Raw genomic sequence first — 144,179 nt, forward strand, 5'->3', positions numbered from 1 at the left:
CCATACCCCAGCCCTAAAGCCTATGTTTAAAGCTCATTTCCATCAGTGGTAAATAGATTTTAGCAAAAGCATTGTCACGGAACCACAAATGGTATGGCTACAGTGTTGATGTTGAAAGTGCTAAAGAATTCTGGATTTGTCAGGGGAATGAGCATACAGTTTGGGGAGGAAGGCTCTAAGAATCATGATTCTTTACAGAATATGATGACACAAATTTTCTCAACTGGCTGGGGATGTGGCTCAAGCGGTAGCACGCTCGCCTGGTACGCGTGCGGCCTGGGTTAATCCTCAGCACCACATAAAAACAAAGATGTTGTGTCCGCCAAAAACTAAAAAATAAATATTAAAAAAAAAAATTTTCTCAACTACAGAGGAAATGAAAGTATTGAGACAGCAGCACAGGTACACTTATTCCTTAAATTATTAAAATGATTATCCAGCTCCAGTTGAACTAATTTTTTATTATTCTAAGAAAACAATGAATGTACCAGCTTAATTTAATATCTAATAATTTGTGAAAGTATGTGAAATAGGCATATTCTATTTTAATAAAGATATAATTGGCATTGAGAGATAATGTGTGAAGTCTCCACGTGTGCTGTTCTCCAAGTGAGCGATCTTGACATTAGGACCACTTGGCCTACATATATATACCTAGTTCTGAAGATGGATGATTGTTTTAAAATGGTTACATCGATTTTCCCTGGGAATCATTTTTTCTTATGGACATTTTATAGTTATGCTGCTATCAAATTTCTGTATCTAGTAATTTAACTGTACACTTAGCTGAGCAACGTAAAGAAATAACTAATTAAAATTTTTTTTTCTCTAATGCAATTTCTTTATAACCTAGTTGCTTAAGTCCACTTGCAAAACACTGGATCAAATCTTTCCTAAATGCATAAGGGGGACACATTATTCATTAAGTAGTATTTTATACTAATGCATTCTTTTCTGTAGTGCCCCAAAGAACTCTTCAGAGTATGTACATTACTTCTTCTTTCTTAAGTGTTAAATTTTGTTGCATTCCCAACACAGCACAGTCTTAATGCACTGTTGCCCCCAAACTCCCACCTCTACCCTGGGGAGTGACAGCCACAGTAAAATTGTAATTAGAGCATACATTCCTTCCAGTCAGCATGACATTCCTGAACCACTTTTCCTCAACAACGTATGGGATCAAATTCACATAATGGTTATCCAGACAAAAGTACTGGGAAAATAAATCTACTGGTCTCCTTCCCAAATATAATGCATCTCAAAGTAAGATATGAACTTTTCCATTTAATAATTTATATAAATGCCTTTGTTGAAGAATAAATGACAAGTTTTATTATAAAAATAATCATTCTCATCACACATATAGCATGCATCCTAAAGCAGTCTCAGGGATCTTTCATAACTATGTGGTTATGTATAACTGTTCCACCCCATTGGGATGGCTATTTGAAAGGTTATAAATCAGGAGCTATTTACACACTGAGATTTCTTGCAAACAAGAACTTCATGAGGCAAAACAAAACAAAAAAGAATTAAAATGCACAGCTTGCATTCATCTGCAGAAATGCTTCCCAGTTATGAGCTAATTACTATGCTTGGAAAATGCTAAAGCATTCATAAATACTTTGGTTCTATTAGCATACAAGATTTTAATTTTGCAGACTTTAAAAGAGCATGTTTTTGTGACATCTTCTGAGCATTTGCCTGAGAGCACAGGAATGTTATTAACATAAGGAAGCATATCAGTGTCTAGAAAAGTCCTCACCAAAAAGTTACCTCATAGGTAAAGAACTTCAGAAAATGTTAGAAAAATAAGTGGGTTCCTATTATGGTTTGGATATAAGGTGTTCCCCAAAAGCTCATGTGTGAGACAATGCAAGAATGTGCAAGGAGGAATGATTGGGTTATAAGAACCTTAACCAATCAGTGAATTAATCCACAATGGGATTAACTGAATGGTAACTAATGGCAGGTGGGGTGTGGCTGGAGGAGGTGGGTCATTGGGGGCATGTCTTTGGGATTTATGTTTTGCACCTGGTGAGTACAGTATCTCTCTCTGCTTCCTGATCATCATATGAGCTGCTTTCTTCTGCCACTCTTCCCATGATGTTCAGTCTCATCCTGAGCCTGGAGGAATAGAGCCAGCCTTCTAGGACTGAGACCTCTGAAACTGTGACCCTAAATAAACTTTTACTCTTCTAATTGTTCTTGTCAGGTTTTTTGGTCACAGCAATGAAAAATCTGACTAAAACAGCCCCTTAGCAAAGCAAAAGAAACAACTATGGAAAACAACACCAGCTGAGAAAGTACCCCAAAGGGGGTAAACTATGACAGAGTTGCCCCTGTCCCAAAGTACTGCTATCCTTCTCTAATTTGCTGGAATATTTTCATTTTACTTGGAAATGTAGCCATTCTCTGTGAATGAGTGTTGGTGGGTTAGGAGGCATTCTCTTATAAAAATCCAGCTGCAATACTAGGGTTATTGCAGGTATCCAGAGTTTCAGATGTGGGGAGGAAAATCATATGTCATTCATTTTTTCAGTGCAGAACCTGATATTTGCCATACTTAGAAAACTGATTAACAAGAGGGGTAAGGTGAGGGACAGCATGGGAGGAATAGATAAATTATAGATGGGGATGGGAGGGAAAGGGAGGGGGCAGAGGATTAGCAAGGATGGTGGAATGTGATGAACATCATTATACAAAGTACATGTACGAAGACTTGAATTGGGTGTTGACATACTTTATATACAAACAGTTACAAAAATTGTGGTATATATGTGTTAAGAATTGTAATGCAAAAAAAAAAAAAAAAGAATAGTGTTACCTTAGATTAGGTAGAGGGAAGTGATAGGAGGCTTAGGCAGGAGATGTGGGGATAAGAAAGAGAGCAGAATGAAACAGACATTATTACTTTATGTATGTATGTGACTGTAGGACCAATGTGATTCTATAATATGTATAATCAGAAAAATGAGAAATTATATTCCATCTATGTATGATATATGAAAGTATATAAGTGCATTCTACTGTCATGTATATCTAATTAAAACAAACAAAAAATTTAAAAAGCATCAAACAACAGATGGCAAGAAAAAAAAGAGGGGAAAGGTGACTGAAGTTGAAATAGGAAGAACCTGGAGAGTGGGGTGCAGCAGGCTAGGAGGAAGGTGGGAGAACAGGTGAGCAAATCTCACAGAAGTATACCTGGACCATAAGGAGAAAAGGAGGTAAGAGGCAGTGCAAAAAGTAATATCAGAAAGACCTTGTACTTAAGAAAAGGGAGGGAAACTTCCACTATTCTTTTCCCAAACAGTTCACATTACCCTATTTCTAAGATCCAAAAACCAGACAAGTGACTTCAGTATCACAGGTCAGCTATATTAAGGTTTAGCCTGATTTAAGAAGTTTGGCCTGGGAACTCAGTCACTAATTCACAGTAACACTGCTGTGGGAAAGTATTTCAGTCTACCTGTAAGCCAGGTGCCATGGCACAAACTGTAATCCCAGCAACTCAGGAGGCTGAGGCAGGAGGATCACAAGATCAAAACCAGGTAAAGTGCCCCAGGTTAAATTCCGAGTACACCCCCCCACACACATACACACAAAGCCTACCTCTAAGACAGTTGTTTGGACTGTAATTGGAACTAGGCAGTTGCTGCATAAGAGTACTAACTTGTTGGCAATTTTTTAAATGCATTCTCAATTTGAATATAATCCATATGCTCTGAATTTCCAAATACACTCTACAATATATAGAAAAATGGAACATTTTATAAGGAAAAAACCATATCCAACATTTGTGTCATGAGGACAAGACTTCTGTATTATACATTCATAGATGGTATACTTCCAACTGACATATTATTTAAATAATAGTTGGGCACTGATATTTCTCTACTGAGACACACAGCAAATCTAATAATCTATCACTTCAAATGCTCTTTATGCAAATAGTTTGTATCATTCTAGAAATACAATCAAGAAGTAATGCTTTAAGCCTACATATTAAGGCTATCTTGGTTATATGAAATATGTATAAGCAACAAGAACACTTTTGCAAAAGGTACTATAAATTGGTCACTATTGCCATCTGAGGGAAAGAAAAACTATTACAAGCCAACTAGACATTCAAAATGGTATCTCAAAAGAGATTGCTATTATTCTAAGGTAGGACAGATTATTGCTTGAAACTTAATTTCAAAGCATTAAGAAATTCTCACTTTTTGTTATCTTTTAAGCAAGACAACATCAGAATAAAGTTTTAACATTAAACTTTTCTTGTGTTAAAAGTTAAATTTATTATAATACAATAAGTGCAAGTGTCATGATTAAAAATGTCAGTTAAAATTACAAAGTATCTAAGTAATTTTCCCAATGTAAATATTGCAAATAACTTCAATTCTATATGTACATAGAATATTTAAAAACATAAAATCACGTACAAGGCCAAAAACCAACATTGCACATTATTCTTTTAGATATCACTTTTCCCTTCTGGTTCCAACATCACACCAACACACAAAGGGTGTGCTGGTTACTAAGATCACAAACCTCAAGGTGGAAGTGCTTTGTATATATATCAACTAACACAGTAATGTTTAAAAACCATTGGCTTTCTTCTTATCAAATGGTTCTATTTCTTATATTTTCTTTTCTCAATGGGTCTTGAACAAAAAGTTGAGTTAGAAAAACTATGATCATAAGATACAACATGACATTTATTTCCAATGATTTATTTAAAGGTGGAGTAAAGTTTTGAATGAAGTACCATTAAGTACATCAACATGTTAATAAACTCCAGCAGTTTGCTTTTGGCTTGCTCACTTGGCTCCAATATTTCTTTAGAAAGGAGAAGGGCAGAGCCATCAAGAAGAAATGGCAAATCAGAACTGCTGAGGAGTTGGGATAAAGTACCTTAGGAAGGGGCTGGGAAGAAGTGCAAGACTAATAAGGGAAATTTAAAAGTGATGCCTATCTATTCTTCTCTCCTCATAACTAAAGCAGGGGCTGGTTCCAGCCCAGTCTTCCTCTCCTGCATACCAATGGGGCTTGGGATATTTTGTGCCCTAGCACTGTGAAAAAGGCACTGCCTTTCAGATGATGTGAGGACTTTGCTTCCCACTGAAAACACTTTCCACAAATTTTGGAAATAGCCCATATATTACAGTTTGGAACAGTTCACAAACACCAAAGAGAGTCTGAACTCCTCCTCAACATAAGGGAATTTTTTTCCCACAAATGAGCAGGACTCCCAGAGAGGGTAAGTGATCGACCCAAGGGGAAGACAAGGAAGCTAGGTGTGATGTTTGTTATAACAAAGTTCCTCAAACTCTAATGTGAATATGATTCATTTGGGATCTCATCAAAATGCACTGGGTCTGGGTGGTGGGCAGGGGAGCTTCAGATTTTATATTTCCAATAAGCTAGGAGATGCTGGTGTTCTTGGTCTGTGGACCACATTCTGAGAAGCAAGGGTCTACAACACAGTGGGAGCCAAGTGTTTCTGAGCTATAAAAGACCTGCTTCAGTGTCTTCACCCATCTAAGCACACCTCCACACAAAAGGTTTAGATGGCTTGTATAAATGAGCAGCTGTCTAAAAGACTGTGTTAATATGTTTTCTGAGAACATAACTACGTGAACAGCCAAACAAATAACATATTTCAACTTCAGTAAAAGCAGTGGTCCATTATCTAGGAATTAAACTCATCTTTTACTTAGGAAGTCTTCCTTAAAGTGATCATGATATAAAGGTATAAAAAAAACAGCATATTAAATCCCATAGTAAAACGCCACATGTACACACATATACATACAGTACAAATCTTACGGAATACAAGGTTCTCTATCAAAATAAAGTGCTACCATTGCTCCCAGCTAAAATCATCTCCTCTTCCAAATACCAGGAAAAAACCTTGAATTGTAAGAAAAATGACAGCATTGCCTGCCAGCACAAGGCCACAGGCTCCCCATTTGATCTGAAACACAAGAAAAAAAAAAGAATTAAATCCTTACTTTTTGCAAATCTCTACTATTATCTATATTAGAAACATCCAATGAAATATTACAGAAAGCTGCTAAAAGGCTTAGTAATGTAACAGGCGGAGGACAGTGAACTATTCAGTAATTAGTCTAATTGCTTCTGTGATACTTGTTAATTAAGTCTAGTATCATCCTTAACATTTTCCTATTAGATATATTTCTCTGCTTATTTTCAGTTGACAATGACTGCCTTAAGCAAAATACTTGTAGTTATGATTATAAATGGTTCAATTATAATATTGGTACTGAAAATTCTGCATGCACCGACTTCTTTCATGGAAAACAGGAATTGGAACATTATGGATCTGTTTGCTTTCTTCTAGGCAAGTAAAAACTTTAATAATAATCTGCATTCAAATGAAAACAGCTTTCCAACTTGGCAGAAGGTTTACAGAAGCACAACTGGGGATGAGAGTACCCTCTAGTGGGCATTTTGTGCTTTAATTTAACCAACGGAAACATCAATGAAAGTTTCTTCCCAAAACATGATAGCAGTATTAAAAGGAAAAAAATAAATATTTATAGTGGAACTAAGGAAGAGTTAGTCCAAGGCACAAGAAGAACAAGGCCATGACAATCTTGCATTGGAAATATTCAATTCTTTTCCATCATCTTATTAAAGTTGAAACTGGCAAGGAGTTCAAGATCCTTGCTAATCAGGCTTTACCAACATTACTAACTTTAATCTCAACTACTCTTTTTTTGTTCCATTATATTGGTCTGTTCTCTATTCCATAACATGCATTTTCACAATAGGGTGCCATTCCATATAAAAATATTCTTTACTTTAATTAAAACCCTATTTATCTTTATAGGTCCTGTCAAAGGTCAGTTATAATTTCTCTCTTCTTGGTGCTCCTCTGACATTCTGATCAGGTTTCAATTACTCTATTTAGTACATCTATAGTATACTTACCTATCAGGACAGTTTCTGTATTCTTTGGGAACAGAGACAGTATCTGACTCTTATTCCTGATGTTTTACAAATGGCAGAGATTCCAAAGATATTTGAATATTTAACAAATAAACAAGATTTGCACATACCTAACATTCAAAGCCCCAAATAAGAATTTCATGAAATTTAAATAGAGTTGAGAAGAATAAAAACAAAGAGTAGAAAACACAGTGAACATCAATGAATCAAACAAAGTATACCAATAATGTGTGTTTTAGAGATAAAAAGAAAATTTCTATGTCGGATGTGAAGATGTCATTTTATTCACTGTATCTTCTAGTAGCTACACAGATATCCCTCAATGCACGCCTATTGTATTGAGAATGAAGCCCATGACCTCATTTGCAAAGTAATTTGATGTGATTTTCATTTAGTAATTATATTAGTATTGCTAGTATAGTCTCTGTGTACTGCCTAATGACTCAACAGGCAGGGATTTAAGAACAATACCAGAGAAAGCTTAAAGTAGAAAAAACAAGAAATCATGATCTGGCTAAAATTATAGGGGAAACAAAGAAAGCAATCTGAAAACATGGTCAAGACACTGATAAATAGATCTAAAGTAGAGAAAGTAAAAAATTTATCTAGTCTTGAAAAAAAGTCTAAGCAACAAAAATGAAACTGAGGTCCCTAACAGGCTTTTCAAATAAATTCTCAACACAAACAAAACAATAGAAGACAAAACTTACCACAGCCACACGTGCAAGAATAACAGGAAATCCAAAGGCAGAAACAACAATCCCAGTAGTAAAGAAATACGCCAGTTCTCGACAGGCACTACTGGCTGCGTCAGAGTCATATGTGACTCTTTTGGCGATGAAATGGGGAATAGGGGAGATGGCGTGGAAAATCAGGACGAACAAGGGCCAGTATACACTGTCAGTTGGACCCAGAGGATGCAAAAAGAAAAGTCACAGTTACATCTTAAATTAAAGACATACTATTGCCTCAAAATAATTATTCTAAATGTCAAGTTCAAAAAATTAATGAATCAATTGTGAATACTATAATATATATAGGATGATTTCTACCAGGAATATGTTAGTGATGATTAAACTATTATTGGTTCATTAATATACATATAGTTTATGTTAAGAAATGTCTACACAATGTATAATCAAGAAACATTGTTTACTGTATACTCAGTTGCAATTTCTGTAACAGCATAAATCTTAACAGTCATCTCTGCTTTCCCTAAAGAATATAGTACAGTGGCTTGTACTTGCTAATTTAATGAAGATCTTTTGTGTGCATGTACACTTGAAGGCTTTCAATGATTTAGAATAAATCCCAAATTCCCTGCCCTGCTCCACAAAAACTTTCATGATCTGGTACCACCTACTTCTTCCATTCATTTTGCACCATGTTCTCTTCATTCTCTCAACCTCTTAAGAGAATGAAGAGAATTCTCTTCATTCTCTTCAGAAGCCTTCATACTAGCCTTAGGGCCTTTGTACTGGTTGTGCCCTTTGCTTGCAATCCTCTTTCCTCTTCGTATCAATCATAACTGAAATATCCCTTTCTAAAAGTAGCTTCACTGGCCACTCATTCTTAAGTACTTGAGGTCAACCTTGAGTATACCACCCACTTCTAATTTTCTGCAACGCACCCATTCCCATCTGATATTTTCTTGATTATGAGAACAGAGATTAGATTTGTTTGGGTCAATCATTACTTATCTCCAGGGCCTACAATGAGGTCCTCCATTTATACTTGTTGAATGAAAGAAAAAAAATGAATTTTAAGTACAGAAGGTTTGAAAACACATCAGTTCCCTAGTAAAAACATTATATGAACTCCAATGATTATTACTGTAAATCACAATAATACTATAATGCAAAACAATAAAACTATTTTCTTTCCAAATTTCACTACTTTGCATATATTAAAAACTTTTATCATCTGATCTTCAATTGCATTTTCTCTATGCATACTTCAAAAATAATCTATTCATGTATAACTTAAAAAAACTATAAAAATAATCTTCTCTTCATTAGACATTTCTTATGCTTCATTCCTTGAGGGAAAAGTCTTTACTCATTTTTATAAATACACACCATAATATTACACAATACCACATTACCACAAAACTGTGATAACACTGACCCACCCGGAGAACCAGCACCTCTGAGCAGGGGTGAAGCCATGATATTAAAAGTTTCCCCTTTCAGCCACAGTCATCGAGGAGGTAGGATGGTAACCAAAGAGGTCCTTCATCAAAAAAATTCAGGCTGGAACCACTGAGTTTAGAGTTCTAATTTTAAAATAGATTATAGTATGTTTCAAGAATAACCAAACAATATTGCTGCAAGGAACACTTCTAAGAGAATCTCTAGATCAAAGTCCTCATTTTACCAACAAGGAAAAGAGATAGAGGAAGAGCCTAGAACAGACCCAGCTGTCACCTGATATGCCCACAGCTAAGAGCTCTTAATTCTCCTGGAATACAGTGACAGTTTTTTGAAAAATAATCTGAAAGACTGTTTCCAAATTATAGTCTAACTAAGAGAACTGTTTATGTAGAAGAAAACTTGTTTATATACAAAATTTAAACATTAAACTTAGTACTATTCAGTAAATGTGTAGGCCAAGGGCTTACAAATATTTCTGTAAAGATCCAAATGGTAAATATTTAGGCTTTGCAAGCAATAAAGTCTCTGTCTCAACTACTCAACTCTCATTGTTGTACAAAACAACCCAAAATAGCCATACACACGAGGTTGGCTGTGTTCCAATAAAACTAATTATAAAAAAACAGGCAGCAGGTTATATTTGGCCTGTGGGCCAGTTTGCTGACATGTGGTATCATCATGAGTCACCATTGTGAAGACATAAATTAATTTCTTTGTAATAGTAATGGATATTTTTTTTTAACCTTACAGAGACAAAGTGAGTGTATCACAGAGAATTAAAACACCAGAATTTAGAACTAGTAAAGGAATGGAAAAACTTTTGGTCAAGAGAATCAGAACACGGATTTCACTCCCATCTCTGCCACTTATTGCTGTATAATTTGGGAAAATCTTTAACTACTCCAGATTTTGGTTTCCTAGCTATGAGGATAACTTTTATCCCTAAGACCAGAATAAAGCAGCAGCTAGGAAAGTTCTGAACAAATATAAATTATTGCTTAGATTATATTTAGGAATTCCTGTGATAGTTCTTTTTAATTCATCCACGATAAATTTGAACTTTTATCAATGTCGTTAACTCCAGTTGGTCTTAGTCACACCATCTTCTGTCAATTTATTCAAGCCAATCAGCTGAGACATCCAGGAACTCTCCCTAGTTCGGTCTTGACATCAATTAATAATACCTATTGTTTCTACTGCCTATACCACTCTCCTTTTCTCTCTATCCCACTGCCATAGGCCTCAATTTTGTTTGGTTCATGATAATGGCCCTTTAGAATATCCTACCTGACTGCAGTCTCAGCACTTTCCTATCTAGTCTCACATTTTGGCCAGAATGACTTGTTAACAAAATGCCCTCCTGCCATACCCATTCTCAAGATATTTTCCTAGCTCCCTGCCTGCACTACAAAACCTAACCTCCTCCAGATGCTATGCAGAGGCTGATCACATACTTTACCAAACCTCCCTTTGTGAGTTGTTGAATAAAGAAAGTTGTTGACTGTTCCTTCTTCCTGGAATGCCCTCTATTGTTTCATCAGCTGGAGAAACTCTTATTTATCCATCAACACTTACCTTAAATACCCCTGCTTTGTAGCTCTCCATGACTGTCCCCAGGAAACTGAGATTACTCCTCTCTCCCTCAACCTCTCTCTCCCTCTATTTTTTTTTTTTTTTTTTTGGTATAGGGATTGAACCCACTGAGCTCCATTCTCGTCCTTCTTAGGTTTTTATTTTGAGATAGGGTCTCAATAAGTTTCTGAGGCTCTTGCTAAGTTGCTGAGGCTGGTCTCAAACTTGTAATCCTCCTGCCTAAGTCTCCCCACCCGCCAAGTTGCTGGAATTACAGTATATGCCACTGTGCCTGGCTGAGATGTACTTTCTCGAAGTTCCCACTGTACTTTGCACACATCTCCACTATAGCTGCTGTCTTATTGACTGAACTGTTGCCAGTCTCTCACAACTAAAACCAATGCTCCTTAACCAAACTCATTCTCATATCCCCAGCTGGTCCATGAAGGAGTTCAACAATTTATTGAATGAATACATTTACTTTACAAAGAACTCTTCTCTGCACCAATACACCTAACCCTGAATCAGGACTGAATCTATAATTTTGGCTTCACTAACTCAATAATTAGAGCTTAGTGCTAAATTGATCAAGTTCTCTAGTTCCCATACTAATAGTAACAAAGACACACACACAAAATAGTTCTTTTTGAAATGGTTACTTACCCATAATCCTCCAAGGCACATCCCAGCATAAGAAAAGTCAGCCCAATAGCCCCAGTGAAGGATAATGCCACAAGAGCTGTGAAATATAAAGCCAAGAGTTAAAAGTTCCATATCAGTGGTTCCCAGGAGGTAGAGGAGCCAGAGGGACTGAGGAGTGACTACTTATGGATACAGAGGTTTTCGGGGGAGGTTATAAAATGTTATAGAATTAAATGATAGTGATGATCACATAACCTTGTAAATATACCAAAAGCCATGGAATTTTACACTAACAAGACTGATTTTATAGTATGTGAATACATCTCAATAAAATTTCCACTTAAGAGAAAAAAATTCCCAAATTTAAGCAATGTAGCAATTTACTTATTTTATTGTTACTTTTGACTAGCAAATGACTATTATTATGAACTGCATGTTTGTATACCGGCTAAATTCATATATTTAAGTCTTAACTCCTGATGAGACAGTACTAGAAATGGGAGTCTTTGGGAGGTAATTAGGTTTAGAGGAGTGTGGAGTCTCCATAATGGGTTCTTATCTTCACACACATACCCCCCACCCTACCATGTGAAGATTCTAAAACAGCCATCAGCAAAGCAGGAAACAGGCCCTCACCAGACAGCAGATCTGCCTGCACCTTGATCTTGGACTTCCCAGCCTTCAGAACTGTCAGAAAAAATGACCATAAGCCACCTAATCTGTGTTCTATCTGTTATAGTAGTCCAAACCCACTCATTCCTCCCAACCTCGCACTTCTTCTTCCCTTTGGAGGTTCTATCTGAGGACCGACCAGAGCTGCAATCTACCTTGCAAGTAAATCAGTAAGTCAGGGTGGCTCAGTACTTCTGACTTCACTCAATCTACCCTCTTATCTTGAACTCTCTCCTACTGTCCAAATGCAAATTCTTATCATCTCTTGCCAGCTGCCAACTGTAACTCTTCCAATCCATCCTCCTGACACAGCAAAGACCTTTCAAATATACACACAGCTGGTGTCACCAATTTGCAATTACTTCCACAGCCTACAAGTTGTTCCACCACTTACCCCAACTTCTTTGCCAGTTTCAACCCTGCTCACTCTCCTTAAAAAAACAAGGCAAGTTCTTTCTTGCCCCCTGTCCCACATCACATTGTTCTCTCCACTGGAATATATTCCACTTGAGCCCTATCCCTCAGCAGATGAAGCCTTATGGACCCCTTTAGTTTATGTTTGAAGCACTGCTATTCTGTAAAAACAGCCCTCCTCCTCCCTGGAACGGGGTTAAGCAATCCTGTCTACATTAGTTCCCTAGGATTGCCATTACAAAGAACTACACACTGGGTAACTCAGAACAGAAATTTATTTTCTCACATTTCTGGGGAATAGACTTCTGAAATCAAAGTGTTGACAGGCTGCATTCCCTCTCAAGGCTGCAAGGAATAGTCCTTTTATACCTTTTCCTAAATATCTAATGTTGTCCTCAATCTTTAGTGTTCTTTGGCTTACAAATACATCACTTCATTTTCTCTCCTGTATTCATATGATATTCTCCCTCCAGTTCCAAATTTTTACCTTCTTAGGATGTCAATCATTGCACTAGAGTTATCCTAAATCAGTAATAACTTGATTACATCTGCAAAAATTCTATTTCCAAATAAGGTCATATTCACAGATTCTAGGGAGTTTGAACTTGAACATATCTTTCTGGGAGGCATGATTCAATCCACTACAACATCTATGTGCTCCCACTGCATCTATGCACACTGCAGACACTTACATAGTAATATAATTATTTCCAGCCATCAACAATAACATCTCATTTATTTTTTCACCCCAAATCTCCAATATACAGCAGTTCCTCAATAAAAGTTGAATTCACTTATCTGCCAAATACTTTCTTCTCTTAGTCCTTTTCCGTTTCATATTCTATTCCCCTTTTTAATACAGCCAACATATATACATAAATGTTACTATTTGGTAGTAAAAACTGTAATACTGAGATATTTGACATCTGTTTTCTGCACTGGCTTCAAATGGGTATATTAAACACGAGACACCTTCCAGGTAAGCCATGTTTACTCAACTGATATTGAGTATAAAAGTCAGCCAGAAATAATAAAATGTGTCTGCTACTCACAGCTCACACACTCAGAAATTCATACTGAACACACATGCATTCGCACATATACATATACATACATGTTTATGTAGCAGATATTGATTAACTGGAGAGGGAAGATCTTTGTGTATGAATTTCAAGAACAGAAACAAGTTATGCTCCTATTAGAAAGATCTGAAACGGAATGGTTTCCTACCCAAATAACAGGAAGCCTTCCAATAACTTCGTCCCCCTCATTCTTCTGAAGACGCACAAATAAGAAAAGTGTTCTAATACTTTTTCCCCCCATCAATTGCCCAACGCAAAAACACATTCTGCATGTACACTACTTTCTTGTCTGTCTACAGATGAATACAGAAAACACTGAAGAAAGTAGTGTTAATATTTCACCTAATCTAGGTTCCAAGATTAAGAGAAATACAGCATTTCTCGGTGTTTGCCATTGACACTGGCCCGCAGTCAACTCTGCCTATATGGAAAAATCATTAGGAACAAGAGGATTAAGTTTTTCAATGCCCAGCACACTGGAGACAAAGGCTCCTCTGTAAGAAAGTCAACAGGGAAGGAAAACAGGAGGAGCAGCGTTAGTTAGGGTGGACGTGTCAGGAAGTGGAACCTTTGTTTAACAACTCGGCAGGGGACAGCAAGCGCTCCGAAGAACTGAGGAGAAGCCTGGGACTGATGCTCCCCGGGCTAGCCCGAGTTTCCCAGGAAGTCACCGTTCCCAGGCGCGGCTCCACCTACGGGCCTGGGAGACACCAGGAGAGCGAAGGCCAGGGGTTTACGAAAGAGCGCAGAGGCTCCCCGAAACGCCCCTCCGCCCGCACCCCATCTTGCAAGGGAAGCGGGCGAAGGCTTCCCCAGCGGGAAAGGCAGCGGGGCTGCGGGAAGCGATACCCCGCCAGCGCGCTGAAGGTGCAGTTCCAGATGGAGCCCAGAGCGGAGGTGGCGACAGCACCTCAAGACGGCCAGGGGTCGCGAATGTACCTTTAACGCCCGCCATGTCTCCAGAACTAGGGCCGCGGCTGCTTCCGGCTTCCTCCCACCACCGGGCCCCCACCCCCGCCCAGGCCAGGCCCAGGCCAAGGCTGAGCCGCGCATCCCGAACCCGCCCCCGCCACGGCCATGCAGCGCTTTGCTCCTGGAAGTACAGGGCCCCGCCCTGCCACGCGGAGCCTCGCCTCTATTGGTCCTGATGCCTGACACTCACGGCCCCGCCCCTATCAGCCTTGGATCTCTTCCCGGCCACGCAGAGCCCCGCCCCCGCTGGTCCAGAGCCCCACCCCCAGCCTCAGAGCCCCGCTCCCAGCTCACAAAGTCTTTCTGCCTGCTCTAAAGCTCCTCCCCAGCACACCCATCGTATTCCTGAGTAATCACTACGTGGGGTTAAGGCCCTCCTCTCAGGTCCTGAGCCCTCGGGGTATTCCTCGAACCCTCCCCAAGTTCCGCCCTCAATCTGTGGGTTGAGACTTCGGGCTAAGAGGCTCCATTAAACTCTTCAGCTGGTTATCACCGCGATCCTGGTTGCCAGGAAACCTGCCTAAGATTGGAGACAGAAAATGGGGAGAAAGGAGAACACAGGAGGAAAAGTTACGATTGATCAGTTGAGGATAAAACACCCACTTGCAAACCGTATTTTGCTTCCTGAGCCCCCTTGTGTGTGTGTGTGTTCGTGTGTGTGCCTGTTCGTTTTTACGTGGCTGTATGGAGTTGGAGGCAGGAACATCAAGAAACAAGGCTGGAGGAGACAGCCCTCTCCTTAAGATCTTGACGTTTGCTTAGTGTCGTTTTACTTAATACAACATTAGTACTTTCAATAAACTAAAGAGCCATCTCCCCTACGTCGTTCACTTATACATCATATAGGCTTTTTTCTATATCGGAAGCTTTCAGGAATCTTTAAATGAATAAAACTATTAGTTTTGTACCTAGGGGCTCTCATGTCTGAAGGTAACCAAGACTAATCTTTAGATCTCTTATTCCTTATTCACGGAGTTTTGTCTTGACCTTAGAAACCATCTGGTCTAAATGCTTCATTTTATCTTTAGGGATAGAAGGTCGGAAGTGGTAGGATTTATGCCACATAGCTATTTAGAGGAGGTTGGGAAGTGAAAAAAAAAAAGGAAAAAAAAGTTCTTCACTTAGTAAGAAAAAAAAATCATATGCTGAGATTGCTATGAATGACAATACATTAAAACATCTGGGAGAAACTAGTGTAATATAACTTAATTACATTACATTGCTATAATTTTTCTACTTTAATATTGCTAATCTACTATGACTATTTTATAAGTTAAACTTTATCATAAGCATGTATGTATAGGAAAAAACATCATATAGAGTTGAGCACTATCTGCAGTTCCAAATATTCACTGAGGGTCTTGGAACATATCCCCTGTGGATAAGGGGACACCACTGTACCTGTTAGAGTTCCCAGGAGAAACTGCTCATCAGCCAAACCCTGATGAAGGTTTTTTAGCTCCTTTAGTAAAGCGCTAATTTATTCTAGAGAGGAAGTAGAACCTTTTCCATCTTAAATTAATGAGGATATTCTATGGGATTAAATCTTCTCATACCCCCACCATTCTCAACCACCCACTGTGTCTGGGAAAAGTCACATCTAGAGGTTTGCTGGAAACTTCCATGTCAGCCTGAGGCCATTCCCACAGAACAGAAATGACTCTGGAGAAAACTGACAAGACTTCAGAGTCACTGCTTGGTTTGAGTGTCTAAGGCTTGCCAATAAAATATGAAAGACACCGAGAAACAAAAACTGAAATGTTTGCTCCAGGGTTATGTCTAGAATCATAACATTCTGAGACAGTGTTTGTCTCCAGTAGCTCTCTGACCACACCAGCTGTCCTTTTAGTTTACTGAACACTCTAGAGAGAAAGTCATCTTGCCAGGGGCTTTACCTATCTCCTAAAAAAAAAAATCTGCTTTTGCTTTGCCAGATGTTGCACTGAGAAAACTGTTTTTCCATTTAGCCCTTCCACATTTTCTCAAGAACAGAAAGTAAAACCTTGAATTCCTATCTCCAATCTGCCATCAGTAGATTACTTAGATGTATAAGATCTATGGCCTGTGTCATGCTGCCTAAGACTACCATATAATTCTTGGGATGAATCTTAATATTTTTTCCTTGCATTCAATTCTCTCACTTTATGAGCGAGATTTTATCTCCATTTTACATACAGAAAAGCTAAGGCCTCAAAAGTAACTAGCCAACTGGAAAAATGAGATCAAAGTCCACAATAGATCTATGCACCAAATGCAGGAATTATAGTAATTAGAAATAATAGTAACAGGGGATGGGGATGTGGCTCAAGCGGTAACGCGCTCCCCTGGCATGCGCCTGGCGCTGGGTTCAATCCTCAGCACCACATAAAATAAAATAAAGGTGTTGTGTCCACCGAAAACTGAAAAATAAATATTAAAAAATTCTCTTTCTTCTCTCTCTTAAAAAAAAAAAAGAAAAATAGTAACACCTTTTGTTTAACAGGGCATTCAAACCATTTCTTGATTTGATATTCCCCTACCTATTTGTATCTTGCATATGATATACACAAAATATTGATTGAATTAACTATAAGTGGAAAAAGGTATGATCCCTCTTCTTCCCATCATAAAAGGTCATGGTCATCATCCCATAACAAAAGATAGGTTAACAAAAGAAAAACATAACAAATTTATTTAATCTAGTTTTATGAGACACAGGAGTCTTTAGATTGAAGACCCAAAGACTCAAGATGAACTACTCATTTTTATGCTTATATTCAATAAAGCATGGACAGTCATGTAGAAATATGGTTGATCAAAAGGGGTATGACCCTAGGCATTTGGTTTTTAGGGATTGGCTAGCTTCACTTAGCATAATCTGCTCTAGTGCCATCCATTTCCCTGCAAATTCCATGATTTTGTCATTTTTTAGTGCAGAGTAATACTCCATTGTGTATAAATGCCACATTTTTTTTTATCCATTCATCTATTGAAGGACATCTAGGTTGGTTCCACAGTCTAGCTATTGTGAATTGTGCTGCTATGAACATCCATGTAGCAGTATCCCTATAGTACACTCTTTTAAGGTCTTCAGGGAATAGTCCGAGAAGGGCAATAGCTGGGTCAAATGGTGGTTCCATTCCCAGCTTTCCCAGGAATCTCCATACTGCTTTCCAAATTGGCCGAGCAACTAAGAACAGAATAGAGAGGAAGAGCATGAGAAGAAGATCACCATTAAACAGGGTCGAGAGCAGGGAGGGAAAGAGAGAGAGAAGGGAAATTGCATGGTAAAGGAAGGAGACCCTCATTGTTATACAAAATTACATATAAGAGGAAATGAGGGGAAAGGGGGAAAAAAAACAAGAGAGAGAAATGAATTACAGTAGATGGGGTAGAGAGAGAAGATGGGAGGGGAGGGGAGGGGGGATAGTAGAGGATAGGAAGGGCAGCAGAATACAACAGACACTAGTATGGCAGTATGTAAAAAAGTGGATATGGAACCGATGTAAATCTGCAGTATGTATACAGGGTAAAATGGGAGTTCATAATCTGCTTGAATCAAATGTATGAAATATATGTCAAGAGCTTTGTAATGTTTTGAACAACTAATAATAAAAAAAAGAAAAACAAACAAAAAACCAAAAAAACAAAACAAAAGGGGTATGACCCAATAGTACTAGACTGAGGGTAAGCCCAATAAGGCCTGCCCAGGTTTGTCTTGGCCTCTCTATGTACACTTTGTTCCTCTAGGGCATGCAGGAGGACCCTTTCTGAAATAGGGATCTTGAGACCCACCATCAAACAAAGTAGGCTAAAGAATTTATTTATGGAGGACTCTTAAGTGGGGAAAGAAACAGTAATGTTTTTAGGTTTTATGGCTGGCTTGAGGGGAAAAGGGTTCTGGTTTCTATGACCACTTCAGGGAAGAGGAATTCTAGCTTCTATGGTCTGTCTCTGGGAAGAATTCCTGATGAGAAACAGGAGGGCAGGAAAAGGTCAACAGAGGAAGTTTGCTTCTGCAGCTGCTTCTGAGGCCTTGACTTGTGGTACCAGTTTCTAAGACCCAACACAAGAAATATTAGTAAGAATACCAAATATAGTATTAACTCTCCCTATCCTGCAGAAAACATCTACCTCAAACCCAACTCAGAGAAACGTCTGTGTTCCCACTTCCTGAAATGGGATTTGCACAACCTGCTTCTTAAAAAAAAAAAAAAAAAAAAAAAAAAAAAAAAAAAAATCTTTTTTCCCTAAGAATTAAGTGAGAAAGAAACACACACAAAGCAGTACATGGAAGATAGATGCTAGGTTTCATATTTGCACTGGGATGGGATATCAGGTCAATGCATGATTTAAACACAAGTATGACAGAGCACTAATTAAAATCAGTAAATAGTTTTCCTTCTTAATTATCAGCCACCACTTCTTGTGACACAGCCATTCCCTTTATAGAACCTACAGTGCAAAACTATTCATTATGTACACAGGTCTTTTTCAGTCTAAGGAGACAGGAATAAGTGTCAAGGTGTAAGTTACTTTCATTTGCCTTTTTCTACTGATGTTATACACTCCCCGCAACCTGAGGTCTCATTTGAATTCCAGCCTTAAGGCTGACCAGAAGTGATACACTTTGTCTTATTATCAGTAACAGTAACAGTAGTTACGATAGTACCCTCTTGATAAGAAGTGACACACACAGTCCCTAATTCCTCTACCACAGGGGCCTTAGGATTTTATTTTACAAGTAATAAAGACTTAGAGAGGTTAAGAAACTTGTCCAATATAACAGTCTGTAAGTGGAAAAAAGAATTCAGACCCAATCATTTGGTCTCAAAGCAACACATACCACTATGTTCAAACATAATGGTTTATCTTTAGAAAAATCAAAACCTGCTTTTTGACCTACATTCCCTGATCAGTATTTCCAGCAGGAACTGACCTGTTGCTGTGATAGCTGTTTCAGGAATTCAACTTTTGTGCTCATTCCTTACACCATGATGTTTCTTCAGTGGCATTGGGATCCAACTTCAGCAATCTCCCAGACGTAGACAGTACAGTGATGGGTCATGTACTTTGGATTTTCAGCATGAATCTGCAAGTGAACAGGCTACTTCTGTCCCTAAGAGTTAAAATATATGAGACTTTCTATGATAAAGCCTCAGACTTCTAGGATTGATTTTGGAGTATCAGCACAGAAATGCACTTTTTAAAATCCACTAATATTCTAAGAAAGGACACCAGGATTTCCATGCAGATTCTTTTTGAAACACAATATTCATGTAGCATGATCAGTGTGTGTGTGTGTGTGTGTGTGTGTGTGTGTGTGAGAGAGAGAGAGAGAGAGAGAGAGAGAGAGAGATAGATATGGAAGGGGAGAATAAAGTACAAATCAAGAAATCCTGTCAAGTTATACTTTGGTGCAAATGTATTATATGCTTTTCATATTCTTTTCCCAGAACTTCAGAAGTGAATCACATCAGAAAGTATAATTCAAGTTTGTCATTGAGTGCAAAAATAACTTAGGTTTCTAAAAATATTTTGGAGCCATTTAATATACATTACAAATATTTTAAACCAATCACATTTTGTTGTGTATAACATATTTACAAAACAAAAAATATATTACAATAAATATGAATGAAACAGTGAACCTGATCAACAACAAGCTCTGTCACAACCGGATATTTAAAAGGAATGCAAAAAACCTGTTGGTCTGCATTTGTTAAGAGTTTTGAGATACATAGGGGTCCAGAATTATAATGTATCTGGAAAACAGAGGGGGGAGCCCCCCAAATTTAAATAAGATTCTTTCTCATTGCTAATTACATAGTGTTTAATGATGTTTTAAATTGTGAACATTAATGAATTATCCAAACATGATACAAAGCTAATATATAGTTCTATCATTTCAAAATGTACGTGACATCCACATAATAGCCTTTTAATTATTATCATTATATACTGTAGTTCACACAATATCTACAAATGTGAATGAGAAAAGAAAAAACAGGTCACAGCAACATGTCTCACATTCCAATTTTAAATAAGACAAGCACATACTGGATCAAACATTATTTTATAATACGTTAATAAATAACACCTAATTTGTTATGGTTACCTCGAACAGGTTACAGCTGCGTATTTAAAAAGAGAACATTTTCTGCAAGTTTCACATTGTCAGTGAAATAAAATAAATAATGAACCTTTATAACTAAAAAGAGAGAGAGAGAGAGATTTGTGTAGAACCTAAAGTATTTTTGACATGCTGCTTTTCCAGTACAGTTTGCCACAACAAACTTAAGACAGAAACAAACAAACAAACAAACAAAAAAAACCCAATGATTGTCTTTTAAAAACAATTTTTGAAAGCTTTCACAACAATTGAGCATGAACTTTTAAAGACCAGCATGAAAATCTTCTTGCCCATCTGCCTTGTGCACGTGCTCACCAAGAACCTACTGAAATCACAGAAGAGCAAACAGATGACTCCTCCAAATGAGAAGCTGCCAAAGCACTGAGCTGAGATCCAGCCAGTCTGAGGTCTGGAAAAGTTTCATTCTTGCTTTGTTTTCCCAAAGGTCCCTATGTGAATGCTGCTCCTATGGACCCACAGCTACTTTTAAAACCATAAACCCCACTGCAATAATCCAAAGGATCCAGATTCACCAGAGGAGAAGAGGGGACCTGGTTCCTCAAAGCAAATCCCAAGCTTCGTGACTCTGTTGAGGGGCACGCAGCTTACTTCCCATGATAGTTCTCTTTTACTCAACAGTATCAGGGCTGTTCTTATGACAACCACTCACAAACTTGGTGTTCACCAAGTCCATACTAGCTATTGGTCCTGACAAATCATGAATGGGCCAAACTGCTTTACAATCTGTTTTCAGTTAAGAATGTTTTCTTGGCTAAGTAAAGAAAAACATTAAGTCTTATGGAAAAATTAGGAGGGTCTTTCAAACCAGGTTTGGAGGTGTGATAGCATTAAAATTTTTTCTTTAATCAACTACAGTTTTCTAAAGGGACAGGAAGAGAGCAGCCCAACATCCTGATAGAAATAAAGATTTCTATAGCTTCACAGTCCCTATTTTCTTTAGCCAATATTTGCACTAAATTGTAGCTTATCCAAGAAGCATGGGTGGCAATCACTGGAATACAGCATAATCCCTTCCCTCAATCTAACATCATTTATAGCTGTTAGTGCCCTTAACCAAAAGACACATACACTGTTATGCTGAAGGCCATAGTAAATTTCCATTTTAAAAAAATACTTGGTGATTCTGTTCCTGGAAGTTTTGTAAAGCCATCACTCAAATTATGTATTTCCAAGAGAAATTAAAAACCATTCTTTAAAACTATCAAGAAATCCAAGTAATTCTATTATCACTTTTGTTCATTAATTTTACTCTCAGACAGTGAGATGGAGTGATGCCTTTACCTTTGGTGGCCTCAATTTTCCATTCCCCAGGCAAAATGCTGAGTAGGCTCCCCAAAGGGCAGGCTGGAATGTTGTATCCCTGCAAGATCATCTCACTTAAAGTTCCTTTCATGCTTTGAATCTTTTTATGGCAGGGACTTTGAAAAACCAAACATCCACATTCTTTATATCATGAGAAACTAATTCATGAGTAATTTGACAGTTAGTTTAGTACTGGAAATACATTATTGGTATTTTTGGTTCATCTGTGAAAACCTCAGAATTGTGATACACACTAAGCATTAACAAAGGTCTGCAGCCAAGATAGAAAAGCTCACAAATTAATACAAGGGCTTTTGGCCTTGGTTTTCAAATTCAGACCAGGCATCATTTAGCTCCATGAAAATCATCTTTGCATATTGTTCATAGGGTTGCCCAGTAGCCTATAAAAAAGAACAAAAACATACATTTAGATATCACAGATAAAAATTATATTTATATTCGGTTCACTGCTAATATGGGTTCTACATAATTTAAATGCTTTTCTATTAAGTCACTTTCCTTTTTTATTTTAATCTATATGATTATATTACTATGACCTCCCCTGGAAATTCACATAAGGTAGTAGTAATTCGTCCATAAGATTACAGAGAGCTTATTCAGCAACAAAAGATGCATCTCCATTTTCCAAAGGTATCTACCAAATCCTAAAGCTTAATGACAGCCAGTTTCCAACTGATTGCATTTCTGAACTCTTATTTTCCAATTTCTAATAAAGTTAAATTCTTTGAGACTCATAAGAAGGGCAGACAGGATGTAAAATGTTTTGAGGAACAGCTAATGCCCTTTCAAATGATTGAAATTAAAATATTAATGTTGTTTCTTATTAAATTCTTCTATTCAGAGTAGTCAGAAAAAGTATGGAGAGTCAGAAATCAAATACAGGGAACTGAAGCACATGTTCCCAGGAGAGGTTTTCCATGATAACTTCACATCAGGTGACTGGTACAGTTCATCTGACAGCCAGATGACTCTGGTCTGTTTCTATGGATTATACTGACTGCAACTGGGCTGTGAGGTAGCTGAAGTTTCTGATAGTTTGTAGCACTTGTGTGCATATGTACATGAGAGCCTAAATGGACAGTATCAAAATAATGATGAGGTTTAGTTTCATTTTAAAAATCTTGTCGATTCTCACCAACTCTGCCAACTACATTCTAAAGAGTTTTCAATACAATCCTAGCTAGCCATTCTGCTGACATCATCCAAGGAGAAAAGTTTTTGCTTGTCTAGTTCTCAGCCCAGTGATTGACTATATAGGTCAGCATTACTTCCAAGCCCTAACCCTAAGTGACTGGTGAAGGCACATCTCTGTAAATCTCTCTTGCATTATTCGTATTATATAGTTAGATTTCTTTTTGCCCACTTCCTGAAGATTAACTAATTAAATATCTCATTTTAACCCATGGACTTATCAGTTTTATTGAATAAATGGACTAATCAACCAGCGAAGTCAAAGTGTTTTGTGTTGATACATGCTCATAAAATAATGAAATGAGGCTCCGACGAGTGAGACAACAGGGCAGGCTGCACTCACTTTATCTGGATGCACCACCAGCACAGCTTTCCTGTACACTTTCTTCACCTGCTCCGGTGTCACCAGGTCTGCCATGCCCACTGGTTTCCACTTGGTTTCCCCAGCCCATAGCACAGTGTGCATCGTGGAAAGCAGGGCTCTGATATTTCTCTCTTTGCCTTCTATCCATTCCAGAATCTGTAAACACAGGATTAAGAAATTCAGATGTTTTCTAGTCCAGAAGTTTTCTACCAGGACTCTCACCATCATCTGTCCTGCTCCAGTGTCATCAAGTACTTTGAGGTACCTGGCATGTTCCAGATTTCTTCTACCTAGAATGCATTTTCATCCCTTTTTATTATTTTAAGATAGGACTTTGCCTAGGCTGAACTTGAATTTGTGATCCCCCTACCTCAGCCTCCCAAGTTTCTGGGACTACAGATGCACATTACTAATCTTCAAAAAGCCTGTCAGAAATTTCACACAGATCATTTCTGAGAGTTTGAATTCTTTCCTCATTACCCCTTCAGTTACTTATATACTCTGAAAGTATCCATGAGGTGACACCCACTTCAGTTTTGTTTCCTAAACTCAATAAATATCTCTTTTTTAAAAAGCCAAACTTGTATGGGCTACTGTACCTTAAGCACACTCCTCTCATGATATGTGCTTTCCTTTAATGTAACTGTGTGTTCATCTTTCCCTGCCATTAGGCAGAACTGTTGGAGAAAATGTACTATTACTTACTTAACTACTGTATCTCAGGAACCAATAATATACCTGACACAGAGTACAGCTTATAAAGGCTTATTAATTAATTGATCCATTTAGTCATTTATTCAGACAATGAACATTCATGGTTGTACAAATGAGGTGATTAAGTTGAAGGAATCATAATAATGCAACTGCAGTTCGCACCTAACTGAGAGTGTTTGCTGTTGATGAGTGGTTCCATCATGGTTAATGATGATTACTTTCCTAAACAATTGAATAACCAAATATGGTTTTAAAAAACAACTTTATTTTATAAAAATCTATCAAAGTTTGCTTAATGAATAAAGATCACAGAGACAGAGCATAAAGAAACAGCATTCTTTTTTGGAAAGAATAGTAAACCTCTGTGATGTTACCTGACATAAGAATCAAATGCAAATGAGAAATCATACATTGTTCTCAAAAAATATTAGAAGATCTATACATATACATCTAATATTCAGATCTGTCAGGAAATGATGGAGAATAGCAATATTTTTTTCAAAACATAAGATTGATTTGCTATAAAAGCCCTGGTTTGGGAGAAAGATTAGACCCTGATCTTTCAATTTATTATACTGTCAGCATGTATACTGTTATCATTTAGCAATTCAGCCTCTCCATCTGTGATGAGCATTCCAATTACCTTGATATTTACAACCTCTTCCACCACTTCACACCTTCCACCAGCATAACCATCCCACTGTCTCCAAGCTAATCCTCATCCACCTGTGCACACACACACAAGAGCCTCATTTACAGTGTTTATTTCCTCACTTATGAAATAAAGGCATCAGCATCATTGATCTGCAAACTTTAAACAAAAATTAAGAAACGTTCTCTCCCAATTCAAATTGAATCTCTCACCTAGACCTTCAAAATCAAAAAGTAGAACTTCTCTGACTTAAAAGTAAAGAAAGTTATTGGGGAGGCCAGGATGCACACTTCCCTCAGCCTCCCCCTCCTCCACCTCAAAACTTCCAGGTCTGATGCTACAAGAGTGGTAATTCCTGGGTGTATAAACATTTCTATCAACAGAAAACAGATGGTGAGGGCTTCAGTCAATATAATTTAAAAAAAGAAAAACCTTTCAATGTAGAAAGAGAAAATACAAACAATACATTCTTCCCACCAAATTCTACACCATTCATCTTTAGAATCTGATTGCCATCTGAATAACAAAACCATATCATAAAGCATGCTACTGCTATCTCTGATCATACCACTGGCTGACAAGATGGCGCTAGAACAGGTTCTGATGACATAGGTTAAAGTCAAAGAGGGCATTGCTCATTTGAACAGGTAAACAAAGGAAATCTGTATTTACCAAACCATGAAGTAAATTTTATTTTATTAAAGAAACTAAGCCGCATGTGCCACCCTCCCCAAAGCCACTTAGCTATTAAAGGGCATGGCTGGGGAAGGGAAGGATAGGACAACACAAAGAAACAATCAAATATAAATTAATAGAGAAATGATAGGAAGTCTAATAGAGGAAGAAGAATGGGAGAGGAGAGAGAGGACAGGAGGGAAAAGGAGAAGGGAAAAGGGGAGGATCCTGAACTGAAATCAATTTCCATGCGTATATAAGTTTGTCAGGATAATCCAACTACTATGTATAACTATAAACTCTAATAAAAAAAAAAAGCAGCATGGTGGTACTCAAATCACAGCTTCAGGGACCAAATGAAATAGGGTAGTTGCCAGAACATGATGCCTTCCAGTGGTGCTGTGGCAGAATGTCTGTGCCTGTCCCAAATTCATATGTTGAAATCCTAATACCCAAAGTGATGGTATTAGGAAGTGGGGCATTTGGGAGATGATCAGACAGTCATACTGATGGCTCCACACCCGTAATTTTGTCACAAGACCTTGTGTGTAGGATAATCATACTGACAAGGACTCACTCACCTTTAATTTCTCAGGATCCATTTCCTTAGCCATTTCCTCCTTTCTCATCTCAGCTATTGTTCGAGGTCCCTTTTTGTCTTTGTGGGCATTGAAACCCTGACTAGACAGCAGGTCTTCAAAATCAGCTGCTTTTTGTTTCCCTTCTGCAATGTAAGTTTTGAAAATCATTACAGTAAGTTTTATTCTTAAACAGAATATCATCATGATCTCATAGGACTTGGGGTCTTCAAAGTGCTTTTACGTGTATAAATTCCCCTTAGCCCTCACATTTTCCCTGTGAGTAAGGGTAGAGGGCAGGCTACTCCATGATGAATAGAACATAATTTTCAGGCTGTGTCATGAGTCACTCCATTCTGAATACAAGTGCTGGGGTAGAATGACTCTACCCCTTGTTTGCGCAAAAAGTCACCATTTTCCTAGCGTAATAATAAGGCACAAATTAATAACTAAATTGTGCTGATAAAAATGATCACCTATAGGCTGGGGCTGTAGCTCAGTGGTAGAGCACATGAGAGTCCCTGGGTTCGATCCTCAGCACCACATAAAAATAAAAAATAAACAGAATAAAGGTGTTGTGGAAAAAAATCTTAATAAAAATGATCACCTATGAACTTATATTGAATTAAACTGGAAGCACATAAATGTACAGGTGTATCAAATCCATATCAGAAAAAAACAGGCCTAACTACTATATGAAACAATCCCCTCACATGAAAACATAAAAGGAGGAGCACCCCAAGACTGGACACAATGGTACACTGACCCCATCACCTGGTTACTTGTCATGAGCCTTGTCCAGGAATATCACCACAGCAACAAACCTTCCAATTCCCTGCTCCTGGGCTTCAGCTCAGTGAAGTTTCTCCTGTACATGATGACAACTAATGGGCCTACTCCAAGCCAATACCTCAAGCTGATGCTTCAAGCTGGTACTCTGAAACTGCCATGCATCCAAGCCCTGGCCTACAGGGAGTTCTATACTCCGACAGCTCTACAGTAAGTTCTATACTCTGTTGGGTTGTACTCTTATCTGACCACCAGCAGTGACTCTCACATTTGTATCTGCTCTCTGCCTTTGCTCTCAGTTCAGTCTCCTGAACCCCCTGTGGCCACCTTGACCCTTTCTTAGTCTTTCTGTAACCTATATATATATCATTGTGTGGAGTCAGATGTATGACCTGAGTGTCATAGATATTAGCAATTAATTATGTGGTGCTGAGGATGGAGCCCAGGGACTCACATGTGCTCTACCACTGAGCTACAGCCCCAGCCCATAGGTGATCATTTCATTAAGATTGGAATAGAATAAAAGAACTTGAGATTGCCCAGTCTATGACTGTTAGGTGACACAATATTTGGTCAATAACAAACAATGAAAGTGGTGTAGATTGTGAATTTATTGTTATTCAATAAATTCTGACATTGTGGAAAGACACAAACATATTTGGTCCATGTTAATGGTATTGCTTGTGTATAACAGTAAGGTAAATCTCATGGCCATTTTGTAAATGAGGAAAATGAAGTATAGAGAACTTAAGAGACCTATTCAGAATCATATATATGTAGCAAGGCTAGGACTGGCATCTGGATTGTTAAATTCAATTCAATTCCATTCCCACTGTACCTTCCTTTCAGATGAAGATACTCATGATTTCCCCCTGTTATAATTAATTAGTATCAGTGATGGGACAAAGTTTGGGTTTGGTATTTGAAATCTATGCATGCTGCCACTTCCTTGTCCATACCCAGCTGCTAGATCTCATTAATTGTAATGCTTTTCCCCCACGAGTGTGGTTGTGGCTGGGGCTGTAGCTCAGTGGTAGAGCACATGTGAGTCCCTGGGTTAGATCCTCGGCACCACATAAAAATAAAAAATAAATAGGATAAAGGTATTGTGGAAAAAAATCTATTCTGCAACCTGCTTGAAAAAGCAGCCTACCATGATGGCAAAGAGCAAAGACTGAAGTCAAACCACCCAGGTTTGAATTCCAACTCTGCTACTTAGCAATTTGAACTCAGGCAAGTTATTTATCATTGCTAAGCCTAAATTTTTTCATCTGGAAAATGAATAGAATAGTACCACACTATCTATTTGTTAAATTAAAACAAAATAGAACGAAAACACAGCAATCCACCCAGCTAACATCAATAAATAAAAGTCAGTTTCTTAGTTGCTATCCATTTATATTTTCTAGACTGGAAACCATTGTGGACCCATACTTGAACGTCCACACCTTAAAATCTAAGTGCTCCAAGACTGGGGGTTTCATCTGTCTTGCTTACTGCCATATACTCAGGGTTTTCTACAACAAAGATGCTCCAAGACACTCACTCAACATATACTCAAAATAAAAATGGAGGGTAACCACTTGACTTTATGGAATTGTCCCAGGAATTCCCTTGCTAACCAAAGAATAAACATGATGTCACATCTTCCTGACATGAGTATTTCCATCGTGTAACTTTTGAAAAGGCATCTGTTTCACAGTCATGGAGCATGGCAGGTAAGAGTAGGGATTCTAGAGCCAGATTTCTGGGATTCAAAAACTGGCTCTCTCACAAGATGAATCAATTTGAGAAATCACTTTATAGATCTGTATCATAAATCCTTCATCTACAATAGGGTGTTGGTTTTGAAGATTACATGAAATAATACATCAAAAAAATGCCAAGAATAGCACCTAGCCTGTAGTAAGTACTTTATAAATGTTGGTTACTGCTGCTGAGAAGAGTAGAAGAATTGCCTTTTTCCATGTTCCATGGAGAGAAAGGTCCTCAACCTCACCATAGGGTATGATCAAATCAACTGAAATGTCAGGTGTATCAAAATAGGTCTTTTGACAACTCTAACGTAACCATTCCTTTTATGCAAAGTGTATTATTTTTTACTCATTGTCAAGAATCCCATCAAGAGCATCCTCTAGCATAGTGTTAGCACCAGAAAAGGTGGCCCAGATCTCAGGAATCCACTAAACAGAGAACCAAGAAGACCAAATGTTCAAGACATGTGCAATCCTCTCATTGGGATCCAAGAAAAAAAAAAAAAAAACTGGACCCAGTTTTTAAAAAGATCTCCAACTTTTTTTTCTATACCCTCATCCAAAGGAAATAAGAGCTTTAAGATCCATCCACCCTTCTACCCACATCCGTTCAAGATCCATTTAGTGCTACCCTATGCCACGTACTAGTTTCTATTGATAATGTGCCAAATAAGACACAGTCCCTACCATCCATCTCATTCCACTCCAGAGAGGGACAGACATGAACTAGCAATCACAAAATGGTACACATGTTTGGGAGCATAACAGACCCAGGATGCTCCAGGTACCACCTGAGGAGTAGGAATCATGAGGTATCTCTACAAGATTGTCTTTGAAGTTACTAGAATTGTTTTTTTTTTGTCGGCTTCAGATGCACAAACTAAGGCAGTATAACAACAGAGGCCACTCAATATCTAGGCCCCATGTCGCCATCCTTACCCAAATTAGCTGATCCTTTCCCACGCTCACTCTGGCCTCCAGGTGCAGCTGAGAAGCTCACGTTGTAGTTGGGTCGGTTCTGGGGAGAGGAGTGTGGCATGCTGGCCTGTGGCTTGGACTGTGGCTGCTGCCAGCTATAGCTACCTCCCTGCTGCCATCCTCCACCCATGGGCTGGGGAGATGCTTTCTGTGGTGAGCTGAGAGGTGGAAATCCTCCACCCAACCCAGTTGGTGTGGTGGGTTTGCTGGCAAATGAAGAGCTACCTACAGAAAGAAGGGGAGAAAGAAGGGAAGGCTCTTTTGAATTAGCTCTAACTCTTGCATCTCAAGATACTGTTTGCAATGACTTCAGTGAAAATGCCTTGAATGATATCTATTATTTCCTTAATCTCCACAATGACATTTTAAGGCACATATTCATTCATTCTTTCTTCAGATGAACAAACTGCAGTTCAGAGTACTTAAATGATTTTGTCAAAATCATGCAGCCAGAATGTGGCAGAACTGGGACTTGAATCTAGACCTTTGATTCTAAGACAGAAGAGCCCTGGCTCTTCCCACAGTGCCACCCCTCCTTCACCTTCCATTTCTGAGCAGATTTTATTTCCTCACGATAGTAAAAAATAACAAATGACAAGATCAGGGACTACAGCAAAGTTCACACACTAAGGAGCTACTTAACCTTCAATGAACAGAATTAATTATTGTTTGCTGTGTGAGTAAAGCATGGATAGTGCCCAAGAACAAATAAAATTATTTTAAATTTTTGCAAGTAAATTTCATTTTCACACTGCTTGCATTTCATTACAATGTTTGAAGAGGTAAAATGAGAAGCTGAACTATGGTGAGCTCCAAGGACACTTCCATGCTAAAATATATATACAACTAAGTTTATACAGCTCTTCAGAGTTTTTAAATGTGGTTATATGCATGAGTAACTTTGACCTATGCAAGTGCCCAGTGTCCAGCATAGCACCTGGCATATAGTAGATGTCTAATAATACTAGAGGAAGAATGAATGAATAAACGATGCATGCAAGAATCAATGGTGATGCTGGGTGTGGTGGCACACACCTGTGATCCCAGCGGCTTAGGTGGTTGAGACAGGAGGATCTCAAGTTCAAAGCCAGCCTCAGTAAAAGCAAGGTATTAAGCAACTCAGTGAGACCCTGTCTCTAAATAAAATACAAAAAAAGACTGAGGATGTGGCTCAGTGGTTGAGTACCCCTGAGTTCAGTCCCCAGTACCCTCCCCCCACCAAAAAAAAAGAATGAATGGTGAATGAGAGACAGAGCTGGGCTCAAACACAGGTTGACTCCAAATCCAATGGGAGTAATATAACATTTCCAGGGAGAAGAAAAGAGGAGTCCCAGGATCAGAATAGAGGGGAAATATCTGTAGGAAAAAACTTACTATCCATATTCCCACTAGACCATCACTCAGCAGGTAAATAATATTACTGGCCCCACTTTAAAGAGGAAGAAATCAAGGCTCAGAAAGGTTTACTGACATCTCATGGCTGGTTAAGTGAGCTGGACTTGACCATATGCATCCTGCCTCATTTTCTGCACCCCAAATCCCTAATTCCTCCCCAAAGCTCTGACTTTTTCTATAACTCCTCCCTTATGATCTCTTCTTTCTACAGATATTTCCCCTCTGTTCTGACCCTGAGACTCCTCTTTCCTTCCCCACTGTGAAAACTGTATTATGACTACTGGACTTGGAGTCACCGTGTGTTTGAGCCCATATCTGTCACTCATTCACTATTCAATTTTGCATGCATTAATTTATTCACTAGTATTCATTGAACACCTATTACATGCCAGGCATTATGATGGGCACTGGAATTATACACAAAACACGATACATAAAATCCTTCAAAATCTAAAACATCTAAAGCTGGGTGAAAAACTTCACCCCTTCAAACCTCAATTTCCTCATCTGTGAATTTAAAACTATCTCTATATTCTAGGTATAGAAAGGCACAAAAACTGTATGAAAGCACTTTATAACCCCCGAATTAAGTGAACTAAGAGGCATTATATATTATAAAATAAGGCAAGCTCCTATGCCAACCACATGCCTGGTGTACCATATGGACTCAACAATACCTGGTCTTAGGAACAGGTAATGGCAGGGTTTGTGCTAAAGTGTGGCATGGCCCTTGTCATTCTGTAACACACAGCATGAGACCTCTCCATGTGTCCCAGGAGTCCTGTAAAATAGCACCTTAACATACACCTAAAGATGGATATTTGAACTACCCTGGGGTTTCATTTATATTTTACGGAAGCTTACTTTATTCTAAATATATCTGTTTAATTATTTTAAATGTTTTAAATATGGAAAACCCTAAAGAACTACAATAAAAACACCTACCATATTCCCAGCACATTCATCACTCATTGCTATTTTATCAAACACTATTGAGCCAGGCCGCAGACACAGTGTGAACCAGACACGAACCATGCCTCTCCTGGGGCCCAACACTAGGACTTTCTGATGTCAAACCTTCCAAGCTTCCAGAATATTTTCTACACTGGCTCAGCAATTCTAATTGTTACTGCCACTGTTAGCAGTGAATTGACAGAAATACAAATCAGTAGCTAAGCCCAGAGGTCACTGCTACGGTCATCAAAGCAGAAGCAGTGCTTCTCACACTTGACTACCATCAGAAGTGCCGGGGGTGGGGGGGGTGTTTCTTTAATGCCCCATCCTGTGTAGCCTACCCTAGTGAGTATTTTACATTTGACTAAGAGTCTCTCTTACAATCTATTGGAAGCTCCAAAGAGCAGGAATTTTATCTGCTTTGGTCCTCTATTATAGCCTGAATTCTTAGCAGAGAGGAGGTAATCAAAAATTCCTATTGAATGAGGGAGTTAAGGCCCAAGGTCAAAAACCATTGCCAAGATGAGCTAAAGTGAGCTTCCTTCCCACTCTCAGCTTTACTGGCTCAGAGTGGCTAAGACCTCCAAGTAAGTAAGTCTGGAAGGGATGAGAAGTCCCTTCTTCTTCAATTTTCCTTTTAATCCATTATCAATTTCTACTAAATTCCTTTACTAAATATCAGGTAGTTCTTCTGCCATTGCTCAGTTTCATTATCTAATTTTCTCTTGCAGCACCTTACAGGTGGCCTTTCCCATACTCACTCCTACCTTGTTCATACCAGTTCTCTACAAAATGTCCAGAGTCATTTTCCTAAAATGCAAAACTAACTGTCTCCTCAATTTGCACTCAGATTGGAGTCCAAACCAATACTGAAGCCTTTCCTGAGTTAGGCATACTTGTTCAACACCATACCCCGACCCTTCTACCACAGATCCCAGCTCATCCTGCTCTCCAGAATTGGGTGGGGCTTTTAAATACCCCCTTCCTTCTGCCTGCACTCCTTTTCCTGGCTTAATTCTAACCATACCACAGGTTTCAGTTTAGAAACCATTTCTTCTGATCCTTTTATTGCCCCAGATTCTGGCTTAGGTTATCTCAGTATATCTATGAACTTCTTCAATCCTTCAGTTCCTGTCTGATTGCAGCTGCTATGAAAAAAAAGAGGTCATCTGGGAGCTCATGTGTGAGATAATGCAAGAACATTCAGAGACAAAGTGAATAGATTATGAAAGTTGTAACTTAATCAATAGCTTCATCCACTGATGGGGATTAACCTGGTGATAACTGTAGGCTCGTAGCAGAAAGGGTCACTGGGTGCATGGTTTGGGGATTTATATTTTGTCCCTGGTGAGTGGGGCAACCCCCCCCCCGCAATTTCTCTCTCTCTCTCTCTCTCTCTCTCTCTCTCTCTCTGTCTCCTTCCTTTTAACATTGTCCTGAGTTGCCATCCTCCTCCTCACCCTTCTGCCATAATGTTCTGTCTCACTTTGGGACCAGAGTAATGAAGTTGGCCATCTATGGACAGAGACCTCTGAAACCGTGAACACCAAATAAACTTTTCTTTCCTCTAGAATTGTTCTTGTGAGGTCTTTTAGTCACGGTGGCAAAAAAGCTGACTAAAAACAAATGTGAAAACTATTGGGTAAAAGTCAAATAGGAAGTAGTGTATTCTCAAATAGGATTATCTCAAAATATCTCTCCCAGATTACTTAGTAGCTAAAGGGAAACTGATAACTTCACAGTGAAGAAATGTGGCAGACATCATCTTCTCCGAAAATTAAGAACAAACCTAAACCGAGACTTTTTCTCCATCAGTCTGTACCTATCAAATATCAATATCATAAAAGATGGAGTAAGGCCAGGAATGTTTTCAGATTAAAGGAATCTAAAAAGATTATGATAACTAAACGTAAGATGTAACACTGGATTTTTAAAAAGAACTTCCTATAAAGATGACCTCTTCAGAGAGGCCTTTCTTAACTAGCTACTATCTAAAAATAACATTCCAGCCCATCCACCATTTACCACCTCCTTCCTTTCCTTATCTGACCCTTTGTCTTTTTCTTATTTCTTCCTCCATAGCACTTAGCATGGGGGTATGAGTGCAAGCTCCAGAGATAGACATCTTGGTGTCAAAGCCTTGTGACTTGGGTATGTTATACAAACTTTTGTGCCCCAGTTCCCATAACTATAAAATAAGGATTATAATATGTTATGATTTGGATATAAAGTGTCCCCCCAAAGCTCCAGTGTTAATGCAGGAATAGTCCGAGGTGAAATGATTAGACTATGGTAACTGAAATATCATTAGTCCATCCTCGTTTGAATGGACTGACTGGTAACTGTGTGTGGCTGGAGGAGGTAGGTCACTGACAGTGTGCCCTGGAAGGGTTCATCTTCCCTGTGGCTTGCTCACAAAACATTTCTCCTATAACCACTATTAACTTATGGTGAAAAACATTGGAGATATGGACCCTTCCCCTTTTCTTTCTCTCTGTTTCTTGTCTATCATGAGTGGAGCAGCACTCCTCCACCTCACTCTTCCGCCATGATGTTCTGCCTCACCTTGGGCCCATAGCAATGGAGTCCATCCACCATTGACCTCTGAAACCATGAGCCAAAATAAACTGTTCCTCCTCTAGGTTATTCTTTTCAGGTACTTTGGTCACAGTGATGAAAAGCTGACTAACACCTAATAGTTCCTACTTCAAAAGATTTTAGGAAGATCAAATTAAATAATATAAGTAAAACATTAAAATAGTACCTGTTTCATCATAAAACCCTCAATAAATATTAACAGTCTTTCTTTCTTTCTTGGTATTAGGAATTGAACCCATAAGTGTTTTACTACGGAGCCATAGTCTAAGTCCTTATTTTTTTTCTATTTTGAGACAGGGTCTCATTAAGTTGCCCAGGCTGGCCTCAAACTTGCAATCTTCCTGCCTCAGCCTCCTGAGTAACCAGGATTACAGGCATGTATCACCACATCCAACTTATTATCATTATTTTTATGACTTGACATTGTATTATATACTTATTCATTTACTGTTTTTTCCCCCTTTCAGATTATAAGCTTGAGGAAGGCAGGAATTTTATTCTCTTTTTGTTTGGCTGGTTTTTATTAAAATAGTGCTAGCTAGCACAGAGAAACCACATAGTAAATATTTGATGATGAATAAAGATATAAAAAATAAATCGTCAGTGGCATTTTAAGTAGAATTTCACCTAATGAAATTACTTAAAATTTTGAAATTTACATTAAGATACAAAGAAGGGAAGAGAAGAAGATGACTCTACAAAATAATTCCAAAATTTCTTAAAAAGAAAAATACATCTAAAGAGTATAAATGCAAAGTTGGGATTCTGACACAATGACTGGCAAAAATGGCAGCCATGTTCACACGGCCTGAAGATAATTTGGCTCTGAATGTCTCAGGAGGAGTTTCTGAGAACAAAGACTATTAACATGGCCAGTGCAAACCTTTGTGTCAGGGCCACCCAGTGCTTACTTAACCACTGTGGACTGCCCTAGAGAAGGAAGGAAGAAAGAATGAATTTTTGACCATATACTTCAATGAATGCTCCTTGAACATAGGTTCCTCAGTAAAATAGGTTCACTATCATATCCCCGTGGAAGGGCATCAACATGAACATTAACTCTCAACAGTTTTGCAGTAATCAAAGTCCACCAAACCCAGTGTTTTCCAAACTCACTTGCTCACAGAACATTTGTCCTGTATCTTCTGTTAACTTATTGTGAAAAACATGAAATATGACCAAGAGAGTTGATTTTTTTGTATAGTATTTTATAAACTGACCACACAGAGTGTGGTTAAGGGGAGCAAGAAGATTAAGAGTGTGAGACCCTCACAGGTAACACTACAGTAAGGTTTCTGCAAGGGTGGCTCATGTGATACAAAGCCACCTGACCACCCTCATTTCTGACCATTTCTCTACACATTACCTTTGTTACAGCCAAACCCTAGTGTCATATGCTCCTAGAAGCTCTAACGACATTCATGTTACAAACTTACAAATGGCCACAAGCATATAAAAAGATTCTCAGCATCTCTAATTATTAAGGAAATGCAAATCAAAATGATGAGGAGATATGACCTTACACATGTTAGGATGGCCATTATCAAGATCAGGCAGTAGGAAAACGAATTAATAGAAATTATTTCCAACCCAATATTTAATGCCTTTTTTAAAAACGTCAATTTCAACTTTCAGAATATAGCTTAAGTGTATATACTATTTTAGATCCTGAGACAGCTATGATGACTGAGATTTGTATTTGAAGCTTTTTAGCCTCAATTGAAATTTATATTTTAAGCTGCGATGCTTGTACCTAGTGTTCCAAGGTCAGCAAAAGGATCCAGAGTCTGGGGCTTGTTGTGATGAGTAGGAGTGCCATGTGAGGATCCTGTTGGGCTGGTGGCAGCTGATTTGCTTCCCATCCCAAAACCTCCTAGAAAGGAAATAAGAGTATTGAAAATGAGTCAGTTCTCAAAGACTGAATTCTAAAATTCAGAATTCTAGAGCTACTAGTCATTTGTCTCTCAGCCAAATTAGAACAGGGTTTAGAAATGTATCCGGAGTTTCTAGACCCTGTTTCTCTGACTTGGTGAACGGTGACAGGGACAAGGACAAGGCACAGAACAGGCACATGCTCTTTCCTGACCACACACAGTAATTATGATTCTCATTGTTTCCCTCTCCTGTTGCCTGACTTCATTCTTTCTTATGGAATTTGGAGTCAGGCCTGGATGGGAAGAATTCTGGCTCTGCTTCTTCCTACCTAAGTGACCTTGGGCATCTTGCCCAGCATCTTTGAGTTCAACATTTTACTATTTTTTTTTAAAAGCAAATACTACAAAAACAAAATCACAGTCAATAAAAGGAAAAAAGTAGACAAATGGTCCTACATTGTACTTAAAAATTTGCACAGAAAAGGAAACAATCAACAGAGTAAAAAGACACATCATGGAATGAAAGAAAGAATTCACCAACTTATATATCTGATAAGGGGTTAATATCCAGAATATATAAAGAGCTTCTATAACTCAATAACAAATTAACAAATAACATGGTTGAAAAATAGTCAAAGAACTTGAACAAACATTTCTCCAAAGAAAACTTATAAATGGCCACAAGCATATAAAAAGATTTTCAACATCTCTAAATATTAGGGAAATGCAAATCAAAATGATGATGAGATATGACCAACCCCACACTTGTTAGAATGGCCATTATCAAAATGACAGAAAATAACAAGTGCTGGGGAGGGTGTGAAAAAACTAGAATCCGTAGGCAGCTATCAGTAGGAATGTAAAATGGTGCAGCTTCTGTAGAAAATAGTTATGAAGGTCCCTCAAGAATTTTATAGTAGACCTACCCTATGATCTAACAACCCTAATTCTGGCTATAAATCTAAGGAATTAAAAGCAGGAACTCAAAGAGCCACTTGCACACCCACGTTCATTGCAGCGCTATTCACAACAGCCAAGAGGTGGAAGCAACTTAAGTGCCTATTGACAGTGAAAGACAGAAAACGTGGCATATATGTAACAGGGAAGATTATTCAGTCTTAAAAAGAAATAATTGTCGTCATGTAGTACAATATGGATGAACCTGAGACATGTGAAGCAAGATAACCCATCACAGAAAGAAAAATGCTGTAAGATTCCACTTATGTAAGGTATCTAAACTGTACAAACTCCTAGACAGAAAGTAGAACGATGAACAATCGTTACCTGGGGCTGAGGAGAGCGAGAGATGGGAAATTGTTTTTTAGTGGATGTGGAGTTTCAATCATGCATGATTGGCAGGGGGTTCTGGGTCTGTTGCACAATATGCATGTGTTGACTGTATTCTTGGAAATTGTATGAAAAACACATTTTTTGTGTTATGACTTTTTTAAAGCCATAATGAAAACAAAAGGAAACAACAACTGACTCAGAAAGTTGTGCTAAGTACCTTGTCAGTATGTGTGTGTGTGTGTGTGTGTGTGTGCAACGCACACAATGTTAGGAACTCAGTGACAGAGAACACAGACAGTTCTCAGTTGAAGACAGAGTAGCCTTGAGAAAGTTACAAACAGATCCAACCCAAAACAAGCACTTTGTGAAGAAAAAATATTCTTATTTATTCAGTGAAAACATTTGTTATTTCACTTAAACTTACATAACTGTGAAGATCAAAATTATTAGCCCCATTTTGTAGATAAGAAAACTGAGTTATAAACTTATCAAAAAATTCAAAAGTTTCTCAGTGGTAGAGTTAGACATGCATCAGATCGGTCTGATTCAACTGTCAAGATAGATATTTAGCAGGTGAGAGTGAGAAGTAGTACTGTCATGTCATCATGTCATCTTTAGGGATGATGAACACAAACTACATAGGTGGGCTATAACCCCCTATAGGTATTCACCTCATCTTGGGTGAAGGATTATGCTTGCAATTAGCAATTGGTTAAATGTGTACCAAAAAGAACCTGCTGGCGTTTACCTGGTTTAGCATGCCAGTCCCAACCTCCAGAGACATCTGGCTGAATGTTCACAGCAGGGGTGCTAGAAGCTGCAAAGGGGGAGAAGAAAAAGAGTGCAGAGGCCACTTTCTTGAATTTATATAGGACAAAGTCACCCCTTCAGCAGAGCTGCCTGGCTTCTCAAGTTCCCACCGCTCACTTCTCCTGAGCTGCCTCCACACCCTGTAGCACTTAGCATTTTCTGCCTTTCTCTATGGATGCTCACATAAGGCTTCAGAGAAGCCATAGATTATTCACCTCTGTTCCTTCTTTGCACCAGCTTTGTTTTACCGAAGTGTTTACCCACTTGGGATTATAATTGTGTGTGTCTGTCTTCATTAAACTGTGGCTCCCCTGAAGGCAAGAATTCTCATTCAACTTTGTGTTTCCCACCTCTATACTGCACAGAGTGGGCAATAAGAAAATTAGGGGAAAATCCTGAAACTCAATTCACTTTACCTCAGCATTAACAAGGGTACTGAAGCATGATCCACTTAGAACTGAAATTCCATTTTCTCCTCTGTTGTGACATGAACTGAGAATTATGAATCATTCAGAGCATGTATTGGGCAATGACTGGATACCACCCACTATGCTGGTGACAGGGTGTGTCTCTTGTCACTCAGCAGAAACCTATTACAGCTTCAAAATAGATCATTCTGACCCTTCTCAAAGATCCAAACATAGAATTTAAAAGAAATGTTCTGCTGTAAGAAAGAATTTCTTTTTTTTTTTTAAATTTAATATTTATTGTTTAGTTTTTTTCGGCAGACACAACATCTTTGTTTGTATGTGGTGCTGAGGATCGAACCCGGGCCACACGCATGCCAAGCGCGCTACCGCTTGAGCCACATCCCCAGCCCCGAAAAAATTTCTTTCTAAGGTACCATTAAGTTTTGCCCATAAAAATGAGTAAGTAAAGTGCAAATACAAAGTAACTTCCCATTTGTACATTAAAAAGCACACACTATTATCGGCAATAATGACTCTTTCCTTTCTGCTCCTCCCTTTTTTTCCACATGAAATCTGAAGTGGAAATTAGACAAATTTGCTATCTGATTTCCCTTAAACTCTGATCTTAGTCTTATATCCCTACAAATCACTAGAACATCAAACTTATTAATAATCAAACCCACAAATCCCTTATGATTACCTACCATATGCAAGCAACCATACCAAGGAGCAGAAATTTAAAAGATACATTGCCTTACACTGAGAATTTACAATTAGCCAGAGACAGGAATATGTAACCAAAAAATAATAACAACTACCTAATAATTAAAACTCTATTTTGCCTTTCTTTATGGTCAGTTGTTTACTTGTGCTTCCAACACCATTTCCCTAGTGATTATTCTCTTTAGGATAGCTATTCAAAAAATATTTATTGAGCTCAAATTTCTTGATTCTTTAGAGGAGATTGATGATAGCATTTGAAACCTGGGAGAAGCACCCCAAGGATTTGGAGGTGGGTGATCTGACCTCCCCATGCTGACATCAGACTCTTACCTATGTGCTGACCCACGTGAAGATGATGTAACTGACTAACAGTAGAATAATAATTTCTTTCCCAAAAAGGATAATGGAAAATTCTGACTACTGGCATGACATACCAAGATGAGAAACATAGTTACAAAATAAAGGAGTGCTACTTGGCCTAAGCTGGGTCTAATCAGCTCACAAAAACCAGAACTAGATCCCATTTGCCAGGCTGAAGTAAGAGCATTCATGTCCATGGGGCATCAAAAGAAGTATTGCCCTTAAAACAGTAACTTCAAAGCATTACCCTCAGGAAATGAGCATTAATCTCAGTGTATGACCTTACACTCATCAGCACGTGCATCTAAGAAACTTTGGTAGGACAAAAATTGAGTTCATTCATTTAATAATTACATATTAGAAAGATAGCACCTACTGTGTGCCAGTTATTCTTGTCAGGCAGTAGGGACACATTCATGGACAAAAATAAACAAAAAAATCCCTGCCATTGTGGGACATATGTTCTAGTAAGAACAAAAAATACACGTAATGCATATGTAAGTGAGTCCATGTATTGGAAGTTAATAAGTACAATGGAAAGGGAAATGTAGAACAGGACAGACAATAAGCTGCTATTTGAAATGAAGCAGAATAGACCCCATTGAGAGAGTAACAGTGAGCAACGACTCAAAGGAATTGAAGGAGTTAGCTACACAGATGTCTAGGAAGAAGTATTCGAGGTAGAGGGGAGAACTGGTGCTATATCAAAGAGGCCAGTAGGGTTAGAAAGATAAGAGCAAGGGGAAGAAAATGGGAAATGAGGTCAGAGGCATGAGGTTGCTAAGGCATACAGGGTACACACACGCCATTGCAACAATTTGGTTCTCATGTTGTATGAAATGGAATCATTTTGAGCACTACCATGACAAGACTTACATTGTAAATGAGTAAGCAAAAATAACAACTTTTTAAAACTTTTATTTCATTCATTCTTTTGAGTTATCTGTGACAGAATATATATTCTGTGATGCATATGTAAGTGAGTCCATGTATTGGAAGTTAGTAAGTACAATGGAAAGGGAAATGTACGTATGTATGTATGTGTGTGTGTGTGTATATATATATATATATATATATATATATATATATATATATATATATATATATATATCCTAAAAGCAAGGAGGAGACACTCTTTAAGAGGACAGTACTCAGGGCTGGGATTGTGGCTCATTGATGGAGCACTTGCCTGGCATAGGTGAAGCCCTGGATTTGATCCTCAGCACCACATATAAATAAATAAAATAAAGGTTCATTGACAACTAAAAATAAATAAGAGGGCACCACTCATGTATGAGAAGTAAACTTCTTGTGTATTTTCCTATAGACCCACTTCAAATAGTTTAAGAGTAAAGACCAGTTGGAATGCAGGAGGCTGAGGCAGGAGGATTGCAAGCTCAAGACCAGCATGGGCAACTTAGTGAGAACTTGTCTCAAAATAAAAAATAAAAAGGGCTGGGGAGGGCTGGGGTTGTGGCTCAGCGGTAGAGCACTCGCCTCGCACATACGAGACCCTGGGTTTGATCCTCAATACCACATAGATAAATAAAATAAAGATGTTGTGTTTAACTACAACTAAAAAATAAATGTTTTTTAAAAAAGGGATGAGGAATATAGCTTAGAGGTACCATGTTCCTAGATTTAATCCTCAGTATAGGGGGAAAATAACTGTTGGAAATCACCCATAAAATTTGTTTCTAGGAGCCGGGATGTGGCTCAGCGGTAGAGTGCCCACCTAGCATGTGCGAGGCGCTGGGCTCTATCCTCAGCACCACATAAATAAATAAATATATAATATTTTTTTAAAAAAAAAAAGTTGTTCCTAGATGGATTTTTCTTTTTTAGCCAAGTTACAGTTTGACCAATGCTGCACAACTCATCTTCCTTTTGCATTTACATGACTTCCACAAGATCAAACTGATAACTAGATGGCCATTAAACCCTTAAATTTAAGGTACTTCAATATTACACTGCCCTCTAGGTTGAAGCCAGTGAGAGTCAACATCAGGAGAAAGCATCAATTTGGCTTAAAGCCATTTGCCCTTAACCAAAGAGCTCCAGTTTTAATCAGTATAACCTGAGCAATATATTCCTGCTGCACTAACACATCATTATGATTGCTATTTTTTCCATACACCCTAAATCTCTGCCATAGAAATATCATATGGGTCCATATATAATCTTAAATTTTCTAGTAGTTACATTTTAAAAAGTAAAAAGATATCAGTAACATTAATTTTAAAAATATTTTTTTATTTAACAATATAACCCAAATATTATTCTAATAAGCAATCAATATAAAAAATATTAACAGGATAGTTTATGGTCTTGTTGAACGTTAAATTTTGAAATCTAGTATATATCTTATATTTAAAGCATGTCTCAAGTCATACTAGTCACATTTCCAGGACTCTGCAGTCATATATGTCTTTAATAAATAAGGGAGGTATATCCCAAACTTTGTTCTATAGAATACTAACTTCATGGAATGCTAACACCATGTTTCATTAATTGAAGTCTGCTATTTTTCCACACTTCAAAGATTTCTCCAAGCAAGACATATCTTCCAATCAATTAAAATTGACAGTGCTTTTTTTTTCTTTTTCTTTTTCTATTGGTACATAAGATAATGATAGGCAGTACAATCAACAGTGCCTTCTGCTTCTGTGTACATAACTCTCATGTGAAAAGGAATTTCACAGTCAAGTAAGTTTTTAGAAAAGTTAAGTAAAACAAAGCAGGCTTCTGTCTTGTAAGACATCTCAGAGATTTTAATATGCTAATGTAAATTCTTAATCTCCAAAAGAGAGATATATTACAAAGCCCCCCCCCCACCGACCCAAAAAGGCACCCAAAGGCTACTTTTATTTCTTACTGATATCTTGTGGAAAACTACGTTCCACTAAACACAATATAAGATGCTTTCTCACCATGCACCGTAGGTGAAGGGCTTCTCGTGGGCTGAAGAAAGGGGTCACTGGAGGCATTGGATGTGCTCAGAAAGGAACCCAGCAAATCTGGACCTGATGGTTTCGAAGGTGCTCCAAATGGGTCAAAGGTGGTACCTAGAAAACAATGGTAAAAATATATTGCTTTGCCCTACAAGTTCAGCTATTTTATAAATATTGAGCAGTTGCCACTATGGCCCGGCCCTAGGCCAAATACTGGAGGAATCAGGATGATGTGTGCCTCTAGGCCTGCTCCACAGGCCCATTCTATCCTTGAAACTTCCTCCACGGCTAACAATGGATCCCAAGGATTTCTGACCACACAAGAATGAGCCCACCTTTTGTAGATCAAGGAGGTGTCTAGACTTATCTGTTGGATAAACCATAAAAACAATAAATGAAGGCCCCCTTGGCCTCTGAAAATCTTAACAATGTGGAATAAGTCAATCAAGATCACAGAGAACCTGAGAGGACAAGACTGACAGAGGGTTTTGATGACTAAACTGTGCTTGTGTAAATGTTCATGCTAAATGAATTATGAACAAACATCAGAAAGAGGGCCTTTGCTATTAAGATTAACAGTAGGAAATCACAACAAATAGTTTCATTTAGTTTTGTCTCTAAATGATCTCTGGCTCCTTTGAAAGTTAAAATGAGAGTAGTGGGGGGAAAAAAAATAAATCATGTCATGTCTTGCTTGGGTCCTGTGGAATGCAAACATTACCAAAACATAGCTTTTCAACAACCTGCTAGAGGGCTGGGATTGTGGCTCAGCGGTAGAGCACTCGCCTAGCACATGTGAGGCCCTGGGTTCGATCCTCAGCACCACATAAAATAAATAGATAAAATAAAGATATTGTGTCCAACTAAAAAATAAATATTAATAAATATTAAAAAATAAACATTAAAAAAAAAACCTGCCAGAAACCAGATGCAGAATTAGTGAAGCAAGGAAAAGTTTGTGAAATGATGAAAAGACCAGAAGAAAGTGGGAAGCCACGGTTATTGGGAATAATGCTGCAAGAATCAAGACTCCATCCTTTCTGAGATTTTACATTGTCTAAGAAGACCTCAGCTGATCCTCAATGTCATCCTGCCAGATAGAAGTGGCATCGTCTTCACTCTACAGACAACAAAAATACAACTCAGAAGATCCAGTTTCTTGTCTAGGGTCTTGTCTAAGGTCAAGAGAATAAGACTGGGACTCATGCTCAAGTTTTCTGACTCCAACTCTCAGGAATTTCCCAAAAGCACTTCACATTTCTTACTGTCATGAAATGAATGGGATGAAAATCGCTGAGATGCATGGAGTTAATTGGCCCTTAATTTTTCTTATTGAACAAGGCACAAAATCCCCTTCAGTCTTCCTGAGATGTCACTTCTTAATCTTTAAACACTGAGCTAATGGCTACTTCCTAGAAGGGGATTAACCCATTCTGAGAACAGAGGAGAATCAAACCACTTAACCAACCAACCCCACTTCCACGGTGCAGGAAGGACACATAGCTTGATAAGATTACAGCCATCACTTCTTTCACACAATGCTCTCCTGACATCTGCTGGGCCGCAGACAAGCCTCTGTTGGCAGCAAGGTACTGACAGTTTCAGACACTCTGTCACATGAAATAGATCCCTTATCTCATTTAATATGCACAAAACCTTATCTTTTCTATAAAATGAGAACTCCGAACCTTTTAGTGTAATTATAAGAGTTCATTGGGCTAATCCCTCTACATCTGGGTTTGAAGCCATCCTCTGGAATATGCTAAAATCTCACCATGACTTGGCACTTTTAATATCACCTTAGGTCAGAGGCATTCTCTATAATGAAAAGTAAAATGCTGAACATCACAGATAAGAGCTAATTTAGTTCCCTAAGTAAATTCTGAGATAACCAAAAACTTCTCTGCATAGACAAAGTATATGCAGAAAACTACAATTATAGGAAGGCACTGCAGGAAATCTGAAGGAAAGCTCTGGAGTGCAATGGCCAAGTTTTGGACCCTGACCCCATTGAGTATCAGCTATGTATGCTACTAATTCAACTATAAAATGGGGATAATGATAACAAAAACCCAATAGAGAGGTGCTAATAACTGAATCACGTTTAGTGTTATATTCCACATCTGGCAAATGGTAAATATGTCACAAATATTAGCTGGGGTGTTTTTTTTTAGGTTTTATTGGGGGGGGGCTGGGGATTGAACTCAGGGGCACTCAACCACTGAGCCACATTTCCAGCCCTTTTTTGTATTTTATCTAGAGACAGGGTCTCACTGAGTTGCTAAGTGTCTCGCTGTTGCTAAGACTGTTTTTTAACTGGTAATCCTCCTGCCTCAGCCTCCCAAGCCACTGGGATTATAGGCACCCAGCATTAGCTGTTACTTTTTTTGTTTTTTAAAATTTTTTTTTAGATGTTAATGGACCTTTATTTTATTCATTTATTTATATGTGGTTCTGAGAATCGAACCCAGGGCCCCACACATTCTAGGCAAGTGCTCTACCACTGAGCCACAACTAGCCCTGTTACTTTTAATAATAATTCATTCAGCTACATCTCCAAAAAAAAGTCCTAAAGCTTCTCAGGCCTGAAATCCTGACAAAAGAAAAATACCAAATGAATAATATCTCCATTTTTCTCTTGTGTTCTCCAATTAAATGAAGACCTAAATATAGACTTCTAAGGGACTTTCAGGGGATTGAAAAGGCCCAGCTTATTAAGACAATTCTGCCTTTCTGGCCCAAAAGTTATCATTCAAATCTCAGAACTACAGAGCAATGGAAAAAAATTACCTTCTCCCAGTCGTCGGGTTGGCGATGCGGAGGCCGAGGCTGCGGAACGGCGTGGTGTCGACTGGGTGGATGCAGGTCCACTAGGGTGAAACACATCTTCCACCCCTGATTGTCCAGCCTGGGCAGGAGCAGCTGCACCTCCACCCCCAAACAGGTCACTCAGTAGTTCAGAATTGGAGGGAGGCGCTGCCGGTGGAGAGAAGTTCTTACTCACATCAGAACCTTCTAGGCCCAGAAGGTCCACCTCCTCAGGGGGTGGTGGAGCGGCTGGCTCCTGCTGCTTTTTGCTGGGCTTCTTGGTGCCATGATGTCTGTCACCATTGGCATTGCCATGAGGACTGGAAAGGGTCAGAAGTTCATCGTCGGATTGCTCGCTCTCCTGATTCACTAGGGCAGCATGGTCCTCCTCGCAAAATGATTTCTCTGATTTCTGATCTAAGGAAGATCAGTAGCCAAAGAGTTAGTTACCAACCACGGTGCTGTTGGGGTTTGTTACATTATTTGTACATTATTCCAGGGAGAAGGATTCAGCCTTGAGCAAATAGTGCTTTGGGATCCATCCAGTGGAACACTTTTCATATTATATTCATCTATCATGGCTGAGCATCTGAGAGGCAGGGCAGCATTAGGATTTGGAGCAGGAACTTGGGAGCCAGGCATCCTGGGATTGAACCCCAGCTCCACTTCTCACTGGCTCTGTGACACTGGGTAAGTTACCTTACTTCTCCGTTTCCTCCTCAGCAAAACAGGGTAATAAATAGTACCTCACTCACAGGCTACTATGAAAATTATGTGAGATAATATTATAAAGTGCTCAGATCAACAGCAAGGAGTACCTAAATGTTGATGATGATGATGATGATGATGATAATTTTTATTCTGAACCAAAGAACATTCTTCTATTACTGAGCTACACACCCAGCTACACACTCTCTAATCCAAACCTCTCAGAAAAGTTATAATTTTATTTTGAGATAGGGTCTCACTAAATTGCCTAGGTTGGCTTCAAACTTTCAATCCTCCTGCCTCAGCCTCCTGAGTAGTTGGGATTACAGGCATACAGCACCACGTCCAAGTCAAATTTTTATTATCATTACGATTATTAATTTCCAGGCACTATGCTAGGTGATTTTTTTGGGGAAAAAAATAGAACAGTAACTCTTAGTCCTTTGTGAACACCATTCACTGACTTTTACTTCTCTGTGTGTCCTGCAGACAAAAGCAAGGCCGTTCTCCCAAGGACTGATGCAGAAGGAACTCACACACCTGCTGAGTTCACAGAATGGCTCTGCTTCAGATGGTCCTTATACCAAGCTGAAAGAAGATACTTTCAGCATAAAATGGGCTCAGCACAAAGGTCTCTTCTGGGAAAGGACTAGAGAGACAGTGAATGACTTTCCCGGCCTTCCTTGAGATGAGCTTCCCACAGAGCATTGTTATATAACGTCAGATGGACTCACATTCTGAATCAGGTTGAGGGCCACACCCCTAATACCCAATTCTGAAATGAAAAAAAAAAAAAAAAAACTATGAAAAGAGAAAGGCTTTCCTAAGTTTGGTGCAAACTCAGCTGGCAGAAAAACCTGATGGATGTGATATTATTTAGACTTCATTGGTCTCACTCAGGGTTTTCCTTACAGGTTTCACTGAAGAAATATTAGCATGCTTGATTACAAGTTGTTGTCTGAGATACCACTGGAGATGTTAAGAAATATATAGCTTATATACTGTATCACCTTTCTGCATTCCTAAACACATCTGGCTCTGAGAGGTTCGGATAAAGAGACTGTGCGTCTGTGCTAAAATCTCTTTCAGAGACTACAGAAGTTATTTATAATTTACAAATAGTTTACAAAATTGGCAATGGAAAGGTAAGAGTGAAATTTTATTTATTAAAGTCCTTACTGTGAGTAAGATACAAGGTAAAAAAATACCAAGAAAGTGTTGCAAAATCCATCTGCTGGGTTTATTGACTGGGTTTATTGACTGTGTTTATCTAAGTTTGAGAAATTTTGGGTTCCATTTCTCAAAAGAAAATTCTGAAAGTCAGTCTTTCAATTCAAATGAATTCTTTCAACAAACACTGAAAACATCTAGAAGCTAAAGGAATAGGAACTCACATTCACACATCAGAGGAAAGTCAACTAAGAGTTTTAACTAGGTCATCCCCAAAGCCATCTGTCACCCTTTCCTACATAAAGTCCCAACTATTCAATTCTACACCAAAGCTTGCATTGAATCTCAGCAAACTCTAAAGTGAGGATAGCTGATCTACATAGATTAGGATGCCAAGGCTACTAATGGCAGCAGTCTGAAATGCTATGTTGAGAAGGATCTGATAACATCTCCAGGTTAGGGAAAAAAAGAATACAGTAATGGAGCCCCGATTTCTGCTGATGATTGTTAAAACAAGTGACAGAGGCCAGGTGTTTGCCTTACCTGTGCCAACGTAAGCTCAGTTCTGCCCAGCTAGTGCTCAGGGCACTTTGGAAGAAATGCTCGACTACATATTTTTAGAATATTTAATTGAAGGCAGGAAACAGAATTCTTTGCTAATTTATTTATATTGTCAGTAGCCTAAAGGGGGATCTTAGAAAAATATCACACTTATCCATCAAACCAAGAAAGACACGGCCAAGAACACAGCACTGAGGAGATAGAAGTCAGCTGAAAATGGCCTTCTGCATCAGTCTGAGTGCATCCATGAAGTTGAAAATAGGGAAGTGGTCCAATTTGAGAAAGGAATGAGGGGGAAGGGTATGGAATAAGGGGAAAGGAGCCTGAATGACTTCTAATTGCTACTTTAATTTAGACTGCTTCAAAAGCTAAGTGTCTCTACAGAAGAACCACAATCATCTAACCATGTAAAGTTTGAGAAATGCTTGAAAGTACCTTGCCAACAGAGAGAGGCAAAGAAGCCACTTTGCCCCAAATTCCTGGGGTTGTCTGGAGGGAGATCTGCTGGAGCCTGTCCTGCAAGACAAAAGGCCACGTAGCACCAGTGAAACACGGGGAACACGGCAATGTGCTAAATAACACAAACTTTTGGCCTGAAAAATAAATACCTCCTAAGGCCAGAGTATCTTGATGCTCCTGGTGAGAAGAGAAGAGGATACTGGGGTTGACGTCTTTTGTGCAGTAATGCTCCCATGGTGGGGTTAAGTCTACCGCTTTGTCCTGGGGCTGTAGTTCTACATCCAGCGTCACCTGAAATAGCTGAGGGTATTTTTCTGGTACATCACATGCATCTAACTCAGGCCTACAAAGGGATTTAAAAGAATAAGGCCAATGAAAAACAATGAAACCAGCATAAGGCTCAGCAGAGCAACCACCATAGGTAGACTTTCATTTCTAGAGAAGACTCGATCATTAGCTAGACATAGTACTTTACTTTTCTGTGTCTCAGTTTCCTCATCTCAAGAAAAGAGAATAACATCCTATTCAAAGAATATGGAGATTGCAAATATAAGAGCACTCTGGAAAGCAGAACCGATACATCCAGCCAGGCTGCGCTGGCATGGCCAAGTCAGGTATTAAAAGAGTGAAAAAGGCTATGGCTGCCATTCTGACCCTTGAATAACTGTCCCTATCCTGGCCCTATCACAAATTTGGCTACCTCCAAGTTATCAAACCACCCTATGATATTGCAACTAAGGGCCAATATCTGGAACAGAGGGCTCCTCCAGAACCCTGCTTTAGTGTTCTAGCCTGTTATCTATTCTGATGGATCACTGATCATTCCATACCACTGATTTAACTGCCATTCCTGAAAGAAACATATGGAAATACACAGATGCAAAGGATCAAAGTAGTAATACTTTGTTCCTTCTTTGTCCACTCTTGCTCCCTGTATAGTTTGGTTCTGGAATGTCCTCCAAAAGCTCAAGTGTTGAAAGCTTGTTCCTCAGTGCAGTAATGTTCAGAGGTGGGGATTTAGGAAATGATTAGATCATAAAAGCTCTAACCTCATTAATGGAATCATGAGGTAAATGGACTATATGAGTTGAAAAGACTGAGTTCTTGGGTGTTTACCATTGGGGACTATATCCTGTCCCTGGCCTGCCCTACCCTCTTCTCACTCTCTCTCTGCTTCCCTGATGCCTTGAAGTAAACAGCTTTCCTCTGAAACACCCTTCCTCCATGATTCTTCTTCCTTGGAGCCAGCCAACCATGAACTGAAACCTCTGAAACTGTGAGCCCAAATAATTATTTCCTCCTTTAAATTGTTGTTCTCGGGTATTTGTCACATTGGTGGGAAACTGACTAGTATATTCCTTCACATGGCAATTTTAGACCTTTCTATTTGAAGTCTTGGATCTATTCTCACTTCTTAAGACAGGTCATATTCAATGGAAAGTTTTCAGATATACCCAGCCTCTCTGTGTGGCGGAGCTACACTGAATGATCTAGCAGCACAGGACTCAGGGGGAATGCACCATGGCACTAAAGAAGCTCAACACTGCCCAGCTACCCAGTGCAAACAGGCTTTCAGTTCAAGCAGTACTTACTTGGTGAACTTTAATACTGTTGTGTCCAGAGGTATGAATCCAGAATGAAACTGAAGCTGGAATATCTGTGTATTGGTCACCTAAAAATATCCAAGAAAAAAATATTACAATTTATCAGTGAAAGGGGGATGTGATCAAGATGTTATATTTTGGGGCACCATGAACCTTCAACTCTTTCTACATCTGAATCTTTGTTTACTATGAATATTAAACATCTCCCACTTCTCCCTTTCACGAACTCTGCCTTGGAAAGCTGTTTCCTCATCTACTGTTTCCCCATCCCATCTTCTGGCACATTGCCATGCTTTCACTCGTCGTATTCTTTCTTCCCAGGATGCCCTGCTCCAACCCAATGAACTCATCCTTTTTGGCCCACCTTGAAAGGCATATCCTTTCTGGAGCCTATAGGGGCTACCACTGGCTAAAACAAACTGTTTCTATTGCAGCACCTCATCTCCCCTCCATATGGTATTATGGATATTTTAAACATGTGTAAATTTTTCCTGCTGGGCTGAGTTTCTTAACGGCAGGAACACAGTCATATTCTTTACAATTCTAGACACCCAGGCAATAGCTGGAACAGAGCATAAACTTAGCAAAATTTGTTTAATTAAAATATGATTACTTGCAACATCATTCTTAAAGCCAAAGAGAGGCAATAACCCAAATATCTACCAATTGATGGAAAGAATAGAATGTGGCATAGTCATACAATGGAATATTACTTGGCTATACAAAGGAATGAAGTACTGATACATGCTGTTACATGGATAAACCTCAAAAATATATGCTAAGTGAAAAAAAGCCAGCTACAAGACACCATGTATTGTATGATTTCATTTATATGAAATCTCCAAACTAAGCAAACCCCCAGGGACAGAAAGTGGGTTCATGATTGTCAGGAGATAAGGAAGAGGAAATGGGTAGTGACTGCTAATGGGCACAGGGTTTCTTTTAGGGGTGATAAAAAATGCTTTGGAATTACATAGTTCTGATGGTTGCACATCCTTTTGAATGTACTAAAACTCACTGTATTACTGTATTATATACTTTAAAAGGGTGGCTTTTATGTAATGTGAACTTTATCTCAGTAAAAAATTTGGGGAAAAAATACAGTTATTTATTTCCACATCCTTAGTTGAAATCTCTTTTGTCCTTAGTTGAAAGGCACAGTTTCTAAAGAATACAGTTTACTAAAAGTTCCAGGACTGCCACCTCCTGCCACAGTAATCATACCAAGAACTTTAGCAAGTCATACCTCTACAAGTCTCAGTATCTTCCCGTGTAAAATGAGGAAGATGGACATAAGCAACCTTTAAAGGCTCTTCCTCATTCTTAAACCACAACTCACTCAACCTCAAAGTGATTGGGGAGAAGATTAAAAAATATTACTATTAAAAACTCAGATGAGCTAATGCCATGATTCTTCCAGAAAGCTTACCTTAGCTTGCAGCCGGCTTCCAATGGTTGACCTCAAGTGATACATGGAGACAACCACATCTCCTTGCACAGTGATGTTCAGGGGAATGAAGATTTTTCCATCTTGAACTCGGTATTCTCTTTAAATAGAATCAAAACAGACATTAAAAGCTATCCAGTCTGGTACAATTACACAGACATAGGCATAGTGCTCTGTGGCCTGGCCACGAGACCCATCTGCCCAGATCTGGACCTAGGAACCATTTCTTATCTTGAGCAGAAATGCAGCCCATGCCAACTGAGGGAAAACTGGTTCTGCAATGGGAGGACATTGGTCTGATGCACTCTCAATCTCACCAGGACTTCCAGAAAGTACAACTGACCATCTCTATTTTGCTGATGGCTTATTTTTCTCAAATGTATCATCCCTTGTGTGTTTGCCTTTTCCTAACCTTATGCTAGTAGTAAAAGCAGAGATTAAAGGAACAAAAACTTTAACCAAGCTACGTATAGAAATAGGAATGCCACAGTCTATGAGAGCCTTGAATACTAATCCCCAAATTCCTTCTATTCCCAACTATTTGCTCTTTTGTTACCACTTATTTCTTTTTCTCCACCCCATTCTCAACAACCTCCCACTGGTATCTGCTTTTCATTATAGATTCTATAACTTCTCTAATTATGTCATCATTTACATAGTTGCTCACTTAGAGACTTCATTCATCCCTGATTCACCAAATCCCATCAAGGCCATCTCCCTCTTAAATGTCCAGGTACTCTGTCCCTCTACAACATGCACACTTTTTTTTAAAAAAAAAGATGTTAATGGACCTTTATTTTATTTTATTTTTTTATTCATATGTGGTGTTGAGAATTGAACCCAGCACTTCACACATGCTAGGCAGTGCTCTACCACTGAGCCACAACCCCCGCCCTCCCCACCCCACTATCTCAATGCTCATGCTAGTCCCTTAGCCTATGGCACAGCTGGATGTGAAAAGGAGCCATGCCTCCCTTGATTTAGTTATGCTTGTCTATGATCACTATTGACATTGAATTTTTTTTTTTTTAAATCAGCCATTCCACAGTGATATAGACCTGCAGGAAGAGCACAATACAATTTACACAGCAATTGAGCAGTACATAAGAAGAAGTAAAGGAAAAAAATCGTAAGACTCACTTCATTCGTTCAAAATCTGTGCAGGTTGTATATATTTTGGTTTCTCCAATCAGTACATCACAGTAAGGGCGACATCCGTTTCTCTGTTTGTTGAAAAAGGGTATGGGACTGACAGTGATGGACTTGATCGTGAGAGGCTTGAAGTGAGGGCGATAGGGCTTGTCTGCTAGTAAGTCACACATATAGCCCAGGTACCTGAAACAGAAGATTGCCGTTAGGGAGCCTGTCACATCAGGAGAAGCAGGTAATTTTTGTTATGAAGTTTGTCCTTGCAAATCTTTAAATTGCAATAAAAATTTTAAAAAATTAATTTAAAATAATTTAATAATAATAATAATTTAAAAATTTAAATGCTGTTATTTTATCCAACATTAATTAGCAAAAGAGAATGTAGATAATATTTTATCCACTGACCTTGCTGTACTTCCCCAAAGAGCTGATAACAGGGTATTTATTAAATCCAAAAGCTTATGGGAGATTTAGAGTAGCTTAATATTTGTTCATCTATTCTTATTTCATTTAGCAGATTAAATTTATCAGCTGAAGACCAATTTTTGGATGTTAAATTTTTATTATCAGAAGTACTTTTATAATCCAAAAAAGTAAGAAGATACAATGTAAATAAGGGGAAGAAATTATGACTAAACAGAAGAAAATAAATAGTTATTATCTAAAGAGGGTTTCCTTTTTTAAGCCACTGTTCAGATTATCTGTTATAATCCACTTCCTTGTTCCTCTCATAATAAAAAGTGAATTTTAAAACATCTCATTCTCTGTACATTTTGGCATTTCCTCTTGTTAATTGTGATGATCATCTGATAAATATAACTAGCTACTGCTGGTATTTCAATAAAGACCTAAATGATGCATCAGAAAGGGACTGGTCTTAGAGTTTGAGATCCTGGCTATGTGAATTTTTTAGACCTGGGGCAAATTACAACCTATCTGAGTCAGTTCTTTCACCTGTAAAATGAAGGAAGAGATAAACATTCTTTAAAGTTTCTTTTTAATTTTAAAATCACAAACTCATATGGGACTCATGAACGTGCATAAAAACCCAATATCTTAATTCAATAGTTTCCATAGTTCAGAATAATGTCAGATAAATAAGAAGAAAGTTAGGAAACTACCTACAGGGCAGATTCCAAACTGTACACAGTAGCAACTGGACCACACTTGCTCAGATCCTGCACCTCGCTTACTGTACCTCCTGTGGGATGGTGACAGTCCAATTCCTGGTCGCTTCGCATACAGCAATCGAATAGCAGGGCCAGGAGTAGAGTAGAGATTACAGAAAATGAACATAGCACCAACCAGAATTGACGATGCCGCCCGTCCATCCTATCAAAGATGATGCATAAAGTCATCAAGAACATGATCAAATCTGAGAAAGGCTGCACTTGCAATTAACAGAAGGAGGGGAGAAATCCTCCTAACAGTGTTTCACTTCAAAACTGTTCACTGGAAAACGAAAATTTGTCCCAGCTATCAAAATCACAAAGCAGCAGGAAAGACTTTTTCTTAGGATAAAACTCACTCTATACTAACCCAAGAAGCCCAGCAAAATAATTTGACTCACTTAAATTTAAAGAAAAATAATGTGATCTTTAAAGTAGCTTTGGACTTTAAAGTTGCATTAGACTTGTGGCATCATAACTCACAGATGAGGGCTCTTGATTTAGGACAAGAAGTAAAGAGCTCACAGATTAGGCAGATGCCACTTGATGTGTTGCATAAGTATTTAACCCAAAATGTGCTCCAAAATTAATATAAAATTTAAAATATCAATTGATACGACGTCATTCAACATAGGAATAGATCTTCTATGAACTGAATATTTGTGTCTTCCCAAAATTCATGTTGAAATGCTAACTTCCAATGCAACGGTATAAGGAAGTAGGCATTTGAGGTGGAGCCCTCATGAATGAGATTAGCGTCCTAAGAACAGGGCACCTCTCTCCTTCAGTCTTCCCTCCTCCCTCCCTCTCTCCTCCCCCACTCCTTTTCATCTGCTCTCAGCATATGAGGATACAAAAGAAAAGACAAACCAGCCCTGAGAAGACACTGAATCTGCAGAGACCCTGATCTTGGACTTCCAGCCTCCAGACCATGAGAAATAAATTTCTACTACTGAAATCAACCAGTCTAGAGTGTTTTTGTTTTAACAGCCTGAGATGACTAAAACAACATTCAGCAACACTCCAGACACAGCCTCTTCCAGAAGACTCTTAAGTGAACGGCTACAGCTCACTCCGTCTTACAAAGCGCATCCTTATACTGAATGTGTTCCTTCATTCTTCCTTCCATGAGAAAAAAAAAAAAAAAAAACAAGTCTACTCCTCTCTCCTTGTGACTGCCCTTCACTGCCTGCGGTGCTCTCCAACAAAAGTTCTATTTTCCAGGTGAAAACAAAACCAATCCCTTGGATTCTTTGTCCTTTGAAATTTCACTCAGAGACCTCTTCATTTAGTATGCTTTTCTGAACAGACCAAAGTTTTAAAACATCACCTAAAATGTGCTGCCCAAAGGGAAGTGCAAGATATCACCTTTCTTAGTCTGGATACTGTGCTCTCATGAACATAACTAGAATAAACGAAGGCTAAACCACAATAGAAGCTCCTATTGATCTTCATATCCACCGAAAGCCCTACTTCTTTCTCAGATCACCTGTTAAGCTAATAGACAAACATGCTTAATCTTTCAGAACCAGAATTTAGGGCTGTTCATTTATCCTATATTTAATTTCACATTGATAGCTTCTGTTAAACAAGTAAACTACCAGAACTTTTTAAATCCAGGTCTATTATGTGACCCTCCCAATTCTAAGAAAATGGATAAGCCTGATTTCCACATTTCATCATTTTGTTAATTTAGAAAGCAAAGTATGCTGGGCATGATGGCAGATGCCTATAATCTGAGCCACTCAGGAGGCTGAGGCAGGAGGATCACAAGTTTAAGACCAGCCTCAGCAACTTAGCAATACCTTGTCTCAAAATAAAAATTTTTTAAATGGGCTGGAGATGTAACTCAGTGGTAAAGTGTCCCTGGATTAAAGCCCAATATGACTAAAGAAATAGATAAATAACCATCAACCTAATGAAATCTTCTCCATGAAGATACTGATCTATCGTTCACCTACCTTAGGAAGCAAATATTCAGCCCCCACCCAACTAAATATATATCAACCTAGGTCAAATTTCTCCATCTTGACTGCAAGAAACTAGAAAATCTCATGCAGAAATTCAATAAACTAGTCTATTAGCCTAGCTGCAAAATATCTAGTTGGTTTGATATTTATATTTATAATAAACCCATGTGGACTCCTTTTTTTTTTTAATAAGAGTTTAAAAATTATCTGAGAAAAGATTCATTAGAATTTTTCCCTGAAGGGCCATCAGGGATCACCAGCTTATAACTTTTCAGTATCAGCCTCCTTCATCTTTTGAGAGAAATCCTTTCCTGTGGCTTGCCTGGCACCTCCTCTTCCTGTTTCTTCATAGGACACTGGGGATCCAGAACTGCTTCTCTGAGTACTTTTAGCAATCTGTCATGTAATTTAAGCCCTGAAAGTAGATTTATTTTGAGTACTGTGAGGTTTTCTTACTACCTCAATATCTATCAGTTCTGTCTTAATTATTATTGTCAACCCCTTCTCAAGAAGGCGAGGGGAAATCATTCAGTAATATCATAGCAAAAAAAAAAAATATATATATATATATACATACACACACACACACTCTGAAATTTTTAGAAGCAGTAAATTATTTCCAGTACTATGCTCAGACTCCGTTGGTGCATTCATTTTTTTCCTGTTTTCAATTGCTTATTCAAATCTTGCTTGTCTGGGGTACAAGGGTAACAAAGACACAGTTCTTTTCTGTGAGATGCTAACAGTCTAGTGGGAAAACAGACAGGAGAACAGCTTAGTATGATGCAGTGTGATAGATGCCACAGAAAATACTGAGATACCCAGTGGGAGGATCTGCGCTGTGAAAATGCTTAGAAGAATCAGAAAGATTTTATCACAAGTTGAGTTTTCCAGGACAAGTAAAAGGCCTGAGAGAAAGGGTTAGAAAAAGGCACTTTACAAAGTCAATGCCCAGAAAAATCATCAGTCCTAATGGAAACTGCTCTAAAACATAGTCTATTTAAACTATTTACAAGGACAGAGGGAGCTTCACTCTTATTTTTATTCAAACACAAATTGTAAGAAAAAAATAAATATGACAATATGTTTGTGTCAACTCTATTCACAGAAAACTCAGTGCATTACTACCTATGAACCCACAGCTTTTATTTTTACCTCTTTTAGAATACTTGGCACATTTCAGAGTCCCCACATTATGTGGGTTGTGTATATGTATCTGCCTCTCCCAGTAGTATTTAAATTTTAAAACAAAATAATACATTATTCCTCATTTTTCCATCCCTCGCACTGCCTAGCTTCTAAGTAGAGGCTCAATAAAGCTACAGAACTCAAATGTTACCTATCCATCATTCTGGATAGGACCATCCATATCTGACCAAACCAAATCACAGATACCAACTATGGGTACTCACCAAGCAGTGGACAACACAGACGTTTTTGGGATTCTGTAGCAGCCAATTATACATATTCCGACACACAGCAAAGAGGTTGTGAAGACTGGGAGCCTGCCTAATGGGCCAACTGCATTCTGAGACCTAAGGAAACACAGCAAAAGGAAGAAGGTGTCACATTGAACTTCTTCTGAAAGTAAGACCACATCTCCTTGTACTATAGCCAGGAAAAGTTGGGAACAGGGCCTAAACACAGAAAAAAAAGAAAGAAAGAAAAAAAAACATCTTTAATGCAGTATCTTTTTTTTTTGGTGGGGGAGCAGGATTTATCAGGGATTGAACTCAGGGGCACTCGACCACTGAGCCACATTCCCAGCCCTATTTTGTGTTTTATTTACAGATAGGGTCTCGCTGGGTTGCTTAGCTCCTCACCATTGCTGAGGCTGGCTTTAAACTCACGATCCTCCTGTCTCAGCCTCCCAAGCTGCTGGAATTACAGGCATGTGCCCCTGAGCCCAGCTTTAATGTAGTAATCTTTAAATTAAAGAATGCTATTTCTTGTAGAGGCATGAAAATACATTGTGAAATGCATTTTAAATTAAATAAGACTTTTTAATTATTTTTTTTTAGTTGTTGATGGAACTTTATTTTATTTATTTATATGTAGTACTGAGAATCAAACCCCATGCCTCACACATGCTAGGCAAGTGCTCCACCTCTGAGCCACAACCCCACCGCTAAACAAGACTATTTATGCTACATATTTTGTTTTTTTTTCTATTCTCTGAGGTAAAATAGAATTTAACTTCTATTAAGTATTAAAGCTTTTACCTGCCTACCAAATGCTTCACTGTAGGCTTAGGTTGTAAGTCCCACACTGTTCCTTAATTTTACCTTGGCTTTCGTTAAAACATGGTAAGTGCAGTAACATGAGCCAGGGGAGGCTATGCATGGGTCTTATTTTTCTTTTTGAATGAAGGGATCTACAACTCCAAAGGAGAAATCTTTTGTATCTTCATTTTCTTAATATATATATCCATTTAGCATGTTATGAAGCATCAGGAATACTGCTTGGTTTGATTTGTACAACAAACAGATAAGACGAACATTATGATGCTATTTGGTAGATAAGAAAACAGACTCAGAATTTGTTTTGTCCAAGGTCACAATGCTGATCCGCACCAGCACTTGCAGCTCAGGTTCTCTGAATGTTAATCCTTGTACCACAATGGGCTACTGGTTAAATATTGGGTATGAGCTTAAATGGTTTAGATATCACTAATTTAACTAATAAACAATAAGGAGAACCTTTGACTTGGGCAAACTTCACAACCTCTTTAAATCTATCTTTCTTCATGAAAGATGGTGCTGGTGCATGGTACCTACCTATGTACCTAACAAGGCTGTGGGTATTACACGAAAATGTATTTCCAGGCCTTAACTTAGGATCACACAAAAAAACGATCAATAAATGCTAGCAAATATTGTTTTATCAAGTAACTGCCAATGCAAAATTTTGAGGTCAGGAAGAGTTGGCTGTGTTTAAAAAAATGAATGAAGCTCTGTATGGCAAGAGTGAAGACCAAAGGACCAGATCATACAAGGCCTTCTTAAGAAGGTGGGAGAACACTTAAGAAGGAAAGTGACTCTCAGATCAGTATTTCCCAAAGATTTCTCATGCATTAGCATGAAAACTGGAGGTGGAAGACAAGAGACTAAAGTCAGTGATGCCAATCAGGAGGCTGATGAGGAGATGAAGTAAGGGATTAATGGTGGCTTAGGCCAGCCTAGTGACAGTGGGTGCAAACATACCTGAGGGGCCCAGGAGCCAGAAAGAAAGTGGAATACCTGTACCTAAAAGGACAGGCAGGAAAAGCCAAGGATGATACTCTTGTTTCTGGCTTGAATGTCCAGACAGGATAGAAGCAAGTGCCATTTAATGAGACAGAATTCTGGAGAAAGAACAGGTTCTATATGAGTGGTTTCACTAGAAGGTACTCTGCAATACTGACACCAGTGGTCTCAGAAAACCCAAGTGTCACCTTCCTCATACTTGACAGTGGGAAAGGGAAGCAGGAGGAGTCTCTTTGGTTGGTCCTTTTTTGTTAACCAGAGAACAACTGATCAAAATATAAATGAGAAATTATTTTGGCCTCTGCAGTATTGCCTCGGAAATGAACACGTGGAGTTTCCCTGTCTGAAACTGCCAAGAAAGCCCATTCTTTTCAGTTAATTTGTAAGTTTTTTTTCTACAAAATAATTGTGCATGGTGGCAGGGAACAGTTCAGATTATCTATTTTTATACACTTCTTGGAATGACAAATATGGTTTATTAAACAAAGTATTTGAAATGCTTGACATAGCTACAAAACAATCCAGGGTGACCCAGTATTGGGCTTATTCATTTAAACTCAGCCAATATGATTCAGGCCCATTCTTTACCCCCTAAATGTATTCCCCATTTGATACTCAAGGCATAGAAATGACATTGAATTAAAAAACTATGCCTTCTATACTCAAGGCATAGAAATGACATTGAATTAAAAAACTATGCCTTCTATACTCAAGGCATAGAAATGACATTGAATTAAAAAACTATGCCTTCTATACTCAAGGCATAGAAATGACATTGAATTAAAAAACTGGAGGTCATCTTTGTGCCTCTGTCCTTGTATACATTTGTCTCTGACAGCCTTTATCAGTAGAGCATCATGATTAAGACCACAGGCTAGATTTTTGCCTGTATTCATCACATAGTACCTGCATTAATTTCTCCAAGCTTCAATGCCCTGTGTGTGAAGTGCAAGTGAGCATTAAAGGATTATGAGAATTCAGCAGCACAACCGGAACACACAGAGTGCTATAAGACACTCACAGAGACAATAAGCTAACTTACTGTCAAGCTGCACTGAACTGACTGTTCATACTTGTCTCCCTGTCTAGCAACTGAGTTCCACGAGAAAAGAGACCACAGCTTCTTCATCTTTGTAACCTCAGAGTTCACCAACCGTGTGCTGTTGCTGTGGTGGCTGGTGCTCAGCAGTTACTTGCTGAGTGAGGGAACGAACAAAAGAATAAAGGAATGAACCCCATCTGACACTCACTCTCTTCTTGTAATAAGATTTGTCTACCTGGACAACATCTTGAGGAAGGAACAGGTAAATCAAGTGTGTTTTGCTTCCCTAAAAGTAGATTTGCTGATTTCCTAAAAGTAGAGGAAATTTGTTGTCCTAGCAAACATTTTTAAAGGTCACACACCAAATTTCAATATCTGGAATGAGTCTCAGCTAAAAATGGGCTAAATTGTTTTTAGCACAATAGGCTAATAGCTCCAGAATCATTAAATCAATCAAGTAAATAATATTAATTTAAAGAACTCCATAATTATATATTTACTTGGTATATGATTATATATTGTTAGGCAAACATATAATTAGAATTTTTTAAAAACAAGTGCTCTGTCTACAGGAGGACAAACATGAAGACATACATGAAACAAAAAAGAATTTTTTAAAGGAATTAAGTCACTGCAAGCTCCTTTTGCAGCTCTCTGGGGTTCATTATCTATGTGATAGGCAGAATAACCAGCTATGTGACCCCCTGGTGCTGTTTCCTGCCTCCCTGAACACCTCCTGGAGTTGCTGGGCATTAGGAATACCATGTTGATTACCAGGCTGCCTCAATACCACCCTGTGGGAAGGGGCCAAACCTCACTGGGGCTGAGTGCCATTCCATTTTCCTCTCTCCATTGCTCTCAGCATGAGACAGCCTGGGCAGGAGCCTTCTGCTCACTAAGCACAGGAGCAGAAGGTGCAGCAGAGAGTCAGACTGAAAAACCATGTGCAGCGTTTTATGAACCTCAAATCATTTGTGAAAAATGGGTATTTCAATCAATTGCTTATTATAGCATTTTATTATTTACTAGTGATATTAATCATAGTTACTACTTCCTAAAAGCTAAGCCTAAGCCAGTCACTGCTAATCAAATATATTTCTTACAATAAACCTACAGAAAAAAAATTGAAGAGCATTTGTGAGATAGTTACTCATATTGCCATATTCATCTTACACAAGAGACACAAGAGAAAACAGTCCCAGGAGAGGTGAAATGACTTTTCAGGAAGAGGAACAGCTGAAATGTGAACCTAGGGTAAATTTTAAAGTTTGAAATTTGTGTCTATTATATGATTTCATCTCAATAAAAAGTTATTGAAATTTGTGTACTCTCCGCTATACTTTCCTATCTGATGATTAGTAAGAATTCCATCTTGCATTTGAAGGGCGGTAACAGGTTCAAGTGACGGCTGTGTTTTTTTAAGGTCAAGAGGCTCAATTCATATAAAGCTGCATAATTAGAACATGGGCTCCTTGGTTCACCAGTTCCCAAGCTAGATACTGTTTTCTACACCATTATTTTCTGTCCTGACACTAATGCATGGAGGCAGAGGGAAAGAGGAGGTCTGAGTTGTAAGGTCACAATTCTCCAGTCACCCCCTGCCCAACCTCAAGCCAAAGCACAAACCATTAGGAGCTATGAGGACCTCCTCAGTGGGCTCTGAAAAGAAAAGGGGAAAGAGACACCGACTTCCAATCATGAGCCCTTTATGAAGTCCAAGTTAATACATTTTCCCAAAATCAAGTGCAAAGTTTGGTGGTTTAGGGAAAAAAAAGTCAAAAGGAAGGAAGAATTGAAAAGATCCAACTGGGCTACTGGTTTCTGAGCTACTAACAGCGCTCCTTCTCAAACTGTCCTTCCCGGGTGGGCAGAGGGAGAAGGAGGGTCCAGGTGGCACTGGAATGGCATTATTCAGAACATAAGAACTTTAGGGCCACGTTAGACTTCTCATTTATTACCAAGAATTTTTCACTAATTACCAATAGCAACACCTAGAAATGTGTAAGCAGTAGTTCTTATTGTTCTGAAGTTTAGCTATCAATTTGGGCAGAAGCCAGAGTGGAACATGGGAACATGGGTGGGGGAGAGGTGTGAGTACAATGTTTATTTATGTTGGGGATGATTTTAAAGATAGTGATGATGATTATACAACACCATAAATGTAATGTAATTGTATACTCAAAAGGGTTAAAATCATATCTTTATGTTATATGTATTTTACAACAACGATGTCTGTAAAAGTTGGAAGCAGAGGTTTAAGTTCTACAGCCCAGGGGTTCTAAACACACAATGGAACTGAACGTCCTTTTAACTCTGGTTAAGAATGTTTGATTTAGATGATGCATCTCATTGGTCTCCAGGACTTTACTGTCAGCCTCAGAATTTTTAAGTCCTCAAGGTGGACACTGACCATGAAGAGTAAAAAAACTGACTTTCAATACCTTCTCTTCGGTCCTGAGTAGGTATTCTAGCACCTCACATTCAATGGGGGATCATCTGCTTTTTTATTGTTTTGAGTTGAATCCTCTGCTAAAGTCAGACAGTTCTATTGCAATCTGGCTGTATGCTGTTTCAAATATAAATACAAGCAAACAAACTGCTTTGTGATTATTTCATAAAATTCCCATCGATTCGTGTGACTTCAAAGAATACTTGTTAGTTAAAATACAGAATGACAACCCTCAGCACTCAGGAAAGTAAAATCTTCCTGGAAGTAGCCGACTTTGTCACCATCACCTATATCCCCAAATATACAAACAATCCCATAATCAAAGTGTAAATGGACTGAGATATATAATGATGTAGAAATACATGATGCAGACAGAGTTAGACTCCATGAGTCTGCAAATAAAACCAGCCCTACCCCTACATTAGATCTTTTCCAGCACTGGTTATTTATAGAAACCTCTGCCATCTATGTTTATTAAAATAAAGTTTAATTGCAGATCTAGCACTCTACTAAATGACAAGCAGGAAGAAATGGCTCTAATCCTCACAGACTGGAGGAGGAGAACCAAGAAAACTTTTCTATGTAATGCAAAAATGGGATGTAAATCAATTCATAGTCTTAATGCTGGGGAGAATAAGGACTATGAATTTAGAAAGAGACGGATCAAATCAAAAACATAGCTAAGGTGAAAATACTAAGGCTTCAGGACTATCTTCCTGAGACACAATTGAGGACTGAGGGAGGAAGGTCAGAGGGTCCAGTTCCAATCTGCCAAGTTCTGGGACTACTTGGGAAGAGTCCACGATGTGCTTTACAAGAAAGAACTGGAAAACCCTGTGACATGAAGAAATACTCCCTTTAGCAAAGTCAGGCTAACAAAGAAGAGAGTAGAGGTGTGTGACATGGATGGTATTTTAGGGAGAAGGTATAGCTCATGCAGATACAGTGTGTGTGTGTGTGTGTGTGTGTGTGTGTGTGTGTGTGTGTCTGTGTGTGTGTGTGTCTGTGTGGGGGGGTATGTGTGTGTCTGTGTGTGTGTCTGTGTGTGTACATTTAAGCATCCCTGGTTGGAGCATGAACTTTGGGGGCAATGAAGAACAGTAAAACCTGAAGCCACAGAGACAGGCAGAAGCCAGATCATAAAAAGCTTCCTAAGACATATTCTACCATTTGCATAGACAAGAACTGACCCTGTTCCTTTCACCTCTATCAACCTTACTCACGTTTTCAGGTCCAGCTGTCACTTCTGTCTTTGGACTCCCTCAGCAGGTTTTACAAATATTATTTGCATCTGTCTTGAATATGACCTGGGTTCTCTCTCCAAGTAGGCTTAAGAGCCTTGAAGATAAGAGCCAAATATTTCTTTTATATCTACACTAGTTAATATTTCTTGACATATTTGTTCTTTTAAGAAACATTTATTAGCTATGCCAGGCATTGTTCTAGATATCAAACAAAATAAACATTCTCTCTGCTCTCCTAGGATAAGAGAGAGCAGCCTAGGGCAGATGCTTAAAGCATGATTCCTGATTCCTTTATTAAATTGTTAAATGCAGTCACAAAATCTTAACTATTCCAAAAAATCATCTGTTTATGAAGACTGCTTTTTATAAATACTATTCAACATCTTCACAATGTACAATTCCTTCTATAGTGACATTATATCTTTATTTACTTTTTGAGGGAAAATGTTCCAAACTATCACAAATCTTTCAAAATCAAATAAAATTCCATGAAATATTGTGCAGAATATTCCACTGGCCTTCAGTTATGAAAATGATGACTCCAAAAAAAACCACACAATTAAAAAGATTTAATTTACATCAAGTTAGAAACAGAATGTTTACCTACATTTTGGTTAGATGTTAATGAATTTGCTCTGAATTACATAAAAGATGGAATAAAGTCAGAATGATAGTTTATTACAGTGAATTTACAAGAGCTGCACTTAAAAACTGCATTATAAAATGGCAACTTAGATCTAACCACTGCAGAATGATTTTATCAGAGTGTGTCAAAGAGTAGTCTCCACCACAATAGGTAGAGCAGCACCCAGAAGTTGTCAGAAATGAGAATTCATACCCCACCCCTGTCCTACTGAATCAGAAATATGTATTTAACAAGGCTTTCAAGATATTCTGATGCACACTAAATGTTAAGACAATTCTAAGGACACACTGAAAAAAAAACATTTTAACAAAACTCTCTGTATATTATTAAATATTAGTACAGGAAGAGGTCTCAGCATACGGGATAGCTTTCTTGTCTCTACAGATGTGCAAACTGAGGTCCAGAGATTATTAATGGCAATTGGAATTTGGAGTAAAGTGGGCTCCAGCATCCACACTGAGATCCTTAGTATACAACATTGATGGCCATCTATGATTTTGCACACCTGAAACCAAGTTACACTTGTAGAAAGCCCTTTCTAATTCATTAAAAGACCCAGATGAGCTGGGCATGGTGGCACATGCCTATAATCCCAGCAGCTCAGGAGGCCAAGGCAGAAGGATCGTGAGTTCAAAGCCAGCCTCAGCAAAAGTGAGGCACTAAGCAACTCAGTGAGACCCTGTCTCTAAATAAAATACAAAATAGGCCTGGGGATGTAATTCAGTGGTCGAGTGCCCCTGAGTTCAATGCCTGGTACCCAGAAAAAACAGGCCCAGATGAAGTTGTAGTACCAATCATATCTAAAGGCTTCCTAAAAGTACTTGAAGAAATTCTTGAAAAAGAAAAAGCCTTATTTTATGAGTAAATCTGGAATTCACTGGCCAGAAATACCAGGCTTGACATCAGATTCAAACCTAAGCCAGCTCTCAGAGTTCTTTAAACAGCCTGAAAGAAGGAATATTTCTCTAACCCCACTGGAAAAGCTACTTTAAAAGAATAACTCAGTTTTTCCCTGACAGCCTGGGGTAATGGTTAAGAATTCAGGTTTTAGGTCACCTACTGGATGTGTGATCTTGGGCAAGTTACCTTCTCTCTGTACCTGAGTTTCTCCATTATCTCAAAAGACTGATGAATTACACGTGACATTGCATGTGAAGCTCCCAATGCAGTGTAAGTGCTCTATAAATATTGGCTACCACTCTCACTTTTATTAATATTAGTAATAGTATTACCAAACCTATAGTGTGGACTATTTTTATGCTATCCTTCTCCTATGAAAGTGGCATCTTTACTGAATGTCAGATGTGTATTTTCATTATTACTGGTGTGCTATACTAATCTGGCCACATTGCCTCATTGTTTGTGTGTGTGTGTGTGTGTGTGTGTGTGTGTGTGTGTGTATGCTAGAATCCAACCCAGGGCTTTGAGCATGCTAGGCAAGCATTCTACCACTGAGCTACATCCCCAGCCCTGACACTGCCTCATCTTGATGCCCAAGTAGGAAGGTCAAAGACCTAATTAGTGTTGGAATGTAAGGGTAGCCAACTTCCCAATGCAACAGTTCAATCTCTAAATTGAACTTTGGGAATGTTCTAAGAACCAACCAAGCACCAAATGATTGATACCCCAATTTAGACAGAATTCCATTAATAGAGATACTTTCCTAAAAATTTCCTCAAAGAAAATCTTCAGAACATCTTATAACAGCTAATAAATATTTCATGGACAGAAGTTTTTAGTTTTTTCATACGGTTAAAGGTAAAGGCTTTGAGGACATCTCTTAAGAGAAAAAACAGCCTATGATGTCTCAGCAAGCAATCGTAGGGCTAAAATTCCTTACCCTGCTGTGAAACTTGGCAGTTCGGTAAGATTTGGGTGACAGATTGTAGACTGTGTAGTGATCAAGATGTCTGGAATCCAAAAAGCTCCGAATGTCATCAACCTGATTCCTGAATCCTATGTCAACATTGTCCAGGGGAAAGGACATCACTAGGAGAAGTCACACAGAAATAAAACAGGTTACACAGGCCTGCTATCATAATGAGCAGCATTTGATGGCTGAACCAAAGGGCAATTAAAAACATGAAAAACTTACCAATAATTCTGGAGGTAACATAAGTGAAGTCTAAATCTCCCTTTGTGTAGCTGAAAGTGAGACAGGAAAGGGTACAAATTAAAATGATCTAAATATGCCAAGATTTCTCTCTATCACTTGGACATCATGAACTGGGACACTTCTGTCCAGCAGGCATATCTTGACTCCCCTGGAGCCCTTCACTAACAAGAAAGCATAGCTGAGAAAAAAAACAGTCCACACCCTCAGGGTACAAATACACCACTCCAACTAGTACATTCCAATGCCCCATGGATGCTGCTTCTTGAACAATCTCTGCTTATTTATTTATACTGATTGTTTCAGCCTCTCTGCTGAAATTTTTCCTCTAAATATGAGCAGCGAAGGGGTAGGGGAAGAAGTGATTGAGAAAGCACAAATGATACTTTTTTTTCTGCCTATCAAGGTCCTGGTTGGGAATTGGTAGGGTAAATTTTACTTTTGAACCAATAAACATGCTGATTAATATATATTGAACTTGGCATTTGAATTTCTGATTCAAAACTAAATACTGTAACTTGGAGTAAACCTATAATTTTCTAATAACCTGAAAATAAAACATAATTCATATAATTTTTGTAATTTTTATATAGTGCAAGAGTAGAAAACTTCTGCCATTATCCTAAAGGATATAAAAGTTCCGTTTGGATTACAATCCACATGTATTATTTATTTGGACTGCATATGCTTTATTTTCTCATTTAATCCCCAATCCACCCAACAACACAAATCCTATCAGAGTATAAAAGTAAAGCTCAGAGAATTAATTAAATTGCCTTAGGTCACATGGCTAACAAGCACAGATAGTGCTTTAGAACCCAGGATGTCTGATTCTAAAGCCAGGAACGACAATCATTGTACCCTAATGCACTAGTGAGCTGAGTCCTCCCAGCCTGTGCTTGTAACTTCATGGCTTCAGTGACATTCCTCAGCTATCAGTTCCCTTGCAATTATATGACAAAATAGACAATCTTTGAACCAAATAAGCAGTTGGCGGGCAACCAGATGAGCATGGGTTCTGCTAACTTAACCAGGAAGAATGCACATACCTGGCCACCGATTGTATAACTCTAGAAGATGTGTCTTTGAGGGTGTCTTTCAAGTTGTCCTTGAGGTTACTGAACAGCCTCCCTGCTCCTCCTTTCACCATGTCAAAAAGACCTCCCCCATAGCTGGGCTCCATGTCTGGAGACGAGGCACCTGCCGAGGAAAAACAAAAGAAGGCGGTGATGGCACAGATTTTGCTGAAAACCGGTCCCTCTTCATTCCTAAACGTTCACACACCATCTTTGGGAGTCTAGATCAGAGATTCCTAGAAGTTACATCCACTCTCAACTGACTTACAGTAATGTTGCTGGTCTCAGAAGAATGTCCCTCACTGGATCCCAGGCACAGAAACCTCGGGAGATGTACTGCCTAATACTGTAGCCACTAGTCACATGTGGCAACTGAGCACCTGAATTACAACTGGCCCTGAGAAGTGCTGTAGGTATAAAATAGACATCAAATTTCAAAAACTTGGTGCTAAAAAAATAAATAAAATATTTACATTTGTTACATGTAAAATGATAGTATTTTAGACATATTGAATTAAATCATATTACTTCAATTCATTCCACCTATTTCTTTTTAGTCTTTTAACGTGGATACTAAAATATTTTAATTACCTCTGTGGCCTACATTATGTGACTTTTGGGCAGTGCTGCTCAAAGAGGCTGCTGAGGAACAGCAGAGACAGCTTAAGAGAGTCCAGGAGCCTCTGCTGCCCTTTAGTGGGGCGACTATTAGAAGGCCCAAGGTGGTCCCTCCCCCATGCATCATGAAAAATACCTTACAAAAGGTCTTGATAAGAGCTTTAGGCTAAGGATATACAGTGGTCATGGGTGTTATCTGCAAAATCTTTCAGGTTGTGTTTGATTGCAGCTTCATAAAATTGTACTTTCTGACTCCTTATGGTAAGTTCTAGTTCAAGACTTCTCAACCTCACCCCCTTGATATTTGAGGCCAAATACTTCTTTGTGTGTTGGGGAAAGGAGGGGGGGCGTTCCTGCCCATAGGGTGTTTAGCAGCATCCCTGGCCACTACAGGGGTCAGTACTATCTACGGTTTCAGGCATCAACAGCGGGGTCTTGGAATGTAGCCAATAAGCAGATAAGGGAGAACTGCTGTATTTTATGATTTCCCTGATTATTAAGGAAGAGCTATCTTTTATTTTATTTATTGGCCAGGCAGCTGTTTTTTAAATCATACTTCAGGTACTTTTTCAATTCCTAGATGCCATTTAGATGTTCATATATATACCTCTAAGCACATGTTGACTGTCATGTTCTTCAATCAAAAGAGCCTTTAAAACCTAAATTTTCATTAGGCATCTTTTTGAAGATGAATCTCTATCAGAAATTTGAATAAACAAATGAATGGCTACAGGGACCAACATCACCAATGTCCACTGCTTACTGAGCTTTCCTATACAACATGAGTTCTGCTCAGCCCTTTATTTTTTTTTTATTTTTAATATTTTTAGTTGTAGTTGGACACAATACCTTTACTTTTATTTATTTATTTTTATGTGGTATGAACCCAGCACCTCACATATGCTAGGCGAGCACTCTACTGCTGAGCCACAACCCCAGCCCCTCTGACCAGCCCTTTATGATGGTGCAGTTCACATAGTGAACTTAACAGATGAAGAAATGAAGGCTCAAAGAAAGGATATAGCTCATCTAAGATCTCAGCTAACAAGTAAAAGAGCCCACAATTCAAACCCAGCTCTGTGCAATTTTGAAGTGTATGCTAATCAACCGTTTCCCACTGTTCTACAGCTACACATCAGCTCGTGATCCTAACAGCTGCCATCAGGATGGTCCCTATCTGCCTGATACACAAGTGCCCCTCTCCTATTCCTTGCTCTCTTCCTTTCCTCTGGCTCCTTTCCGCAGCAGATGTCCCCACAACAAGCGCCCTCATAAATCACTGCATCTGTCAGACTAACCCAATCTCATTACCAGGAGGCCTGAGCCTCTGCTTCTTCGCCCTTGATAAAATGCCAGGAACTGGTCCAAACTACAGCTCCACAGATTAGTATGAGAAGGTTCCCTATGAAATAGGGCACATTAGTTTTCTTTAAACACATCCCCATGCAAAAAACTACCATTCTCATTTTAAACACAGTGAGGATAGGGCAGCAATAAAAAAAAAATTATAATTCCCCCATTTCCACCCCAAATTCCCACTTCAGCCTGAACATCCTTCTGACACATGGTTGTTCTAAGAGATGACATGAAGTTGCCTACAAATCTCTCTCTCAGTTTTATGCTGGGACATAACTTTAAGGCCACAACCTATTAAAAGACATAAATGTCCTTGATTATCTAAAAATGAGACTCTCAGCATCACTCAGGCTACACGCTCTGCTCATTAGAATCTTGGGAAGCCGAAGAAACCAGAATAACCTGCCAGAACCCATCTGTAACCCTCATATGCCCAAAATATGTCACACCAACCAACACACGAAAAGAGAGAAGGGGGGTGTCATTTTCTTTGCCCTACTGGTTCCTTTAAGCTCCCCCCCCCACCCCAAGGAGCTACTGAGTGCTGAAAGCACAGATTCTGCAAGGATAAGTTAGCTTCAGCTGGTCCAGAGAAGGAGCCAAGGAGTTTCAAAGCCCGAGATGACAATGAGGGAAACGATGCAGTCAGAAAGTGACATTTAGAAGAAAACAATGCCAACAGCAGATCAAGGGTTAACAAGCCTGACAGCCAAATCCAGTTCCTTGTCTGTTTTTGTACTACCTTTGAAATAACAAGGCTTTTACATCTTTAAATGACTGAAAGAGTTGAAGGAAGAACAATGTTTCATAATGTGATGATTTCATGAAGATTGACTTTCAACACCTAAAGGGAGACTTCATTAGAATGCAGGGCTGGGGGAGTGATCAGTGGTGGAGCACTTGCCTGGCCTGTCTGAGGGCCTGGGTTCCATCACCAGATCCACAAAACCGAATGAATGAACAACACAGCTCCCCTTAGGTGTTTATATATCAATGATGGCTGCTTTGGTGCTGCCAGGGCAGAGCTGAGTAGTTGAGACACAAGCCTTGTGGTCCATAAAGTCTGAAGTATTTACTATGTCGTTCTTTACAAAAATTTTCCAACCTCTTCCCAAATCGTACAAAACTCTTGCATCCTTAGGAATGCTAAGCTTGACACCTTGGCTAAAATGGTTGCCATCAGGAAGAACACTGGATAGGTTTACCAAAAGCTCCCGCAGGATCTACAGATCTAAGAGAGATGGGGTGTGGGGACAGAGCTGAGCAAGCATCAGAGTGACATCCAAAAAGAAAGGTCCAGGTCTCTACCTCTCAGGCCTCAAGCAGATTCATGTTCCATGATATCTTGATATTTGAAAATTGAAGCCCACCAAAAACTAGCATCAGAGAAGTGCACTCTTCCCCATGTCATTCCTAAGGATGCAACAAGCCAGTTTTTGTTGGGATGCCTAGTATTTAGGAGATGAGACATAGCACCCTCCCTCTTCCAAGTTATAGGACCCCACCACATGTATCGCCTGATGGGTTCTTACTCACAAAACTGGTGTTTCCTGGGAGAGAATTTCTCCCTCCTGCTGGACTTTAGGTCACTTATTAATATCAAGCTTCATTCCAAAATGGCTTGAGGTGATTCAATAATTATTTGGAAAAGCGATCTTTCAGAGAACCAGCACAAATGTCGGGGCTGGTCTTACCTCCTTACTGTGACTAGAAAGAGAGGAAAGTTGATGTGGCTGCTCCCCACGCACATTTTATTCACTTGTTGGCCATCATCAGTGAGATACTGAGAAGCCCCATGGCAGGGCCAGGGAAATGCCCAGGAAGGCTTCCCAGCTCGTGGTGCAGCTCCTCCCCAAGCACTTCCCCTCCTCCTGCAGTGGGCACCTGGGATACACCTCCATACGGTACTATCATCAAAAGAAGGTTGGGGTTGTGGCTCAGTGGTAGAGCGCTTGCCTACCATGTGTGAGGTACTAGGTTCAAGTCTCAGCACTTCACATAAATAAGTAAAATAAAAGTCCACTGACAACTAAAAACATATTTAAAAAAGGAATGTTGGTATGCAAAGATTTTGGGGGAAAAGAAGATACTCACTGAAGTACTGTTTGGAATGGCTAAAAATAGAAATCAAAGAAATACAAATCATGTATTTTCCAATAATTAGGAAATTGGTCAAGTATTCCTAATAATGTCATGTAATAATATATTTATAATTAGTTATTCAAGGCACTTTATAGAAGAATACACTTATGACAAAGGGTAAAGTGGAGAATGAGCAGAACACAAAACATTACACACAGTACAATCTCAGTTTTGTGAAAGGAAAACATTTGTGTTTAGACAAAGAATTCAAAAGTCACAGTAAACATGAAATAATAATAATAACTTCAGATATACTAAATGCCTACTAGGAACCAGGCACTGATCTAAATTCTTCATAGACGATCACCACTTAATCATCACAACCACTCTGTGAAGGTAACCCTGTTGGTATCCACATTCACAGGAGGAAACAGAAGTAAAGACACCCCAGGGACTCGCCGGAGGTTCCACAGTTGATAAGCCAGGATTTGTGTAGCCAGGTTGCTCCAGATCCCGGGCTTTGATCCACTACATTTCCAAACTAGTTACAGCAATTACATCTAAAGATATCTGGGAAAATGAGTGGTTTTTGTTTATATGGTTACATTTTTTAAATTTCCTACAACTTACATGGTTACTTTTAGAATTAAAAATGTTATATAAAATAAAGACGATAGTTGGATGCTCTGCTATTCAAGATCATTCTGTCCTTCCTCAACAGCGGTGGAGACCTCCTTCCTCGAGCGTGACTCATCAGAGCTCACAGTTATACAACAGTTTCTCAGCCAGGGCTGGGAGAGGCAGCCAAACACTGCCCATCAGCCCTCCATCAGCCTTTGGGGCTCTGCATCTCCGAGCAGGCTCAGGGCTAGCCAGGAATATCCTTCTGTACTTGACTCACCCTAAGACCTGAGAGCTGGCTTCACTATGGTGGTATCTCACTCGGCTCTAATGTAAATATTCAAGATAATCCAGCAGGTCAAAGACAGGGAACCATGGCAGAGAACTCTTGGCAATTATTGCCGTTTGGAGGACATGGACCTTCCTCAGCAGGCCCCCTGGGCCTCCACAAAGACTCTTCCATAGAACACTACCTTTCCTCTTTCCAGAAAGTCTTTGTCACCCAGTTCTAGTAGCTCTTGTTATTCTCAGGATCAGCCTGCTTGAGGAATGACGGATAGACTGAATGTTGGCATTAAGATCTAGTAGTGTTCAAACTCCTTTTCACCAGTGGGCTTTACCTTCTGGGACTAAGTATCACAATTGCTACTACAAGTGTCCCCTCCTGGCATCAACAAGGTTGACAATTGTAGGACAGATATCCTGAAAACTAAAGTGACTCTGCAGAGGAGCACCATTAGCCCCTGCCCTAGGAAAACGCCATTGCTGCCGGACACAGTGTTGCACGCCTGTAATCCCAGCCGTTCAGGAAACTGAGGAAGGAGGGTCGTCACTACAAAGCCAGCCTCAGCAAAAGTGAGGTGCTAAGCAACCCACTGAGACCCTGTCTCTAATAAAAATACAAAAAATAGGGCAAGTATGTGGCTCAGAGGTCCAGTGCCTTTGAGTTCATCCCTTGTATCGCCTACCCCCCCATAATAAACTGTGTGATCTGAAAGTTATCATTATACTCCTCTGGCTCTGGGCCTCTTCCTTACACCACCCCCATAAACTGAAACTATTAACAAAAACTTTGCTACATGCTTCATATCATCACAGGATCAAATGAGACCATGCACAATATGATTTGTAAGTAATGAGATGTTTTCAAATGATTAAGAATTTTAATTCTTAGAAATTCAGCTCTCATGGTAAATTAGTCCATAGCTTGCCTACCTCAGGTTGCCCAGGAGTTCAACTAGAAATAAAAATTTCACAAAGAATCAATGAAGCCAAAATGATTTTGGGGACACTTTCTGTGCCAAACAAGAGGTTAAACATTTGTTTTAGTCAGCTTTCTCACCGCTTTGACTAAAAGACCTGATCAGACCAATTTTAAAGGAAAATAGTCTGTTTGAAGGCTCACAGTTTCAGAAGTCTTAGTCCACAGAAGACTGGCTCCACTCCTCAGGGCTCCAGGGGAGGCTGAACATCATGGCGGGGGAGTGTGGCAGAGAGAAGCAGCTCACATGATGATTAAGAAGAAGAGAGAGAGGAGACTCTACTCTCCAGATACAAAGTATACCCTATAGCCATGCCCCAATGAACCACTTTCTCCAGCCACACCCCACCTGCCTCCAGTTACCACTCAGTTAGTCCCCTCAGGGATTAATCCACTGATTAGGTTAAGGCTAGAACCCAATCATTTCTCCTCCAAACCTTCTTGCATTGTCTTCTATGTGAACTTTTGGGGGACACCACATCTAAACCACAATGACATTAAACAAATTCATCACTGTTAACATGGGCTTTACATCAGCCAGAACTGGTTTGGATCCCACTACTGCCACTAGCTGGATGCACAGTGTGGAGAAGCTAAGTAACGTGTCAAAATCTAGATGTCCTTATCTGTAGAATGAAAACACTGATACAATATCGCAAAGGATTGTGGGGAGGATCTATAAGAGACAGTTCTGTTAACATTCAGCATAATGTCTGATATACTGTGAGCAATTAACAAAAAAACAGGTAACTGGGGGTATGGAAAAGACAAAGCAATGAAAATGCTGCTTGCAGCAAAATCAAGTAGCCTCAGCCCAAAGGTTAAGGCCTACTGAAGGGTTAAGCCAGATCAGAGATGAATACAAGGGAGGAATCTCTTCCTGGAGCTTCCAGCCACAGCACAATGAAACCTTGCACTCGGGGAGTTCAGAACCATGAGTGTTGAATAGAAGTGGACCTTTCTACAGCTCTTAGATTACCCCTTTCCATCCTGAAGTGATCTGGTGGATGGTGTGGGGACCCATCATGACCTCTCAGCAGAACTTATCTTCAGGTTCTCACAGATTCAGTGGTGCTCGTTCTTGAAATACTGCAATACTTCTGGGCTATCTGGCATATAACAGAGCTACTAAAATGACAAGTCACACTGCACAGCAGCAGCCCTGGACAGGTCTGGCAACTGCTCAACAGACCAGAGGGGCAGTAGCCGGGGCTTGTGCAGCATCCACCAGCAGCTGCAGAGAAGCCTGGTACTGGCAGGCAGAGGCCTAGGGCAGCTGGGGCTAATGATTCAGGATTTTTGGGTCCGGGCCACGTAGGAAGCACAGACAGCCAAGTGTATCATATCTCTTACAAGCCAACAGCAGGCCCAGCCCTCCGTGGTCTAAAACAAGGTGCCAAGGTCTTTACAGTGACTGGGATGGTTAATCTTGATCATCAAATTAATTCGAAACACCTAGAATTAAGAGATTTCTGAATGGGTCTATGTTTCCAGGGTATTTCCAGAGATGGTTGGGATGCAGGATGGCAACATGACAATGGAGCCCCTCCCTGAACATGGAGGCACTGTCCAATAGACTGGGGACTGGTTGGAACAAAAGACAGAAGAAGGAAACCGTGAGGGATGCAAGCTCCACTCTTGGGCAGGTGCATCTATTGCTGCCGCCATGGTCCATGGTCATGGAACATCTTCAGCCTTCCAACATGGACTCTCACCAGTGACCCTCCAGAGAGTTTCTAGGCCTTCAGTCTCGGATGGGGGCTGCATCATGGTCCCTTTTGTTCGAGGCTCCAGCTTCCTGAACTGAGCTGTTACTGGTTTCTCCAGCTCTCCAGCTTGCAGAGGGCCGTTGTGGGGCTACCCACCTTCTAATCCTGTAAGCCAATCTAATAAACCCCTTTAATAATCACACATATACTTACCCTGTTGCTCTGTTCCTCTAAAGAACCTTGACTAATATGATAATCAATTTAATAGGGAAGTTGATGCAAGGATCTGCTACCATTTCCTACACCAAACAGTGGAGGTCATTTAGTGAAAAGAAACCTTCCAAAATTAGCAAAAAACTTGGAAATTGGAGTGATATATAACTTGTGTTGTAAGTTATCATCTGATAAATAATTTTAATATATGCATATGCATATACTTTTGCTTATAAAAAAGGAATATTTTATGTCATGTATATTATTATACCAGTTACAAACTTTATTTATTATCATTGCAGATTCCATAATATCAGCATGTACACCATTTCTGCACTCATTTTTCAGGTTTTTGCTGGAATAGCACTGGATTATGGGTCTATATCCCCAGACGTTTCTCATGCTATGTAGCCACAGGAGAATGACATAATCAGGAACTCAAAAAAATACAAAAATTTGGGAATGAATTAGATGATTCCCTAAGTTCCCTCCAGTTCTAAATTTCTTTGACGCTCTGATCACTATATAAAGGCCTTCTGTTAGACAAATATTCTAGACTAGGCACATGGCTAAGTAGTTTCCATAAACGACTAACCTGGACCCTCGTGCTATGCACAGCAGCAGGTGAGAATCTCACTAAGGAAAGCTGAGCCTTGGTTAACTTTAGTAATAGTAATGACCAAATGAGAATGAACCTAGGGTTTACTGGTTGCAAGGCCTCTGCTCGTTTCCACCTCTCAATCCTGCCTTCTTTCATGAGGGACTTTATCTCTCTTGCTCCCACTCTCCTACCTTACTCTGTACCTCCACCCCAAGACTCAGAGCAGTCTGATCAATATTAAAATTACCTGCGAGTGGATCAGTTCCCCCTCAACCTCACTGATCCTGGATCCCTTGGATAACAGGGAACATGTTTCCAGCTGTGTCCTAACCCCAAAGGCCTTAACACTGTTCCGAGAACACAGTAAGCACTCAATAAATGTATGTGTAACTGGACTATTATACAAAGCAGGACCCAGAGAGAAGACGGCAGAGATGGGATGGAGGACTGAGCATATGGACCTTGGCAGGGAACTGGCCTTTGCCTAACCGTAAGCAGATGCTTTCACTATTTCTTACACTTTGAATTTCTGATATCAGCAGTGATTCTTCCAGAACCTATTGAGCCTGCTCACCAAAGAGATAAAAAGAAGGCCCATGATTTTTCCATTTCATCAGCCAGAGTAAGGTACATAGAGTCATAGAAGTGAACATCCTCCTTCGCAACTCAGACTTGTCACAGCCTAATATATGATGATATTAGTAATGTCCTCTGTGTATCAAAATACACACCAGGAAGATGAAATGATTCCCCAGATCATTCCTATAATTATTTTTTTAAAAATTATTGATATTTAAAATTAACATGAAATCAACTACATATCTAAAATGTAAATATTTAATAAATGTTGACAAATATATGTGTATCACACATGCACATACATTATTAATTCTTGCAGTATATATGAGTCTGCTGTGAGGCAGCATCCCATCTGTACCCAAGACAGTGAAAAGACAGAGTACAACACAGCACTGTAGCAATTACACATGCATACACTAGGCTCAAAGGGATCTCACACCAAGAACCAAATCAGAAGAGAGTCCTCTATTTCTCATTAAATGTAACATACCTAGACCTCCTGAAGAGTAGGGATCCTCTCACCATCCCTCACAAAACAAGGATGACTTTGAACACAAAACAGCTTCTATCAATATATTAAATGTGACCCTTCATCTGGGATCCTTACCTAAAACATGAATTCCTGATTTCCACTTCTGCCTGTGACACAGTAAATAGAATTGGATTTGACCTCCTGTGATAAACCGGATAAGTTATATGAAATATCTGTTTTAGACCAAAAGGACTGGGGCTTTTGAAAGAAGGGAAACACACAGAGGAGTTCACAGCAGCCCAACTCTCTGCCTGCTACATAAAGGGAGTTAGGGCCTAAGCAGAACAGTGGTCTTGCTGAGCTGCAGAGCCAGGGATTAAAGTTACAAAAGCTGCTGAGAAGCTGGGCCGTGTGAGGCTATATAAAAAAATAAATAAATAAAGAGTAGAACAGTGTGGGAGATGGAGGTGGGGAGGAAAGGGGGAAGGAAGCAGAAGTCTGCAAGGAAAGTCACCTTGTCCTTGGCTGAGGTCTAGGCTGTGAATATACAAAGTGAGACTTCATAAAGGCCCAGGAGAGACTGCCTGCTGGAGGGCTGAGAACCAAATCAGCACTGTAGAACAAAGGTACACAGCTGTATTCCAGAATTTCCACATCAGAAAGACCACATCCACACTAGGAATAAGGATGGCAGCCTAAGGTAAAGGCTTTATGCCGGCACTAAGTTTAAAACCCCAACAGGCCCACTTTAACAAAGAATGAAACAATCCTGACAGGAGCAGAGGATGTGCCCATAACTTAACTGTCTTTCAGAATAAAATTCAATGAGCTTTAAAAGAAAATGACAATCCAGACTTCTTACAAAAGTTCCACCACAATGTCTCTCATACAATTTAAAAAATTAAAAAGAAAAAAACTGGAGAAGTAAAGACACAGGGGAAATTGACAAATAGAAAAGATCAATAGAAATAAAATGGCCCAGATATTGAAATTAGCAGACATGAACTTTACAGCTCCAAAATAGCTTCCAAGACGCAAAGAAAAAGTAGTCTCAGTGAGTTAACAACAAAGAATGTAAAGAAAAAAAAAATCAAGAATTAAAAAGTATAATATCCGAAATGAAATTTTGCTAACTGATCTTAAGAGATTAGAAGCTACAAAAGAAAATGTTAGTGAACTTGGAAATAGAGCCATCAAAAATTTCTAATATAAACAACAGAGGAAAAAAAATTGAAAAATAGAATCTCAGTAACCTGTGAGACATCAAGTTGTATCAAGTAAGTAAAGCACAAGAAGGAAAGGAGAAGAAAAGGGACGGAACAAAATATTTTGTTCTAAAATTTGTCAGGACTGAAGGTGTAGCTCCATGGTAGAGTGCTTATCTAACATGTATGAGGTGGGTTCAATCCCTAGCACTGCAAAATAACATAAAATAAGATAAGGTTTTCCAAACCACAGTACTTGGCACTACAGACATTGTGGGCTGACGATTATTTGTTGTGGGGCTGTCATGGAGGTTGTTCAATTGTTAGCAGCCTGAGTGACCTCTAGTAACTATATTGTAATAGTATCTTCCCCAACCCGGCAGGAGACAGGCAAAAATATCTCCAGATATTGCCAAATAATTCTTCGAAGAGCTAAACTGTCCCTAGTTAAGAACTACTGTGATAGATACAAGTAACTCAGCAAACCCCGAGGAAGATAAATACACAAAGAACCACCTCAGGGAATCTTAGTAGCACATAGAAAAAAATGACACATTATATGCCAAGGAACAACAATGTGAATGATGGCTGAACTTATCAGAGGCAGCTAAGGTCAAAAAGCAATACAAAGAGATGTTTAGAGTGCTGACAGAAAAAAAAGGAAATCCCTCAAATAAACAAAAATGAGAGAATTTGTTAGCAGCTGGCCTGCACTACAAGAAATGCTTAAGTTCTTTTGGCATAAGGAAAATGTTTCCAGATGGAGACTTCAATATACAGGAAAGAATGGAAAGAATATACATGGTAAATATGTGGATAAATATAAAAAACAATTTTCTTTTTTCTCTCTTATTTCAAAGACAACTGTCTCAGGCAAAAATAGAAACACTGTATTATAAGGTTATTATGTAGACGTAAAATATATGTCAAAATAGCATCAAAGATGGGAAGAGGGTAAATCAAATTCTACTGTTATAATTTTTTCATTTCAAGTACCTAGAGAGTAGTAAAAGAATGCATATAGAAATCCATAAAATAACTACATACCAAAAAAAAGAAAAAAGACACAGCCAAAAAGTTAACAGAAAAATTTAAATTTCATATTAAAATTTATGATTAATCCTAATAAAGCTGAAAAGGAAGAGAAACAAAAATAGAAGAAACAATTAGAAACAAATAACAAGACATTACATTTATCCCAACCATATTAATAATTAAATGTAAATGGACTAAACACTATTATTAAAAAGCAAAGACTGTCAGACTGGATAAAAAGCAAGACAAACTATATATTATTTAGAAGGGATGCATTTTAATTATAAAGTCACAGACGGTGGACACTAAAAGGAAAAGAAAAGATTAATCATGCAAAACAGTAAACAAAAGAAAGCAGATGTGTCTACAATTATATCAGACAAATTCATTTCAAGACAAGGAATACTCCAGAAATAAAGAGGAATGTTTAATAATAATAATCTTTCCAAAGCTACAACAAGCTAAAAATATGTATGTGCCTAAAAACACAGCTTCAAAATACATGAAGCAGAAATGCACAGAACAATAAGATTAAAGAGACGCATCCATGTTCACACAGATGTAGATTTTTAAACCTCTCTCAAAATAATTGAGAGAACAAGTAAACAAAACATTAGTAAGTGCACATAGAGTACTTGAACAATAATATTGTCTTAGTCTGATTGTGTCATCAGAACAAAATGCCCAAGACTGGGTAATTTATAAATAATACAAATTTATTTCTCAGAGATCTGGAGGCTAGGAAGTCCAAGATCAAAGAACTGACAGGTTCGGTATCAGGTGAAGGCCCACTCCTCTTACATGTGGCAGTCTAGGGGTCCTAACATGGCAGAAGGGACAGAAGCAGAGACAGACGGATGCATTACCCTCACATGGCAGAAGAGCAGAAGCACCAAACTCACCCTTCAAGCCCTTCCATAAGACATTAATCCAATCACCAGGGCAGAGCCCTCCTAGCCTAATCACTTCCCCCAAAGCTCCACATCTTAGTATTACCACCACAATAGAGATTAACTTTGAACATGAGTTTTGGAGGGGTCACACATTCAAACCATAGTTAAGTATCAACTACATAAGTCCTAATTGAAATGCATAGACACAGCAACCAACAATTTAAGAACATATATTCTTATCAAATGCTTACTTACATATGCCAAGGCCATAAAATAAGTGTCAACAAATTCAAAAAGTTAAAAAAATGCACATTCTGGGTGTGAACCCAGACTCACTGAATGTCTGAAGGCACAGGAGAAAACCAAGGCTCAAGCCACCCAGCTTGCAAGTCACCTGCAGAGCACGGAAATGAATACTGCTCTAACTCCAAAGGCTATGTTCCCTTTGCCATAACCTCGACTATAGTCTAGACAGGGGAGATAAAACAAACATATCAATTACCAGAAAATATTGTTCTTGGTCCCCTAATGTTATCTACCTTGCCATGACCCTGGGCGCAGTTACTTGAGAAAAGTCAGGGTGAAAACTTAATTTATAACCTATATGTCATTGAGCTGGAAGGAGGATCAACTAAAATATGTAATAAAGAATCCTGAAATTTTGGAACTAGAAGTGCAACTGGTTGGGAAAATCTTCATTTGTGTGTGAGTACATGTGCACATGTGTATATGTTTGTGTGTATGAGAGTGAGAGAGGGAGGGAGACTATGAGGTTAAGAGGAGGGGACGAGAAGGGAGAAAGGAGGTACAAGACAGAGATGTAAATTCTGACTTTTTTACTTGAAAACCCACCGTTGACATTTTGGCAACTGTATTTCCTGGAATTATCTTTCCAGTTTTTGTGTACATTCACACATAATACATTTTATGTTCTGAGCCCTTATACACAGAAATAAGATTGCACTGTACAGTTCAGGACATGCCACTTTTCCACTTAATAGTAAAGATTAGTGTTAAAAAGTCATTATATATTTTTTGCTAACATCTTTCATAGGGTTTCATCATAATTATTAGGGGATTTTGGTTCATTAGACTCAGCAAATATTATAAGCTATGGGCTTGAATAGGGGTTCAGAGGGGCTTGTTCCCACCTTGGGTGGAGGGGCAGGTTGGTAAAAGAAGGGATTTACAGAGAGGAGATATCTGAATCACAGTTCTGGTGGAAATGGGCTAAAGAACATTTAGCATAAGCCAGGACAGCAAGTAAAAGTCAATAAAACACCAATCAAGGAACTACATAAAAATGAAAAGGATCATAACTGAGCATCACTTACAAATCTACTAGGGAAGGTGCTAAGCTCACCCAACAATGAAACGTAGGTGTTCTGGTCTCCACTAAGCCTATGGGGACAGAGGGAGGCTCTGAGATGATTAGTCATGTGTCGAGGCACAGGCTACAGTACATCCTGGAACCAGGACATCATGCTATCTCCTGGGGTACTGGGACAATGAAGAGGGTGTGTTGGGATGAAGGATAAAACTACGTGAGTGGTCCTCAGATACTGTTGAGAGCCACAGCCGAAGGGGCCCCAGCAAACTTTCAGACTGCCAGCTGATGATTGGCTCACAGCAGCCTCAGCAACATCTAGCTGATTGGCTCCTCTGCGGTGAAGCTCATTGGGCTGTTTCCCTGCCCTTTCAGGCCACGGAGCTGCTCATTGGGGGACTTTTTGGCTCCACCCATGCGACCCAGCCAATCGGCCTCAAGAGCAAGAGGATTGTGGGAGGTGTGGAGGCTGGTGGTTGGAGACTGTGGCTTGTGGGAAGCCGGTGGTGGCAGTTGGGCTCTGAGGGTTTTTCCTGAGGAGCTGTTTTGTTTGGCGTGTGTGGTTCTAAAAATAAAGTTAGTTTCTTTTGACAAGTGGCTCCTGAATTGTGCCCAGCCAGACTGCGGCAAGATACCAGAAGGCTTCAAAGAATATAAACTTTTTTCCAAACTCTCTGATTAACTGCCTATAGGATTTGGTCCTCACACTGACATAACCAATAATGAAAGAAAAGGAGAGAAAGAAAAAAAGAGAGGGAGAGGAAAGAAAGAGAGAAGGAAGGAAAGAGAGAGAGAGAAAGAGAAGAAGGAGGGAGGAAGAAAGGAAAGAAGGCAGAAGAAAGGAAGAAGAAGAAAAAATGTGTATCAGAGAATTTCCAAGAAGCCATTTGCCTTAGACAAGGAGCTGTATACCCAGGGATAGCACATCCTTTAGGGCATAATTCAAAAGTCAGAGTTCTGTCCCAGGGTACCTGAAGGAAATTCCAAGGCAGTCCTTCAGCATCTAATTATTAGATAAATGTACTTCAGAGACTGGCAAGCAGTCCCTGTAGTAAGTCAGGCCAAGCATGAGAGGGCTCAATGAAGCTAAGCAGACTCAGTGTGGACACAACTAAAAGCTAACTAAACAGGGAATGAAATACTCTGAAAATGAGCCCCAAGACTAGATTAAAAAAAAAAAAAGAACCCTACAGTAAGCATTTGCAGAAAAATCTGCTCCCTGAGTGCAAAGAGATTCTATTATTCCTTTGTTTCACTGACCTCAAGAGAAAAAACACACCACTATTTGTAGACCTAGCTTCTGCTTGTGGAGACAGTCTCACAAATGTCTGGCTACTTCCCCGCAGCGTGGAAAAACTGACTACCAAGTAAATTCAAAGTCAGTGAACAGGGCTGGTTCTGAGCTGGGTAGACTCACTGAGTCCACACACAGCAGCCATGGGCTAAAACTTAAGACCAAAGGCATAGCCTATCTACCAGGTAGTAGAAACTCAGTTCTTACCCTGCTTCAGACTCCTCCACTCAAAAAAATACCCTCCATCTGCTATTTTTCCCAAAGTCTCAACTCAAGATTTATCACTTCTGGCGAACCAGAAAAGGAGAAAAAGCATTTAATATGAAGATGATGTGATTAAACTAACTCGATTTGTGTAGGATCAGAGAAGAATTCAGGACACTCCCCCTTCTTCCTTACTACCTGTGTAATAGTAGACAGGTCAATTTATCTCTTAAGGTGCAGTTTCCTCAATTGCAGAAGGGGATCAAATGATGTCCTCCATGTACATGATGAAGTTTAAATGAGATAATAATGAAAGATAAGTACCTCTTACTCTAAAGCACTCGTAAATAATGTTTGCCTATGCACACCCACCTTCTTATTCCCACTCAGGAATGTGGAGGAGATCCTATTGGACAAAAACAAACAAAACACACACACACACACACACACACACACACACACACAGAGTAAGAAAGGAAAAGAGAGAAATGGTATGAATCTTGAAATGCCATATCCTTCCATTAATTCAGTAAAAAGGCCAATTAATTGTTGTATAACCTTCTGCAAAAAGAAAGCTATGCTGCCTTCCTCATAAATCCTTACAGAGATAAAATCCATCATTCATCAAAACACACTGTCTGCAACACTTACAACTCGGTAAATGGTTAAGTTGAGGAGGAGTGTAGGTGATGGCCCTGAATTAACTAGAACATTACTCACAACTGGTCACCCCTGGGGCTCAGAAAACTTCCCCTCATCTAGAGATCTCCATTGTATGTGGATTTGAACAGTACAGAGAACAGGTATCCAGGAAATGATCCTCAAATGGGAATCCTCCCATGCGGCCCCATCCCAACCGGAGCCAGCTTACCAAGCAAAGAATGGGTCCTTCCCTGATTCCAATTGTTAACTAGCTACTCTGGCTGTCTTTCTCACTTAATTATGCTCCAATAGTCTTGACAAGATTGGCTGGGCTTCACTGTAAATCATGACAGTGGAAATCCTAAAATAAAAGCAAGATTAATGATATGACCTCAATCTTGGCATGAAGGCCCATTAATTGGGAATCATGGCCGTAATTGAATTCTAGGCATAGCACTGCCAGCTAAATTAATTTTTTCTGAGACTAGTTTCTTCACCCAGATGAAGATAACTGAAATGTGCCAATGACAGCTAAGTCAAATACCAGGTCCTGCTGGGGAGACAGATAACTGGTTTCTTCCCTGGTACAACCGGTTGCCCAAACATCAGAACAGCCTGAAGTCACGCCACGGAGGGGCCATCGCCATCATAAGGAGACTGGAGGAAGAAGCTGTGTGGCCTCTCTTCTACAGGCGGCTCCCACACAGCAATGGAAATGACACCACAGGTGCCATATAGAAAATTCAGTTACACCCAGGGCCTCCCTGAGTTCAAGACAGCTTCTGCCTCCACTTGACATATGGCCAATCCATATTTCAGAATGGCTCTTCTATTTCCTACAGTCTTCCTGTACGCTTCTGTCTGCTTTGGCGACAAAGATTTATATGCATGTATCAATCCTCATCCAACACTGAAGAATGGGCATGACAAAGGAGGAAAGGAGGGATTGTCCTGGGATGAAGAGCAAAATGTGGATAAGGTGGTGCCTGTGGTATATACTGGAACCAAGATATCACAGCGCTTCCTCACAGAACTGGGAGTACATGGAGTGTCAGAGAAGGGTGAAAAGTGAGACTGGGAAGGTGCATGGTCCTCAGACCCCAAGAAACTAGAAGGCCAAACTAATCTTCAAAGGAATAGATGAAGGCATTAGAATTATTAGAAAAGGTGTGGGGATACTTTTGTTGAAACTCACCAGACAAAATTAATTGAGAATGAGCAAAAAAAAAAAGCTTAGTAGGAAGACAGTGCCTAATTTATATATGTACTGAGCACCCAGTACAACACATACCACGGTAAACAATCAAAAAGGACACTTAATTAAACTGAATTGAATCTGTCAAGAAAACAAGAGCTCCAACTCACTTTTTAAAACTATAATTATTATTAGTGTGGATTAACTGTACAAAATAATTGGTTTGTGACATTTTCATACATACACAGGATGAATTGCATTCAACCGCAGCTAGATGCTAACAGCAGTGGCTGTCATTTATGAACCACCTTCTGATGGCTGGAAACCGAACGACAAGTCTACATCCATCATCTTACTTGGTCCTGACAATCATGCTGCCAGGTAAGTTTTATTGTCCCCTTTATACAGATGAGCAAACCGAGGACCTGTCAATCTGCTTGGGCTGCTATAACAAAATACCACAAACAATGTGGCTTATAAACAACAGAATGTACTTCTCTCTGTTCTAGAAGCTGTGAAGTCCAAGACCAAGGTGTCAGCAACTCAGAGTCTGGCAAAGCCCATTTCCTGGTTCTAAACAGTGCCTCTTCTCTGTGACCTCACACGGTGGAGGGGCAAGCAAGTAGTTCTCTGGAGTCTTTTTCAAGGACACTCATGATGGCTCTGCCCTCAGAAGCTAATTGGCTCCCAAAAGCCCCACCTCCGAACACCACTGCAATGGGGTTTAAGTTCCAATACATACATCTGGGGAGGGGAGAAGACCCAAACATTCAGTCCACAGCAGCCCCCCACACCAAAAACCAATGTGCACAATCCAACCCTGGACAATTCCCAGGACATTTTGTTGCTCCTTGTTAGTTGTTAAGAGTGTAAAACATAAAAGGAAATAGGCGAGCCCGAAAGCTCTGCTGGAGAGCAGAAAAGCAGCCCCTGGCCTCATGTCTGCTCTGTGCATGATCTAAGGATATTTTTAAGACCAGACCCCCAGCAGGGGAAAATACTAAGCATCAGTTGCCAGAAGGGAACAAATTAATGAAAACTACCTGCTAAGACTTTGACAGGAGAGGGAAACCAGGGTCCCGCTGTGATCCTGGGACTCACAGAGAGACAGCAGGGGGGCAGCTCAAGATGCTCTTTTCTAAATTAGCCTCTTCTTGCCACCCCATCCCACCCACTCCACAGGCACAGTCTTTAGGGTCAGAAGCTGCTCAGACTTTGATCTCAGGTTCATCAGCCACATGCACAAACATTCCAGAGGGGCAGCAAAGCCCAGGAGGGGGAAAGAACAAAAGCCCAAAGAACCAAACTGCAAATGCGTTCTCCATCTTCCCCAAAGAACCATCCTACAGATTTCTTAAAACTCCCCATTGTCAAGTCCCTTTGAGACAGAAAAGCACATTAGCACTAACAAACCCAGGGTCACAGCTTTCTTTCTTTGAGAAGACTGTAACAGAAAGAGCAGATAAATCATTAGCAGCATCTGGCCTCCTTGGGTGCCTTTTAGATCCCAAGTAACATGATCAGAGCTCACAGACTCTGAGATTTCAAAGACAGACGATCATTGACAACCACAAAAAGGGTATCTCAGTTAAAGGGGGATGACAGGCATGCCTGAAAGCAGGTGGCTTTCCATTAAGTACATGTGTCCTCTGCAAAACTGAAAGAATGGTTAAGAGTGGGTGGGCAGATGCATTTTAAGGATGCATTTAAATTTGTTTTCCTTCTTTAAAGGAAGGAAGGGGATTAAATGAACTCTAGATAGGGCAAGGGAGAAACGGGGAGGGAGGGGAACAGAGGGGGCATAGGGGTAGGAAAGATGGTAGAATATGATGGTCATCATTACCCTAAGTACATGTATGAAGACAACCAGAGATATGAAAAACTGTGTCTATATGTGTAATATGAAACATAATGCATTCTGTTGTCATATGTAACAAATTAAATTTTTTAAAGAAATTTTTTTAAAAGCAGGAAGTGGGGTTTATACAGAACCTTTGCACACATTGGAAGAGGGTGATACAGTCCTTCGTTGTCTGATATCAGTCCCCACTTGATGTCTACAGCAAGCCCATTTGCATATATCATAACTGTACACAATCAAAGATGGTGGCACTGGGAGAAACTAAGCTTCCTTGAGCTCCACTTCTGTACTAGATCCAAGGGAGAGTTTCCCACACATGATCTCCTTCTATCTTTGCAAAGACCCTGCAACAAAAGCCAAGTCAGTCCCACTTTACAAGTACAGAAATGAAGCTCAGAGAGGTTATATAACCTGTCCTAGTGAACAGCCTACAAACAGAGGTGTAAGGGGTTCCTGGGCATCAGGTCTGACTCCTGATAGCCTTTGTCTGATGCACCCAGGATACTACATCAGACAGCCTGTGTGCTGACTGAATAATACAGATTTCTAGACTTTTTTTCTGAATCATAATCTCTGAGGGTGTGATCCAAAGTCTGTTTCTGATGAATAGGGAAAGCATAATAACAAAGTCACAGCCCTATGCCATACGACCTTACCAAGGCCCTAAATGGGATCAGGTGGAGTGGGGGGGAGGGCTACAGAGGGGCTTCATTTGCTGAGAACTTTTATAGGGCAATTGCTTGAATATAGGTTATCACATTTAATTCTCACAACCACTGCTATAGTGGATATTCTCACACCCATTCCACAGAGGAGGAAATTGAGGCTCAGCAAAGTTAAATAGTTAGATAAAGGTCACATATCTAACAAACAACAGGATCAGAAAATGATCCAGGTCTGTCTGGCTCTAAATCCCCTGCCCTTTTACTGTTGCATTCATCATCTTTCTTGTTTGACAGACAACTGAGTTCTCACTGCAGTCGTCAATAGTGTATGGATGGCTGTAGTTCTGCAAGGACCCAGGGAAGCCCTTGCCCCGTATGAGTCAAATAGCAGAAATGGCTCATCCTGGGGGTGCCCAGCTCTTCCTTCAGCAGCCACTGATTCTGTTCTGATAAGAGTGGGAGCCTGGACTCACCGAGGACCATGGGGGCAGTAGGAGAGAGCAGCCATCAGCCGTCCCACCAGCACACTTCCAAATTCCAAGTCTACTCCCTCCCAACCATGAATCCAGGCATTTGAGAATCCACATTATCATGAAGGTAACCCATGGAATTGCGCATTCCGTATATATGTGTGCTGTTAAGCAAATGGCTTTCCATCTCCAGGAAAAGTCTCTTCCTCTGTAAAGTAAATGGTGGATTTTCCTACTCTCTATAGTCCCACCAACACTGGCTGACCCTATGATTCACAGACTCTTCTGTAAATGTCCAATTTTGATCTACGCAATTTACCACAAGCCATGTACTGGTAGGAGCCCCACCAAACTGAACATGGAGTTGTAGTTTTAGCTGCCACTGAGGGTGACATCATCTGCAGAACAAAGCATTCAAATCTCCATAGTGGTTTGCTTTCTGTTTCTGCCCTGGAAACCCTGGTCATGGCTATTACATAACAGGTTGGCCAGCTGCAAATTCCTTCTGTCCTCCTTCTCTGCACTTGGAATTAATCTCAAGTGGCCACCTGATGACTGACCACTGCCCAGTTGCCCTTCTTTTAGCCTTTAAATATAAGCATATTTTCCATGAGCTCCTAGAAGGCAAGACTGTGGTGACTTGGGAGGTTGAGGCAGGAAGGTTGCAAGTAAAAAGCCAGCCTTGGAATTTAGTGAGACCCTGTCTCAAAATAAAAAAATAAGAAGGGCTGTGAAAATGGCTTGTGATGGAGCACCCCTGAGTTCAATCCCCACTACTACCAAAAAAAAAAAAAAAGTGGATAGCAAATGGAAGAGGCTCCCACAAACCAAAGACCGGTCCATTTGAGCTGCAGTAAAAATAATAATTATGGTAGGTCAAAAAATAAGTTCATGTTTAAAATATGAGAGAGAGAAAGTTCATTAGTCACCTGGTGAAGGCTTGAGAACTCCCCATCCCTTTAAAAAAAAAACTGGTAGGAAAAAAAAATTCAAGCCTTTTCTTGCCTCTACTTTACAAACCATACTTGAGGGTAGCCAAATATCTGATGAGGGAAATTTTTTCCTCCTAGAAGTACTGCAGCTAACAAAGAAGGGCATGATAGAACTTACTGTTTGCAAGCTCTAATAAAATAGTGAAACTAGGCAACCATCACAAAAACAGTAACAACCATACATTGTATATGTATGAGACAGTTTTGCAAAAATAATCCAATCCAAAAAAACATCTGATCAAGTCTAAATCTAACTACCAGGAACACATAGGTTAAATGCTACCACAGATGCATAATTAGCAAAATCCAAACTTCAGGAAAATCCATAGTACAAACATAGATTGCAAGAGGACAAAGAGGGAATGAAAACTTTAAAAATTTTAAAAGACTTAGAGACACGTCAATCAACTTCAATGTATTATTTGGATCTTGGCTCAAGCAAACTCTAAAAAGGAAAAGATAAGACTCCTACTTTTAAGAATTGGAAAATTTTAAGCAGACAGATATTGGATGATATTAAGAACAATTGATACTTTAAATAGGATGAGGATACTGTGGTGATGTTTTAAAAATAAGCCCTCATATTTTAGAGACATGTTGAAATATTTAAGGATGAAATTATGTTATGACTGGGCTTTACTTCACAATAATCTAGAGGGGCAGGCACAGGTGCAGAACACAGGAGACGAGTCATGAGGAGACACTTGTAAGAGCTGAATAACAGGGTCACGGATTTCTGTTTCTAGTGTATTTCTCCTTCCTATTTATGCATATTTTAACTTAGAAGGCCGGGTATATCACTCTGTGATAGAGTGCTTGCTTAATAAGCATGACATTAAGTACAATGTATATATTTATTTACACACACTCTTATGTAGATACTATCCACTTTTCCTCCCTACTGATGGTCCTCCCAACCTGATCTCAGCCACAATCATTTCTCATACCTGAATTATTGCAGCAGGCTCTTAACTAGATGTCTTTGCCTCCACCCCTTTCTCTCTTAGGTCTGGTTAATAGACAGAAAAGAAAGTGCTCTTATAATAAATAGGGCAAATCATGTTAGTCTGCTGTTAAATTGTCAAATGATTTCCCATCTCACTTAGAATAAAAATTCTTAATGTCTCTGAGGCATTATAGGACTTGGCCTCCTTATGACTCTCTGGCCCTGTCTCCTTCACCTTATTCCCTCTCTCTGTTGCAGTCACACTACCCTCTATTCAATATGCACTTGCCTCAGGATCTTTGTACTTACACTTGCACTATTCATCATCTACATGTCCACTTGAGCTTGCTTCCTCACTCCCTACAGGTCTCTACCTAAATATTTCTTCCACAGGCTTTTCAAATCCCTAAACGTAAAGTAGCATTCCCAATCTCCTCGTAATAGCTTATTTTCCTTGATGAGACTATATTTATTCTGCTCTCCCACCATCTCCACATACTAGAAAATAAATTCCATAAAAGAATAGTTTCATTTGGCCAATATCTCCCAGAGTGTCTGGCTCAATAAACACTGTAGGTTTTGTTGTAGTTTGGATTTTGTTGTTGTGGTGGTGGTGGTACTGGGGATGAGGGTGTTCAACCACTAAGCTACAACTCCAGCCTCTCATTTTTTTTTTTTTTAATTTTAAGACAGCGTCTCACTAAGTTGCCCAGGTTAACCTCAAACTTGGAATCCTCCTGCCTCAACCTCCCAGGTAGCTGGGATTACAGGTGTGCCCCACTGTGCCCAACCAAATATTGTTAATTTTGACCATATATTCTGGACTATAAACTGGTCAGCAATACTGTGTACAGAGTAGTGAGCAAACGATGGCAGAGTAGGGAAGACCATGTTATAGAATGGTTCTGTATCCTTTAAGAAAACATGAATTTTGTCTCCTAGGTGATAGGAAGTTTCAAGCTATATAGACTAGACCTTCAAATTTTAGTTCTAGTCATTCTTACCACCACCATTATTGTAGTGAAAGAAGGGCATGCTACTTTGATGATTTTATTCCACATATAAGAGAAGGTTTATCACTTCTAATTAACCTCCTGAACATAACACCCCTGGTTGGCCTGAAGACAGGTCTTTCCTCCTGGGTTAAAATAAATCAGCTTTGGGGTTGGGGTTGTGTCTCAGTGACAGAGCACTTATCTCGCATGTATGAGGCACTGGGCTCCATCCTCAGCACCACATAAAAATAAATAAATAAAATGAAGGTATTGTGCCCATCTATAACTAAAAATAAGTAAATATATGTATATACAGATATACATATACATATATATATATATATATATTTAAAATAAATGAATAAATCGACTCTGCATGAAAAGTGTGGACATACACAAAAAAAGGCAATCATTTCTCCACGGGTTCTGTGAATAGAGAAGCCCCACAGGCATTAGCAACTCGGGCTGAGAGTGATGATTAGGAAAGAAACTGTTCAACAACTGAAAACCTCTCTGGTTGACTGGCCACTAGGCCCTGGTGGAGACATGACCGTTTGGCATGGGCAACTCCTGGGTATTGGGTGGATACAGAGAAAGCTGAGTGAGTGGCCTTGTTCCCTCCCTCACGCCCAGCCCTGTTCCCACAGGTAAAAATAAAATAAAATCCAGCTCACCTTTTTATGTGCCCACCACCAACCAGAACCCTAAATCTGGCCATTTCTATCTCTAGCCTCATAAATGTCCTGCTGACCCCCAGCCCCAGCTTTGGACGCCTTTAATCATCTCCAGAGGGCTACTGTTGAAATGTGAACTAAAATCTACTGTTTTTAAAAAGTTCAGGGGCCCTTCCATCCACCAGCCCCTAGCTCCAGTTCAAGGAAAGGACTTGTGATCCTCCCAACAGCCCGTGCTCTCCCTTCTCCTGGAAGTGCTCACCCCTTTCCTAGGCATCGTTAGCTGTGCCAAGAGTATTTTTGCTCTTCTTTTCCTATTCATATCCTTTTAATTTCTTTCTTCTGTCTTATTGCTCTGGCTAGGGTTTCGAGGCCTATGTTAAATAGAATTGGTGAAAGAGGGCATCCCTGTCTTGTTCCAGTTTCTAGAGGGAATGTTTTCAATTTTTCCCCATCTAGAATGACTTTGGCCTTGGGTTTAGCATAGACAGCTTTTACAATGTTGAGGTATGTTCTTACCATCCCTAGTTTTTCTAGTGTTTTGAACATGAACCGATGCTGAATTCTGTCAAATGCTTTTTCTGCATCTATTGAGATGATCATGATTCTTGTCTTTAAGTCTATTGATGTAATGAATCACACTTATTGATTTCCATACATTGAACCAAACTTACATCTCTGGAATGAACCCCACTTGATCATGGTGCACTATTTTTTAATATGTTTTGGTACACAATTTGCCAGTATTTGATTAAGAATTTTTGCATCTATGTTCATGAGGGATACTGGTCTGAAGTTTCTTTCCTTGATGTGTCTTTGTCCAGTTTGGGTATCAAGGTGATAGTAGCTTCATAGAATGAGTTTGGAAGGGTTCCCTCCTTTTCTATTTTATGGAATAATCTGAGGAGTACTGGTGTAAGTTCTTTGAAGATCCGGTAGAACTTGGCTGAGAATCCATCTGGTCCTGGGCTTTTCTTTGTAGGTTTTTGAAAGCATCTTCAATTTTATTGCTCAAAATTGATCTGTTTAAATTTTCTATGTCTTCCCATTTCAATTTGGGTAGGGCATATGTCTCAAGGAATTTGTCAATGTCATCATGATTTTCTATTTTATTGGAGTATCGATTTCCAAAGTCACTCCAGGCAATAGCAAGAATACAAGTAGGGGCTGGATTTGTGGCTCTGTGGTACAGCGCTTGCCTAGCATGTGTGAGGCCCTGGATTGGATCCTCAGCACTACATAAAAATAAATAAGTACAATAATAAATAAACTACAACTAAAAATAAATATTAAAAAAAAGAATACAAGTAACAATAAATATTGGAAAGGATGTAGGGGGAAAGTTCACTCATACATTGCTGGTGGGACTGCAAATTGGTGCAACCACTCTGAAAAGCAGTATAGAGATTTCTTAGAATACTTGGAATGGAACGACTCAGCTATCCCAATTCTTGGTTTATATCCAGAAGACTTAAAATCAGCATATTACAGTGATGCAGAAACATCAATGTTTATAGCAGCTCAATTCATAAGAGCCAAGCTAGAACCAACCTAGATGCCCTTCAACAGATAAATGGATAAAGAAAATGTAGTATATATACACAATAGAATATTACTCAGCCATAAAGAAGAATGAAATTATGGTGTTTGCTGGGAAAAGGATGGAACTATAGAATATCACGCTAAGTGAAACAGGCCAGTCCCCAAAACCCAAAGCCTGAATGTTCTCTTTGATATGTGGACACTAACCCATAACAAGGGAGGGTAGGGAGGGAAAGTATAGAAAAAAGTTCATTAGATTAGCAAAAGGGAATGAAGGGAATGGAGAGGGGATGAGAATAGGAAAGACAGCAGAATGAATCAGACATAACTTTTCTATGCTCATATATGACTATACAACCAATGTAATTCCACATGGTGTACAACCACAAGAATGGGGTGAAAATTGGAATGGGCTGCACTCCCTGTACGTATAATATGTCAAAATACACCCTACTGTAATGTATAACTATAAACACACACACAAAAAAATGCTTTTATAAAAAGAGAATTTAGCCCACTGGCTGCTTCCCACTCTGCGCAATCATCTCCACTGCGGACTCCGGCAGCTTTATCACCAGAGTCCCTGCAACCTAGTTTCCTTTTTAATCTGCTGCATGGGATCACCGGAGTGCCCCACAGTGTCCAACGCAGTGTGGACACTAGCTCCTAGATCCCCACCAAGGACTTCAAGGAGAAGAAGGAAGTTGTGGAGGAGACAGAGAATGGAAGAGGCGCCCCTGCTAATGGGAATGCTAATGAGGAAAGAGGGGAACAGGAGGCTGACCATGAGGTGGATGAAGAAGAGGAAGAAGGTGGTGAGAAAGAGGAGGAGGAGGAAGAAGGTGATGGCGAGGAAGAGGATGGAGATGAAGATGAGGAGGCTGAGGCAGCTACAGGCAATCGGGCAGCTGAAGATGACCAGGACGATGATGTTGATACCAAGAAGCAGAAGAGCGATGAGGATGACTAGACAGCAAAAAAAGGAAAAGTTAAACTAAAAATAAAAGGCCACTGTGACCTATTCACCCTCCACTTCCCACCTCAGAATCTAAACATGGTCACCTTCCAGTAGAGAGGCCTGTCCCACCCACCAGACCACTGCGGGCAGTGCCACCCGCAGTGACACGCGCTCTTCACCACCCAACCAAACCACAACGTGAATTTGCAACAGGGGAGGAAAAAAAGAACAAAACTCCCAAGGCCCTGCTTTTTTTTTTTTAATTCCTTTTAAAAAAGGAAAAATTGTTTGTATTTTTTATATTGTTAGTGGTCAGCCATTTTTAATGATCTCAGATGACCAAACCAGGCTTTGGAGCGTTTTCTCTCCTACTTCTGACTTTACTTGTGGTGTGACCATGTTCATTATAATCTCAAAGGAGAAAAAAAAAAAAAAAACTTGTAAAAAAAGGCAAAAACAACGACAAAAAAATCTTATTCCAAGCATTCCAGTAACTTTTTGTGTGTATGTGCTTTAGCTGTACTATAAGTAGTTGGTTTGTATGAGATGGTTAAAAAGACCAAAGATAAAAAGGTTTCTTTTTTTTTTTTTCCTTTGTTTGTCTATGAAATTGCTGCTTATTTTTTTGGCCTGTTTGATGTATGTGTGAAATAATGTTGTCCAACAATAAACCCGAATTTTATTTTGCTGAGTTGTTCTAACAACACAAAAAGAGTATTTATGCTGTCTCTTCTCCAGCAGCAATTCTGCATGTTGTATGCACCACCCCAGGAAACACCTTTCTCAAAGCCCTCACATGATTCACCACCCTGAGAGAGACTCCCCAGCTTAGGGGTTTTGTAGTCTTCATTCTCCTAATTCTTCTGTCACATGGGATTACATCTTATATTTTCAGTTTTCGTGTCTGCCTAGAAAATATTTCAAGTATAATCTCATCTGAGTCTCCCTTTTCCTTTGACACAGTTTTGTTATTGCTCTCTCCAAAACAGAGATGCGTACATTAACCTAACAATAAAATTGCCATCTTTTTCTCAAGTATTTAGTCCAAGAGATTCATAATTTATCTTTAGCACTTCTTATAATAGATAAAACAGATACCGACCTAGCTGAAACTCAGTTACTTTGCATAATTATATTTATTTATATTCATGTCTATGCTTCCTATTTTAAAAAATGTCATTCAAACAATCTGTAATAATGGTTTTCTAGGTTCTACCTTCAACATGATATAATTAAACACAAGACAATATAAACACTAAAATTTGGGGAAACTAACCAAATAGTGCCAAGGACATTATGAAAAGCACTATTAAGGTTAGGATGGAGCATAATTTACAGTTATTTTCTCAAAAGTTTAAGACAATACCCATGGAGAAAACAACCCTAAGTTGTTTTTCTAATGATGGCCCTGACGCTTTTTAAGCTACTATGTCTTTCAGGAGTTCCAACTACTTGCACAATAACCAGATGGGAATGCTGGTTCTGCCTCCTGCTAGTTATGTTGTGACTTAATGCTTTTGAGCCTCAGTATCCTCAGCCATAAAATGAAAATAACTATCCCCAGCTCAGAAAGCAGCTGTAAAAATGAAACAGAACAAAGTCTGTGGAAGCGCTTTATAAACGGAAAATAAGGTACTGATGGTTTTTATTCATGGCCAATGGCAAAGCACAATACATTTAGAAGATAAGGCTCTTCACAGGGCTTCAGTTCTCTACCTTAAGAGTCTGCTTATTTCACCAAGCTGTTATTTCTATTGTAATTGAGGGTACATCAAAAAGATCTCTGCTGAGCCTGGACAAGTAACAAGTCCAGAATGTACTTTCAGATTCCCACAATTAATTGTTGAACTTGTGTTCTTTTTGTTGGCTTTTTAAAAAGAACTCCTTGCTATGTTAAAATTCTTAATACGAACAGCTGAATTAACATTAGAGTAAGAACGCAAGTGCCCAAATTGGAACAATGTACAAATCTGCTTAGTTATTGATGGACTATAGCCAGTTGATGCACATCTGTGAGGCTGTGGCCACTGTAAATAAAAGAATCTGCCATTGTTTTCAGAACAGCCCAACTCCTCAGTCAACAGAACACCCTTTGAGCACCCTCCAATTTTCTATAAATTCTAAGTTGTGATTCTGACGTAACAATCTAACTTCCAACCCATTAAATGCTTGAAAGGGATTTTGAGAGGAAAAAATGATGTAAATAATTTTATAAAGCATTGCTAATATCAAAAACTTCACTGCTTTCTTATATCCAAAGACCCCGGGAAATACCAAAAGAACTCTGTTGATTTAACCACATCCAAAGGTGAATTTAATGAAGTGAAAGAGAATAGCACTTCATCAAAGATGCTGTTTATCGCTCTTCCAAAGATGTACAAGCAAAGTAGAATCTGACAAGCATGAAGGCACTTACTCCTAGCTTCATTGAGGCTTGTCCAAAAATAGCCATTGATTCATGAGGGTAGAGGTTATTGCTGACAATGAACTTCTGTCTCCCCTCCTGTAACAAACAAACTCTAAAACATGTAAGACTCAAACACGATACTAGTTTAATTCCTTGTCTGTCTTTCATTTCCCCACCCAGGGCATTTGTTTTTGCTGTTCCTTCTTCTAAGAACTGCTTTCTGGCTCTTTGCATGACTGATTTCTTCTTATCCTCCAGTAGATCCCACGATAAATATTACCCGCTTCCCCACTACCACCCACAGCTCCCCAGATAATTCTAAAATATCTACGAGTCCAGTGCCTCTCAAGTAGTCTACATATCCTGATTTGAGTTGGAAAACAGAGTTTACCACAGAGACATATTTTCCTCCTACAGTACCCCATTGTTATGATTTGTATGCATAATCCACCCTCCTCCATACTAATGAGAAAAAAAATTTTTTTAAGCAAGGCTATCAGCAAATAAGAGTCTAAAAAAGTCAGTGAACAATTAGAGCCTATAATCTCTAACCAGGTGCAGCAATACCAGCAAAAAGGCTGGGCACCAGTCGCCGGACATGCTGGGGAAATCCAAAACAGGAGGAAATAGAAGCGCACCTCACCAGGGTAATGAACATGAGACACCACGCTAATTAAGATTTCCAGCTTGTCATCAGACCAACGTGGAGCCAAATCCTAACTCTTCCACACATAAGTCTGCTAGGCACCAACCTATTGAGGTCAATGCCTATGTCAGTGCCTCAGTTTCCTCACATAAAAGAAAATACCCAGAGAAGCACTGCTGATAGATAGAGCACAGGGACAATGGCCTTTTTTTAATTTGGTCACCAACTATTTTGTCTGACCTGAGCTCACACTCAGCAAACAGGATGTAAGTCCTGTCCCTTCAACTTGGGCTTATGACCTATTTAAAACAACACTTCCTGCTCAGGTTATAATTGGAAGTTTCTAATTATTATGGAGGCACATGAGAGGGCTTTATGAAGTGTTAATGAGCAACTCTGATTTATCTGTTATCAAAGCAAGTGGGCAATGACCTCAGGTCCCAGTGTACTTAGATAAATACGTAGCTGTTTCATCATGCATCTGCTGTGTGACCTTGGGAGATGACTTCATCTCTGGAAAATTTGATCTGTAAATTGGTAATTAATCATAATACATGCCCCCCCACCAAAATTCCTCTGACTTAAATAAGATAATGCATCTTAAATATTAAATAATCCCAGCAAATAAAACAGTACATTTTACCATTGTGATCTCCTCACCAAAGATTTTGAATTTCAGACCCTCATGGAATTCTGAGAATTTCTAGAAGGTCCTATTTTGCCATCTTTCCTAGAAATGGTACTTCATAAGCTGGGGAAGCCAGTGGTCATAGAGTAACAACCAGGACCTGCTTTCCTGGAGCCGAAATAGGCAGGGTATGGAAAAGACTGATATTTGCCAATCAAAAACCACCATCCCCTTTTCTTAGGAATATTTTAGTTGACACACAGCCTCCTACAATAAAAGACTACATTTCCCAGATTCCCTTCAGGTAGGTGCGGTCATGAAATTAAATTCTGACCAATGGGACGTGTGAATGTGTGTGTGTGTGTGTGTGTGTGTTTAAGAAGAGTTCAACTTTCAGGCTGTTTCTTGAGAAAAGAGGAGGCACCCATCAGTTGTGCCTTCACATTGGCTAGAAAAAAAACTGCACAGGTTGGCCCTCTTGATAAAGAAAGTATCATCCAAGGACCAAAAGCAGCAAGAGAGAGGCCACTTGGAAGCCTTGCTACTTCATAGGGTGGAGCATCTGTCCCAGATGAGCAAACAAGCTTTCATCTGGTTAACGCTACAGTTCTAATGTCTTTTGTTACATAAAAAAAAAAAAAAAAACATAGTATCGTAAACACAGTGTGGAGAGGGGATGGAAATAAGCAAAAGGTGACTGGGTTACAATATGTCCCTGGCCTATAGTAGGGTCTCACAATGATTTGCAGAATTAAACTGTAGGACTCCAAGCAATCAACCCAAATTTGGAATATTGAAGTCAGTTCCAAAAACAAGAGGGACACAGGCCAGCTGGAGGCTGACCATAAGGGGAATGACTGGGGCAAAGAAAGGTCAAAAAAAAAAAAACCATCTCAAGAGGAAAGACTGGAAGAGCTAGAAAGAGAAAGGTAAGCCAGAATGACAAGATAACATTTCAAGTAACTCAAGGATGGTAAGTTGAACAGGGCTCCTCTCTTTGCACTCACATCTCCTCATCTGTAAAATAAATAGGTAAAGCAGAAAAATCCCTTTTAGCTGTACCATGAAGGATCCACAGATTCAGGGGAACTTATGTTATGCCCAAGGCCCAAACTACAACTCATGTTAACTAAATAAAAGTGAAGATTTCCACTGAACATCAAAAGATGATTTTTCTGGTGTGGTCATAGAATGGCTGTCTTCCAAAGTCCAGAGCTGCCTCACTGAGGGGTTCAAGGGGCTAGAACCTGGATACAGGTTCCTAGAGACAGAGCTGAGACTTCGAAGAACCAGGAGTTAAAATAGTTCCTTAGAGGCTCAGATCCTTCTTACAGACTAGTCAGAAAAATGGGCTTTGTAATAGACAATCCTGGATTAGAAGATTAGAATCTTGCTCTGCACTTCCCAAATGCATGATCCTAACCAAGGTCTTCACCCTTTTTTATTTTCTTCCATCTTTCTTTTAAAGCCTGAGCTTTTTCATTTTAAACATGAGGATAGTAAAACATAACCTGAAGATACTTTATCTAAAAAGATAATACATGTAAAGAACACAGCACAGTGCTGGGCTCATAGCTACATATAGTATTCATCATTGCCTTATTGCCTTTATAAATAGAAGAAGAAAAGAGAAATACGTGATAAGCTCAGAAGATTTTAGTCACCCTGATGGAAGCACCAGCAGGTAGAGGGCTGGAATTTATGGACTGGACAAGTAGTTGCACAGCCAAAATAAGTGAAGGCCTGCCACATAAATGCTGTGCTTGAAATGCAAGCAGGATCAAAAGCCACACAAAGGGTGGGAGATGAAGGAGAGGTGGCAGCTGCAGGCTTCTCAGAAACTGGGAAACGGCTCTCATCCAGACGCCAGTCACTCACCTAGAATTTACTGATAATCTACAGACCATTACAAAACAAGAAAAGTGCCACGATAAGGAAAATACAGAGTATAAGCAGAGCCAGAGAAGCAGCACCAGACACAGACTGAGAGGATTAGCGTTTCCAGGGGAAACACCTAACTCCAGACCTGCACTGTGAGGGCAGAAGCATCTGGGGATTAAGAGTAGAAAGAGCTCAAGTTGATGAAGTCTGGGGGACAACGGTTCATCATAGAATCCTTTCCAATTCTCCTTTAAAATGCTCAGATTCTGGGTGACTACAAAGACGTCTATGTCCTTGCAACTCTAAGGTTCTAAAATTTTGCCTTCAGATGAAAAACCAAAATAAATTCCCTACACATTGAGGTTAAGATCCTATTCTTTTCTTTCAAGTGCGTATGTAGTTATAAAGTCAATATGCAGATTCCTTGTGATTTTGGAATTGTTCGGTTTCTTGATTGCAGTGGTGCCTTTCAGAATCCTCAGAGGTGATAAAATAGGTATCACAGACACACACTTGAAGAAGTAAAACTAGGGGAGTTTGAGGAGGAATGAATCAATGTCAATATCCTGGATGTGATATTATACTACAGTTTTGCAAAATTGTACCACCAGGAGAAATGAACAATTGTTCACAACTATAAGTGAATCTATAATTATTTCAATAAAAAGCTCAGTTATAAAAGTAGCTTTAGGAAAAAATATAGTTACATAAAATTATAATTGTGAAATACAAATTCACTGTTGAAAATTTAACAAAACACCTATTTTTCTTTTCTTTCTTTCTTTTTTTTTTTTTGGTACTAGGGATTGAACCCAGGTTTTTGCACATAGTAGGGAAACATTTTACCACTGAGCTACATCCTCAATCCTAAAAAAAAATTTCAACTATGGGTAGTCTACTACCCAAAGATTCTTTTGTTATATTTTGATCTAGTTACTTCATTTTGGACTAGTAGGTACCTTTACACTGATTTTCCTGTGTGTATGTATCTGTTGTTTGATTTAATGTACATAGATTATTTCTTATTTATCCCATTAATTTTATATTTTGAAGATATTCCCATTGTATTATATTTTAATATTTATTCTTGAGTTTTAGGTGGACACAGTATCTTTATTTTACATTTATGTGGTGTTGAGGATCAAACCCAGTGCCTTATGCATGCTAGGTGAGCACTCTACCACTGAGCCACAACCCCAGCCCTCCTTAAATTATTATTATTTTTTAATAATATCTTTATTTTATTTATTTATTTATTTGTTTGTTTGTTTATTTATTTATTTTATGTGGTGCTGAAGGCCTCACATGTGCAAGACAAGCGGTCTGCCACTGAGCCACAATGCCAGCCCCTTATATTATTTTTAACGGCCATTTAAAAAACAATAGTCTATCAGCACATCATAATTTTCTGAGCCAAACTATTTGAGGACATTTTAGACTGCTCTAATTTTTTTCCTATGAGAAATAATTCTGGAATAAATTAAATCTAACTGGTTGCCAGAATTTCTGAAATAAGAGAAAAAGTCCCAATACAAAATGTTAAGAGTTAGAACAGATCTTAAAAATCTGACCGAACGTTTCCTCTAAAACAAACATACACCTACACATAAGTCATTTTAGAGTTATAGACACTAAATGCCCATTCTCACTCCAGGAAGTAAAGACAATGAACAATTTCAAAAGTTCTCTATTTAGAAAAAAAAAAAAAAAAAGCATGAGCTAGCAATCTTTCTGTAGGTCATTTTTGACCTTGTAGAATCTACTAGAGAAGGCATAAATGAAAGAAATAATAGAGGGGGAAAAATTTGAAGACTTTGAAACATGATAGTCATGGTTCATATTCCCCTATTCCATGATCTTAGGGAAGCAATTAACTATTTTAATTTTATTTCTTCATCCATAAACATATAGTCCTCCATACAAGGCCCTCGATAAATATTTGTCATCTGAATGAATGAAGTGCCAGCACATATGTACTTACTGAACTGCTTGCCGTTACACTTTCTGTTCTTCCCAGCTTCTAGCCTAAGATGTCCTCCCTCATCCCATCTTGCCTACACTTCAAGGCCAGGGCTGGTGTCCCACTTCAGGGAAGTCTTCATCAACCTACTTCCTTCCTGCCCATTGTACTCATACTTTAGTTACATACAAGTGAGCAAAGGAACTAGTTGAGGGGCAGTTTTGTTCCTTTTTCCTCTGTGAGGAGGAATTTGCTAACCATGCTGACTCCATGAGAAGGGCTCCTCACACCCCTGCTCTGGCTTCAGTTATAGGGTGACATGAAGTATATAAAGAACACCTATATGACAACTGGATTCCTTCCTCCTGGAGTTTGGGATTCAGAAACAGAGAAGATCAATGAGGATTTGTTGCTTGAGATAGTCACACGTGAACTTGGGACCTTTGAGGAAGCCATGTACACAGAGAAGACAGGAAAGCTGGTCAGCAGAGAGAGGACAAAGAGCAAAACAAATGTGCAGGGAAGGGAAAACAAGAACCATGAAGAACTGGAGAGAGATGGCAGCCCGGGAGGCTCCCAGGCTGGACTTCCAGGTTCACATGAGGCCGGGTCTTGCCTTCTTTCCCAAGACCCAGAATTTACTCTGAGACTTTATAACAATGCCTTTGGTTTTAAGGAAGATATTTGAAAACAGGCTATTTCTTACAACCAAAGGTATTTTATTACAACATGGGTAAAGATTCAATGCTCTTTCCTCCATCTCTTTATCATTCTATTTCTTCCTCTAAAAACACTCTTTCCAACTTCATGCGAATGCTGAAATCCTCTTTGGCCTTCAAGACCAGGCTCAAGTAACCTAAGCCAGAAGGTCTGTCTCTGCCTTCTCGGAACTCCCTCACAGAGCATCACATCTTGGCACATGTACGTTAGCTGTCCCTCTCTTTTGCCAAGGTTTTATTGAGAAAAGCAACCTAGTACTAATCAAATTTGAAAACTCTGAACTAAAAAGTACATACCATCCCAAGATTCCATAGCAGAGGTAGCACAAATAACAAAAAAACTGAAATCTCATTTTAAAATTTTTTGCTATGAAAACAACTGAAATTTCCTCGAGTAGACATTGTACTAAACACTCTGAAGCTTGTCAACTTTTGAACCATCAAAAATCCTATGACAGGGCTGAGGCTGTAGCTCAGGGGCACAGCACTTGCCTTGCACATGGGAGGCACTGGGTTGGATCTTCAGCACCACATTAAAAAATACACAAATAAAATAAAGGCATGCTGTCCATCTACAAATACAAAAAAAAAATTAAAATCATATAACAGAGCAGGGGTTGTAGCTCAGTGGTAGAGCACTCACCTAGCATGTGTAAGGCCCTGGGTTTGATCCTCAGTACCACATATAAATAAATAAAATAAAGATATTGTGTCCAACTACAACTAAAAAATTAATTTTAAAAAAATCATATGACAGAGATGTTTTTAACCCCACCTTAAAATGAATCACATAAATTTAGAAGTGTCTGACTGGGGGTGTACTTGGGTGGTAGCACTTGCTTAGCATGTTTGAGGCCCTGTGTTCCATGTCCCATCCATGGACTATGTGTGGACCAAACCAGCATTGCAGCTAGTGAATAGAAAAATCTTGTATCTGGGAACTTCCAGTGGCAATCTTGCCGGGGTAAGATGGCCCAGATACATGTGAATTTTTATTCAGCTCTGCCAGGTCCCACACAGCTCTGGAAATGGGTGACCTGCTATTTAGCCACACAGCCTTTCAGAGATTGGTGGGGCCTACCAAGATGCCAGTCAACCTGTCGACTGCAAGACATCATGAAGCAAGACTCCACCCCTGAAACCTTATCCCTGCCTTTGATGCTCTCCCTTCAATAAACAATCAGAGACATTTTTCAACTGTTCAACTCCAGCTCCTGTGTGGGCTGGATGTATCAGGCACTCTGCATTTGAAACTATTTTTCTGACTTTGCCTTTCTTTTCTTTGCTATTTCAGACTTTATTTTTTCAGGTGTCTTATCTCTTCCTGAGCAGGAAAAATTATCCTAGTGAGGATCTGGCTGCCTCACAATAGTTCCGTCCCCAGCACCAAAAAATATATATATAAAATAAAAACAGAAGCATCAAAGCCAGACTTCAAGCCCAGGTAACACATATCCACATCTGAATTCTTAACCACAATAGTGTCTTCTAAGCTCCTTTAGGACAGATCCTTTAGCTTTGTTTTTCCTTTTTTATTTCCCATAGCAGTGAACTTGGGCTTCTCTTTTTAACAGTGTTTGCTGAATGAATAAAAGTTTGAACGGATCCCATGGAAACCAAGACACAAGCTTAGGGGATAATCCAAGCCAAAGACAGCCATTTTAAAATTTAGGCCTGTTCCACACCAGCTCCCTGAGAAGCAAAGGGCCTTCTTGCATCTTGGAAGAAACTCCTTTTGGGTGTGGTTTAATTTGTGGTACCAACCCATACCTTTAGCTTGATGGGTCCATGAACATACACTTCACCAGATTTGCAATCTTCAACTCATAATCAGTATATTCCCTCTATCAGGGATTCTCAACCTCAGTGCTACTGACATTTGGGCCAGATTATTCTTTGTTATGGGGAGCTTTATATGCTATGCCTTTTATGCTATGCTTTATAGGATGTTTGGCAACACACTAGCCTCTTCCCCAGAGATGCCAGTAACTCCTCCCACTAATGTAACAATCAAAAATGTTTTCAGACATTGCCAAATGTTCCCAGGAGAAGGAGCAAAAATAGCCCCTTCATTGACAACTACTGCCTTACATGACCTCGGTTTTGTAGAAACACTAGAAGAATTTTTTTTTTAAAGGAAAACAAGTAATGCTTAGTCCCACTTAGAACATACATGCCAATTTCCTTTCATCCTTGGAAAGTTTCTGACTTTATCCTCCACCCTCAAAATTATCTTTAAACTGAGATATACTGATCATGCCATAATGTAACAAGCATTATTACTCAGAAACTAAGTCAACTGCTTGTTGGCTGCTTCACCCCAAGCATCTTGCACAGTTAAGAGGACTCACCACGTTTGTGCACTGCCTTCATGCTCAGGAAGAACCCCAGGATGAATATAACCAAGAAAAGGTTCAGAGTCTTGTAAAAGGAAGACAGCAAAATGATCCTGAAGAAACCTCGGGATAATTAAATGTCCTCACCACTGCCCTACTTCACTCCAAACTCTTGATACAACCAATACTCATCAAGCATCTGCCACAGGGTAGAGAATGCACTAGACTTCATTCCATTAGATCTTCCTAACAATTTCATAACAGAGGCATTTTTTTAATAGAGGGAAAAACAGAGGTTCCGTAGGGTAAAATGTCTTGCCCAGGGTCACAAAGCTAGGAAGCAATATCCAAACTTAAATCTAGAACTACCACTGACTCCAATTTCAGGGCTCCTCTCCACTGCTGTATTGAAATATTTCATAAGAAAGCTAGTAGCCACAATTAATGAAGAGACAAGATGGTAACAAGAGAAGTTTTCATTCATTACTCCCTGTTAGATAAGAGACAAAAGGACATGCCAAATGTCAACAATGGTTTTCCATGGGAAAACAAGTTTGCCAGTTATTTTTATTGTACCTCTGTGTTTTTCTGCATTTTCTAAATTATTTTGCCTTGAATATGTATTATTTACCTAACAAAAGTAATTAAAATCTATTAACAAAAATAATTCATAGAAATATCAACATTTATTGACAGCATCAAGTCAAGCAAACAATTATCATTTCTCACTTATGAAACTTGCATAGATTAAGAAGTCTGATAATACTCAGTTTTTGTTTTGTTTCCATACTGGGTATTGAACCCAGGGGTGCATTACCACTTCGTTATTTCCCCAACCCTTTTTATTTTTTTATTTTGAAACAGGGTCTCCCTAAATTGCTGAAACTGGCCTTGAATTTACAATTCTTCTGCCTCAGCCCCAGAGTCACTAGTATACAGATGTGTTCCACCATGCCTGGAGATAATACTCAGCTTTAAAAAAGACGTAGGAAAACAGGTAATCTCATATATTGTTAGAAATTTCAGTTGGTACCAGGTTCTTAGATAGCTGGTACCAAATTCTACAGCAAGTTATACTATAATGTGAATTGCAAATGTTCTTCCTCTGAGCCATTCCTTACCTCAGAATGTTCCCCACAGGTAGACCACATACACAATATACAAAATATATACTTGTGCATATTTCAAAATAGCTAGAAAGAGGATTCTGAATATTTGATATGCCAATTATACTGATCTGATCATACATTGCATATATGTATTGAAACACACCGTACTCTGTAAATAAATAAATTATTATGTGTCAATTAAAAATAAATAAATACACATGTCCCAATACATTTACTAACAATACACAGAAGAATTAGGACAGTGGCATGGAAAACAGTCATTAGAGAAAATAAGGTACATCTTTAGGTACTGATGTAGAAAGTTTTGCAAGATACAGTGTTAAGTAAAAAACTGTTATAGAAGAGCAGATGGAAAACAATTCCAAGACATACACGTGTACATTATCTATGAATGCATGCATATGGATGTGTGTGTACACAAGAATCTGCTTTGTTCATGAGGTTGCATATGTTTGCATATGCATGGGAAAATTTCTAAATGAATGCAAAAATCATTAGAATATGAGTTACATTGGAGAGTAGGACTAGGGAAGCTGGGGAGAAAGGAAATGGGTTTTCACTTTCATTTTTATATCACTCTCTGAATTGTTTTAAGTTTTCTTTTCATGAACATATATCACAGCTATAAACTAAAGTGGGCTTTTGGGAGGATTTGGTTTTTAGGAGACAAAAGGCCTGGCTTTCATGCAGTGGCTTGAAAACAAAGCAAGACATGAAATAGAGTGATCATCTGTTACGACTGCAAATGCTCACAAAACAAGACAGTGTGTGACAGTCCCCAGCCTCTGTGTGCCAGTGAGAGGCATAATGGAGACGGTTCTCTCCTGGCACATTTGGAGACAAAGCCAGGCTCCTACCCTGGTAGGGGATTTTAATGGCTGGATTTTATGACCAGTAAATACAGTAATCCTGCTACACTTTTCAAGGGCAACCTAGCAGTAAACAACCAATTTTTCCTGTTCAATCCCTCCAGCTTGTCAGCTCCTATAGCAGCTAATATATCTGAAGCATGGAGTGCCCAAGATTCTCAACCTTCCTCCTTTGCAAGCTTCTGACACACCCCAGTATGTTAGAAGACCTGGGCTCCACTGCTGGCTTGGCTTCACATAAACTCCTTTATGTGAAGAGCTTCTCCTTTCTAGAACATTTTGTTCATGCCACCTACTTCACTGGACCATTGTAAGATCTAAATATGACAGGGCATTGTTAGTGGATGCTGATAAAGGGGAAGGCTAGGCATGTGTGGAGGCAGAGGATGAGAAAAGGCAGCTCTGTATCTTCCTTTCAATTTCACTGTGAACCTAAAACTGCTCTAAATAAACAAAGTCTTACTGAGGAAAATTTTGACCAGATTATATTGTTACATTATGCTTACATATGAATATGTAATGACAAATACTACAATTACGTATAACTATAATGCACCAATAAAAAATTTAAAAAATAAATAGAGGCTGGGGTTGTGGCTCAGTGGTAGAGTGCTTGCCTAGCATGCAGAAGGCACTGGGTTCGATCCTCAGCACCACATAAATGTAAAATGAAGATATTGTGTCCACCAAAAAAAAACTAAGAAGTAAACATTTTTTATTAAAAATTTTAAAAATAAATAAACCAGTCAAACTAAAAAAAGTCTTGAAAATTAAAAACTTGACCCTCAATGGTAAATAGTACAGTTGTTGACCTCATCTATGAAACCACCTCAAATTCTTTCTCAACCCTATCATCCACAATGGTCCCTTAAAAACACAACTAGGACCTCATTTATTGTCATTCCCTCTTAATTTGCTAAACAGCAGTGACACTCATTACATTCTCCTTTCTGCCAAGCTTTGCACCTCCTCCAGGTCTTTGCACTTGCTGCGCCTAGTGCCATCACATGCTATATAGTGATGTTTTAGTTTACGACAAACCTAATCTATGATGGTGGTCCCGTGAGATTATATCACCTCATGACATTGTGGCAGTCTTAGTTTGTGTTAAGTTCACCGTACAATATTTATACAGCGATGAAATTGCCTAAGCATGCATTTCTCAGACAGTATCCCTGTTGTTAGGCAAAGCACAGCTGTAACTAAAATACACTGCACCCAGCTCTTCTTCTTCTTTGTCCCCCTGCTTTATCTTCAGTTTCTTCTGTGTTAGCTCAAAGCTTAGCTCCTCAGAAAGGGTTTTCCTGAGGTCCCTCGCTAAAATAGTGCCCCTTCCCACTACTACCTAATTATTGTCCCCTCATTCCAGTGCCTCGGTAGCATTCACTACACCATATACCATTTACCTACAGTTATGGAAGCTCCAGAGTTCCAAGGTCTTCTCTGTGTCATCCTTTGCTATATCCCTGTGCTAGAACGGTGCCATCACACAGTAGGAAGTCAGAAGACACTTAGGAAATGAATGAACAAAGACATATGGAGTGTAAAATGCTCTCCTATTCATTCTCACATTTCACCTTGCCTGAAAGACAGAGGCAGTATGATTCTTCTCATTTAAACAACCTGTCCAAGGTCACAGCTTGTAAATGACAAAGACAGAGCTTATACTTGAAGCTTCTAACTCATAATTCTCTGGTACCTTCTCTGCTCAATGGCGTCCGCAAATTTGGACTTGGGATGGTTGAAAATAGAGCAATTTATCTAGGCTTCAGCAATAGGAGAGAGGAAGAAAAAGTTCTGCTTTCCTGCAGAGGTGAGGAAGGAAAGACAGAGAGGAAAAAAAATGGTGAGCTACAATTTTGCACTCCCTGGATATAAATTAGTAACATTTTCTCCTTCATCTGAATGAAATACAGCTGCCTCTGGGATAGAGGCTTATGAAACCTCCCATCACCAAGTCACAGTGTGGAACACTTTGCTAATTGAAGCAGCAAGTGAAATTTTAGGTAGGTCAGATGCAATTACCCAAACTGGAAAGTAACACCCGTGTTCGCACCTACTGGGCCACATGCAGCAGTCTGGGAGCTAAGTCACATGCATGCACACAACCCAAAACTTCAGTCATCCATACACCTTCCTGAGACATGGGGCTCCAAGTCTCCCAAACGCGCTGACTCACCGACTGGGAAGCAGGGAGGAAAAGGGAAGAGGAGAACAAAGAGGGGAGAGGGATGAGAAAGATGAAGATGAAGGGGTAGAGACCAAAGAGGAAGGAAGGGGAGAAGGGAGTGAAAGATGACAGAAGAGGGACAAACTAAGAAAAGAATGAGGGTGAGTAACTGTCACCCTGCTAAGATTTTTGCCGCAGTGCTCAAGTGACCCAATGCTGGTTGGTACAAGGCAGTCCTTGGGAATTTCTGAGGCCAGGGTTTTCCCCAGGTGTTTGTCTGTTTCCATAGAGATCAAGGATTCCTGCTTTCAGTAATCATCTTCCAAGTTCTCTGGTGCTTAATCTTTCTTCCTGCGTCTCCACCACCTAGCATAGAACCAGAGCCTTGCGGTCCCCCAATAAGAATGGGCAAAGGGACAGACCGCCACCCTACACCATCCTGGCCTCAGCCCAGTGTCACAGAGCTGAGTTCTTTTGTTTCCACAGATTACCTTACTCATCCTCCAGGCTCCTGCCTCTCGCCCCCTCCAAAGCACTCCCCTGGGCTTCTGCACAGCCTGATGGGCAGCCTACCAAAAAGCTGAAAGCCTGGTGAAACCCTGTGCCAAGCTCACAGCATCCTCAGCCCTTGTACAAGCATATTCGCAGTGGGCCTGCAGCACAGAAAACCAGTTGGTCACATTTTCCACTTTGGGCCAAGACCAGAAACGACTTCCTTTCCTGCTGCCATGCCGGCTAAATGTCTCTGACTCCCCCTAAGCCTCACATCCCACATCCAGCCAGTTGTCAGTCCCTTCATCTGAGCACTGCTTCCCAGGGCTGCCTCTATTTCCCCAGGCCCACTGGCACTACCCTGACTTGGGCCTTCTTGATCTCTCAGGTTATCAAATAAACTGCAGCTTGCCAGTTCTTCTAGATGCACGCTGGATCTTCCAGTGCACCCTTTCCTTCCCTACTAAATCCGAAATCCCTGGACCCAGCAGTCTGCGCTTGCCAGTGACTCCTCAAATAAATCTGATGCAGTCAAGACACAGGGTGTTATTCATCCTTCAAAAAGCTGAAGCTATCTTCAGGATTCACATTCTGTTCCCTAGGGCTGCAGTATGACTTTTGTGGGCCCTAGGCAATTTTGCCTTTGCGGGCTCATTCTTCCATTAATAATAATAATAAGCAAAAAAGAAAAAGACAAGACATATTTTATGACTGCATTGGTATAAAAGTGAATTCATTACTGTTACGCTCACTAATTTTATTTTGGTTTTCAAAAGAAATGAAAATTAAAACAAGTTTGTGGGCCCTAGATGCGAAACCTAATGGAGAACCCTCACTTCTACCCCAAATCATCATGGTTTCCCAGTGCCTACAGAATCAAGTGCAAGCTCCTCTATAGGCTGCCCCTGCCCTGAGCTCAGTCTGCTTTTCCCAGCGCCATCTGCTACAGTGCTTTCCACCCATCTGGGCTTCAGCTTCAAGGCCTAAACGCAATTCTCCTGACACTTCATACATGATGATGTCGCTGTGCCTGAGCCCTCTGCCCAAATCAGTTTTCCTCCCTTTTCCACTTACTGATATCTACCTCAAACATCACCTTCTATGGTGGCCTTCCACAGTCCTCCTGGTTAAATTATGGCTCTTTCTTCTACACTCCCCAACACTTTTTCTGTCTATTATTATACCATCTATTCACTCTGCCTTTTGCCAAGTAGCCAATTTTAATAGGCATGGCTTTCACAATATGGCATTCTAAAAATCTGGATATGGCTTACACTGTATGCCAAACACACTTTCCAGCTACCAGGAAGAGTCCTAGCCTGCAAGACACCAATTATAATTTTTTGTGTAGTCAAACCTGATCCTGCATAGAAGCCACTGATGGTACCTCCTCTGTGGTGTTACTTGTATTGTTAGTTAATATCACAGACAGTTGAGTTTTGACTTAAATTTTACCCCCAATACTTTTTAGAATTATGCTTATGTGAAATACTAAAATAAGAAGGTATTTTGGATCTAGATTATAACCTGTGACATTATAAGGTAAAGCAATTAAAGGCAGTAGAAATTGCCAGATCTCTTGGCACATGTTATGAAATTTCCTAATCCTCTGGACCATGAAGGACTTACTCCTCTGACAATAAGCTCCTCTGTCAAAAGTTTCCAGATAAATTTCAGGAGTAGTTGTTTAATGTACAATAACTATAATTTATTTTTTTCCTGAACTTCAAATTTTGCAACAAGAAAACACACAATATAGGATTCTCTGATCTACCTCAAAAATTCAGCTTTTTCCAAAAAACTTCAAGACAGTAAACACAGATTATAAAAAGTAGTGAATCTTGCATGCACAAACCTGGGTTCGATCCCTAGCACCAAAAAAAAAAAAGGTAGTAAATCACTAGAAAGCTTATCAACAACTCTAGAGAGCCAAAGGTGACTCTTAACATAAACATAAACATAAACATAAACGTGAAAATGACCACCATTCAAACTTTGTTACCCTAATTAAGAAATATACAGAGCATAGATAAAAGTCATATATTGTCAGTTAGTTTTAAAAAAATATGCATTCATTTTAAGTTCTTATTTTTATTTAAATATTTATTTTTTGGTTGTAGTTGGACACAATACCATTATTTCACTTTTTGGTTTTTTATTGGTGCTGAGGATCAAACCCAGAGTCTCGCACGTGCAAGGTGAGTGCTCTATTGCTGAGCCACAACCCCAGCCCTTGATTTCTTATTTTTCCCATTTAAAAAAAAAAAAAAAAAAAAAAAAGTTACATACAACAAATCAAGTTTGGTGGAGGAGAGTCAGGAAAATTTTTTGCTAAGTTACTTATTTACTTTTCTGCATTTGGAAACTCTTTTGGGTCTGGGCTACATGCTATCATCTTTCTCTCCCCTCTGATATTCTTGCACATTGAAAAAATGCTCACTACTGAATTAGTTCTAGTTTTCTGCCAACCATTTCATTTCTTTAAGCCTGGCCTCATTTCTGTTAAAATCTGACTGTATACTTATTTTTAGTTTTGGATAGGCACATTTCATTATAAATGCCCTTTTCAAAAATTCAAAATCTGTTCATGCTTTCATTCATTCCACAAGTATTTATCAGGCTCCTAATAAATGCCAAGCAGTGACAAGAATACAAAGGCAAATAAGACAAAGCCTTGCTCTGAACTTTATTTACAGTCTAGAGGGAGAGACAGGCCAGGCAGCACATCACAACTGCATGTGATAAGAGCTGGGGGAGCAGCTGGGTGGCTGATGGGGCAGCCGGGCTGTTGAGGGGCAGGGAGGTTGACCACCACTGGCAGTCAGCAGGGGTAAAAGGAATAGCAAGCCATGATCTCAAGAAGAGGAGAGAACCTGAGAAAATGGATATCCAGGTGGCTATGGGATAAGCTGGCAAAAGCAGGGGAATAGTGTGTGAAAAAGCACAGAAATAGAGGGGGTAGTATCTTTCTGTGAAGGAAAAACAAGAAGTTTTATTGGACTGGTTTTCGGAGGTTCCACAATGGGCTTCTGATGTCCACTTAAGAATGCCCTGGCCTTTATTCTGAGAGCAATGGGGATCCATTTTCCTTGGCAAGATATTGTTCATTAAATTTATAAAGCTGTGCCAACTGCATTGTTCTCTCAGTGTCGTATCAAGGTTTAATCAGCCTCAGTCAAAGCTGCTCTTGCTCTTTCTCCTTCATTTCCAGCATTTTAAAATCCTTTATGTTATATTTAAATCAAGAAGACGCATTTGTCATGTTACAGGAGATTTAAAATGAAAAACAACTGCACTCATTTCAGTTTTCCCAATCATTCCTATTTCTCCTTGCCACAGAAAAATTCACCACTGAATTTTTCATTTGCAATCTTAAAAGTATTTCTCTATGGTATTTTACTCAATATAGACCAGGTACAGCCTATGTAATCTCAGGTAACTGGATTAACCTCTCTGTTACTTGGTGTACTCAACTATAGGGAGATAACGATCCCTACCTTATAATTTTCTTGTTGTTGTTATTGTTCTGAAGATTAGACCCAGAGGTGCTTTACCACTGAGCTGTATCCCCAATCCCTTTTATTTTTTAAGACAGGGTCTTGCTAAATTGCTGAGGCTGGCCTGGAACTTGTGATCCTCCTGCCTCAGCCTCCCCAGTCCCTGGGATTAGGGACATGCATCACTGCCCCCAGCTTCCCTTAGTTAAAGAATTCTTATGAAAGTTAAATAAGATACCATATGTACAGGGCTTAGCATGATGCTTGGATTATATTCATTAAATTTTAGTTATTTTTATTTTAAAGCATTAATGAACAAATTACAAATATATTCATAAATAAACTCTGAATTTACATTTTATTACAATTTTAATGGTATACATAAATTTATATTTGTAAAATATATATACTTATACACATGTATATTATGTGTTGAAAGTCCTTCCAGAAACTTTCAATAAGGGTTATCTTTGAGGCAAAGGTATAAACATCAGAGAGGGTACTTAAAGAAGGTACTTAACTGTTTCAATTTACTGCTTTCTGTAATGTTTAATTCTTTTTTAGCAAAGAGCATGAAAACTATTTATAATAAAAATTAATGAAAGGCCCTGTTTATGCAAAATTGAAAATATAAATTATTCTCAAAACTTAGCATAATTATATGGAAATGGCATGTAGAAAAAACAAGTAAAGAATCAGTAGGTTTGATTAACCTAGAAAAGAGGAGACCTGGACAAAGAGGAGAAACAATATCTGTTCTCAAAGAATCACAAGGTTGCCATATGAAAAAATTGAATTTATTTTGTATCTAGAAAGTAGAAAGATTGATTTTGAAAGCCTGGCACAGTGGCACATACCTGTGATCGCAGGTATTCAGGAGGCTGAGACAGGAGGACCAAAAGTTTGAGACCAGACTCAGCAACTTAGCAAGAACTTATCCCAAAATAAAAAAGGATGGGGATATAGCTCATTGGTAAGGAATCCCCAGGTTCAATTCCCAGTATAGAGAAAAAAAAGAAAAAAAACAACAACAACAACAAAAGATTGATTTTGCCCAAAGAAAGAACTCTGCGCTGATGATATTGCCTGAGAAGCCACTAAAGATGTTCATCATTGCCCACATGACCTTGTTTCAGAGATTTAGTTCAAAGGATTCTCCTTCCAAACCCAAGAAACCTGGCATTCCCCAAGCATTTGAAACTTGAGACACATGAACATGTCTTACTATTTTTCCAGTAACTGGCACATCCTTCAATGGTTACCCAGAAACATCCAAATTATAGCCAAGTAAATTAGTCAACCTTGCCTTTAACACACAAGACCTTTAAATAGGCAGAATTATTACTACATTATGCTTAATTATATTTCTAAGAAGTAAAGTAACCAAATAAATATTTCACAATGTTAAAATCCAATTCAAAATGTGGACACTACATTTAAACACTACTTAGAATAGTAATAAAATGGAATTGTAAAATATAATCTTCATTTCCAAACAGATTCCACACTAAATAGGAAAGTATCAAAGCATTCTTCATTATCCTTATTCTTCTAAACTTCATTAATACATGTCGTATTTTAATTGGACTGGTTTTTTATGGAGTATCATCATGAACTTTTTAAGATAAGCCTAATGTTGGGACACTACAGTGGCTCTGGTGGGAAGTTCTACTTTTCTGAGTTAGGCTTCCTTGAAAAGTACAGCACACACATAAAAAACACAGAGTTTCTCAGCTGCAGTGCCTTTAGGTAAGACAGGATGACATTTGAATGACAACTGGGGGCACTAGGAATTGAACCCAGGGGTGCTTTAACATCAAGCTAAATCTCCTGTTCTTTTATTTTTGAGACAGGGCCTTGCTAAATTGCTGAGGGTTTTGCTAGGTTGCTAAAGTTGGTCTGGAACTGCCATCCTGCTCCTTCAGTCTCTTGAGTCGCTGGGATTACAGGCATGAACAACCTTTTCTAAGGAATCACTTGAAGAGAAAACTAGGAGACGACTCTGGAATTTACCACTTGAGAGTCTGTTGACTTAGAATATTTACATTTCTCTAAACATCTGTCCCCTTTTCATCTAAAAGAACAGAATGGGAAATCAAAGTAGATAATATTGTTCCTAATTCAATAATTAGTTGTACTATGTCTACACAGAAAGTATAGTTCAATAGGGAAAATCTCAGCCCTGAGGGAGAAGTCCTAGTCTGGATGTCATTAACCAGCTATTTTACCTAGGACAAGTCTACTACCATCTCCTAACATATCATCCTCATGTAATAAACTGGAAGGGCACAGAAAGAAAAGTGAAGAAGGTTTGCAAATGTATTCTCATGATGTTTTAAAATTCAGCTGAAGTTCTATGGCAAGATCAGCTATTGCAGTTCTCCTTTTCCAAATAAGGGAAAGGATTTAAAAGGTTACTAGGTTATTCAGCAAGGTATAATATTGCAAAGGTTTGATTCCAAGTCTCCAGACACAGACACATACTGCTTACCTATTTAATAGAATTCTGAAAAGTGAAATAAGATGAGTGTCCACGTGTTCCGTCTATTACAAATAGCCATTCAAATGTACGTGATTGTTAAGATTAAGCTTTAAGTTCTCTAGCAGGACACTGACATATTATTTTTTCCATTCATAAACATTTCTGCCAGAGCAAAAGCCCCCATGAACCTTCTATTCTATCCACCATGTCACAGTAAAATCAGTTGAATAAATGGGCAGATTACTGTTGCATTAGAAGTGATCTATGGATTTAATTAACTGTCCTAAACAAATGGATACATTTATACTGCACAGGCCACACTTTGAAGCTCTTAGTAGAAAGAACTATAATTAGACAAGACATAGTTGTATTAGTAAATGAAACCCATTTCAGAGTCCAATCTCTCACCCAAGCCAAACAGCATCATTTCAAACTGCATTCTCAATTTAACTAAGCATCAAAATACTCATAAGATACATTACACTGCTGCAACAAAGGCACAACATTCCCCTAACCAGATGTAGGAGAGAATGGGGGCAGGAGTAAATCCTGCAGCCTATTCATACAGTGCTAGTTTGATAAGTCAAAGAACCAACTCCTGGCACTAGTGCCTTTGAAATAACATCCTTAATGGAATTGCTTTCCCATCACAAAGGTTTATCAAGGCAATTCATTCTTCTCTTGGACTATTGAAAAAGTCTGACTTAATGAAAAAGATAATTCTCGAAAATCCAGAATTTACCAAAGGCAAAACTCTGCATTAGTAACTGCCCTTACTAAATTACCACTCCCTAGAGGCCAAAAAGATTTCATTCACTGCTGTATTCCACCCCTATCTAAGCACAGAAGCTGGTATACAGACAGGTAAGGAAATATATGTTGCATTTCTTTTATAACGTAGCATACTTTAAAAACAAATTCCAACTCATAAGCTGATAATTCCTATGAGACTTGAAAACATATGGATGCCTTTTCATATCCCTGAAATAACACTTCTCCACACTCATTTGGAATGTGTTCGTTTCAAACATTTGCTTACTTGCCCATTATGTTTCAAAAATGATTGTGAATAGTAGCATCAATCAGAGCACATGAATCTGTTTAAGATTTAAAGGAGATCACATCCAGTTCAAAGATGGATTGCACTTTGATATACCACAGATTTGGAAAAACACAAATCAAATAATCATGTAGAGCATCCATACCAAGACCCTGAAACCATCAATCAATCCCTTAGGGATGTTATCTTAATTTAAAATAGTTTGAGAGAACATCCACTGATACTTACTTAACTTCAGCAAGAGCATGACTGGTTGACTTGTTTTCATCCCAGGACATTTGACCATCTGTGGACAATACTTCATCCCACTTAGGGATGAGAAAATGATGGCCCAGGGAGAGCCATTAAACAATTAAACATGCATTTGTTTGTAAAGTGTAGGAATTAAATTGTTTTGTTTCATTATTGCCCAAACAACCAACATGAATCTTTTCTCTGGAACCCTCTGTTGTCCAGTTTCAAAGTTACCAGTGTAGAACAAACCACTGAGCACTTCAATTATCAATTATCTCTATGTAAACAATCCTCTGGTGCTAGTTCCCTGGAAAGATGAAAAAATAGCTGTAAGAATACTTCTGGTTCAACATGGATATATTAAATGACTGTTTTGCTACACAAATCGCTGAATGCTAACAGCGTTTTAAAGAGAGAACTCTAACTTGCTAAATGTTTTATAAAAGACGGTTGCAAGCCCAGATAGAAAGTTTAGAGGCCTCTCCATTTCTGTACATATAAAGGTTTATGAAATATTAGTACACTCAATGCAAAAAGATAAACAAAATCAAGGCCAAAAAATAGATGAAATAAATTTCATTGTGCAAAACACAAAAAGCTGAGTAAAAGGACTCTAGATCCCAGGTAAAACCTCATGAGAAAGACGACAACATTAACCCCAGCAGACAGCTGAGTTAAGATATGGCAGAGCTTTACAAAATTGTAAATAACATCAGCCTTACGAGAATAACAATTGGAATAAATACCGTCCACAGGCTGCAAAACAACGCACTTGCTCCTTCACCTCTCCCCCTCATCCAGCTGGTAGTGAAAGCAGCTGCCTCTCCCCGCCCTCCTTCCAAGTCGCTCTCCGCGTCACCCCCTCCCTTCTCTTCCACACCTCTCCCCTCCCTCCTCTTTCCTTCCCCCTCCCCGCCCCCAGTATTCAGTCGCCTAAAGAGATTAAGAGGTGCTCCCTACGGTCACTGGGCCTCTGGACTGATCTAACGTTTCCTAGCTCCCTGGACGAAAAGAAATGAGAGACGCGACACTGTAGATGCGGTCGCCTCCAACCCAGTCTCTCCCAAGCCCGGGAGCTGGTGGACTGGGCCGCTCGGGAGGCCCGGAGAAGCGGAGCGCCGCGCGCTACCCCGCCAGCAGCGCTACCTGAGCTGTCCATGGTGCTGGCGCGGTCCGGAGGCTGCCGGGCGGGACTCCGCGCCGCCGCTGCCGCGGTGTTCACTCTCTGCTTGCCGCCACCCCCGCCGCTCCCCGCACTTAAGTCCCCGTTACTGTCCACCAGCTGCAAAGATTCATAACCATCGTTGCTGGTCTTTTTCCGGTAGCTCCCGAGGAGGCTCATGGACAAGCTCAGAGAAGAGAGGGGTGGGGGGGGGGGGTAGTCAACCTGGGAAAGGCAAGGGGAGGTGGAAGGTGGGACCCGCTAAAGGAGGGATTTAAAAAAAAAAAAAAAAATCAAGTGCCTGACATGACGCAAAGAGGAGGCAAAAAAGGGAGCGGCCACCGGAGAGGAGCTCTGCCGGGCAAAGCGAAGCCACCGCCCTGGGCAGAGCGCAGCTCAGGGCCGGGAGCGAGGGAGGAAGGGAGGGCGGGCGCAGGCGGGCGGGTGCGCGCGTCCTCGGTGCCACCCCACGGAGCTGCCGGCCGGGCTGAGCTCCGGCCCGGGCCAGCCACCTCTGGCTGAGTAGTGCCCGGAAGCAATCCTATAGGTGTCGCCGCGTCGCCTCTCCACGCAGAAGGGCAGCTCCAGGAGCGGCTGGCCCGTGGGGAAGGAATAAATAGGAAGGAGTAGAAAGAGGGGGAGATTCGAGGGAAGGGAGGCAGAAGGCGTAAAACGGGGCGGGGTAGGAGGGGGAGGGGACTACTACAACAGGGGTGGGAGGGGGCGTATTAACGCTTGTGTGCTAAAGAAAGCGCCTAGGTGTCTCGGCTCGGTAAGCTTTGAAGACCTGGAGGTCTCTTGGTAAGACCCAGACACGCCCATTTTGTGTAACTTAGCCGATATTCGCTGGAAGATCTGGCAAATCAAAGCCAGATGGATGGTAACTCGTAACTCCTGGGGAGAGCGGGGGAAGGAAAAGGAGAAGAAGGCATGTTAATGCCAGGCTGATGTATAAGAGAATGAAAAGATATCAGTTATTTTGCACATTCCCCAGAATGGGGGATAATCCCTAAGTAAAATATCAAAGAGTTGGCTATTCTAATGCCAAGTGGTAGTTGAGTCCATTCCACCTAATAAGTCCATCTGATCATTTAGTAATTATTTGTTGAGAGAATGAAGTGGAGCAATTGGAGTGAGGAGTGGATGCTAAGTCAGGGGCAATTTCGGATATGTCATCATTTACCTTGGGACCTGGAGGAAGAACTCTACCAGTCAACAGGCTTGAAGGGACAGCTGGAAAGCAAGGTGGACAAGGATTTTCTTTCTGTCCTCTGGTTTCGCCCCTTACTTTTCTTTCATAATTCTGAACAAAGAAAGCAATCAGTCATTATCAGAGGAGAATTCATCATGAAGTTACTTAAGTTTAAGAATCAGGGCTCCTTTCTTGAAAAAAAAAAAAGGCCTTTCCAAAGCTGTGTGACTGATTTTTACATTTGTGATTTTGTATTCTTAGAGGACCCCAACATTGTATAACTTTCAGGCCTTAGAAAACCTGAGTGAACTCTGTTAAGTCTCAAAATAAAATTATCAAGTGTTCATTTTCACCAGAAATTATAAAATGTCAAAAGAACCCCTAATATTCCTCAGCTCGGGTGAAAGTATAGGTGAAATTTTTTATTAAAAATTATCATTTTCCCCACTAGGACTTGGAGTGGCTAAGTGAGAAGCCTTTCAAAAGTCGTTTGACAGGAGTTTCCTCTTCAACACAAGAAAAAGTATACATATGTAAAATCTGCTAAAGCCAATACACAGAGCCAGCTTGCCTTTGTTTCCTCACCACTGCTCATTATTTTGATCACTTCACTTCAGGACACAAAATCAAACTATAGCATCTAAGAGATTTCAGTCCATATCATTTGGAATCCCAGAGAGTTTCCGGAAGCTCCACTTCTACATAGGTCTAAATAAAACAAATTACTTAGCTTGAGAGATATGTTCTTGTTCAAGAAATACTCAAAGATTCTTGTAAAAAAAATAAAATAAAATGAATCGGAAGAGGTCAAGAGTGCCATATTGTAGATCTCCAGTCCTTCTGGGGAGACCTAAAATCCCTAATGATTTTTTTTCCCATCTAATAAAGGTGTGGTGAGACCTGAATCACAATCAGCGTAAATGCTCACTTATAATACAGTCAAGCAACTTGAGTAGTGACAGGAAAAACTAATAAAATTTAAACACAAATGTTTTACTTTCAATTTTCCAAATCTGTCAGATTGAGCTATTTTAATTACTTCACTGAACTAATAACTCCTAAAATTTAATAACAAAATCTTTTCCAATAACATTTTAAAATAATCTTTTTCTGAATTATTGTTATTTTTATTCATGACTGATCCATAGGAAGCATAAATACCTAGTGTTCATTTGTTAGGTGTCTTGACAAATGCTGGATCTTAAGTAGCTGGACTACGAAAATTTAGAGAGGACCATTTTTTAAAAAGTAAAAGTTATTATTTTCAAAAAGAGCACTCTTGGTTATTTTTGCTCAACTTAAGAGTTGCAGACACGTTGTTGGAAGAAATTATAGATGAGACATATGCCTTTGTATTTTTGGATATCTATCTCCCAAGTTTGCAAATTTAAAGAAAAACATGAATGGGCTACGAGTACTGTTTTATTTTTTAACTTTACACTTAATACAAACAAAATGAATCAGAGAATCAATTTAATCTATAATTCTACAAAACCAGGATATAAAGAACATCCTAAGGCAGAAAAATAGAATAAACAGATTAATTTACAACAGTCTAAAAATTATAGAGTTTAGAACCTAAATTGGAATACGCACCAATTTTAACATTAAAATTTCTTTACTATTCTAAAATAAGATTCATAGAGTTCTCTTCTCCATGAAGATCTCACCGACCTAGTCTATAAAACAAGCATAATAAAATACTATCATTATACACTTGAAGTCATAATTAAGTTACTACCTAACATATTTATAGTAAGTATATAACAAATGTTCTCTATCATTATTATTATTATTGGTCTGTCTTGGATGCAGCTCTAAACTCAGTGCCTGGCAGTCCTAGTTCCTCCCATGGGAAAAGCTAAAAAGAGATTCTTCTTTTTTTTCCCCTTCAGAATGCTAATGGGAGGTTGTCTATGTGATTATGCTTGGAACTTGGGTTTAAGGAAAGGCTGGCACTGATAAAACCCAAGGTGAACATTTAGAGTCTAACTCTTCTGTTTTTCCAAGATCAAAACTGCTCCATAATTCATTTTATCTCAAGAATATCACATATGGCACAGAGGCAAAGGATTGGGTGCCCTCTTTGGGTGCCAGTATTCTTTCCCTTTATCTTTTCTACTGCTGACTTCACTTGGTTTTGTTAATTGGGTAAGGACTGTCCACATTATGGAATGATCAGAAGCCAGGCTCCATGCCTCCACATTCCCTTCATGCTATTCCCCACCCCAAATGCTCTCCTGTCACAGCAGATGCCACAAAAAGAAGAAGGTGTTGCCATGACCCATCCAGAACTTCGATCTATGTTGTTCCCCCCTGCCCCCAAGGAATATAATACACTAAGATTTGGTTTGGGGGACTGGGATTGTGGCTCAGTGGCACAGTGCGAGCCTTGCATGTGTGAGGCACTAGGTTCGATTCTCAGCACCACATATAAATAAATAAATAAAGGTCCATCAACAACTTAAAAAAAAAAAAAAAGACTTGGGACTATATTGCCTATGATTGAGTCCTAGGTCCATTAACTCTCAGCTTGATATTTTGGGCAAGTTACTTAACCTCTTTGCCTCATTTTCTCCCCTGTAAAATGAGCATGCTATTAATACAATAATAACAAGGCTGAAATAAGAATTAACATATAGGAAGTGCTTCACAAATACTACTTATATAAAAAATAAAACAATATATAATAATTATATGAATAAATCACTTTTTCAAAAATGCAATTTTTTGTTTTTAAAATTAATCTAAAATCTGACTTGCCTAACAAATATTATTGTTATTATATGTGATAAAATAAAAGTAATTTGTATAATGTAAAGTCATTTTTTATGCTTGATAATTTAGACATTTGCATTTAGGTTCCTAAAAGAAAAATCCAAGTTTTTCTCATTTTTGTATCCCCATGACACCCAGAAGAGACCTTACTCTTGATGGGCGTGGTGACGCACACCTGTAATCCCAGTGACTTGGGAGACTGAGGCAGGAAGATGGAGAGATCAAAGCCAGCCTCAGCAACTTAGTGAGGCTCTTAGCAACTCCATGAGACCCTGTCTCTAAATAAAGTACAAAAAAAGGGCTGGGGATATGACTCAATGGTTAAGTGTCCCTGGGTTCAATCCCCAGTACCAAAAAAGAGAGTGAGAGAGAGAGAGAAAGAGAGAGAGAAACTTACTCTCATTAAATAATAAGTAAATATATACTGATTTAATAAGTTAATGAATAAACAAAAATGTCAGATTATCACCTAGTCCAGTGATTTCCTTAAAAGACAAAATAAATAACCCCACCTGTTGTAGTCTACTAATAAACAGTAAAATAAACTTAACAGTCATGTTCATATATTCACAAAAATTAAATCATTTAGAAAACAGAGTTTGGGGAACATGGTAAGATATCATTTCTTGAAACATTTTTTGGGGTTTATGGGGTGTGTGTGTGTTTCTGTTCCGAATTTCTCAATGGGGATTCTGATGCTAAATGTATGAATGTCTTCATTAAAGACAAAACCTCTGCTACCAAGGGGTCCTAAATTTCCCATATATACATGACCTATATGCTGTGATATTTGAATTCATTTGCACAACTAGACAACAAACAGTTTTAACTAATTAGACAGTAATTGAAGGCAGAGCTTCCACTGTGTTTTCTCCGTTGCAAAATTTATCATGATCAGGTTTTTAAAACACATTCCTCTAATTTTCTGCTTTAACTAATATAAATCAATTAATAGCATACTTTGGTAACATGCCTTACAGTCATAATTCAGGTTATCTATTATATAAGGCCTGTGAATACAGATAGTACAAGGCACTAAAACTGGAGAACAATAGGCCACATCTGCCCCCCAAAATGTTTTGTTTGTCCTATACTTAAAAAGAAAATCAAACTTTTTAGCTTAGATGCATTTTTCAGAAAGTAATAGGCTCCAATCTGAGTGCCATAATTCACCTCCACTTCCCAACCTTTGAGCCCAGACTATCCCACTCACTCCCACTGTCAGTCATTCTTTGTAGTTGAGACCTGTAGAATTGTGATCTCACCTGAAATTGAAGCTATAAAAGCTGAAGGAACAACATCTATCTCCAGGACAGATTCCAAAAGCCACAACTTCAGGCTACAGTCCAGAAAAAAAGAGGAAGAAACTTGAAATCTCCCCCTGACTCTGCTCATAATCAGCAGGATGACCTCAATTAATTTTCATCCTCTTGGCAGTAAAATTAAAAGTACTAAATCACATGATTCTCTCTAGCTCTCAAATTTCCTGTCTTTCTTACAACTTTGTCATTTCCCCCTTTCTTCTCCAAATGATGTCCAGAGGGAAAAACCACAATCACTCAAGTGTTCCGGTTTGCTATGTCCCAGTTAGTCAAGGTTTTACTGTAGAAACGCATGCATAAGTAGTAGCAGCTGTCAAGAGTTACACATACAGCAACACACAAGAAAGAAGAGGAGGTGCACTGGGAAAAAAGTTGAGGGAGCTGACAATATTTAACAGGAAAATATCTGAACTATTCCTATAATGTTACTTAGGAGTGGGTTTGTCTTAGGAATAGTGCCTGATGGAGTGCTGGGTCTCCTAGAAGACAGGACAAATTTTCTAGGTAGGGCATATGTTTAAAAATAATTCAGTATCCTGAAACCTGTGTTTCCTTGAAGCTCCTATAGTAATAAAAATAACTGTCACTGATGGAATACTTACCATTTGTAGGTACCTTACATACCTTAATTCTCACTTTTCCCAACAACCCTACAGAAGTGTTCTTATTTTTAGACTTGGAGAAGGTTACCTAGCTATCAGCTAGGATTTAAACTCCTGTCTTTCTGATCAGGCTTTGGCCACTTCACAAGGTTAAAGAGGCAATTCCACTGATCAAAGTGAAAGCTAGAAAACATTTGGATCATTCCTTCGATCTGACCTGCCTTACTAATAAGTGTGGTCAGTGAAAAATGTCCTGCGAGCCTTATGGGAATTGCCCTCACTCTTCTACTCACATGGCAAGTTCTGTTCAGTGAAGCCTGAAAGTTGTCAATCAATATAGCTGCCCAATAGGCAGTTTTGTTTTGTAAACAACAGGCTCAAAGAACTTTTTATGTTGTACTCCTAAATACTAGTAATTGGCTACCCTTTGGACTAATTTGAAGTTACTAGAAAGAATAAGAAATCTTTATCTTCATTAAAAACAAGCTCCCAGACAGGCAGGGTGGAACAAGCCTATAATCCCAGTGACTCAGGAGGCTGAGACAAGAGAATTACAAGTTCAAGACCAACCACAGCAACTTAGCGAGATCTTCTCTTCAAAAAAAAAAAAAAAGGGGTGGGGTGTACTGGAGAGCTTTAGCTCAATGGTAGAGCACCCTGGGTTTAATCCCCAATACCAAAACAAAACTATCTCCCAACTTTAAAAGGAAATTTGACCTCTATCGTGTTGGCACATGTGAATGTGCACAAATTTCAGTGTATTTGGATTAAAGAGAATGATGGAAAACCCACTAGCTTCAAAGAAAAAAAATGTCAACTATATGTGATGCTAGATCTGACTTAAGCAAGTTTTCTATAAATCTGGCCAACCCTCATAACCATATTCCCTTTCTATACAATAGAGGAGAAATTTATGGAATTTTAAAATAACTATGTATGATGCTAGATCTGACTTACGCAAATTTTCTATAAATTTGGTCACCCCTCATAACTACATTCCCTTTCTATACAGTAGAGGAGACTACTACGTGTATTTACCCACCCAAAGATGAAAGGTTTTAGGACAAGAATTACCATGCCCATTTCATACTCAAAAGAGACCAAAACTCTGAAATGCAGCTAAATAGTAGTTGGGCTAAATAGTAGTTGCAGTGATCCACAAAGTTCCTCTCCATATTCAACATTATTAGAGCCCCTTTAGCTGGGCACCTGGCCACATAGTATAAAAAAATATGCTTTTCTTCCTCCCCCCCCCCCGCCCCCCGCAGGAAGAATCTATTAAAATAAGATACGTGAAAGCACATAATAAACACTAAAGCCTTATTTGAATATTGCATTTTATTAAATCTAAAAAACTATTCATTTTAAGTTGTAACATTAAGAAAGAAAACTATGCTGATAAAAGTATGACATACTGTCAAGTTCAATATGTCTCAAGATTTCATAAATGTTACATGTAAAACTACTGTTTCAGGATTGATACAGCAAATTTTATTATAATTTGACTATATATTACCTTGAGAATATATTTGTCAATGTATCATTCAGGTATTTGGAGCAACTCTGCTAGGTACCGACAATACTCATCATGTTTTGCCAGGACTAGTACAGTGCCTACTAAGTAACAGGTGCTCAGAAAGTATCTGCTAATTGAATGAAAATGCAATACATTATTTGGGGCTCTCTAGGTTACAGAAAAATTCACCTGGGTTTCTTTAAGCCATATCATAGTTCCAATTGCCAGCATTTGACTTACCCTTGACTTTTTCTCATGGTTTAACAATGTCACACCTACATTACCATTTCAAGAGTAACTCATGGGAGCACTTGTCCTTTTCATGTCATCTTACAAGCAGGGAAACCTCACTTCTCCAGTGGACAGACACTGATAGACTATCATACACTGGCTCTTTGCCCAATTGCTCTCAGTCTTGGAGAAAATAGACTAAAATTGTTTTGTAATAAAGAGCTTTCCTAAGTCAAGTGCAAACCAACACTGAAGTGAAAGTTGCCCCTAAATCCTGGATGTTTCCATTTGACCTTGAACTTGTGATTTTATGTTCAAGATCCTTAAAAATCTGAATGCTTACTCTCCATAACCTGATTGTACCTAATAAGGTATTCTGCCTTCTAAAGTATGTGGAACATGTGGCAGATACTCTCTGTTGGTGACACAGAAGGCAGTGACCACCCCAAGCACAGAAAGAACCATTTGGGGGTAATTGAGTCTCCAAGCAGAGTCTCCAGAGCACCAAGCCACTGCTGTCTACTTAACCACATCTAACTGGAAGGAAGGAACCAGCACTCCCTAATAGCTAAACTAAATTCCTGGACTCTTCATGTATTTACCCACCCAAAGGTGAAAGGTGTTATGACAAGAATTCCCATGCCCATTTCATATTCAAAAGAGACGAAAACTCTGAATGCAGCTGAATTTGGGCTAAGCAGTGGTTGGCAGTGATCCACAATGTTCCTCTCCATATTCAATATTATTAGAGCCCCTTTAGCTTGGCACCTAGTCATACAGTATGAAAAATATGCTTTTCATTCTCATTTCATGTCTTAGATCTGCTACACACGCATCTTTTCTACAATCTGCTAGATATATACATGGGACTAAACAGTGACCATACAATATAAGCAGAAATTCTATGAGCAATTTCTGGTGTGCATCCTTGTAAAGAAGAGTGGATGGTGTGTCTGTATTTTCATTTATCTCTAAGAATTTTTTCATTTCCTCCTTTATGTCTTCTGTAACCCATTGATCATTCAGTAACATATTGTTCATTTTCCATGTGATGTAGGATTTTTCCTTCCTTCTTTTATCATTGATTTCCAGTTTCATTCCATTATGATCAAATAAAATGCATGGTATTATTTCTACCCCTTTATATTTACTGAGGGTTGCCCTATGGCATAATATATGGTCTATTTTTGAGAAGGATCCATGTGCTACTGAGAAAAAAGTATACCCATTTGATGATGGTGCACCATGATCAAGTAGGATTCATCCCTGGGATGCAAGGATGGTTCAATATACGGAAATCAATAAATGTTATTCACCACATCAATAGACTTAAAGATAAGAACCATATGATCATCTCGATAGATGCAGAAAAGGCATTCGACAAAGTACAGCATCCCTTTATGTTCAAAACATTAGAAAAACTAGGGATAACAGGAATTTACCTCAACATTGTAAAAGCTATCTATGCTAAGCCTCAGGTTAGCATCATTCTGAATGGAGAAAAATTGAAGGCATTCTCTCTAAAATCTGGAACAAGACAGGGATGCCCTCTATCACCACTTCTATTCAATATAGTTCTCGAAACACTGGCCAGAGCAATTAGACAGTCGAAAGAAATTAAAGGCATAAAAATAGGAAAAGAAGAACTTAAATTATCACTATTTGCGGAGGACATGATTCTATACCTAGAAGACCCAAAAGGGTCTACAAAGAAATTACTAGAACTAATAAATGAATTCAGCAAAGTGGCAGGATATAAAAATCAACACGCATAAATCAAAGGCATTTCTGTAAATCAGTGACAAAACTTCTGAAATGGAAATGAGGAAAAACACCCCATTCACAATATCCTCAAAAAAAATAAAATACTTGGGAATCAACCTAACAAAAGAGGTGAAAGATTTATACAATGAAAACTACAGAACCCTAAAGAGAGAAATAGAAGAACTTAGAAGATGGAAAAATATACCCTGTTCATGGATAGGCAGAACTAACATCATCAAAATGTCGATATTACCAAAAGTTCTCTATAGGTTTAATGCAATGCCAATCAAAATCCCAATGGCATTTCTTGTAGAAATAGATAAAGCAATCATGAAATTCATATGGAAAAATAAAAGACCCAGAATAGCAAAAGCAATTGTAAGCAGGAAGTATGAATCAGGAGGTATAGCGATACCAGATTTCAAACTATACTACAGAGCAATAGTAACAAAAACAGCACGGTACTGGTACCAAAACAGGCGGGTGGCCAATGGTACGGAATAGAGAACACAGAGACTAAACCACAAAGTTACAACTATCTTATATTTGATAAAGGGGCTAAAAGCATGCAATGGAGGAAGGATGGCATCTTCAACAAATGGTGCTGGAAAAACTGGAAATCCATATGCAACAAAATGAAACTGAATCCCCTTCTCTCACCATGCACAAAAGTTACCTCAAAATGGATCAAGGAGCTTGATATCAAATCAGAGACTCTGCATCTGATAGAAGAAAAAGTTGGCTCCGATCTACATATTGTGGGGTCGGGCTCCAAATTCCTTAATAGGACACCCATAGCACAAGAGTTAACAACAAGAATCAACAAATGGGACTTACTTAAACTAAAAAGTTTTTTCTCAGCAAGAGAAACAATAAGAAAGGTAAATAGGGAGCCTACATCCTGGGAACAAATTTTTACTCCTCCCACTTCAGATAAAGCCCTAATATCCAGAGTATACAAAGAACTCAAAAAATTAAACAATAAGATAACAAATAATCCAATCAACAAATGGGCCAAGGACCTGAACAGACACTTCTCAGAGGAGGACATACAATCAATCAACAAGTACATGAAAAAATGCTCACCATCTCTAGCAGTCAGAGAAATGCAAATCAAAACCACCCTAAGATATCATCTCACTCCAGTAAGATTGGCAGCCATTATGAAGTCAAACAACAACAAGTGCTGGCGAGGATGTGGGGAAAAGGATACTCTTGTACATTGCTGGTGGGACTGCAAATTGGTGCGGTCAATTTGGAAAGCAGTATGGAGATTCCTTGGAAAGCTGGGAATGGAACCACCATTTGACCCAGCTATTCCCCTTCTTGGACTATTCCCTAAAGACCTTAAAAGAGCATACTATAGGGATACTGCTACAATGATGTTCATAGCAGCACAATTCACAATAGCTAGACTGTGGAACTAACCTAGATGCCCTTCAATAGATGAATGGATAAAAAAAAAAAAATGTGGCATTTATACACAATGGAGTATTACTCTGTACTAAAAAATGACAAAATCATAGAAATTGCAGGGAAATGGATGGCACTAGAGCAGATTATGCTAAGTGAAGCTAGCCAATCCCTAAAAAACAAATGCCAAATGTCATCTTTGATATAAGGAGAGCAACTAAGAACAGAATAGGGGGGAAGAGCATGAGAAGAAGATCACCATTAAACAGGGTCGAGAGGGAGGAGGGAAAGAAAGAGAGAAGGGAAATTGCATGGTAAAGGAAGGAGACCCTCATTGTTATACAAAATTACATATAAGAAGAAGTGAGGGGAAAGGGGGAAAAAACAAGAGAGAGAAATTAATTACAGTAGATGGGGTAGAGAGAGAAAATGCGAGGGGAGGGGAGGGGAGGGGAGGAGGGATAGTAGAGGATAGGAAAGGCAGCAGAATACAACAGACACTAGTATGGCAGTATGTAAAAAGTAGATGTGTAACCGGTATGAATCTGCAATATGTATACGGGGTAAAAATGGGAGTTCATAATCTGCTTGAATCAAATGTATGAAATATGATAAGTCAAGAGTTTTGTAATGTTTTGAACAACTAAAATAAAAAAAAGAGTGGATGGTACTCCCTTCTTCCAATCCTTTTCTCTTTCTTCTGGTTGGAATATGGAGCTCCATCAGGCACCTCAGACCATGAGGTGACCCTGAGGATTGGACATCTTTCACAATGAAGCAAAAAAATAGAAGAACAATAAACTAGAGAGAGCCATGGCAACCCTGGACTGATTATCTCCACATTAGTTAAAAGGGAAGAGAGGAAACAAACTACTTTGTTATAAAACACTGTTATTTGGCTTCTTTCTGTTATGTGCAGCCAAACTAATCCTTAGCTATCCTGTGTAATCTAACCACTGGATTTCAATCATTTACTTACTACAATGTGGGAATTACGTGTCCATGTGGCCATGGGAAAGTTATGTAACTTCTCTAAGCCTGTTACCTCATACATAAAATAGTTACATCCAATAGGGCAGCTATTAAAATTGCATGGTATAAAGAACATAAAGGTTTAGCATGCTGCCTGACATGTATTGAGGGTTCAGTGAATGTTACCTAATTTGTTATTTCTTGTCATTGCCCTTCAACCAATACTATAGCTGACTACAAAGCTGGTGATCTCCCCAGTTCACCCCATTGTCCATTCAGAACAGACCCAGCCCAGAGCTATGGAGCTGTGCTATGTCGTCAGTGAGCTCCTTAGTAGAGATGCCCCTTCTTTGGAGTGTACTTCTCTTTCTTTGACCTGCCTACATAATTTCAATGCAGTCTAGAACAATTTAAGCCATTTAAGTTGATACACAACTTAAAGCCAAAGGTCAGGGTTTCTGACACAGTGGTTCTGAGACTCTTTGCTTCAATGTGGTCAGGTGAGAGAATCTGACTTATTCTCCATTTGGGCTAAAAGTAAATAAGGAATTTAGGTAATGAGTAGAGGCATTTTGCTTCTATTATTTTATCTTTTACGTTCTATTATGGAAAATTTCAAACATATACAAAAGTAGAGGAAAATATTTAATGGACCCCTTGATACCTGCAGCTCAGCATCAATGATTACCAAATTGTGGCCAATCTGGTTTTATATGTATAAACCCCTGTTTCCCCGCTCCATCCAATGGGGCTAGGATCAAAGCCAGGGCCTTTCACATGCTAGCCAAGCACTCTACCACTGAGATGCACCCTCAGCCCTCCTTAATTATTTTTAAACAAATTGCAGACTTCATATCATTTCATCATTAAACATCTCAATTTGGGGGAAATAACTATCAGATTAAATCGATACTAGAAGCAGAGGAAGATACATTCCAGCTGCTTGCTGGGAAACTCCAGCTAGCCCCAGCTCCTTTTCATCAGCCCATCAGAGGAACCGCATACCTTTTCATTTACCCATTCCCAAAGGAAAAGATGCCTCATCCATTCAGCCTCCTAGTCTCCACAAAATTCTCCTTTTCAAGCACTAATTGTAATCTTAGGCCTTCCTGCCTAAGAAGTCTGGAAATCAGCATGGGATTAAGGTTTGCCAGAATAGGAGAAATTTATGGAATTTTAAAATAAGAAGACGCTGAAAAGGATAGAGTATCCTTTTCATATGCAGATAAGAAAATTAAGACATAAAAATGAAAAGAAATTGAAATTGTGAAAACATTTGAGCTTTCTAAAATGCAAATCCAATTATGGGAGCAGATGCTTAAACCATTTAAGGACTCCTATTGCCCTCAGTCTAAGATATTTAACATGACCCTTTAGGACCTAACCAAATCCTTTAGGACCAGCAACTTCCCCCTGGAGACTCAGCCCTTACCACTTCTTGCCCTAACCTCAGTCTCTAAGTCCAGACACAGGACTTCTCTAACCCCCTTGCTGGGTTGAGCCCAGCCTGCCCTCCAGATCTCTGCATCAACAGCACTTCCCCCCAGGAACCACCAAAGTTCTCAACCAGGTTGGATATATTTCCATGAGGTCCCATAGAACACTGTCCATCTTTTAAAGTAGAACTTACAACACTCTGCCCCCAAATTACCTGTTCACTTGTACAACATGCCACGCCACATGGCAAGCTCCATGATGACAGGACCATGTTTGGTCCCCCATGCCTGACATGGTGCACTTGACACCTGAGGAAGACTGAGTGAATATATGAACAACACTGCCACTGGGAAGAATCAGGGAAGGACCTTTGGGAAAGGGCCCTGTGTAGTGCTTAGCCCCCAGTGAAGGTCAGCCATTGCATTTATTGCTGATCAAGACAACAGAAATATGTACAGGGAACTGTTTTTCCTGACAAGTTCAAGTCAAATGTCTCAGCATTCCATCACAGTGCATAATCTGAATTCTCCAGATTCAGCTGTCATGGACTGCTATTTCCTATTCTACTAGATTGCAGAAGACAGATTTGTAGCCTTTTGAAATTATTTTAGTTTGAAAAATTTTTGACCTAAGAAGGAGATTTACACCCTCCAGACCATTTTTTCTGAGAGACATATGGATCCTTACTTTAAAAGAATATTTTCTTTAGGCTGCATACTGTTTATGAATGACAGGAGAGGGCTTTCATCTTCGCCTCTAAAATCGCTATGCCCGTGTGGCACAGACTTGGGAAAACCTAAGTTGGTGGAAAATAAGAAATTTCCAAAAGGAGGTAGAAGCTTGAAAAATTATAGAAAATGAAACATCCAAGTCATAGTGAATATGTTTTAAACTAATTAGAGCAGAGATGATGATGGCATTGCTTTCCTATCACTTTTAAAGCTTTGGTTGAAGACTGAACAGCATGGTGGGTTCAGTATCCAATTCCAGAAGGATTTACTGTTACCAAAGGGACAGTTCCCTCACCCTTATTCCCAATGCAAGTTTCAATGGGAAGCAATCTGGTAAGGGGAGAGAAATAGCAAACAACTAATTCAGTAAAATTTAAGTAAACACAACCAAATCTACTAGATCTTTCTCACTGTAGTGGTTAAAAACATGGTTTTGCTAGGAATACTGGTGCATGCCTATAATCCCAGTGGCTCAGGAAGCTGAGGCAGGAGGATCACAAGTTCAAAACCAGCTTCTGCAAAAAGTGAGGCACTAAGCGATTCAGTGAGACCCTGTCTCTAAATAAAATACAAAATAGGGCTGGGGAATGTTGCTCAGTGGTCAGTGCCCCTGAGTTCAATCTCTGATACCAAAAATGGAGACAGATTTGAGTTTCTAGTCTGAATGTCTAAACTTGGGCAAAATATATATAAATATATAATCAAGCCTTTATTTTCTCCTTGAATTGCTTTTACTCCACCATCAGCAGTACATATTAAAGTAGCTAGGGCCAGGTGCAGTTTCACATGCATGTAATTCTTGTGACTTGGGAGGCTGAGGCAGAAGGATCAAGAGTTCCAAGTTAGCCTCAACAACTTAGCAAGGGGCTAAGCAACTCAGTGAGACCCTGTATCTAAATAAAATACACAAAAGGGCTGAGGATGTGGCTCAGTGGTTGAGTACCCTGGGTTCAATCCCCAATATCAAAAAAAAAAAAAAAAAAAAAAAGGTAGCTAGGGCTGGTGTCTAGTCTGTTTTGTGTTTCTATAACAAAATAACTGCAGCTAGATACTTTATAAAATAAAGAAGTTAATTTGGCTCATGATTCTGGTGGATGGAAGGACCCAACAGCATGGCCCGGTAGCTGCAACCCAACATAGCAGAAAAATAGAAAGGGATCCAGACATGCATAGAAAGGGCATGAATGTGAGCAAAGAAACAAGTCCCAAGAAGGGGTCATACTTCCTCTTTATAACGACTCCCTCTCTCAGGTATTAATCCACACTTATGACCCCCTCCTACAAAATGGCATTAATTCATGCATGAGCTTCAAGACACGATGACCTAATTCCTCCCACTAGGCTTCACCTCTTAAAAGTTCTACCACCTAAACACTGTCATACCAGGGACCAAGTTTCTAGCCCATGAACCTTTGGGGGACAAACCATGTCCAAATACAGCAGCGGGTGTAGTGTACACTTATTCTTCTATCAACCAAGAGCAGCACTTCCTGTTTCTGGGAAAGTCTCCTCCTCTGTGGCTACAGTGGGAGCTGTCATGGCCCAGGGGGGGCACCTGAGACCAAGTTAGCTCAACCATGGCATTTTCATGGAACTTTTCCTTGTAAACCACAGACAGTAAGTCTGAGTATTTCCCTAGTGCAAGTGGGAGTCACTCTCCCTGACATTCGGAGATAAGTGAGCTGAGAGAATGGTATTGCCTAAGAGAAAAATGTAAGGAGAGGAAGAAAGGGAGGTGGAGAGCACGTTTACAGTCTAGGAACATAGGAAGCCCACTGCCCCCGACCTTTTTCACAGTTACAAGATCTCCTTCTATGATGCAGTTAATTTACACTGTGCTTCTCATCAGGGGAGCCAAAGGAAGCCACCTAACACAGCACAAGGCCTGCATCCTCCTCCCTCCATGCTCTAAAGTTATTATTTGCTCACATAATTAAATTGTCACTCCCACCCCTACTTCCCAATTACACATTAGGATGCCTAAATAAAAGCTTACATTAAAAATTTAGTAAAAATAGGCAGTGGTTGTGGTTGTAGAGTACTTGCCTAGCACATGTGAGGTACTGGGTTTGATCCTTAGCACCACATAAAATAAATAAAATAAAGGTCCATCGACAACTAAAAAAAAGTTTTAGAAAACTTTAGTAAAAATAGTAAACATTTTGCCATCATTTAGAATCCTTATCCATTCAACTAAACTTTTTTATGTTTCAGGCAGGCTATCTTTGACATCATACTTTGTGGTCCACAAAGAATTTTTACAAAGCAGAGCACTGTCCAATGGAAATATAATGCAAGCTACAAATGTAAGCCATGAATGTCATTTTTAAATTTCTAGTGGCCACATTAAAAAAATATAAATGAAACAAGTGAATACATTTTTATAATACATTTATTTAACTGAATTAGTATAATGCATTGCTATTTCGGTGTATAATCAAGATTTTTTTTCATATTATGTATTTTAAATTTATTGTATGTTTTATGTTTACAGTATATCTCAATTCTTTTTAAATTTTTTTTGTAGTAGTAGATGTATAGGATGCCTTTATTTTATATGTTTATTTTTATGTGTTGCTGAGGATCAAACCTAGTGCCTCAGGCATGCTTGGCAAGTGCTCTATCGCTGAGTTACAGCCCCAGCCCAGTACATCTCAATTTTGACTAGCCACATTGCAAATGCTCAGTAACCACTTAAAACTACTATATTACCCAGAACAGCTATCAAACATTTCAATCTTTACAACACCTCTAAGAAAACTGAAGCTTTTGTAATTATATATGAGAAAACTGAAACTCAGAGAAATAAATAATTTTTTCATACTCAACACCTACTTAGTACAAAGTCCAGGCTTAAACTTCAGCCTTTGACCTCCACATTTTATGTTCTTTACCTCACTGTGCTGTCTGTACAACAGGAATGATATTTAACATGGTCCTGAAATACAACCAGATCAATCAAATAAATAATGACCCATAAAATAAGAAGGTTGGACATGATAGATGGTCTACAATTCCGAGGATTTTACCTTATGATTGATCACTCGGGTCACAGAACCTGCTAATGGGACAGAGTTTAACATAAATAATATCTAAACTCACACCTCTCTAGGATTCATGAATGGCATTATGGCACCAGTAATAGATAGATGCATTCCCTCCACCACACATTCTTCTCTAACAAGTTATTGTTTTGTTCACAACGCACGCACGCACGCACACACACACACACGCCCATGGTCCCTGGCTCTCTTGGCTCCTTTTATTTCATAAATGACTAGAAGAATAGGCATATCTTTTACCAAAGTACTTGGCCTTCTGTCCATGGTTTCTGAAGCAGCTTCAGACCATAAAGGTGAAGGAGTGACTCTGTTATGATGATGGGACACTTTAGGCCTCAAGGCAAACTCACTCTTTGACCTCACGCCCTTTCACTGGCTCTTTTTTCTTCCCAAAGCAAGCCATAAAAACCAGAATTCTCTTCCCCAAGGCAGGTCACAGATAATTAAAAAAAAAAAAAAAAATCTCTCATCTTCTCTCACTTTTTGTCTTGGAGCCCACCATGAAGAAATTCTCTGACCTACCTTCATAATAGGCCTGAAATAGGTCATAAGATCCTCATTTCAGATAAGGGCCTGCTCCATAACCAGGAATGCTGCACACAGGCCAAGAAGAATCTGCACAGACAGACCTTGCTGGTTTCCCCACTCGGGCTATCAGCCGGTCCACCACATGTCTTATCCAATCACATTTCTACACATTGTTCATGTTTCAATCGTGCTTATACCATGGAGTCTCCATAAAAATCCAAACGGCCAGGGTTTGTAGAATTCTGGATAACTGAACACATGGAAGCTTACAGGTAAATAAGAACGCATCTATGTCCCAGGAAGCCAGCACACCCCAAATCCATGGGAATGGAAACCTGCACCTAAGACCCTCTCAGAAGACCCCCTGTGTATCTCTTCATCTGGCTTTTTATACATTTCCTTTAGAATATTCTTTATAATAAACCAGTAAGTGAGTTTCCCTGAGTTCTGTGAGCTGCTCTAGCAAATTGACCAGTCCTAAAGAGGCAGTTATGAGAACCCCAATTTATAGTTAGGTGGTCAGAAGTCCAGAAGCCTGGACTTATGACTGGTACCTGAAGTGAGAGACCATAACCTGATGCTACCTCCAAGTAAATAGTGTCAGAATTAAATTGCCAACTGCTCTCTGCTGCAAAATTAATTGCTTGCTTACTGGTGGGAGAATCCCCCCACACACACATTCTGATATCATGGAGGTAATCTGTGCATAGAATAGAACAGGATATAATAGGGAAAACTGAGTTTATTTTTCCTCAGTATCTTCAGACCTACCAAAATTCCTATTGGAAGACCTAGCCTCCAATGTGATAGTATATGGAGATGGGGCCTTTGAGAGGTAATTGGGTTTAAATGAGCACATTACAGTGGGCCCCCATGATAGAATCAGTGTTCTCAGAAGAAGTAGAGAACTGAGCATGGTGGCATATGCCTATAATCTCAGCAGCTCAGGAGGCTGAGGCAGGAGGATCACAAGTTCAAAGCTAGTCTCAGCAACTTAGTGAGGCTCTAAATAACTTAGCAAGAAGTTAAGTGACTCATAATATAAGTACATGTATAAAAAATAAAATTAAATAAAAAGGGCTGGGGATGTACCACAATGGTTAAGTGCCCCTAAATTTAATCCCCAGTACAGAGAAAGAGAGAGAGAGAGAGACAGAGACAGAGAGGAGAAAAAGAAGGAGACTATCTGGGAATATTAGGAAAGAGAAGGCAAGGAGGGGATCTGAGATGTCAGATACTTAATCTGTTAGTATCTTGATCTTCCTATTCTCCAAAATAATGGGAAATCAATGTCCATTGTTTAAGCCCCCCAGTCCTTCATATTCTGTTATAGCAGCTTGAGCTGACTAAGACAGAGAAGAAGAGTTATTGTACCAGTTCCAAACCCAGGCCTAAGAGCCCTGGGGATAACTGTGGCTCTCTTGGCTCTTCTTCCTTCTCCAAAAGAATAAGGCCAAGCTGGGCTGTGCCATGAAAGACCACATGGAGGAGTTGGTCCTAACCTCTCAGCTGATACCAAGACATATGAGGGAGCCCTCTGGCAACAGTTGAGCTTGGCCCAGGTCAGAACCACCCAGAAGAATTTACCTAAATTACTGCCAGCAGAAATGTGAGCTGAATAAATATATGTTGTCTCAAGCCACTGAGTTTTGGGGTGGCTTATTATACCACAAAACCTAATCAGCAGATATGCATGTTTCAGAGTTTCTACCGTGAAAATCAAGACATTCACTTAAAAAACAAGCAAACTGTGATAGTCAAGCCAAAGTGACTCCATTCTGTAAAACAACCAGGCCAAATAGAAAGCTCATGACTGGGGCAAGTTGTTCTTTTCCTTTTGCTGTAGAAACACGGAACTACCTAATGGGGCACTGTTTCTGTAACTAGGGTAACAGGGCTCTGTTTCTGTAACTGGGGTGACTGGGCTAATTGTGATTGCCTGACTGCTCCCACTTCTGTAACCTGGCTTGCTTGCATTGGCTAGACCCCCCAGAACATCACTTTTGTGGTTTTCAGGCTTATAAGAAGTGCCCTTGCAATTGTTCGGGGCTGGTCAGGGAACAGCTTTATGTTCTGGTTAGTCACCATCAGTGTGCTTCAATAAAGACCTGATTCGATTATACGTGAGTGGTCTAGAAGTCAGTTTATGAAACCCCAGGACGTTGCTTTAACTATAACAAAACAAAAAACAAGCTTTTTGTAAAGAAGGAAAGAAAAAAATGAAGAAAGGAGGGGCCGGAGAGGAGGGAAGAAAGGGGCAGCAGAGGGAGAAAGGAAGGAAATTAGAAAGAAGAGAAAACAGAAATGTAGACTAGAGTCAAATCCAGGCTCCACCACCCCATAGCGGTGTTAGTCAAGTTACACAAAACTTATCAGAGTTCTCTACCAACTACCTCACCAGCTGTTTTTTGAATTAAAGATGATTATATCTATACCACCCGGTTAAGTATCTGACATCTCAGATCCCCTCCTCGCCTTTTCCTTCCCAATATTCCCAGCAGTTCCTACATTTTTATGACTTAGCTTTATCCTCCTCACGTACACAGTGCTATTGTACATCTTATTCTTAATTTACTCTCATTTCCTTTCCCAGGTAGAACAAGCCAAGTGACTCAAAATCTATTTATTTATGCTTTTAAATACCTTGGGATGGCTGTAGCATGGTTCAGTCCAAGTACTACAACTTCAGAACCAGGAAGCCAATGATGTAACTCTCAGTGCAAGACTGAGTGCAGACCTGAGAACCTGCAGTCGGGAGTGAGCTTCTGGAATGTCCTGGAGCCCAAAGGCTGCAGTGCTGACGTCCAAGGGCAGGGAAAAGAGGAGTGTGTCCCAGTTCCAAGAGAGAGCGAGACCTGAAATCCTCTATCAATTTTTTTTCCAAGTTGGGGCTTCAGCCGATTGGATGGTGCCTGGCTACATTAAGGCAGGTCTTTCTTACTCAGTCCACTGACTGAAATGACAATCTCCTCTGGAAACACCCTCATAGACACCCAAAAATAATGCTTTACCAGTTCTCCAGGTATTCCTCAATCCAGTCAAGTTGACACCATCACAGAGATGAAAGATCTTTACACTGAAAAGAAATTGAAGAAGATACAAATAAATGGAAATATATCCTGTATTCACAGACTGGAAGAATTAATATTGTTAAACTATCCACACTAGCCAATGTAATTTACAGACTCAATGCGATCCTATCAAAATACCAATGACATTCTTCATAGAAAAAAAAAATCATGAAATTTATATGAAATACAGAAGACACCAAATAACCAAAGCAATATTGAACAAAAGGAACAAAGCTGGAGGCATCACTCTACTTGACTTCAAAATGTACTCAAGGCTATAGTAACTTAAACAACACGGCACTGACATAAAAACAGACACAGAAACCAAAAGAACAGACTAGGGAGCCCAGAAATAAATACATCTAGAGCTAACTGATTTTCAACAAAAATGCCAAGAACACTCAATGGAGAAAGATATCTTCCATATACAAAAGTCAAGGATTAAAGAGTTAAATTTAAAACCCCAAACTATGAAACTACTAGAAGAAAATATGGGGGAAAGCTCCATGACACTAGTCTGGGCAATGATTTTTTTTTTTAATTTAATGTCAAAATGACTGGAAACAAAAACAAAAATAGACAAATCAGACTTCATCAAACTAAACAGCTTCTGCACAGCAAAGGAAACAATTAACAGGGTGAAGAGACAACCTACAGTATAATTAATAGAAAATATCTGTAAACTAACACATCTGACAAAGGGTTAGTATTCAAAATATATAAGGAGTGCAAACAACTCTATAGTGAAACAAGTAGCCCCGTTTAAAAATGGGCCAAAGACTTAAGAGAGGTACTATGCAAAAGAATACATACAAATGACCAACAGGTAGATAAAAAGGAACTAATCATCAGGGAAATGCAAATTAAAATCACAATGAGATATCATCTCACCCCAGTTAGAATGGCTATTATCAAAAAGACAGGCTGTTTTTGTGGAGGGTGTAGAGGAAAGGGAACCCTTACATACTGTTGATTGGAGATGGTAAGTTAATATAACTACTATGGAAAGTAGTATGGAGGTTGCTCAAAAAATTTAAAATGTAGCTACCACATCATTCAGCAATCTTACTACCAAGCATATAGCTGCACTCCCATGTTTTTTGAAGCATTATTCACAGTAGTAATGATACAGAATCAACCTATGTGTCCATCACAAGATAAATGAATAAAGAGAATGTGATACATATACACCACGGAATATGATTTAGCTATTAAAAAAAAAAAGACAGAAATCTTGTCATTGAGAACAACATGGATGAAGCTGGAGGACTTTTGGTTAAGTGAAATGAGCTAGGCACAGAAAAACAAATACCACAGTTGAGCCCATAGAAGTAGAGACTAGCATGGTAGTTAGCAAGGCTGGGATGGGGCCATTAGGAAACATTAGTCATAGAATACATAATCACAGATAGGAAGAATAAGTTTCATTGGACAGCGTGGCAACTATAGTTCATGAGGATATATTGTATTCTTGAAAAACTGCAGAGAGTGGATGTCAAGTGTTCTCACCACAAAACAGTAATTATGTGGTAATAATTACACACTTGTTAATCAGCTAGATTTAACTATTCCACAATATCTATGTACATCAAAACGTCACATTATACACAATAAATACATACAATTTTGTCTGTCAATTTTTCAAAACAATCTAAAGGGACTGGGCATGTAATTCAGTGGTAGAGCACTTGCTTAGCATGCACAAGGCCCAGGCTCCTCCCCAACCCCCGCAAAAATACATTTAAATGCATTTGTGGCAAAGTCATCATTTAAGTTTATTTAAATGTTTAACTATGTTTAATCAATCAGGCTGAAAAGTGAACAAACACATTTAAAATTTTTGAATCAATACTCTGAAACGATATAGCTTTTAGAAATATAAAATAATATCTTCATGACATTGAGGCAAATAAAAATTTGTTAAACTGAATCTAAAAAGCAATTATCAAGATGCAAAAATTAATAAAATATACTATATTATAAAATTTTGTGGGCTAGGGGTGTAGCGCAGTGGTAAAGCATATGTTTAGCATGCACAAGGCCCTGGATTCAATCCTCATTTTCCCAGCCCCCAATTTTTTTTTCAAGAAAAGATATAAATAAGAAAATAAAAATACAAGGCACCCTGTGGAGAGATTTTTTTTTTCAATACATATATTCAAAGGATTCATATCCAAAAAATATAAATCACTTTTTAAAACCTACAAATAAGTATGAAAATGTAAACAATTTAATAGAAAAATTGGCAAAAATGATAATCAGGTCTTTCACAAAAGACTATACACAAATGGAAAATAAGCTTATATTATGACAAAGAGCTTAACTTCTTCATCATCATGGAAATTCACATTAAAACCACAGTGATATACTTCTCCATAACAACAAAAATGCCTATAATTTAAAAGATTAACAGCATCAAATGTTGATTAAAATGTGAGACAACTAGACACCTCATATATTGCTGACAGGAATAAAACTTGGTACAACCACTTTGTAAAACTATTTGTTAGTATCCACTAAAGCTTAATACGCATAAACCCTGTGACCTAATAATTTCACCCTTTGGTATATAACCAGCAGAAATATATTTATGTGTGCACCCAAAGACATATATGAGAATGTTCATAGCAGTTCTCTTCATAACAGACTAAAACTGGAAACTATCCATATGTCTGTCAAAATGAAAAAAAATACATATTCACTCAATGGAATACTCTGGAGGAATGAGAATAATGGACTACAACTACACCACATCATTGTGGAAGCTCACAAAAAGTTGAGCAAAAGAAACCAGAGCAAAAGATCAGATGCTGAAGGATTTCATTCACATAAAATTAAAAACAGAAGCTGGGGTTGTGGTTCAGTGGTAGAACACATACACACATACATACACACACATACACACGCACACACACATAATTTAAAAACAGCAAAACTAGTCTTCAGTGTAAGACCTCAGATTAGTAGTTAGTACAGGTGAGAGGGGGAGGGGTAGCAGAAACAGCTTCTGGGTTGCTTCATGTCCTGACACTTGATCTGAATGTCAAGTACACAAGTGGATTCACTTTATAAAAATTCATCAACTGTACACTTAGAAGTTGTGTGTACTTTTCTATATATTTAATTTTAAAGTTTGCTAAAAATTCAGTGTTCTTTAGGCCTAAACATATCACAAATCATTATGAAAAATTCTGAAGCCAAAGCAGTTCATCTTCCGAGAAGACTCTAAATGTGCTCATTTCTTTTATATGCTATCAATTTTGCTTTTTCCTAATGTTGCCATTAGTTAGAGATTTCTCACATTAGAATTAAGTTTCTTGATTTTGCTTTTCCTTCAAACTTTTTAACCCTTTCTTATGAGTTCAGAGTAAGCCAACAACAAATTTTGGAAGACAGTAACAGAGTTGAGGCCCTAACCTGGAAGCTGAGCTAAGGTACAGGACCCCCTAAGGATCCCGTAAGGGGTGTTGACTTGACGTCACACCTACTTCTGAGCAATGTAGTCAGTGATGGAAGCAAGACAAGCGTAAGCAGGATCAGCTGAAAGTGTGTTTAAGAAACATTAGATCCCAATATCCTCCCTCAGCCGGGCAGCTGCCCCAACCTACTCCAGGAGAAAGCTACAGGTTTATTCTCAGAAGAGAGCCTCAAGAAGATCACTGGACAGAGGGAAGCAGGCAGCGTTTAAGGCAGAAGTATTGCACTGACAACAGAGAGTTAAAATCAGTGTCTACATCCTGAATGCTGAGATCCCCAGTGTTCTTCCCAGCGCTTCATGGAATGCACTGGCATCCTCTTAAAAGAAATTAAATGGAACAGCAAATGGAGGCAGGCACATAGGGATGCGATGATTCTTCAATCACTCTCTTGGAGCTTAATAAAATGGGCCTATTCCCCAAAGACTAAAAGAAATAAAGGAAACACATTGTAATTGGGCATAAATAACCATATTGAAGAGCCAACAAGGAAGGACTTTTAAAGGAAGTTGGACCAAAATAAGCCACCACAGCATTTCACTACCCCACTAATTCATGGACATATAAGTATCAACTTGTAGGTATCGTGTCCATGAGCCCTTCTGTGTTTTTACATCTCACTACCTCATTTGTTGGCGTCTTTTGAGTGGGATTTTAATTTCTTTTAAGATGAATTTCCAATAAGTCTGCCAACAGAATCATCTGATTTTAAGTGTATCAGTGTATCTGTCAGACTAATACATCCGGTCCCTGCAAGCCACTCCACTCACTCATTCACTCTTGCAATAAGCTACTCAAAACAGAGACATACAAGTAGCCAGCAGGTATATGAAAAGGTGCTCAGTTTCACTAATCACTGGGAAAGTACAAATCCAAACAACGGTTAGATATCACCTCACTCCTGTTAGAATGGTTATTATTATCATCAAAAAGACAAAATATGGGCTGGGATTGTGGCTCAAGTGGTAGAGCGCTTGCCTAGCAAGTATGAGGCACTGGGTTCGATCCTCAGCACCACATAAAAATAAAATAAAGATATTGTATCCACCTAAATAAATAAATAATATTTATTAAAAAAAAAAAAAGACAAAATATGTCAGGCACGGTCGCACACATCTGTAATTCCAGCAGCTTGGGAGGCTAAGGCAGGAGGATTGCAAGTTCAAAGCCAGCCTCAGCAACTCAGTGAGACTTAAGCAATTCAGCAAGATCCTATCTCTAAATAACACAAACACACACACACACACACACACACACACACACAAGCATACAAGACTGGGGATGTGGCTCAGCGGTAATGCCCCTGGGTTCAATCCCCAGTACCAAAAAAGACATATGTTAGGGGGAGAATATACAGAAATGTAACGGATGTATGACCAGTTTCACTCTATTCATTCAATCATTCACTCACTGATTTAGGCATTTTCACATAGGCCAGGATTAACTTAAAGATAACAACTTTCAAAATGTAATTATCATGTGGGCATTAATCCTTACAATGTTACAGTTTTCCACTTTTATCTAAAGAGGCAAAGTAACATAAAAAACACAGGTTGTTGGGCTGGGGATGTGGCTCAAGGTAGCGCGCTCGCCCTGCATGCGTGCGGCCCGGGTTTGATCCTCAGCAGCACATACAAAGATGTTGTGTCTGCCGATAACTAAAATAAAATAAATATTAAAAAAAAGAAAAGAAAAACAACATTGCAGATTTGTTCTGTATTAGTGACATTCTAATACTTATATATTTAAAAAAAAGAAAGAAAGAACACAGGTTGTAGGATCAAAGAAATCTATGTTGGAATCTTGGGTCCACCATGTGTTAGAGTTCTACTGCTATGACAAAATACCTGAGACAATCAACTTTAAAGGGAGAAAGGTTTGTTTTAGCTGTGGTTTCAGAGGTTTCAGTCCATAGTTAGCTTGCTCCACTGCTTTGGGGCCTATAGCAAGGCAGAGAACCATGGCAGGGAATATTGGTGAAGCATAGCTGTTCACCTCATGGTGGCCAGAAAGCAGAGAGAGAGGAAGGAACCAGGGCACCAATATGTCCTTCAAGGAAACACCCCCAGAGACTTAACCTCCTTCGATTAGGCCTCAGCTCCTGAAGTTTCCACCACCTCCAACAGCCTCATCAGTGGGG

At 39.2% G+C, this 144,179-nt stretch overlaps 2 protein-coding genes across 2 annotated transcripts; both read right to left on the bottom strand.

Moving 5' to 3' along the window:
• Positions 1-5,537: 5,537 nt before the first annotated feature.
• Leprot (leptin receptor overlapping transcript) lies at positions 5,538-14,531 on the bottom strand. Its single transcript, XM_076860237.2, has 4 exons — positions 14,453-14,531; positions 11,367-11,442; positions 7,689-7,875; positions 5,538-5,980 (listed from the first exon to the last, which is right to left on the bottom strand). Exons 1-4 carry the CDS (start codon positions 14,466-14,468, stop codon positions 5,864-5,866), a joined length of 396 nt encoding a protein of 131 aa, XP_076716352.2. The 5' UTR covers positions 14,469-14,531; the 3' UTR covers positions 5,538-5,863.
• Positions 14,532-22,212: 7,681 nt separating this feature from the next.
• On the bottom strand, positions 22,213-118,124 carry Dnajc6 (DnaJ heat shock protein family (Hsp40) member C6). The gene is made up of 19 exons (XM_076862324.2): positions 117,929-118,124; positions 67,835-67,985; positions 66,768-66,817; positions 66,513-66,661; positions 57,459-57,581; positions 54,106-54,239; positions 52,899-53,093; positions 51,741-51,858; positions 50,300-50,379; positions 48,857-49,050; positions 48,684-48,764; positions 45,792-46,226; positions 42,981-43,115; positions 38,496-38,564; positions 36,337-36,456; positions 29,598-29,861; positions 26,119-26,261; positions 23,476-23,652; positions 22,213-22,321 (listed from the first exon to the last, which is right to left on the bottom strand). The coding sequence occupies exons 1-19, from the start codon at positions 118,122-118,124 to the stop codon at positions 22,220-22,222; spliced, it is 2,916 nt and encodes a 971-aa protein (XP_076718439.1). The 3' UTR covers positions 22,213-22,219.
• Positions 118,125-144,179: the final 26,055 nt, after the last annotated feature.

The sequence above is a fragment of the Callospermophilus lateralis genome, chromosome 7, assembly GCF_048772815.1.
Source record: "Callospermophilus lateralis isolate mCalLat2 chromosome 7, mCalLat2.hap1, whole genome shotgun sequence".
Taxonomy (NCBI): domain Eukaryota; kingdom Metazoa; phylum Chordata; class Mammalia; order Rodentia; family Sciuridae; genus Callospermophilus; species Callospermophilus lateralis.

What these genes read in the sequence shown, in the direction of transcription:
- Leprot (XM_076860237.2), bottom strand. An exon ending in TGTGCCTTGGAGGATTATGG is followed by an intron (nt 7,876 to 11,366) that starts GTAAGTAACCAT and finishes TCCAACTGACAG; the next exon opens with TGTATACTGGCCCTTGTTCG. An exon ending in TTCTTGCACGTGTGGCTGTG is followed by an intron (nt 5,981 to 7,688) that starts GTAAGTTTTGTC and finishes CTTGTGTTTCAG; the next exon opens with ATCAAATGGGGAGCCTGTGG.
- Dnajc6 (XM_076862324.2), bottom strand. Translation starts at nt 118,124, where the DNA reads ATGAGCCTCCTCGGGAGCTACCGGAAAAAGACCAGCAACGATGGTTAT. An exon ending in GAAGCCGGCTGCAAGCTAAG is followed by an intron (nt 50,380 to 51,740) that starts GTAAGCTTTCTG and finishes GGATATTTTTAG; the next exon opens with GTGACCAATACACAGATATT. An exon ending in GAAAGGATCAGCTAATTTGG is followed by an intron (nt 26,262 to 29,597) that starts GTAAGGATGGCG and finishes CTTACATTGCAG; the next exon opens with AAGGGAAACAAAAAGCAGCT.